General features: G+C 41.3%; 11 protein-coding genes, 2 long non-coding RNA genes and 2 other non-coding genes across 26 annotated transcripts in view; 4 read left to right on the top strand and 11 right to left on the bottom strand.

The window, feature by feature from the left end:
• Positions 1 to 7,009, bottom strand: part of LOC144056867 (inositol hexakisphosphate kinase 2-like) — a 9,722-nt gene extending 2,713 nt beyond the window's left edge. Inside the window, exons 1-4 of the mRNA XM_077573959.1 lie at positions 6,350 to 7,009; positions 5,084 to 5,312; positions 3,072 to 3,256; positions 2,482 to 2,657 (exon numbers count right to left, since the gene is read on the bottom strand). Of these exons, the coding sequence (XP_077430085.1) occupies positions 2,482 to 2,657; positions 3,072 to 3,256; positions 5,084 to 5,312; positions 6,350 to 6,608 (849 nt within the window). The 5' untranslated portion in view covers positions 6,609 to 7,009. The remainder of the gene's footprint in view (positions 1 to 2,481; positions 2,658 to 3,071; positions 3,257 to 5,083; positions 5,313 to 6,349) is intronic.
• A 30,842-nt stretch (positions 7,010 to 37,851) lies between these two features.
• On the bottom strand, positions 37,852 to 57,783 carry LOC144056707 (G-protein coupled receptor 22-like). Of its 3 annotated transcripts, none has more exons than XM_077573717.1 (3): positions 57,647 to 57,783; positions 42,323 to 42,459; positions 37,852 to 39,998 (listed from the first exon to the last, which is right to left on the bottom strand). In XM_077573717.1, exon 3 carries the CDS (start codon positions 39,887 to 39,889, stop codon positions 38,384 to 38,386), a length of 1,506 nt encoding a protein of 501 aa, XP_077429843.1. In that variant the 5' UTR covers positions 39,890 to 39,998; positions 42,323 to 42,459; positions 57,647 to 57,783; the 3' UTR covers positions 37,852 to 38,383. The 3 variants fall into 3 exon arrangements, with proteins under 3 accessions (XP_077429843.1, XP_077429844.1, XP_077429845.1); XM_077573718.1 differs by lacking the exon at positions 57,647 to 57,783 and adding an exon at positions 43,440 to 43,802; XM_077573719.1 differs by lacking the exon at positions 42,323 to 42,459 and having other exon boundaries at positions 57,647 to 57,741.
• Positions 57,784 to 58,080: 297 nt separating this feature from the next.
• cidec (cell death inducing DFFA like effector c) lies at positions 58,081 to 63,324 on the bottom strand. Of its 4 annotated transcripts, none has more exons than XM_077574160.1 (6): positions 63,225 to 63,324; positions 61,767 to 61,842; positions 61,534 to 61,687; positions 61,218 to 61,367; positions 59,265 to 59,455; positions 58,081 to 58,762 (listed from the first exon to the last, which is right to left on the bottom strand). In XM_077574160.1, the coding sequence occupies exons 2-6, from the start codon at positions 61,817 to 61,819 to the stop codon at positions 58,573 to 58,575; spliced, it is 738 nt and encodes a 245-aa protein (XP_077430286.1). In that variant the 5' UTR covers positions 61,820 to 61,842; positions 63,225 to 63,324; the 3' UTR covers positions 58,081 to 58,572. The 4 variants fall into 4 exon arrangements, with proteins under 4 accessions (XP_077430286.1, XP_077430287.1, XP_077430288.1 ...); XM_077574161.1 differs by having other exon boundaries at positions 61,767 to 61,855; positions 63,225 to 63,300; XM_077574162.1 differs by lacking the exon at positions 63,225 to 63,324 and adding an exon at positions 61,923 to 62,090 and having other exon boundaries at positions 58,081 to 58,728.
• Positions 63,325 to 64,777: 1,453 nt separating this feature from the next.
• Positions 64,778 to 65,832, bottom strand: LOC144056985 (urocortin-3-like). 2 transcript variants are annotated; one of them, XM_077574164.1, is made up of 2 exons: positions 65,601 to 65,832; positions 64,778 to 65,422 (listed from the first exon to the last, which is right to left on the bottom strand). In XM_077574164.1, the coding sequence occupies exon 2, from the start codon at positions 65,410 to 65,412 to the stop codon at positions 65,047 to 65,049; it is 366 nt and encodes a 121-aa protein (XP_077430290.1). In that variant the 5' UTR covers positions 65,413 to 65,422; positions 65,601 to 65,832; the 3' UTR covers positions 64,778 to 65,046. The 2 variants fall into 2 exon arrangements, with proteins under 2 accessions (XP_077430290.1, XP_077430289.1); XM_077574163.1 differs by having other exon boundaries at positions 65,605 to 65,831.
• A 4,066-nt stretch (positions 65,833 to 69,898) lies between these two features.
• uqcrc1 (ubiquinol-cytochrome c reductase core protein 1) lies at positions 69,899 to 76,179 on the bottom strand. Its single transcript, XM_077572752.1, has 12 exons — positions 76,033 to 76,179; positions 74,899 to 75,039; positions 74,725 to 74,811; positions 74,398 to 74,527; positions 72,649 to 72,847; positions 72,429 to 72,508; positions 72,238 to 72,353; positions 71,238 to 71,381; positions 70,795 to 70,955; positions 70,532 to 70,706; positions 70,384 to 70,459; positions 69,899 to 70,314 (listed from the first exon to the last, which is right to left on the bottom strand). The coding sequence occupies exons 1-12, from the start codon at positions 76,093 to 76,095 to the stop codon at positions 70,250 to 70,252; spliced, it is 1,437 nt and encodes a 478-aa protein (XP_077428878.1). The 5' UTR covers positions 76,096 to 76,179; the 3' UTR covers positions 69,899 to 70,249.
• On the bottom strand, positions 71,065 to 71,185 carry LOC144057189 (small nucleolar RNA SNORA26). Its single transcript, XR_013295186.1, has one exon. It is a non-coding gene; the product is annotated as a small nucleolar RNA SNORA26 (small nucleolar RNA).
• A 675-nt stretch (positions 76,180 to 76,854) lies between the features above and the next one.
• On the bottom strand, positions 76,855 to 83,565 carry LOC144056199 (tubulin monoglycylase TTLL3-like). The gene is made up of 15 exons (XM_077572751.1): positions 83,422 to 83,565; positions 82,331 to 82,446; positions 81,137 to 81,230; positions 80,968 to 81,059; positions 80,697 to 80,856; positions 80,572 to 80,618; positions 80,367 to 80,495; positions 80,187 to 80,301; positions 80,004 to 80,099; positions 79,764 to 79,935; positions 79,547 to 79,695; positions 79,236 to 79,479; positions 77,749 to 78,008; positions 77,418 to 77,593; positions 76,855 to 77,354 (listed from the first exon to the last, which is right to left on the bottom strand). The coding sequence occupies exons 3-15, from the start codon at positions 81,183 to 81,185 to the stop codon at positions 76,995 to 76,997; spliced, it is 2,049 nt and encodes a 682-aa protein (XP_077428877.1). The 5' UTR covers positions 81,186 to 81,230; positions 82,331 to 82,446; positions 83,422 to 83,565; the 3' UTR covers positions 76,855 to 76,994.
• Positions 83,468 to 85,692, top strand: hmces (5-hydroxymethylcytosine binding, ES cell specific). The gene is made up of 6 exons (XM_077572753.1): positions 83,468 to 83,656; positions 83,895 to 84,038; positions 84,203 to 84,358; positions 84,501 to 84,655; positions 84,723 to 84,915; positions 85,070 to 85,692. Exons 1-6 carry the CDS (start codon positions 83,468 to 83,470, stop codon positions 85,238 to 85,240), a joined length of 1,008 nt encoding a protein of 335 aa, XP_077428879.1. The 3' UTR covers positions 85,241 to 85,692.
• LOC144056202 (ras-related protein rab7) lies at positions 85,350 to 89,920 on the bottom strand. The gene is made up of 6 exons (XM_077572754.1): positions 89,556 to 89,920; positions 87,971 to 88,033; positions 87,672 to 87,798; positions 86,695 to 86,913; positions 86,482 to 86,610; positions 85,350 to 86,410 (listed from the first exon to the last, which is right to left on the bottom strand). The coding sequence occupies exons 2-6, from the start codon at positions 88,021 to 88,023 to the stop codon at positions 86,315 to 86,317; spliced, it is 624 nt and encodes a 207-aa protein (XP_077428880.1). The 5' UTR covers positions 88,024 to 88,033; positions 89,556 to 89,920; the 3' UTR covers positions 85,350 to 86,314.
• Positions 89,921 to 93,892: 3,972 nt separating this feature from the next.
• LOC144056413 (ras-related protein rab7-like) lies at positions 93,893 to 97,934 on the bottom strand. 2 transcript variants are annotated; one of them, XR_013295062.1, is made up of 6 exons: positions 97,722 to 97,934; positions 96,975 to 97,043; positions 96,681 to 96,807; positions 95,706 to 95,924; positions 95,081 to 95,619; positions 93,893 to 95,009 (listed from the first exon to the last, which is right to left on the bottom strand). XR_013295062.1 is itself a non-coding variant. In XM_077573219.1 (5 exons), the coding sequence occupies exons 2-5, from the start codon at positions 97,031 to 97,033 to the stop codon at positions 95,359 to 95,361; spliced, it is 666 nt and encodes a 221-aa protein (XP_077429345.1). In that variant the 5' UTR covers positions 97,034 to 97,043; positions 97,722 to 97,934; the 3' UTR covers positions 93,893 to 95,358. The 2 variants fall into 2 exon arrangements, 1 of the variants encoding a protein (XP_077429345.1); XM_077573219.1 differs by having other exon boundaries at positions 93,893 to 95,619.
• Positions 97,935 to 99,000: 1,066 nt separating this feature from the next.
• Positions 99,001 to 99,073, bottom strand: trnaf-gaa (transfer RNA phenylalanine (anticodon GAA)). The gene has a single exon. It is a non-coding gene; the product is annotated as a tRNA-Phe (tRNA).
• Positions 99,074 to 99,305: 232 nt separating this feature from the next.
• Positions 99,306 to 106,420, top strand: rpn1 (ribophorin I). 2 transcript variants are annotated; one of them, XM_077573218.1, is made up of 11 exons: positions 99,306 to 99,671; positions 100,988 to 101,052; positions 101,152 to 101,458; positions 101,540 to 101,749; positions 101,824 to 102,016; positions 103,282 to 103,381; positions 103,470 to 103,608; positions 104,036 to 104,155; positions 104,560 to 104,805; positions 104,871 to 105,088; positions 105,725 to 106,420. In XM_077573218.1, exons 1-10 carry the CDS (start codon positions 99,444 to 99,446, stop codon positions 105,051 to 105,053), a joined length of 1,791 nt encoding a protein of 596 aa, XP_077429344.1. In that variant the 5' UTR covers positions 99,306 to 99,443; the 3' UTR covers positions 105,054 to 105,088; positions 105,725 to 106,420. The 2 variants fall into 2 exon arrangements, with proteins under 2 accessions (XP_077429344.1, XP_077429342.1); XM_077573216.1 differs by lacking the exon at positions 105,725 to 106,420 and having other exon boundaries at positions 99,307 to 99,671; positions 104,871 to 105,663.
• Positions 106,421 to 114,174: 7,754 nt separating this feature from the next.
• LOC144056127 (uncharacterized) lies at positions 114,175 to 116,514 on the bottom strand. Its single transcript, XR_013295003.1, has 3 exons — positions 116,374 to 116,514; positions 114,471 to 114,575; positions 114,175 to 114,287 (listed from the first exon to the last, which is right to left on the bottom strand). It is a non-coding gene; the product is annotated as an uncharacterized LOC144056127 (long non-coding RNA).
• Positions 116,515 to 119,557: 3,043 nt separating this feature from the next.
• gata2a (GATA binding protein 2a) lies at positions 119,558 to 132,870 on the top strand. Of its 4 annotated transcripts, none has more exons than XM_077574203.1 (6): positions 119,558 to 120,017; positions 124,046 to 124,433; positions 125,084 to 125,656; positions 127,422 to 127,567; positions 130,312 to 130,437; positions 131,040 to 132,870. In XM_077574203.1, the coding sequence occupies exons 2-6, from the start codon at positions 124,205 to 124,207 to the stop codon at positions 131,337 to 131,339; spliced, it is 1,374 nt and encodes a 457-aa protein (XP_077430329.1). In that variant the 5' UTR covers positions 119,558 to 120,017; positions 124,046 to 124,204; the 3' UTR covers positions 131,340 to 132,870. The 4 variants fall into 4 exon arrangements, with proteins under 4 accessions (XP_077430329.1, XP_077430327.1, XP_077430328.1 ...); XM_077574201.1 differs by having other exon boundaries at positions 127,410 to 127,567; XM_077574202.1 differs by lacking the exon at positions 119,558 to 120,017 and adding an exon at positions 123,612 to 123,907 and having other exon boundaries at positions 127,410 to 127,567.
• Positions 132,871 to 136,700: 3,830 nt separating this feature from the next.
• LOC144056665 (uncharacterized) lies at positions 136,701 to 140,048 on the top strand. Its single transcript, XR_013295091.1, has 2 exons — positions 136,701 to 139,046; positions 139,765 to 140,048. It is a non-coding gene; the product is annotated as an uncharacterized LOC144056665 (long non-coding RNA).
• Positions 140,049 to 140,725: the final 677 nt, after the last annotated feature.

Here is a 140,725-nt window from a genome sequence, read left to right as displayed (position 1 = left end):
ACCACGTAAATAAATAAAAAACACCATCAATAACAGACAAAACAAAACCAAAAAAAACTCAATATATAAAAATCTGTTGCTCCAGTTGTCTTAAATCCACATATCTCCACAACCATCACTTTTCGTGAAAAAAAAGAAGACATATTTGTTGATAGAGAAAACCATTTTCAATACTGCAGATGACTCATAGGTGATGACTGACATTTTAAATAGTATACATTTGTCAGAAAATGTGAAATTGATCAAATTTGGACCGCAGGTTTCCACCTGACAGCAACAATATAAAAGAAACTAAGAAATTAAAACAGTGCCAACACAGGTTAATTTGATGACAACATCATAACGTAATCCATGAGCCAATTGTCAGAAGAAACTGCTAAATGAATGACTACATTTACATGCAGCCCCTTCAAAACCCAAATATTGAAAGTCCACGTTAAACACACAGAAAAAACACGATTAGGCTGGGTTACCCCATGTCTAACCCAATATTTGGTCATATAAATGTGACAGTGGTACTTCGGAACAGAACATTCGTTTGTGTTTCGCGCATACAGGAATCTTGGTCTTTTGAGAACAGGAACTACCTGAATGTGCGGCGGCCACCTTACATTGCCACTCACTAATTGAGCCTTAACTGAATACATTGATTTCTCTGCAGCATTTTCACGCTATTTTCTGTCTCTACGGCGAAAATGCTACAGTGTATATGTACACATACATATATGCATGTATATGTCCATATAAGTCCTGTTGATGCTTTTAGGAGTCATTTTAAAACATATTTATTGTACCAGCTCAGTGGCCTTGTGGTAGAGTGTCCGCCCTGAGACTGGGAGGTTGTGGGTTCAATCCCCGGCCAGGTCATACCAAAGACTATAAAAATGGGACCCATTGCCTCCCTGCTTAACACTCAGTATAAAGGGTTGGAATTGGGGGGTTAGATCACCATATGATTCCCGAGTGCAATCATTGCTGCCCACCGCTCCCTCAGGGGATGGGTCAAATGCGGAGAATGAATTTCACCCCCACTTAGTTGGGTGTGAAAATCAGTGGAATTTACCTTTACATTTATTTTGCAAAGCTTTCTGATTTCTGCTGATCATGGATTGTCTTTTTGACCTTTACTTTGTTTTACTTCTTGTATTTTCTATTTGATTGTTTTTATCTGTGTGATTAATTTTACCTGTGAAGCACTTTGTGACCTTTTTGTCTGTGAAAGGTGCTATATAAATAAAATGTACTTACAAGAGTATGGTGTGCAACCCACCGGAAATACATAAGCAGAGGTAAACAAACATGACGAATCTGATTCGTGGCACAGAACCACACTTTTGGAGCGAGGAGGAAACCGACACTTTATTAGTGTGGTGACTGACATGAATATAAATATAATGTATTCCATTGACCGTAGAAAGAAGAAGAAATTTTCTTTATTTACGTCATGCGTCTGACCTTGTCCATGCATCTTCGTTTACATCACGGTATTCAAATCGCCATGTTATCTCAACTGTTTCAGAATTTTAATTTTGACCTTAAACTAAATATTGACGGCATGTAAACGTAGTCAGTGGGAGTGTTGGTCATAACCAAGTAGGTCAAGGAAGACGTCGCCCCACACTGAGCCTCGGTTCTTTTCCAGGTTTCTTCCTTCTTAAAGTTTTTCATTGCCTACACTGCCTAGTACTATTCAGTTGGACTCTTGAGTTGAGTTTTTTTTCTTTCTTTGGTACAATGACCAACAGTGGGTAATTTTCATCTTTTAGAACTTTTATACTAAAGGGTGCTTGTAAAATTCTAACTAAAATAAATAAGGACAAATATAGCACAATAATAAACATACTTAATGAATACCTCTTTGAGAGCAGTATCCCAACCAGTGTTGTGCTATTACTAAAATAAATAGTAACTAGTTCCAGTTACTAGTTACTTCATTTTAAAAGTAACTCAATGAGTGATCAGTAATGTGTTACTATTAAAAGTAACTCTTTAGTTACTTAAAAAAAGAAAACATACACTGTTCCTTAATGCTCAACGTAATGAGCCTATTCCCATGTCGAAAAACTCGTCCTGCGCTCGCCTTGACTCTCCATGACTGCCGAATCCGACACCCGCCCACTATGTGTCTTCTTCGTTAGTACGGCAGTGGCAATCCATTGTAAACAGGAAATAGTACAGTACACGGCAGCCATCCATTCATTTTATGATTCTGAACCGCTTATCCTCACGAGTGTCGCACAATTAAATGATTAAATTAAATAATGTATCAAGTAACTGACTAACGCACCATATTGTAACTGTAACTGAGTTACTGTATTTAAAAAAATAATACGTTAGAGTATTAGTTATTGTAAAAAGTAACGCGTTACTAGTAACTAGTTACTGCCCAACACTGATCCCAACTGAAAATAGTTATTGATAGAGATGATAATGTTACTGCTGGCTGCTGGTGAGTGCATTGTGCCTCCTCTATGAAGGTACCTGCATGCCACAGAGTCGAACTCCTATGGAGGCTGACGTGCTCTGCTGGCACTTGCGGATCTGCACGGCCTTCTTCTCCTCTGAGGCGTCATCGCCGTGCTGCCGCGTGCCCATCTTCAGGTCCAACACGCACGGCACTCTGTGCTGCCACGTAAGGTTCTCCAACAGGATGAATTCTGGCACAATAGAGTCAAGGGAGAGTGTATCCTCAAAGTAGAATATGGGCGACTTGTTTGCTGAGTGACAATTTGAATTGTTTGCTTGTGTACATTTTTATCCTTCTGCTTATATTTTGTGAGTCAAAACCAAAGCAACCATCTTGATAAAAGCTTCTTGGGGAAAACGTGCCCAGCTGTGACTTTCCATTGTTGTGTCTTGTGTGAGTGACAAGGTCACACATGTCAAGTCACAAACGGGTGTGCTTGCGTAAGGTGACACCAAAGGACATTGATAGTCGAATATTGTGTTAGGCAGTCAGCCTTAAGCCTTTGCCAGGCCATTGTGTGTATGCATGTGCTATAAAAAGCGGGCTGTCACGTGTCATTTTCATTAACACATTTGTCATTTGTGACATGATATCAAAAGGATACTGTATTGGTTTCGGTGCTTGGCGTTGTCCTTCATCCTCTGTAGGTGCTGCTGGTGACACTTGAGGCTCCAAGGGTTGTGTTGGAGCTGTGGGATCGCATTATTGTGGCTGCGCTCCAGGCGGTAGTACAGCACCTCGGCCTGCTGCACCCACTCCAGCTCCACATCCTCCTGCAGCTTGTGAGCGCTGGATGGCGGAGGAGAAATTGAAGATTCAGCATCTATTTCAACTACCCATTTACAGATTCAAGTTCAGTTAGTTCAATGAGCTTCTTTCACATGCACATCCCCTGAAATTGTTGCATCAGCGCTGTGAAAGGACACCTGTATTTATCTACCTTACGTAAAACACAACACAGGAGGAAACTGTGCGCTTTCACACAGCGACATGATATCCCGCTATCAGATGAGTCGATAAGTGGCACCAACTGCAGGTGTATCTGAAGGTGCTAATTGCTTTTCAACAGAACCAGGAGAAACAAGTCACAGGTGTTCAACTTCCCACTGCAGGCCCTGCATGGCAGAATCATCAGTATCCTGTTACCACTCTGAGACAGTGAACCCGAGCATATTCACGGTTCGGCAATTACAAATTCATCTAGTCGCAGATTTTCTTTATAGGACTCTCTATACTTCTTAGTTCCATGAAAATATCACCTATTCAATGTGGAATACCCATATAAGTTTTTTATCAGCATTTTTAAAGGTTCAAATCCCCCAATGCATTTCAATGGCCGTCAATTATACGTGTTTTATTTGTTTTTTGCTATTCATGGTTTACTGTAGCCTACATGGAAAACTGTCATATCCCCTTTGTCCTTGGGCAGCACAGTGGACTAATGGTTAGACTCCAGCTCACCTACAACACTAAATTGAACGTAAAGAAAATTGACAGACTGACTTTGTCGTCCCATTCAGTTTCTTCAGAATAGCAGCACAGGGAAAGGCAGAAAAAAATAGCATTTTACATGCAGTGTAAAATGGCTGCCTTAACTTTGGAGCAATGACCTCATTCTTCAATTTAGTCTTAAATGCGCTTTATGCAGAATGACAACTAAATGGTAAATGGACTGAACGAATAGCACTTTTTACACCATATGGTGCTGAAAGCGTTTTAAAATGCATCACATTCACCCAATTCACACACAACAGTGTCCGGCGGCTGCTGCCGCCATGCAGGGCTCTGCCAGATCCCACTGGCAGCAAGTTAGGCTTCAGTGTTTAATAAAAAGACAGCTGAACGATTTGGATGACAATAGCCGTTGCTAGCGTGGTAGCCCGCTAACAAAGAAAGACAATCATTTACACTTTTAAAAAAATTTACTGATATTTTCACACTAAAAATGTTGCTAGCAATGTGCCACTATTATGCTAATGAACAATTTATACGTTTCTAGTTTAAAATTCATACCTCAAGATCATTTTCTAATTGACGTTAGGGCTGCCAAAGTTAAAGCGTTAACTAATTAATCAATCACAAAAAATTATCGCATTAAAGAGCACGTGTTTTATGTTAATTCTTTCGACATTAAAATTTGGCGGGCACATTTTTTTTGATAAAAAGGCTTTTTTATTAAGCGATTAATTGTGATTAATCAAAATTCTAAGATGTGACTAATCTGATTAAAATGTTTTATTGTTTGACAGCTATAATATATATATATATATATATATATATATATATATATATATATATATATATATATATATATATATATATATATATATATATATATATATATATATATATATATATATATATATGTATTTATTTAGATGCTTTGCCACATGTCCACGTCGAGTAAAAAACAAAAACAAAACGCTTTTACAGGCAGCATAAAATATACAACCCTTCTCAACCACTCTGCACTTTTGATGTAAATGACAATTTTTAGGCAACATGTAAAATAGGGCATTTGCATTAATGAATACATAATCTTGCCATTTGCCTATGACTACCTCAATCTGCTAAAAGCAGCTTCGCCTCTGCCGTGAAAACGTTCTTGTTTTTCACCTCTTATCTTTGCGTGAGTGGCGGCTTCGTCCCTCTTTGCTCAGGTTTTCGCTCTCCACAAGCGGCGATGGTGCCGTCACGTTGCCCCACTTGACCATCTTGCTCTTGGGCTCGCTGTCAGCCGAGGGGTCCTTGTTCTCCAGGTCGGCCGCCGGGTCGCTGTGGAGGGGGTAGGCGATGAGGCACAGGTTCCCTTCTTCATCCTCCTCGAAACTCACCGACACCACGCCTGGTACAAGATGAACATGATTTAATTCCAGGCAATGTTATGTGAAATACAAGTCTCAAATTAAATCACATTGCTGATATTTGTGTTTTATTTAGGGTAATGTGCTCTAAAGCAAAAAATAAAGTAGTTATGAGACAATGTCAAATATTAATTCTTATACAAGAGTCCAAACACAAAAGACACAAAACTACAAAAGGGTTGTTTCAATAACATTTACTGTCATATCCCCCAATGGCAGTCAATGTACAGTTTGTATACTGTATAGCACACAGAAAGTATTTTACTGTGGACCAGCAAAGGTCATTCAGAGAAAATTAAGAGTAAAGCAATTTTAGACAGTCCCAATATTCATTCTTTGCAATGAAACAGAGCACTGTAGATGAGTTGAAGGACATGGGGAAAGGGAAAGGGCGTGAGAATAAAGATAAGGTGGAAAAGATGCTGACAGAGAACCAACCAATGCTGGCAAAGCAAACAAACAAAACAGTGGTAGTGGCCCGGAGACATGAGAATGGTTATGAAAAGTAGTAAGTAGTAGACTGATTCTTAGAAGTGCAGCGATTCGTATTTGCTGTCTGCATGTATTTAAGAAACAAAAAAAAACTGGCAGAGCTTGTTAAGGGTATGAGACAAATGTCAGGTTCACGTAAGACTGATGTGTTTAACCAGTTCTACAGCACTGTTTACAAAGGTTGCTCATCAGAAGCTAAAGCAGCTGTGTCAGCTCAAATTTTGTGACGTTATACTCTCAAGATGACCTTATGACACCAGCAGCTCCTTGGAAGTGTGCACTGGAAGAAGAAGGCAGCTTGTATCAATTCCATGTGCTGCTTGCCAATAAACAACCAGACACCCCCTATCCACCTTTGCTTACCTGACTTACCTGTGCAAATACAAGCAAACACAAACGGGAAACCATGTCCTGTTTGCTGTTGCTTGCATTTTTCTTCTGCTGCTGCAGCGCCCCCCTGTGGCGTCATGCGTTAAAATCCCTTTCATTTTGCATTGGTAAACAAAACACAAGGCAAGTCGGTTACCTCTGTACTGGGGGGTGAACCTTCTCATCTCGGCGGGCAGGCTCTTGTAGAACTGATGCTCGCGAGGGATGAGGGGCTTGCAAATGGTTTGCTCTCCAAAGCGCAGGACGCACGAATGCCCCCCCACTTGGTGGATGAAGGGCTCAAGTATGACCCCTTTGTCCATGTAGCACGGGTGCTGCTGCTGCATCATCATCTTCTGCTTCTGGATCTCTGCATCCTTGGCTTCTTGGGCCTGAGCCTCGACAGCCGGACTCATCCTCCTCGGGCCCTGGCCACACTTCGGCGGGCATTAGCCTCCTCACTCACGCACGCACAATGCGGTGGGGGGCTGTGACGCGTACACGCTAAGCACTGCGGATGTACACAGAAAAAGCGCAGTCCTTTGGTGGATTGTGCAAGCTAGCGAGTGTTATTGTTTCCTGAGGCCGTTGCTGTGCAGATGACCTGCTTCCCTTGAGCAGCCGTTGATGATGCTCATCAAAATAAAGTGCAAGGGGTTGCACTAGTGGAGAAAGAGATAAAACTGCTCAGACTTCATGGGCCGTAAATTCCCTTTTGCCATGTAGCTAAAAGAGCGATTAGTAGGCTGGTAACGCCGACATATCCCGTTTGTGACTCCGAGGCAGACTCCAGGATCAGTGACAGCAGAGAGGCTGCGCTCGCCACTTGAAAAGCTCTCGCCAGTCTGACACTAGTCCCGCCCTCTTCAAGTGAAACCCACCAATCAAGACAGTCCAAAGCAAGTTCGGTGGCAACCCCAGTGAGGGAGAGGGAGCAAGAGGAAAAGGGAGGGGCTATTAAAGGGAGCAAAAGGAAACATAACAAGGGTGGGGGCTGGGCCAAACTCAGCTGCGTGACAGAGGGTTTGAACAGCCTGACAGATGACAGGCAACATTTTAAAATCAAGGCGAGGGGCAGAGCAGAGGTAAAAACAAACCTGTAGGCTGGTTTCCACGAAGTTAACAAAGACAGCAGTACAGCAGATTCAAGGAGCCCAACTTTTGAATTTTTTGAGTTGCAAGTCATTGCTTGATACATTTGAGTTTCAAGCCATCTTCAGATAGCTCCCACCAATGTGTGTATGTGTGTGTGTGTGTGTGTGTGGGGGGGGGGGGGGGTCAAGAATTATGCTACTATAATGATATTTGGGCAAGCACGACTACAGTCGTTTCACTATCAGCCGTTTATTGAACAGGACAGTCATACACACACACACACACACACACACACAGATGCAAATATGAGAACACGCTGTCAAAATTGTCTAAAACACCTTTGAAGACGGCTTATGGTAGAGAAATGAACATTCAATTCACGGGCAACAGCTCTGGTGGACATTCCTGCAGTCAACATGCCAATTGCTGTCAAATCAGCATTTTGATATGCCACACCAGTAAAGTGAGATGGATTATCGCGACAAAGGAGAAAATCTACAGATTTAGACCGTTTTGTGAACTATATTTGAGGGAAATAGCCTTTTGTGTATTCAAAAAAAGTTTTTGATCTTTGAGTCCAGCTCATGGAAAATGAGAGAAATAATAAGTGTTGCATTTATAATTTTGTTCAGTATAATAGTACAAATAAAAATAATAATAATAAATCCAATGTTGCCATGATAGTGACAATGCACATCAATATAATCTGATTTAAAATATTATTAGCAAATAGTATCAACAATGACTTTGTAGTTCCCAGTGGTGTAAACTATATTGCATCATACCGATGGGTCTTTTTGATGACCTTATTGAGCCCTGAGAAGCATGAGAAACACGAGAAACAAAATATTAAAAACAATATGATGCGGTTCGAAGCCACTGCAAATTACAATCACAACAATAAACATATCTGTATTGTCTTAATGTATTTTTCATTCACTTTCCAACCGTCAATAAGATATCCATTATGTGTTCATTAAACATGAAATCACTCACCTTAAAAATACTTTTTTATTTATTTTGAGCACAGTACAGAAAGTGATGGAATATGTAAAAGTGACCAATTAAGACCAGGAACTGATGAGTCAAGTATGAATTGGGTGAGGAGACTGCCAAAACATTGTGCTATGACCACGGTGGAAACTTAAATCCCTATCTCACAGACTCCTACCTCGTCTTGACACAGATTATTAGCGGGCAAAATAACATGGGATTAAACAATTACTCACTGCTGTCTTCATTCAAAAGCATCCCTTTCCAAGGCTGATAGATAAAGTGTGACTGTGACTGAAATATGGCTATGGAATATTTAACAGTTGTTTATGCGTACCAAGAAATCCTTGGGCATGTGCATGTATGCATTCTGTACATTAAAGTCGGCCTGGCAGGGCAGAGAATAGAGCCAGAAAGATCGACACTAATCTTTCTAATCCGGCCTCGTGGAACACAAGAAAAAAATAGCCTGTGACAAACAAGTAGAAAATATCCTGGAAGTCACACTTGAACTACTTACTTTAAAGCTTTTTAATTGAAGACAAAAAGATGGGGCAGCCCATGTGACTCCTAGTCTTGGTTCCACATACCATCCATCTGCACTGCTACATTTACTTTCATCAGTGAGCTCACACATATTGACCTTGGCTGCATGGCCTCATGTCACCAAGAACACAATACATGCATGCGCTGTCAGTCAATACAGAGATTTCAACTGTCAACTTGTCAAATGAAAGATTTTTGTGACACTTTTAACATGACAGAGGACATTTCTTGTACGACCCACTTCAAGTCAATTACATTGCCCTTTGGAATTTAGGGCTATTCGAGCGTAACCCTCCAAAAATCCATTACTTTGGTTTGTTGGTTATGTTTGTGACGTTTGTTTTTTGGTTTGTGATAAATTGTATTTCTCTTGGCTAGATAGTCTTTGGTAAAGACTGTTGGTCAGATTATTTGTCTTTTTTGTGAGTTTTTTAATTTTTTTTTTTAATGAGAAAATGTGTTCAAATAGGAATGTACAAAAGTTTATACAAAGTAGGCGTCTTCTTTATGTTTCTGATTTTCATTGGAAAGTATTTGATGGATGGCGTTGGAAAGTTATGGCTAAATAAAAGCAATTAAAACACAAATCCATTACCTATTTCCAAAAAAACATTGTGGAATCATGTGCCATGCAGACATGGGCCGATCTTAGATTCTGATAGTGTGGTTATTAGTAGTATTAAAATTGCAGCTCTAAAATGACCTTATTTAAGAAAAATAGTTGGGTAAATAAAAAAAAATGTTCCCCATTAAACACAATCTATTTTATTTCTAAACAAAATATAGAATATTTTGTACGGAAGAAAGGTGTACCATGATAAGTTTAAGTTATTTTTTTTTTTAACAATTTATTCTGTTTTAACTCTTCTTAGTAAATCACAGTGTAACATTACTGGTAAGCATTTTTTTTTAGAACAAACCAGTGGGCTACTCATGGTATCCTTGGGTCTAACTAGTACCCACCGGCACCATTTAATTTTTTTTAAATTTATTATATTTATTTAAATATAATTTAGAACAGTGCACATTAACAGAGCAAAAAGCCATCCACACATTCTCTTTAATCTTGCTCCCTCCCCTTTCAGTTTTGAGAAGGAGGGAAAAAAAAGTTTATTGGAGGCAATTAACTTCAAAGAGGTTTGTTCAGCTCTACTCAAGAAGGCCAAGAATAACAAGAAGAAAAGGGGACGGGCAGCTGATGTAACAGTGCTTAAGCAGCCTGACAGACTATGCAGCAACAGTTTCCTAGTCAAAACGAGAAGCAGTACTGGTTAACAAGAAAGAGTATGCAGTGCAGCATTTGAAGCAGATCCAGAATGATGCAACAAACACTCACAAGAAAGAATCACAGGAACACAATTATATGAAACTGGCTAATATTTGAGTTGTATGTTAAAGCAAGTAGCTTGGGGTTGTTTGGAGGTCACCAGGGGCTCATCTCAATATGGCTTGTTTCTGTGGATGCGTGTACAGGATGCACACAGAAAGGGATGGGAGGCCAACAGGAAGTTGGACTCTTGTCCCCGACTTCCACACAGCATGTCGTTGGAAGTATGGCCCTCTGACAAAATCATAGCTATTTTAACCTCGACAGATTTGAATGTAATATTTACAGCAAGGATGGGCCCGCTTCCTGCAGGCTCTGCCTTCAACTGCGTAATCGTCTTCATATTCTTGGAGTGTGCTGAGACATCTAGCATTCATTTCTGAATAACAAGCCTGCTTCTACTTATTTTGTTTAGGAATTCAATATTGTCACTACTAAAATGACATATCCTTTGTCCAAATTTGGTAAAATTAATATTTTTTTCACCAGTCTATACTATTGGGAAGTCCCAATGTGGGTTTGCCACATGGTAGTAGACAGCAACTAATAAAAAAAAATGGCAGCAGACACCAAAAAAATAAAAACAAAAAAAACAAAAACATATTATGGGGCCTGTGCATCTCAAACTCAGACATGACAATTCCAATATTCTGTCTGTATCAATGGGATATGAATAAGGGTCATTGACGGATAAGGATTTTAACGGACTCAGCACAGTTATTTATTTCTTTATTTTAAATAAAAACACATATAATTTTTATTCTTTATTATTCTTTATTATTATCTACAATTTTATTATTATCTACTATTTAGGACATCTATAATTTAGGATACATATATTATGGAAAGCTTTCTACAACGGTTACACCAGAAGAAGGTTGGTCACGCCACATAATATTTCCGACTTAAATCAAAGTTATGAGGCTAACAATTAGCCAATTAAACAAAACAAGCTAGGTAGCCACACAAATAAATTGAAAACTGTATATATATTTGTCGAGCAAAATTAATATGAATGTTTTTTGTTTTTGTTTTTTCAGGTCAGACCTCACAATGACCACCAGTTGCTTTAAGGTTAATAACTTTTTTACATAGTAGTGAGACAGTACAAATCTGATAGCCGCTCCTGTGGATTATTGACTGTCTTGTGGTTGAAACACATACTATATTCCTGTCTTTAAATGTATTTCAAAATTAAAGTCCCAAATTGGTTATTTATTTTGGGTCACACCACATAATAATTCATAAAATGGGCATAATCAGAAACCTATCTGTCAATGACTCATGAACTACAACAACAAAATGTATCAAAGTCAGGAATTCATGAAGACTTGAAGACTGTGCTCATAAGTTGTGCTACTTTTTGCAATTTGTATGGCTAATTTTAGCAATGGAACATATAACTACAAAACTGTTAAATGAAAGTAGCAAATTACAATTTATATAGAATAAAACTACAATTTCAGATTTAGGTCCTGGAAAATAATTTGTTTAAAAATATTTAAACTGCATTACCCACATAATGATCAACACATTCACTGTGATGAACCACTTACAATTAGAACTGTGTACTTTCGCCTGCTTAACAAAAGCAGTTCAGCTGCGAGTGGGACAGAAGAAAAGAAACACATATGACTGACATGAAAGTGGGTTGATGTTTTATTGAATCAAGGCTGTGCAGCGGCTCCAGGGCTTTACAGCACGTTCGGGTGTCCCAGAAATTTGATTGGAGGTCGCTGCACAAATAGAACATTCGTGATGTTGCTCTCTTTTGCATAAAGTAGCACAGTGTTGGATTTTCTCACTTGGGTAATGTGTGTGTGTGTGTGTTTTTTTTTTTACTGGTTCAAAGAACTAGTTTACTGTGTTGTGTTGATATTATGTCCTGAAAGTCATTTAAACGGTTTAGGATAGTGCGACAAATAATCTGATTTACCCAACAGGAGTCTGGAGATTTGTCTGGAATGATTTATGCACTGGCCAAGTGGACACATGCACAGTTCCACTGACTTATACGGTATATGAATGTACAGTATATAATCTCATACGCACAAAACAAGAATGGCTGCCCACAAACACGTGCCAGCATCTCTGGCACCTGACACACGTAGTGGAAAAAGTTTTACCTGCATTGTGATCTGCCATAAGGTCATTTTCCAGACTGATCCTCTCATCGTACACGAGATAAATCCTATAAGCAAATCCTTCTGGGTCACCAAACGTATACTGTAATTCCACACTAAAAATACGACACGCAATTGACAATTTAAGCACCATGCATCTATTAATACGTAAAGTCTGCTTCACACACAAGAGACACATAAACAAGGGGCTCACATAGAGGAAAGTATTTGCCTGCTGAAACCAATATAGAAGATGTGGAGGCCACGTTTGTGAGTGTAGTTGACAGAACCTTGGCTCACAAAGGGGATGCCGATAGTATGTTAGATATTTATTTTTGAAAAATGCTTCAAAATGCTGACATGAAGCTACAGTACAAACTTAGCAAGCCTAAATGGGCGCAACGACATCATTATCGTGCAGGAAGGTGGGTTCTCATGGCGCCCGTTTTTCAGCAAATCTCAACTGTTATTTTTGGTTAATGTCACTCTTGTCAAAGTTGTCAAACCAGTTCCAGGCCAGGACATAGACTCTTTGCTAAAATGCTAAAATATGCTAAGCCTTAAGGTCAAGAAGGAAGAAATACAACATATCCGTCATGTCGTGACACACTTCCTGCGGCACCTCCAAAATAAAAGTCACTTTACATTTCACCTGTCAAGACACTTTTATTGTGACGAGGTCCGACAACAACAGTGCCTCTAACTCTGCGCAAAGGACATTTTCAGAGCTAGTCATCGCAAAATGCCTTGGAAGCTTACTTCGAGTCTTGAATATAATAAATAAATTGTAACGCAACGCATTTCTCATACAATAACGATAACGGCGTTTCAAATATGGGGAGAATAATAAGTTAGATTAGTCCTTTTATGAAAAAAAAAAACTGAGTTACCTAACGCCTTCAAACTCCATTATTTCCTACACTGGTTACTAGTAACACGTTTGATTGTGTTTTGCCTCTTTTAAGTGTTATTTCTGTACAGTTATATTGTTATTGTTTCTATTCGTGAATTAAAGTTTTGCTATTTTTGGTATTAAATTATTGTAGCTCGCCAGTGATGAGACACTGACTTGCTAAGAAGAATTAGAAGATGAAAAATGCCCCAAAATTTTGGTGCACATTTCTTAATTGACCAAATATCCTATATTTTTGTTTAAAAAATGTAATAGATTGTGTTGAATGAAAGAAAGAGTTGTTTTTATTGACTAAAATATTACAAAAAAGGACAAAAATAGTAGCATAAATAAATAATTTTATTTATAGGGGGGTGGCAGAGGGGGTAATCTCTGAAAAACCCGCAGAAATATTGAGGTACAGTTTGGACACAAATAAAAATCTGCAATAAGTGAACTGCGGAGTAGCGAGGGACGATGATTCGCCAATTTGTCAAACTGTCACAGTGGCAACTACTGCCAAAGAGGACTTATTTGATGTCAGACTTTTGAATTGTTGGCTGGTAATGACAGGCTCCATGAGTGCCTGATATCTTAAAATAAGATCCATGTATCGGTAATCAGACATCCAAACCATCAAGCCAATTGGGAGACTATGTATTCGAAAAATTGTATCAATATCCTAGCTACTCAGCGGACTCTTTTTATTTTATTTTTATTATTACTTAGGCAACAATCATTTCACTTCTCTTCTGACTGCATTTGAATTGCAAATTGGATGTCAGATATTAAATGCAAATGTTTTTCAAATTTCTCAAATACAAATGATACTGTGGGAAATGGACAAGAAGTGATAGCTGATATTTGCTGTCTGTGTGGATGGGCCATTTCCTTACAATTACAGTATATCACAAGTGTTAAAGGGTTTTCTGATATTGTAGCATAAAATATTGTTTTACGAGAGGTTGCTTTTATTTATTTTTTATGGGGCAGCAAGTTCGGGATCATTGTTAGGTGTGCGAGAGTCAGTTGCCAACAGAGGTTCAAGATAAGTTCCAGAAAGTAAAAACCCTGCCACAGTTTGGCTTTAGCCACAGCTACATCCACTTAACCAGAACCATGCAGGTAGAAGCACCTTTGGCTAAAACCAAACTGGGGAAGGAGTTTTTTGCTTTCTGGACCAAGATTTGGCACCTCCGGTTGCCGTTTGTAATTTGCTCACCATTTTTTCTAGTTCTATCTAGTTGAGTTGCGCCATTCAATGTACAGCGGTCTTTAGATGCTCACAAGATTGTAGTCTCACAGTATGCACTCAAGAATCACAAGATTTCCTTTCAACAGGTGTAAAAATCTTGTGACATATTGCTGTGTTGTCAAATTTCGATTTGTAGTGTTTGCGTTCTATTATTACTGTGTGCTTGGGCTTCAGAAAGTCTTGAAACACGGCATCCCGGTGTTCCACATTTGAAAGACAGCTAACGAGTGTGTGTCTAGTTGTATCCTTGACATTTCATCACCTTTGAAAGTGTGTCAGGCATTATCAGCTATCCACAACCGCACGTGACATGGATGGACAGGAGAATGAGATTAGACCTCACTCAGCACGTCGGCAACTTCCCTCATACCAGATATAAACACATTCATCGCTCCCGTCGCAAATTACATTCCTTAAACACCTTATCGCACACTATTAAAAGCTAACACTGGCCTAAGCACAATGGAATGCCCTCTGTTGTTACTCTGAACACCACAGTACAAAGCCAGAATTTGTATGCGACAATCTTACCCAAAAAGAAGAAGCCACAATACCATTTCTGAGTATGTCTTCTTTGTAACACAATAAAATGTAATGTGACCTTGAAAGTAAAACTGGGGAACACGAAAGGCTCATGAAACTAAAACTGATGGAAATGCGAAGCCATGACAAAGAAACCTGGTATCATCATATCAGTAATGCAATAATTGAAATGAGAAGACAGCTCCAGGACATTCAATATTGTAAAAGAACACTGCAGGCAGAAGGGCAAACAGTCTTAGCCCCGCCCACCAGCCAGTCAGCCAGCCAGCCAGATGAATACTAACCCTTTGAACAAGTACCAACACATTCAGTGCAGGAACATATTAACATAATATAACTTTCTTAGTTGGTGTGCGTTGACTGAAACGTGTGCACAATTTTTCTAAGTGCCACACAAATATAATCACGCTCACTCACGCACTTCAAATGTTACACATTAATATGCCATAAATGGAATAAGACCTTTGAACTACAAACTCCAATTCCAATTAAGTTGCATGTTGTGTAAAATGTAAAAAAAAAAAAACTGAATATAATGATCTGCTCATCCTTTTCAACCAATATTCATTTCAACTGATGATTAAGCGTTTGGGAATGGAGGACGCTAATTGTTAAAGCTTTATAGGTGGAATTTCCCCCCATTATTATTTAATGTACACTTCAGTTGCTCAACAGTCCAGGGTCTCGGATGTCGTATTTTATGCTTCATAATGTGCCACATGCTTTCAGTAGGAGACAATTTCAAATGTGGACTCGTCAGACCACAGCACACTTTTCCACTTTACATCGGTGCATCCATGAGCTCAGGCCAGAGAAGTCGACTGCGTTTCTGGGTTTTGTTGAAATGGCTTTCGCTTTGCATGATAGAGTTTTAATTTGAATTTATAGATGCAGCGACAAATTGTGTTATAGCTCACAATGTTTTTCTCAAATTTTCCTCAACCCACTTGCAAATATCCTTTACATAATGGCGCTGCTTTTTCTGTTGGAGGGATTAAATGTCACGAGCATTCAGTGTTGGTTTTCAGTCTTGCCGCTTACATGCAGAGATTTCTCAAGATTCTCTGAATGTTTTGATGATAAATTGCATCATGGATGATGAAATCACTCCATTCCTAGCAATTGTACGTTTAAAACGCGGTTGAACTAATTTACTCACACAGTTGTTCACAAAGTGGTAAACTTCCTCCCATCCTTGCTTGAGAACAACTGAGCCTTTCGGGCATGCTCCTTTTACGCCCAGTCATGACACTCACCTGTTCAGCGTTCACCTGTGGAATGTTCCCAACAGATGCGGTTTAAGCATTAGAATTTTCCAATCTTTTGTTGGCAATATGCCAGCTTTTTTTTGGGCGTTAAAGGCATCACATTCAAAAGGAGAGAGTATTTTTGCAACAAAAAATAAATAAAATACATAATAATAATAAAGTTCAATAGTTAGAACATTGAATATCTTGTGTTTTTATATGTAATTGAATAAGGGTTGAAAAGGATTTGCAAATTGTTATTTTTACATACCTTTCATATAACGTTCCAACTTCACTGGAAATGGAGTTTGCATGAGACAAAACTTGTTAGAATGATCAAATAGGGAAAAAGAACAAAATGCCAAATGCCTGTGTTAAAGTGAAAGATTATTTATGGTTTCTTTCTTTCTTATCTACTTGGCAACATGATACCGTATGTTCTGTCAATCCTATTATCGACTGTTGCCAAGATACAGCCACTAAACCATACACCCGAACACCAGCCATATAAATCATGCCTATTCCAAGTCTAAACTTGATAGCCTCTCCTCCCACTTGTGTAAAAATGTATCATAACGCTTATTTTAATGTGATCCCTCCTTGCAGTTGATATATGAAGTTGCAATGTAGCCCAACAGGGAGGGAAATACACCATGTTGACACGGAATGGATGGAGACGGTGCCTACTGACACAGCGTTGGCAGCGTAGCTGTCTGTTTCTGTGCCACTGACCACTCGGCAGTGCGGCGGGCGAACGTGAGGAAGAGCGCACATGTCAAAAAGATGACTAAAGCGCGTGACAATATCCTCCTCTAAAGGCCCTCCCACTTGACAAAATCTTTACCGTTTAGAACTGTGATCTATGTGTCCTTTTATTTTTATTTCATTTGCAGAGGGAACATCACGTCTTCAATCTTGCACTGCGTTTATCCATTCTTCCACTTCAACTTCACTGCTACACAATTGAAGGAAACACAACAGGACCTCCATTTGGACTTAACGTGCAGCCGTTAAAAGCAGTGGATTGCATTGCTTTTACAATCTTTTCTTTGTGTGTGTGTGTGTGTGGGGGGGGGGGGGGGGGGGGTTGTCAGTGGAAGAGTGGTTGTCTCAAAAACCCCTTGGTTATGGGTTCGATTCCTGGCCCCTGGGGCCATGTCAAAGTGTCTTTGGGCAAGATGCTGACGCCAGCAGTAGGTGAATGGGAAGTCAGTGTGAAGCGCTTTGAGTTCTGTAATAAGTGGAAAAGTGATAGACTATGACCATTTTTATTAACTGTCTCGCTAGTTCCTTTTTTTGTAAATTATTTCTAAAGCTTAATTTTAATTTTCAAAAGTCTTAAAGCTGAATCTCATGCTCCTTTCTATTTTTATTCAGATTCAAGCCTTTGACTATCTTGTTTACAGTCTTTTTTTTTTGCTTTCACATTTTGTAAGGGGCCCTAACAATAATATCAGATTTGAATTTAAACTATTCTGTAAAAGACACTCAGCACTGAAGATCTTAAGATTTTATTCACACGTCACCACATTGTTGAAAAGCCACTGTCTGATTTTACTACCAAGCTAGTAACTTGATATATCCTGTAGTTCTCCCATTGTTTGACAAACATTTGTGTTATACATTTCGTGGATAGGACAGCGGTCATCAAATGGCCTCATAATGACGTTAAGCTTGCATTGATGGAGTATGTCAGATAGGTGCTTTTACGCTGTACTTGCAAATTTGCTAGGTATACCTGATACATCCAGTATCAGTGTTATGTTTCGGTTTTGTGGGGTTGGGTTTTTGTTTAGTTTGGGATTTTTGTGTCCTTCTGTGTCGTCTCCTTTGTTATGTTGTCCCTATCTTTCCCTTGTCTCATCAAGCTTTATGTGATCCACCTGTGTTTGCCTGACCTTCCTCATGTGTCAACCAATCAGTGCCCCTTGCCAATTGTGTCTTGCCCAGGTGTGTCCCGTCTTGTCAATTAGTGTTGGTGTATTTAGGCTACGTTCACACTGCAGGCCCAATTCAGTTTTTTTTTGTGTGTGTTAAATCCGATCTTTTTATGGACTGTTCACATTACAAAAACAAATGCGACTTCAATGTGAACACAACGCGCCTGTGATGTGACTCGCGACGTCACGTTGCAGAGTTTATGGAAATAAATATGGCCCGACAAATTATGAGCAGGGCTGAATTTCTACTGTCGCCACAAATGTCAACTTTATGCTTCATGTTTCAAGTGTGATTAAATTAAATGTTTAACAGCTTTGTATATATTCACAGACGTGTCAGTAGTCTCCCTTCTAAGCACGCTCTCCCGCCCGCGCAGAGAGCATATCAGGCTTTTGATGACGTATGAATCGGACGCGTGCGGATGAGCGTTCACAGTGCAGATGCATCGCATACATATCCGATTTATATCCACATACGAAAGAGGCCGAGGTCGGGTGGGAAAAAATCGGAATTGTACCGTTCACACAGCATGAAAAAAACTGATACTTGTGAAAAAATCTGAATTGAGCTGCCGTGTGGACGCAGCCTCTAGCCAAGTCTACTCATTGCCACATTCAGCCACACATACAGATGGATATTCCACACTGGAAGTTAAGTTATAATTTTGGGAGCATCAAAGGCTTGTTTTATATACAATAGCTGTACATTCACAACAAGATAAAGCAGACTTTGCTATCTTGGATGGCAGTCAACACAAACCTGGAATGGTCATCACACTAAGAACAACTGGGGAGTAAGAGGGAATTAGAAGATAACAAATTTGGGAAGGCACTTACCATCTCCCTAGTGTGGTTTAAAGGTACAGTGTGTGGAATTTAGTGCTTTTTAGTGGTGAACTTTTAGAATGCAACGATTTTGAAGCACGCACACACTACATATATATATATATATATATATATGTGTGTGTGTGAGTGTGTGTTATAAATATTGGGTTTGAAATAATAAATAAAATAATAAATAATAAATTAATTATTAGTTCACTACTAGATGCTGCTAAATTAGACACACTGTCTCTATAAGGTGAACCTTGTCTACAAAACACACAAATACAATGAACACATCAGAGCCATCGATGTCAAAAGGGCAAAGGAATTAAACACCCACACCCACACACACATACATGCACAACTGCCAAAAATAGAAACTGTCTCAATGTCACTGGTCTTGTTTACCTTGTTTGAGGGTTTTCAGCATGAAATATTCACATTAGAGCGTTTCACCTGAAGCCAAACAACAAAATTTGCAAGAATCTGGTCACAAATTGCAACTCTCTCCAACTTGCTCTCGCATGCCTATTCGGCTGGGAGCAAAGTGTCCTTGAACAAGAATCACAGACAAAATAAAATATATGGACTGAGTCAGACACATGGGAGCACATGCATACTTTACAGTGCACACAGTTCATGTACACGTGATATGCAGGGGAAGGCATGAGACCCTGCAAAGGCAGAAAGAGAAGAAGTGGACAGATTTCTGTGATCAATGGCTATTTCATAGAAATAGGAGAAAAACAGCAGGATGGATGTTAATGGCAGAACACAAAAATGAAAGCAATTTGACAGGATGCACTGGACAACGAGTAACAAGGCAGAACGTGACTGATGTGAAAGAAATCACAATTGGCGGCTCATCCTCACACAAAGTGGCTGAGCACTGCAATCTACTGGCACGCTGTAACAGAAATATTGCACCCCATTATCGTTGTTTTTTGCTACACTACTGTACTCACAGTATTGTTTTATTGAACAACAAAAACATGGCACTATTGTCAAGCAAAAATCAGATTGCTACAAAGAGAGGAAACCGACAAGAATAAGGGAGAAAGTGCAGCTATTTTGAGAGGATGTTGGCAATGAGCCACCGCAACATCCCATGACTACACCAGCTGTCCACTGCAGCAACAGAGGCTCTTCACACTTTGCTTTAACATCTGCAATGTTTTGACTGCAACTGCAACTTATGGTATTAGCTTTGCACACTTGGTAGTAGGAAAGGTACTTTAGTACCTGGTCTTGCCATTGACAGAAAAGCTCCAATAGTGTCAAGACGAATAAGTACAACAACATGTAAAGATGAAAATGAGCCTTCCTAAATGGTTGATGTGAGCGAAAGGTGCAAGGTAGAGGAAAGAATGTGGCTGGCATATGAAACAAGCAATCATTTAAAACCAGTCTGTTTCACTTTCTGAAAATAGCACATCTTACTTTTCAGTCCAACAGGTTTCTGCACTAAAAGGCAACAAGCTGGGGCAGTTCTAAAGGCTACCAATATGGGCCACTGGTCTGGACAGTCTGGATTAAGTGTTAAATAAAGATTATATACAGTGCTACAATTTCTTTTAGCAATGCAGCAGAATTAAAAGTTTATCACAGTATCGTAGCTGTAGCATCGACAAGATGATCAATTTGAGTTTGACAAGCAATTGAATTGGCTCTTTGCACCAATCTACTACTCCCTAAACTCAATATCACTCCTTCATTTCCTGTTTTTCATGATTGGACAAATTGATTAATCCAGGTCAGGCACACAAGACGATTAATCCAGATGTGCCTGACCTGGATTAATCAATTTGTCCAATCATGAAAGTTCAGGAAGTAGTCGAGCTGAGCCCATTGTCCCGTGAACAGATACAAGGAATAGTTAACAGAATGGGGGCAATATAGCCTTCTTAAATTGCTTTTTTTTTGTTGAGTTAGGTCTGACAGCTGTTTTTAACATATTTTTGGGGTGCGGAATTCAAAATTGATCTCAGTTTTTCTCTATAACATCAAGTTTTCGAGCTACAGGATTACATTTTCTAAAAAAAAAAAAATAAAATAAAATCAATGTGTATGTATGCAAATAAAGCACCAGGATGCAAGATGGCATAGTTGGCCTGGTCTGCTTTTCCCCCAATTGCTGACTAACAGAAACTTCTCTTTAAAACTTGACTCAGCTACCAAGCAGAAGAACTAAACCCCCAGACGAGATTATCACATGCAGTCTCTGGATTAAAACTGGTCACACTTTCCATGACTGTGACCCGGTGACTAATTTGTAAATCCTAGCCATCACAGTGAGGCACCAGCCTGGAAACCAGACTCATCGCTGTGCCAGCGAGTGAGGCTGGACACAGTCACCATCAAGCGCAATCTTAACCAAACAGACAGCGAAGAGCAGAAGCTATGTCTTCTGGGCACTTCCTACACATTTGACCTAGTGTAGTTGCCGTAGTTGGCAAAACAAATATAGCCAAGCTTCTGCGCATTCTTACCGTTGAAATGTGTATGTAGCGCTGCTCCCAGTCTTATCTGTAGCATTTTCACCGTAGAGATAGAAAATAATGGGAAAACACAGCAGAGAAAACAATTAATTCAATTTAGGCGGCCATAACAAATAGCAACATAAAATGGCCGCCGGTGGCTTCACTCCTCGTGGCAGCATGTCAACATGATACATCATTGTTAGTCCATTCATATGTAAAAACATTATCTTGACACATCTTCTTTTTTTAATGACTGTGTTTCTGGTCATTTAACATTGAGTTTAATGCTGAAGGAAACAAACTATCATCTCTCCTGTGCGCCATTTTGAATGGACTTTCTCGCTAAAGAGTGACGTTGCTCACGAAGAATACGTCACAACAAATAAGCAAATTTGATTGTATGGTTTGATTTGAACTGAGATGAGTATCTTACTTTTATATATGCCTGGACTGTCAATGTGGCTTACTTCGTTGAGAGAAGTTAAGCCACTAGTGGCCATCTTACGTTGCCACTCTGGAAGGTCACTTAACTTGAATACATTGCATTCTCTGCAATTTTCACATTATTTTCAGCCTCAATGGCAAAAATGCCAACGTGTATGAAATACAGTCATACAGTTAAGTCTGGAACAAAGCACTACGTGTACAATTTCATTGCTAAGAAAAATACTTTAAATATTCTCTAATACAGGGAGTCTGCAAGTTATGTTGTACGCGACCTACGTCGTTTCGACTTTACGGCGCCCGTGCCTCGTTCGTAGCACATTCTTTTTAGTTAATTTCCCACAGTAATCACGCCAATATAAAGTTATTTAAAGTTGTGTTGTTGTTACCTCCAGCAATGGACGTCTATCGAGGAGGTCGGATCGCCATCAGGCGCATCACATTTCCATGTTTAAGTTTGAATTAGCTCCGCTCTGCCGTCAACAATGAATGTCCATGCGGAAACATGAAATATTGGTTGCTGTCAACAATGAATGCCATGCGGAAACATGAAATATTGGTTCCGGTTCTCCCGGGTAGCGCAAATATGTTTTAAAAAAGTACTTATTTTGATGTAAATATCAACTTTAACGGTAAAATCCAACTCAAGTTGAAATTCGTGTTACATCGCCAGAGTAGGATAAAGGATAAATAACCCAAATTGGGTCAAAAAGGGACTAACTCAACTCAAAGTCCAAAAGTTGGGTCAAATGAAGAACCCACAAAACAACCCCAAAATTGGGCTGCTTTGTGGGTTATTAATTAATTTTTTACCAACTTTTTGGGTTAAATAATTTAAAAAATCGGGTTGGTTCATTTTTAACCCAATTCAATTGTTGATTTGTGGGTTATTATTTGATTTGACCCAACATTTTGAATTAAATCATTCAAAAAGTTGGGTTGGTTTATGTTTCAGCAAATTCAGTTGGGTTATTCAATTAACCCAAGAAATTGGGTCAAACGAATAAACCACAAAATAAGACAAAAAATTGGCTGCTTTGTGGATTATTAATTCAATTTGTTTAATAACTCAAAAAGTTGGGTCGGTCCATTTTTGACTCAATTTGGGTTATTTTTTTTATCCTAGGTCAATGTTGAATATCTGGTGATTCATATCTTGCTTTATTGCTGTGAGGTTTGACGTTAACCTGTGATTTTCAGCGTATTTGGACCCCTTCTCTTCGTCTTCAAACTTGATGTTTTTGTCCACTGAGTTAATATGTTCTCTAAAGGCGTGCACTCCTTGGCTTCTAATTTTGACCCATATGTCATCCACATATCTGTATTTATTGGTGCTGTTCCCTTAAAAGGAACCTCGACTGTAATGACAAGTTTGCTCTATATCATTTATTTGGTGGTTTCTAACTCAACTATGAGATTCTTTTTTCAAAAATCATTTCCAGTTGAATATGTTTTGTAGGAAATTTATTTGGACGTACGCTGCCATTGTTATTTACGTCGCAACGCATTCAGTGCGTAGTGACGTAGAATGGCAGCAGGCTCTCTGCCAAGCAATGTGAAACGCCTATAAAGAAAGCAAGGTAAGCCTCCATAACTACCATTTACCAAACCTCAGATGAGACTGAGGTGAAAGGTCATTTATAGACAACCAGAACAGTCTAGTTGTGATCAAGTTTTGAGGACATGCACGTTAGATTAATTGAAGACTGTCCATACCTGTAGGTTTGAATGTGAAAGTGTGTTGGACTGGTGACCAGGTTAGGGTGTAATCCAACGTTCACCCAATGTCAGGTGGGATTGGCTGCACCTCAGTGACAGTGTGAATGGGAGTGTGCATGGTCGTCTGTCCCTGTACCCTGTGATTGCAGCCAGTGCAGGGTGTTGTCTGCCTTTCACCCAAAGTCACCCTGTATAGATTGCAGCGACCCACAACCCTGAATGGAATACGCGGTATAGAAAACGGATGGATGGGTGGACTTGACATGTTTATGTCCCTGCGAATGTGAATGTGTGCGCAACTTAAAACTGGACATGTCAGTGAAAAATGTCGCACCATGATTCATTTTCAGTTAATAGAGAGACATTAGGTCATCAAACAACAAGTTTCCAGTGACAGTCAATCACAGTGTGAGGGAATCCTCCTTGCATTCTGTCTTATGTAACAGACACACAACTGCCTTCTCTAATAGATGTTGGCTATTCTAACAGGCCGCCGTGAATATCTTTTTCCATTCTGGAGGAATGAATATGGGTAATTTTATACAGATACTGATAAAGTGTTAAGTCGAAGTGGCGTGGTTGAGAGAAGGTGGACCCAAATGAAGGGAAGCAGAGCGAGGAGGCAGAGGTGAAGTCCAAAAAAGGTTTTTAATAAAAATAAGCGAGGAGGCGCACGTGGCACTGGCCGGTACACACAAAAACAACAAGGTCCAAAATCCAAGTGTTAAAAACAGAGACGTGACGAGGAGACAGCAGGACGTGGGGCAACAAAAACAACAACGATGACGGACAGACAAAAAACGAGACTAAGGCCCCGTTTCAATGTATCCGCACAAGTTTCTTGCAGTTCGTCCACATGACGGCGCTGTTTCAGAGCTTGAAACCGATCACTTTTGTAACTGGACTTCAAAAACACTTCTGTGTGTACGAGATTCTTTTGAGGAACGAAGCCGGCTTTGCTTCGTGTGAACAGGGCCCAAATGAACTAATTGACACAACGAGAGACACCTGGACAAGACACACATGTCTTGGGGCACTGTTTGGCTGACGCAAGAGATAGGGCAGATAAGCACAGGTGGATAAGATCACACGTAACGAGACAAAGGGAGACACGAGAAAAACATAATAAAACATATTACAATAGAACCAAAAGTAAGCAAGAACTCACAAACCCAAACCAATGTCACCTTCCTGTACAATATTTCCCTACGATGAGAATGTATCCAAATACATCCAAATGAACCATGGAGATGTTTGCTGTGTTTCCCATCTTAAATTGTGCATAAAATATTGCATAATTTTTCCAAAGCTTGCTGGAAGGACTGAGCATGAACCATGACAAATTATTTTGGGGCTAATCTGGACAATGTAACATCTACATTTTGCTCTGATGAGACACACGCATTGGCCTTACTGTGTAGGTGCCAGCACGTACGAGTAACTGAGGTCTGTTCTAAAAATAGCTCACCAGTGATGGGACTTGCTAACACATTCACTGCCAAAGACGGCTATAGACGTCAAAGATCGATTTTTACCAGACTGGCAGTTAATGAGTTAAGAAGAATTAAAAGAAGGAAAAAAAAAACTTTTTTTTTTAACTTATACATATTTTATACATACATACATACATATATCTTAATTTACCAAATATTCTATATTTTGTTTAAAAATGTAATAGATTGTGTTGACGGAAAGAGCTGTTTTTATTTACTTAGGATAAAAATAGCAGCATAAATAAAGAATTTTATGGGGTACTCACTATTGAAAAGGCGGGGTGTATAATCTCTAAAAAAAAAAAAAAAAATCCCGGAATATGAAGGTACAACCCGTACAACCCGAGGTAAACTCCGCAATGTATGAGTTATGGACCTGAATAAAAATCCACGATAGAGTGAATCCACAATAAGTGAACAGTGAAGTAGCAAGGGACTACTATAAGGCTAAAACCAATTTTGTGCATACCTCGAGGGCTTTCAGTTTCCAAATGTGCCCAAAAATAATAACAATAAAAGCAATTTACCTCTGTCAGGGATTTTTAGACCAGATGCCCTCCCCGACAATAGCCACGCCATCCATTTTCCGTGGGTGGGCCTTCCAACGCTGACAATTATTTAGACCTTTATCTCTGTATACAAAGTCATCAATGTTACACATTGAGCCATCTGGCCTACAACAATATTTTGTGAGAATGTAACATTAAACTTATAATTTTGTAACTATAAAGTATGAATTTATTTATCCTCGACAAAAAAAAAAAAATCAGAAATTAGGGCCATTCTTTTTTCTTTTTGGCTGTTGACTAACAGGGTAATGATACTCATATGCCTACATTGTTTATGTCCAATCATGTTGTTTCCATGAATCCATTTATTTTCTATATTGTTTACCCTGTTCAGGGTTGCATGGATCAGGAACATTGTTACATAATTGACCAGGTATTGTGTGCATCTGCGAGAAAGACAAGTGGGATAGACTGTTATCAACTAACAAAGTGCAGGGATACCCAATCCTGCCAGAGGGATTTACAGGTCATGTGTGCGTACGTGCATGCGAGTGTGCGTGAGCGTGTGTACTGGAGAGGGAAACACTTTCATATTAGAAGTCAGGTTTTACTTTCTGGACCCTATCCAGAAGATGACTGTTCAGGTTGCGTCCTTGTACGCAAGCCGTGTGCTGTATCTATTTTGAACTTCCTCATTTATAAAGCCGTAAGACAGATGGTGTGAACAGCACTGATGCGCCAACACCGATGACAGAAATGGAAGCCTGGCTACAGATGAGAAACAACCTGCAATGCGACTGCGGTACTTGGAAAGCTCCTCTGCTGACACATGTTGCCATGGTGTATTGAGTAACTGCCATAACCTCTTGCCACTGACCCTTACTTCTGCGGGTCAGTCACTTGAGCTTGGGGTGAGTGTGCGTCAGGAAAGGACGAGCCGGTTCAAGACAAGAGCACAAAATTGGTGAATGATTGCTTGTGTCTGTATCAAGTCATTGATGGAAGTGTTTTCTCTTTCGTCAACAGAAATCAGAGCGCCATCAAGTCACCTAAAATTTGATTTCAATGTCCATATTTGTGATGATCTGTTGTCTAAACTTGTTATTGGTTTGTAAAGATGGTGTAATTTGTGGAACAGAGAAAATCCATGAAACCACAGGGATAATATACACAATCCATACAGGAAGCAGGAGCTAATGCTGCATTCGAGGAAAGTCGGAAATCGGAATTATCCCAGTTGGATTTTCCCAGTTCTGACCTGAAAGCTTTCGAGGCGAAAGTAAACACACAAAATGGTGGATAGTGATAAATTGTTTTTTTGTTTTGGTCCTCAAAACATATTTTGACCTCCAGCAAACTTGTCTTCTCGCAATTTTGCTTCATTTGTGTATTTATCTTATTTCATAAGCATTGCATACAGTTCAGTAGTTCACTGTATAATTCCATGCAGATAGTGGCTGTCATGAAACCTATGTTGTGTTATGTGACGTTAGGTCCAATATTTATGAATGAGGAAAGCCATTTAGTTTTATACTCAAGTAAATCGTGTTTTACTATATTCACAGTGTGTGTTTTCATAGGGGTCACCATTGTAAAGTGACATCACAATGAAGTCCCCCCGAGTTCAAGGGGGCGTTCCCGTACACACTTACTGGTATGAAGTCGGAAAAATCAGACTTCCCACCTTCCTCGAATGCAGCATAAGATTCGAACCCCGAGCTCAGAACTGTCAGGCAGACATGTTAAGCACTATTTTAGACTTCCATAATATCAAGTAAGTGGTGTCCGGTATGCCCTGATTATTTAAGCACTACAACCAAACAAACTCACTTGTTCAATGTATCAATATGTCCCTTCTTTCAAGAGTACTTAATAATAATTGTGACTGTTAACCATAACTGACTTGCAAAAAATAGATACTGTATTTATTTCTGGGTAATTTGCATGAAAAAAATGGGAAAATAAGTACAACAAAATACTAATGAAGTGAATTATAACAATATCTACTGTGGTCGTTTGTGAAACTCTCATGTAGCCCAGCACGCATGCATTTGCAAGTCAGTGCATTGCAACACAGCTAGTGGATTCTTCTCAGAAAAAGCTGTCCCCCTGTTCTTGGCGTTAGTTCAAGAATTAGTGGGTGGGTTCATTACTTTCTACTCAGTCAGTCTGCCAGGACAATGGCTCTGTTTTGTCTCAAAGGACACCAGTCACACACTTGGGCTGTGTGCATAATAGAATGTTATGTCACAAAAGCATCCACAGCGGCACTGTCATTCGAAAAACAGCTTAGTAATTCATTTCTCCGTTCTTGTGACGTGAGTTCAGAATTGCTAGTTGTGCAAAACAATATGAAATATTTAGTTTGTTTGGCGGGAGGAAGCCTAGTGGGACATCTTGATTTATGTTATTCCGTCAAGCTTAACTCATCTGTCGTTGCCTGGAAGGCTTGTCATAAAGATGACCCAAGGCATCCCGAGAATTGAACTCCAACCTTCTGAACATGCTTGGCCTTTGAGTGAGGACAGCGTGCACAAATCACTCGGGAAGAAAATATAAGTTGTGCAAGTAAAGACGACGTAATCAAACCAGTAAAAATAAAAAATAAAAATAAACACCCCATATGAGCATGTATAAAATGGCCACTAGACAGCTTTTCCGAATCTTCAAACTAATTGTCATCATTTAGTTGTTTTGATTGACTTTTGAGGTTCTCATCTGAAATATTGGACACAGTGCAGCGGACTAAATATGATTTTAAAAGAGTAAGGTAATAAGCTCCAGAAGAGTCTTGCATTCGGCAGTCAGAGCCAGCTCTATTTTACAGTTGGCCTTCAGAAGTTAAGAAGCAGAATTAATACGTATTAGATCTATGTATCATTGTCAGGCTATTTAAAAAAAAAAAAATGATGAACCCTTTTTCTATTGGGAGCATTTTAACCTTATAAAAGTGTGACTTATAAAAGTATGACTATTTGTGGGTTAAATGTTTTGAGGCTTTGTATAACAGTTCTCCTCAGTTTCACTTAAGTTGTGTTTTTAGAACTGCACAGTGGACCAGATTAAAAGCTCTTGCAGGCTGTGTTGGGCCCTCTGGTTGTAGATTCCACTCATTGGTGCCCCACAGACTGATGCCTATTGAAAAGCAAGTCATCAAAAAGGCCAAAGCCATAATGATCTGTAAGAACATTCTGCTTGGAGGTCCTTCGCTCCAGTTTAAGATTTTACAAAGAGGACCAGAGCCATAAAATAACAAAATTCATACAATGTCACATTGTTTTTATTCGTCAACAGTCTAGTTTTTGTCTGTATAGTGCACTTTTCCTAAACCGTCTTGATGGTTTTAAATTGAATTCACTTTACTTTACTACATAAGAAGCCTAACTGTATCTACCGGTAACCCCACCTCCTGAGCAATCACCTTCACCTTCAAGTAAAAGAGGCCAAACGATCCTAAACTTTCCCATCCAACATACTCAAAAATGAATGACCTGCAAGGATACACTGGTCCACTCCAGCACTCAGTCCCCAATGCAAGTGGACAACAATAGCAGAAAAATTGAAAATTTATACCAGCATGTACCGTGGAGATAAAAAGTCTTGCCCTGGTACGATGCTGTTTAAAAAAAAAAGAAGAAGAGAGAAATCATAAAGCTGAACCGAAATAAAGTTCAGCGGTTTTCCTGATTTTCATTTCTGCATGTTTTTTTATTATTTACTTTTTATAAATAAATGTGCTTTGTTTGGCTCCAGCTCATGAGGACAAGCGTAACAGATGATGGATGGATGGATGGATGGATGGATGGATGGATGGATGGATGGATGGATGGATGGATGGAAACACCACAATCATACATCCAGAACAACTGCAGAATAGCTTCACCAGCAGAAGATTATAAGACGTTATGGGCTGGTCCAGCCAGAGTGCAGACCTGAATCCAATTAAAAATCATAGCAAAAAATTGTGTAGTTTTTGCATAGGTAGCAAACAAACCAATAAACTTTATTTAAAAGAAAAAAAACTCGCTAATGCTAACAAGCCACCCTGTGTCAGTATGACATGGCATAGTCATCGCCTACAAAGCAAAGTTTGCTCAATGGCAGACAGGCAATGGTAGAAATCACACTGCTCCGGTTATGCAAGCCCTGAACCAAAGCCCGATTGTGTGAGACCTGCTCGGGAGTGGAGAGATCAAGGAAGGAGTCCAGATTAATTAGAGCAAAAACATCCTCTCCATGCCGTCTGTTAGGTCATCCTCCACCTGCAGTCTTAATTCGCTGAGTGGAGATGACTGGCAATGTCGCGTTCGGACCTTTTGGTAAAGAAGAAAGGCACCAGGAAACCAAATTAAAGCGATGGAAAAATGCAGCGACAGCCACAATGGCAAGCGTGAGACCTTGCTTAAGCCTGCACACAGGATATTACCTTGCTCCAAATTACATAGCAACACATTACAAGGCGGAACGACCATCAATAAAAGTACGTAAATACTTTACAATCCGTGTCCCATTACGCTTTAACATGATTAGGCTGACTTTGTTAAATGCAGTAATTGCATTTAAATAAAAGTTGATTCCAGTGTCTGACGTAACACATCTGGCTTGAAACGTTCATGCCACCCAACAAGCCTAAAATGTGCACACAAACACACACACACACACACACACACACGCACACAAACACACAAATAATACCTTTTTATTCTTCTGTCAGTCTCTCCACAATGTGAGTTCTCTGGACTGCTTTCTGCTTGTTTGTTATCAATGGACTGTTGATTGGTACATCAAGCACACAGCCAACCGGCCATTCAGACCAATTTCAATGGGGATGACGCAAATCCTCAGTCCTGTTCAGGTTGCTTGTGGCTCGGGCCTGCTGTTGGACCGCGGCCTGCTACAAGATGTACAACATGGGCCAGAACATCCGAGAAAGAAAGTACCAGAAACTTGCAAAACAGACCTGGGCATTTTAGTGAGATACATTTTATTTTGCATACAGAAGCTGATAAAAACAAATGATCTTTGAGTGACATAACCGATTGCTTGACATTGACATTATTATGATATATCATGGACAAATTATTTGTCCATTCATCCTTTTTCTTTGCTTGTCCTCATTTAGGGTGACAAATTAGCTGGACATTATCCCATTGACGTAGGGAAGAGTCACCAATAAGATTTAGGGCTCTTAAAGATTTTGACAATTTAGTCTTCAATTAACCAAATAAATACGTAAATACATTTAGAGTAAAAATTTGGTATTGATTGAAGATTCTCATAGAAGTATAATCAATCTCATGCATATTGTGAGTTGGGGTGAATTCGGGCTGTAATTCTTTAACAATATTGCCACCTAGTGCCAGTTTAGTTTATTGTTGCTGCAGGCTCATTTCAATTTAAAGAGAAAAGAAACGAGTGTGTGTGGGGGTGGGGTGGGGGGTGGGGGGCTTCACTGTAAAAAGAAAATGTTGGAAAAGTTAAAATTGTGGGAAAGTTTTGACATCGCTGTTGACGTTATTTATATGCAGTCGAAATGTTTGTTGTGAATGCAAGTTTAAACGTCACATTTTGCAAGTGGGAAAAAACAATATCTGCTGTCCAGCACAAGATTTGTTTATTTTATGTTATTGAAAATAACACAAAATAGGGGGAGATGTCATATAATGATGCTAGATTTGTGTGTGTGTGTTTTTTAAATCACAAACAACAGACAACACAACTTTCGAATGATAATCAATACAATTGAAACATTCACTCAAGATAACATAAACAAATACAAAACAAAGAATAGATAGATAGATAGATAGATAGATAGATAGATAGATAGATAGATAGATAGATAGATTGATTGATTGATTGATTGATTGATTGATTGATTGATAGATTGATTGATTGATAGATAGATAGATAGATAGATAGATAGATAGATAGATAGATAGATAGATAGATAGATAGATAGATAGATAGATAGATAGAAAAGGTAAATACTAAACAAAGACAAATACAACAAAAAGGTTATACTGCAACATACTAGAGGCTTGAGAAGTCATAAAAAATATATTTAAATTAGAGCAAATCTCCACTATTTTCAAAGCTAAATTTGTGTTTGTGCTGTGCATATACAGCTACATGGCAATTCAGTACTGTCAATACCTCGCGGAGTCTCGCCAGAGTGTTCATCACGCTCAAACAATCCACTTATTCTATGTCTGACTCTAATCGAGGAAGGATGCCCCTTTTTATAGTTCTGTGAGTTTTCACTCCCGTTGCGCCAGTTGAAAACAGTTGAAAACAACAACACCGTTGTTTTTCGACATGCCTAGTGGGAAAAGAGCAGACAAAACGGACGAGACGGAGGCCTTAAAGACTTCTATTCTCAGATTTGAGAGCACCATATCCGAAATGAGTAAGCAGATGCTGGTATTGAGCCAAAGGATGGATCCAAATCAAAACCAGGAGCTTCTGAAGGAACTCCAACAGCTGCGGATTGAGAATCAGGACCATAAGAAGACGTTGAAAGAAAAAGATCAACGCATTGCTGACTTGGAGAAACTGGTACAAGAGCCTGATTGCTGAAATAAGTACTTTAGCCTGTACAACATGGAACTAGTGTACTGGTCTTTAAGTGCTCTGGACAAGATCTTCTCAACAATGAGAACTGGACCTGGTCAACACCCGTGTCTGGAAATGCCGCTCGCTGTGTCTAGACTCACTCAAAGTTGAAGACGCTGAAGATCTCTACCTGTTCGTCACGCTGGTGGCTGGGATGCTTCTACTAGGGATCGGAGCCCTCTGGCTGCATCGAATGCGCAGAAAAATGCAGGATGGGCAACAACAAAAAAAGGCGATGGAAATGGCCACAGTGGCTGTGAGGACCATCACTGGAGTGCAAGCCAGGCTGTCCAAGGCCTGTGACGACATGTCACGGGTGAAGAACGACCTAGCTAGCTGCATCCAATGTCGCCACGACCAGAATGGGAATTGACAATCTGGAGAGAATTGCACGCCGGAACGCAGCGATGAACAGGAATCGAGATGAGGAAGAAACTGATTGAAGGGTGAGGCTGGATGCGGGCTGCCAATTATCCTCAACTATCCAATGCTACTGGACCTAACTGATTAACAAGAGAACAAATCAACGTTTTGATCAACAAACTCTATTGGGAAGATGAACTTTTTGTATCAATCAACAACTTATAATTATACAACTAGTTGTTTGACGAATTACCATTTTGATTTTCTGCATCTTAGTATATTCTGGGGACGGTAATTAATAAACTTCGGCTTCATCCCGTCAGCCCTTTTTCTTGTCGGGTGCAATTGTATGTGAAAATTGGATCTTGTAAATTGTCTCAATGATTGTCTTGAAGGAAAAATGAACAAATAAAACAAAACAAAACAAACCTTACACAAACTTGGTCTGTGAACCCGGGCCGCCTGCATCAAAGCAAGCGACGGTTGCACATGCGTGTTAAGTTGGTACCCTTTTGAAAAGACAAGAGCCTCCTTTGCTATACACTTTCGTTCTCCCAGCAGCTATTTCGGCCAAATGCCCTGTCAACAGTCGTACCAGTTACTCCAGCAGAGGGCAGTGTCTCCTAATGTTTTTTTTTCTTTCATTATTGTAATACAAGCCATATACACATTACAGACCTAACTAACAGCCTAACAAATATACCAAATCAGTTTCACATCGTGATTGCATGGGACTGGATGGATTTATGAACACTTCCAAATATCCCTAGAACATCAAACTTTGCCACTTGTCCTGATACAAGAGGGTGTGTAGTGTGTGCATACTTATGCAACCACATTAACTTACTTTCACCTTCCCACTTAAAAATATATTTTTAATTGAGTTGTACAGGTTATAGGTCATATTGTGGATTCATATCACAAAAACCTGGTCTTTGAACTGGGGTGTGTAGACTTTTCATTACTTACAAGTTACCACCAGTATGTTGTTCATATCTAAAATGGTGCTTGACTAATATACTTTAAAACACGACTGTTCCACTAAGACGTTGGTGGTCTCAGTGTACCGCCTATGTTTGAATGCTGCTGACTGATCACCCTAAAGCCTGAATCCATCATACAGTAAGATGAGCTTTTTTCTTTAGACTGCAGAGTTCATCCCACACAGTAGAAAACCCCACGCATATTCAAAGCGTGTTGGCATCTTTTAAACAAAAGTGCACTGGATGGCTCAATGGGATAAATATGACCTGATCGGATGCAGAAAATGTACAGCACCTTAATCATGATAAGCAGTACAGGTAATGAATGGCTGGATGAAACTAATCAAATCTTGAATAGTACAGTATTTTAAGAGCCATTTTAAGAAGTGGAAAGTGCAAAATTCACAAATAGACCAGTTTGTCATTTATTTATAGACTCAAATCAAAATACAGTACATTCACGTAAGTACATCATCATGAAAAAAAGAGAGGAAATACACGTTCATAAAGTATCAACATACATCTTTCTGGTTGTGTTTACATTCAACAGTGCGTGAGACATCCCATGGCCTCTGCGATGAGCTTCAGTGTGCGCAAAGCGTGAGAGCAGAGAACACACAAACACGCGCAACAGAATTATATTACTCCTATTAAGTAACCACTTCATCTGCAGTGACACTTCGTCCCATTAGTTGTATTCGCGCCGAGCCATGCGGGACCAGATGTCTGGGAGGCGTCTGACATGAGCCAGCTGCAACCCAAACAACATCTACAAAACGTCTGCCTAAGATCACATGGGAACCAAGACTGCTGCTTTACATTGCAATTCTCCACTTTGTATATACAGCATGTACATTTGTGTCATTTTTAAGGAAACAATTGTTCAAATCTAAAACAAACAAAAAAAAGGGAACAAAATTATTTTTGGCAACATCTTAGCTGTGATATAATCCATAACAATAAAACAATAATAATTAGGATTGACCAAAAATAAATAATTAAATAGAATAATAATGTTGAAAGTAGGGGTGTCAAAATTTGTGAATTTCTATTAATTTTGAGTTAATTTAAAGTTTCTTTAACACCACAAAAAAAAAAATTAACGCACAATTAATGACCTCCCCTTACTTGGAAAGCCTGTACTGGGGGAATCCCCATCAAAATTTAGTAGTAATGTAATAATAATGCATATATTTGTGGAGACTCCGGTCAAGATTTATCTTACCATTTTAAAAATGTGCAGAATTTCACGTTACTTCATGTTAAAGATTAGATGGCTATTAATATGAAAAGAAAAATCCACTGAGCTGTCACCAGTGTCTTACAAATGCAATTATGCCATCTAGTGGCAGAGAAAAAAATGACCTCAACACAAATTAATATCACATTCGTTTTTTTACAGTACAGTACATCTTTTTAGTTTTAACTCAATTTTATTAATTATTATGAAATTGCTGTATCAATGACTAAAAGATGCAGCCATATTTCTATTAGTTTAACAATTTTTGACACCCCTAGTTGAAAGTGTATTAATTGTAACTAGACAAAGTGCAATTTCTGCAGAAATTGAGTAGGAATGCTAAAAAGCTGAATGCTATTAGCTGAATGCTAAGATTTAAATGCATGTGATTATGAAGTAAATTGAAAGAAATTAGGTGAAACTTACACATTTTTTATTGTAGTTAAATGACAAATGAATAAAAAGAAAACTTGAACTACAAAAATGTCTAGATTGGGATTTAATCATTTCAGAGAAATTATAATCCATTTCCTGATATGATAGTCAGTTGGTATCGAACCATCGAATGTACTAAAATTTGATCCAAGCAGGGTTTGAACCCAAATTCTCTGTGGTGTGAGGCAATCACTATAAGAAAAGTAGGTGTGGAAAGTGGTACTAAGAAAAAGCTCAATGTCAGTCCCATTGAAAATGAATGGGGGAAAGTTGATATTTAACATTAAATTGTGCGAATATTGTAAGTCATGTGAAATCGGACGATATATATATATATATATATATATATATATATATATATATATATATATACCCCGGGAGGCATGAATTTTTGAATAAAGTTGAAATTTGAACGGTGTAAATCAGAAGTATCTGGGAGTTGTTACATGGCAAAAAAAGTGTGGAGAATAAAAATCACAATGACATATGTGGGAATGCTTCATGCAGCATTCCCACAATAATGAATTGAGTGCTGCAGAGCTTGTTAATGCAATGGACTGAACACCATTTCATTATATGTCAGTGTCCCAAAATATCTGCATCTACACCATAAAATACTGTTTTATCAAATGAACAGATACATGCAATTAATTATTCATACCCTAACAGACTTTGACTTAGTGGGCATACAGTTTAATTATAATTGAATAATTTAGTGGGCATAACAAAATGAAATGCTGAATAACAGGCAGATGTTTTGTGAAGACTAACTTAAAACATTTTGAAAGATATTCCATGTTGATTTTTTCATGGGTTTTATGTAAAAACATAGTTTGATAGACTGGTATAAAAGCTAATGAAGATCATTAAACATACAACTCACCATTATGCTAATTGCAGTTGTTGTAATTAGTGTGTAATCTAGTTTGTTCCCTTCCAAAACCTCGAAATTCATATTCCACAAACACAATATTTCTTTGAATTATTTTGTTTATGGAGCAATCCTCTCACATATCGTATGTTCCTGAAGGAAGGTCAGTATGAAAATACATTTTATTTTATCATTAGAGGCAAATTATAGATACACGTACATTTCAATAATAACACTGTAACATCTGACCATACAGTAACAACTTAATCATTTAATCAATGCATTTTAATATTTCACATTTGCTCATAATGATCCTCTGCCCCCCACTATGAATATGAACCTCCTACACTCTGACATAATTAAACCTCAGCACCATATTTAATGCGGTACACACTGTGCTTGTAAATATACACCAGGGTTCCGTTGTATTCGTGACTAAAGACACGACATAGCACAAAATTAAGGTAGAGGTCATATGAAACAAACTTTAAATATTTATACAGTCATTTACATTCATTCATTCATTTACATTCTTTTAAAGCTGTCTTTGAGCGTCTGAGTGGGTGGCAAATGTGATCGTCTGTTGGCTAAGCATATTTTTTTGGGAGCAGTTACATAAGTGTTGCTGTGAGAAGCTTCATCATACAAGTTCCCATGTAAACAGCATCCGATGAGGTAAAATACACTTTTCCCAAGCTATATCGTGGATCATCATTCACAACTCAGCAAAATAGCAGCTTTTCAAGCGATTGTTAATTTGGGGTTTGAACAGTATATTAGTAAGTCAGATTTTCCATCATGCCACACACAATATGCCGAGCAGCAGAGAGGTCAACTGGAAAAGTTGAAGTGTCATTAAAGAGATACTTGATTCATTTAGCCATTTTCAGCAGCATGAAGTTCATATTTTGTCTAGAATTAGGCTAATTTGATAACTTCATTATTTTTCACGTACAAACAATACCTTTAAAAACACATTTTGCCACTTGTTATCAACTTAAAAGGAACCCCGACTGTAATTACAAGTTTGCTCTACATTATTTATTTGGTTGTTACTAACATAACTATGAGATTCATTTTTCAAAACTCATTTTCAGTTTAATGCATTTTGTAGAAACTTTATTTGGGCGTATGCCGCCATTGTTATTTACGTCGCAACGCATTCAGTGCGTAGTGACGTAGAATGGCGGCAGGCTCTCTGCCGAGCAATGTGAAACGCCAATAAAGAAAGCAAGGTAAGCCTCGTAGCGTTCCTAAAGAAACAACATGTGATCGGGAGAGTCACCCTCCCCCACGTCGTGCTCTCGTCATTCACCAGACGCATTCAAGAACTTTGATCGTCCCTTTAGGAACGCTACGGAGATTACCTTGTTTTCTTTAATGGCGTTTCACATTGCTCGGCAGAGAGCCTGCCGCCATTCTACGTCACTACGCACTGAATGCGTTGCAACGTAAATAACAATGGCGGCTTACGTCCAAATAAAGTTTCTGCAAAATGTATTAAACTGGAAATGATTTTTGAAAAATGAATCTCAAAGTTATGTTAGTAACAACCAAATAAGTTATAGAGTCAACTTGTCACTACAGTCGGGGCTCTTTTTAAAATGACATCACATGTACTCAGGGCTCAGCTAACAACCAATCATGGCTCAGTTTGCTAACATCACATGACCAAACCCAAAAAACAGATGAGCAGTGATAAATAAGATTAAAAAATTATTATTTTTTTTAATTTTGTAACCCCCCCCCCCCCCCGAGATGGATAAAAAGGATAAAAACAGGTGGATTTTGCTGCTTAATTCATATTCCACAAGCGCAGTGTTAATCAGAACGTCGTGTTTAGATTAGTGGGTCTGCATAGAAGATATTGTAATAAAAATGTTTTGACTTGACTTCCCCTTTAATGCATGTGGAAGCAGTAAAACTACTAATAAAAAAAAAGTTATATGGCCTCGAAGATTTTCGCCTATTGGGCTGGGTCTGGAACATTTCCCCCCGCAATAAACAGTAATTCACTGTATTACAGAATATACACTTGAAAGTTTATTGTCTTGTGACGTTGTTCAACCTCAGAGGTGTGGACAACATCCCACCCGAGGTAACTGCTCGCTCTGTTTGTTGCTTATTGTTCAAAAGCGTATCCAATAGGTGCACATCTGTTTGTCAGCAGCTATCTCGCACTAGCTTCACGCTCTAGTGAGGGTGGAACACATCTGTGGCTTTTATTTTTGAACCATTAGCACGTGTGCATGTGTTTCACAGCGCCTCAGCCAAGCAGCGGTCAGATCCTTCGCTGGCCTCCAGCCGCACCTGCCGGCTGCTTTTTCTGTTTTCCACCCAGGTGTTGTGGATGACGGTGCCCCCTGGCGAAGGGTCCACCTGAAGCAAGGACACCACTCTCTTTTTAACCTTGGCCCGAAGAGCACGGCGCAGCTTTTGCCGCGTGAAAGCGTAAAGCAGAGGGTGGGACACTGTGGTGCCGTAGGCCAGAGCCAGGAACCACAAGCGGAGGCTGACCAGGGGGTCGCTGGGACCTATGGCCAGGATTAGCATGTTGACTACAGACAGGGGAGCCCAGCAAGCGAGGAAGGTGGAGATGATGATGAGGGACATCCTGAAAACGCGGCGCTGGCGCTCTCGCCGGTCTCGGTGGCGCCGCACGGCGCGCCGCAGGGCGATGATGGCCGACACGGAGGCCTGGACGCCCATTGTGGCGGGCATATGGCTAACAGCCCCTGCGTCGGACGTGACCAGTGGGGCAGAAGAAGACATGGCAGGGGGGGAGGTTGCTGTGGGAGTGGGCGATGAAAAAGGTATGAGGGGAGGGTGGCTGAGTTGTTTGGTGGCATCTGCGGTGCATTGCTCCCTTTCCAGCTTGCCACTACTAATCATCTTCAGCTTGGTCTTCTTTTTGGGGGCTTTCATGTGGAGCGCTGTGCAGGAGGGGCCTATGAACCTCTGAGTCTTCTTCATGTGGGTGCCAATTCTGAAATTTAACGCCCTCAGGATTCTGGAGTAGGTGAACAGCATTGCCGTGACAGTGGTGAAGAATATGGGAACCTGCAGAATTAGGTGGTAATACGTCCCCGGGCCCAAGTGGTCGCCCTTCCCGCCGATGCACAACAGGGTCCGATTACGCCACGCTGGCACCACTGTGGCGCTGATGCCATTGGAGGACAGCGACAAAGCCGTCTCCTGTCCTCTCTTCGCAATCCCGTCGCCACTGCTCAACTGATCCTCCAGCAGTGGGATGAAAAACACAGCGACGGACGCGAGCCAAACGCCCGCCAGGAGGAGCGCCGCCCTGCGCGTCGTCAGCAGCCTGTTGGCCGGCCGCACCGAGATATCGTATCGGTCCAAGCTGATGACCAGGATGTTGATGGCCGTGGCCACGCTGGCGAAGGAGACGCAGGCCTCGTGAAAGCAGCACAGCACGGCCAGGTTGGGGCCCGGGGGCAGCAGCACGACCGCCAGGGTGAGAGGCAAACACAGCACGCACACGGCCACGTCCAGCACATGCAGGCTGACCGTCACCATGTTGCTAACCGAGTCCACTAAATTTGACTGGGAGCAGTAGAGAACCAGCACAGTCAGGTTGCTGCTGAAACCCAACACCAGCTCCAGCATGAGGAAGGCCGTGAGTGACACCTGGAACCCGAGGGAGTACGACATGTACCGTGATGCCGGGCTACTGGACCATGCCTCACCTCCCTGCTCTCCCCCAAGGCCGGCTGAGCTGGAGGTGTAGCTGTCGGTCTCCATGGCTGCCTCTCAGTCCTCACATATTGTGCCTGTCACTCTCTTGATGGGGTCCCGTGATACACCAGGCTGGGCTTCCATCGTGCAGGGACGAAAGAGAGAGCGAGAAGAACTGGGAACACAAAATGCAGACACGTGAGAAATGAACTGTGATGGACAGAATGAAAACACATTATTCTCTTTCAGCAGAGGTGACATCAATCATTTTCGACATGTACACATTTATCACTCTATAAATCCATCTATCCAGTTATCTAGTTCCTTCTTGTCAGTGCCTCCGATTAGCATTTTGGGCTCAGCCTCAGTTCGAGACGGGAGGCATGTCGCGTTCCGAACCGTAGGCCGCCACAATAAGCCATCACAAATGTGTACTGGAGCTCAGGGGAAGGAACAAATTGAATGAAAGTAAGTAATCAGACCCACGGGCAATCAACTGCTCCCTCGGTGGATCAATAAAAACCACAAGAATCTGCAATTTGGGCCAAATTGGTTACATTTCAACTCTAACTGTGCAAGACTGTGTAAATTATAGTAAAACAGGCCTACTACTTTGGTCAATGCAGAGTCTGACAAAACAAAACAGAAGGATCAAATGCACCTACAGTACCAGGCAAAAAACATTCACACTCACATTCACTATGGACAATTTAGTCTTCAATAAGCATATATGGAATTTGGTAGTTTCCCTAGAAATGATTTAATACAGTCTTGTCTAAGTGTCAAACCAAAACTTTATTATTTATTGTTCTCAATTATTTTATGTTACCCCCCCCCCCCCAACACCGCCACAGCACTCCACCGCAACTATAAATACTATTCATTTGCAGAGGTGTACTCTGCATAAACATTGTTTCCTTATTAACATTAAAGAAAAGAAAGAAGAAATATAGATCAACTTACAAAGAATAACTTTGCTCACATTGTTTTTTCGTATGTAACACAAAAGATTTGAAGTGCATCAATTTGCCTGAAAAATAATAATAAGAATAATGAGAGTGCCACTGCCACCTACTGTACTGGATGTGCAATCACCCCAGTAGGGCCCATCCCACTATTTGCGAAGGGCAATCATAAAGGCAGCATTTTAGACAGGGTTCTTACAGTACATTGGATCGTGTTCGATTGTGCAGATGTTTTACCATAATGCAATCATTCTCTGGGAAAAATCACTTATATAATGTCCAGTAATTATAAAATACATTTTATGTTGTTGATGGAATACTCCTTAATGATAAAAAAGCTTAAAAAATAGTGCTGTCAAGTGATTAAACTTTTTGACACTAAACTCCAAGCCATTTTCACTGAAGCAACCCCCTTCGCTCCCGGCTGTTTTACTTGATTTTGACTGATTTTGCAAGACCCACAGAATGTTGTGTTCTATTGCTATAAAAACATGGAACCTTCCAAAGGAAACAATAGAGTCTCTTCTATAATCAGGAAATAAAGTATATCTGTACTGTATCTGTTTCCGTTTAGCAGCAGTTAGCAGCAGAATATGCTTTCGATGTTGACATTTCTGGTGAAAACACCGTCAAAAAGAGCTTGTTGCAACATGGCCCTGGCTGATCTTTTATAGTCTGATGCCACCTCCTGGTCATTTTTTATAATAACTACCATTTCTTTAAACCACCTCTTCATGCCAGAAGCGGCATCAAAGCCTTCTGTATGCTCTTGCATAAAAAACATTAAAAACATATAAATACGTTTTTGGGAGTACATGACAAAGTATTAAAAAATGTATTTGGGTTTGTTTTGGGGTTTGAATGAGTTAACTGCACAAATGTCCGTAAATAATCATTGTAAATAATAATGTGTTTCTACTGCTATTGCCTACAAAACTTATAACAGATATTTACTTGAGTAGCAAATCTTGGAATTCACCCCCAAAAAATCATCAAATTAAAAAGTTTATTTAGATTCAAAGACTGTTCAAATAGCTTTCGTTAAACCTTGAATATTATTAATTATTCTGTAAAATGCAACTGTTGACCAAAAAGTGACTCAGCTACCGTGAAGCTGAGTTGTGTCTTATATTCATCTGATAGAAACAATTTTCAAAACGTCTCGCTTGCAGGTTTGGTTCTGCCGACGAGGACCACACTCGAGCAGCGTTGCGGTTTTGCTCCGACACGATACGCCAAAGATGTACAACTAATATGGTATTTGGCTTTGCAAAGTGCACAAATTGATTTGGATTTGTCCAATAAGCATCAAGAAAGTGAAATACGATCTTTCGAAAAGTGTGAGGTGGAGCTAAAAATAACCACAATCATCTGTTTGCTCCCATCTTAATCACAAATCTAAATAAGGGAACCTTTAGTACAGCACACATTGCACTTTCAGCGAAGAAGAATGAAAATAAACCATGCCATGAGTCACATTTGATATCATACAAAACACTTGTTAGCACGTCTATGTTTAGAATTGCAAACTTACTGTCAATTTGTTATCTGTCTTGCTGAGTGGAAGGTGCTTCTTTGTATCCTGCTAAGGTTGACATCACAGCAGTTTCATGTGGCGTTGCTATGACGACTACGGTGACTGAAGGAGCACTATGCGGGAAATAGAAAATCCTGGAACCAAAAGAGACCAAAGTCAATTGGGACCAAGGTTCAATAGCTGCCTCGAACTTTAGGGCAAACGATTTTTATTATGTTACAGTGACAAATGTATACCGCAATATGCTTCTAATTGTAAAGGCCTGCACACGGAGGGTATTTAGCATCTTGTTTTGTATTGACAGGAGCAAGGATAAAGAAAAGCGAAGCCAAACGAAATTTGCTCATTACACGAGGCTTCAGATGCAATCAATAGGACGTGTTTTAAAGAAAATCACACTTCTATTCAGCTTCAACTATTGGCTAACATTTCAAAGTCAACAATTAAAGCACTGGAAGAGGAAGCTGCAAATCAAGAGTGCAGGCAGCGAAAACCAAAACATCTCACGACGATCAACCTCTGTGTTGCTCAGTTACCCTTCAGCAAACTAGTAGGGTTGCCGTGGCAGCTGCTCTGCACAGGTGTCTACATGCCAGTGGCAGCATTGTGAGGGAAGCACAACAGAGTTCAACCACAGTTAGTTTCAAGCATGTACACAGTGGTATGAAAAAAAAGACACCGTTTGTCAACAGGAAATCTTTTTAATGGGGCCCTCAAAGAATTCCACTAAAACTGACTGCTTTCTGTTGACATGCGTTTTGTTCTCCCTGGATACTGTAAAAGAGCGGTTGTGGGAGGAAACGGAAGTCCCTAAAGATCAACAGTACACTTGTCCTGATTATTTTTAGTAATGCAAGTAAATTATGGACTTCTTGTCAGGCAAGCCTTGATAACACAAGCGAGAAAGCAGTTTGGACGTTCGAACCCTAAGTGCTTTTTCTCTCCTGAGTGGTAAATGGGCAAAATGGGAGGTAAGGATGCACACAAGGGAAAGTTAGGTGCACAAAAAAAGCAGTAAGTAAAAAATGAAGGCCAGTTTATGACAGTTTTTTTTAAATGATTGTTTCAAGGATTCCAAAAGGATCACACATTTGTTTGTTAGCACGTCGCTCACCTGGGAACTGAGCGTGAAGGATAAAACGCCACGCAGTCAACCAACAGCTGCAGTTCATTACAGAAAATGAACAGCTGAGAGAAGGAGTAGAAAGGAAGAGTGGGAGCTGGTAAACAAGGCCTCCCGGGGAACAGAGGTGGGAGCTTCTTCTTTTTCCCCTGCTATGAAATCTTACATCAGTCTTGCCCGGACCGGAGAGAGAGAAAGAGAGCTTGCCTGCTTTCCAAAATATTCTTAATTGCTTAAATTCCAAACTTAGCACTAACAAAGTTGTTGACAAAGTACAAATCTAGATCAGCCTTCCCCAAACTTCACATTAGGAGCAAAACGGGTTGCAGGTCATTTTCTTTGGGGGTTCAGGGATTGTCAGAATAACATAACTGTAAATCAGTAGTTTGAATTCAAGTACCACTTCCCATGGGGGCCACTAGATTACTTCAAGTGTTCACATATAACTTAAAGAAGAAGAAAAAAAAATCGATCCAGTCTACTGCTGATCGTCATTAGGGTGTGATACAACCTGATCAAGTAGCCTATGGAGGCGCAGGCAATTAACATTTTTCGTAATTAATTGCATGACTTTACTAGTGAAAGTACATGACCACTAGTATGTGCTGGACACTCGGGTTAAGAGAGGGGCGGAGCTGTCAACTGATCACCACCTGCTGGTGTGTTGGCTCCGATGGCGGGGTAAGATGCCGGTCCGACCAGGCAGGCCCAAACGTATTGTGAGGGTCTGCTGGGAACGTCTGGCAGAATCCCCTGTCAGAAAGAGTTTCAACGCCCATCTCCGGCAGAGCTTCTCCATTGTCCCGGGGGAGGCGAGGGACATTGAGTCCGAGTGGACCATGTTCCGCGCTTCCATTGTTGAGGCGGCCGATCGGAGCTGTGGCCGTAAGGTGGTTGGTGCCTGTCGTGGCGGCAACCCTCGAACCCGCTGGTGGACACCAGCGGTAAGGGTTGCCGTCAAGCTGAAGAAGGAGTCCTATTGGGCCTTTTTGGCCTGTGGGACTCCGGAAGCTGCTGACAGGTACCGGCTGGCCAAGCGGAATGCGGTTTCGGCGGTCGCTGAGGCAAAAACTCGGACATGGGAGGAGTTCGGTGAGGCCATGGAAAACGACTTCCGGACGGCTTCGAGGAAATTCTGGTCCACCATCCGGTGTCTCAGGAGAGGAAAGCAGTGCGCCGTTAACACTGTGTATAGTGGAGATGGAGTGCTGTTGACCTCGACTCGGGACGTCGTGAATCGGTGGGGAGAGTACTTCGAAGACCTCCTCAATTCCACTGACACGCCTTCCTTTGAGGAAGCAGGGTCTGGGGACTCTGAGGTGGGCTCCCCTATCTCTGGGGTCGAAGTCGCCGAGGTGGTTGGAAAGCTTCTCGGTGGCGGGGCCTCGGGGGTGGATGATATCCGCCCGGAGTTCCTAAAGGCTCTGGATGTTGTGGGGCGGTCGTGGTTGACACGTCTCTGCAGCATCGCGTGGTCATCGGGGATAGTGCCTCTGGATTGGCAGACCAGGGTGGTGATTCCCCTTTTTAAGAAGGGGGACTGGAGGGTGTGTTCCAACTTTAGAGGGATCACACTCCTCAGCCTCCCAGGTAAGGTCTATTCAGGGGTGCTGGAGAGGAGGGTCCGTCGGGAGGTCGAAACTCGGATTCAGGAGGAGCAGTGTGGTTTTAGTCCCGGCCGTGGAACAGTGGACCAGCTCTACACCCTCAGCAGGGTCCTCGAGGGTTCGTGGGAGTTTGCCCAACCAGTCCACATGTGCTTTGTGGACTTGGAGAAGGCGTTTGACCGTGTCCCTCGAGGAGTCCTGTGGGGGGTGCTTCGGGAGTACGGGGTACCGAGCCCCCTGATACGGGCTATTCGGTCCCTGTACGACCGATGTCAGAGTTTGGTCCGCATTGCCGGCAGTAAGTCGAATTTGTTTCCTGTGAGGGTAGGACTCCGCCAAGGTTGCCCTTTGTCACCAATTCTGTTCATAACTTTTATGGACAGAATTTCTAGGCATAGTCGAGGCGTTGAGGGGGTCCGGTTTGGTGGCCTCAGCATTGCATCTCTGCTTTTTGCAGATGATGTGGTGCTGTTGGCTTCTTCAAGCCGTGATCTCCAGCCCTCACTGGAGCGGTTCGCAGCCGAGTGTGAAGCGGTTGGGTAGGACAACACCTCCAAATCCGAGACCATGGTCCTCAGTCGGAAAAGGGTGGAGTGCCCTCTCCGGGTCGGGGATGAAATCCTGCCCCAAGTGGAGGAGTTCAAGTATCTTGGGGTCTTGTTCACGAGTGAGGGTAGGTTAGAGCGGGAGATCGACAGGCGGATCGGTGCAGCGTCTGCAGTGATGCGGACGCTGTATCGGTCCGTTATAGTGAAGAAGGAGCTGAGCCGAAAGGCAAAGCTCTCGATTTACCGGTCGATCTACGTTCTTGCCCTCATCTATGGTCACGAGCTGTGGGTCGTGACCGAAAGAACAAGATCCCGGATACAAGCGGCCGAAATGAGTTTCCTCCGCAGGGTAGCCGGGCTCTCCCTTAGTGATAGGGTGAGAAGCTCGGTCATCCGGGAGGGACTCAGCGTCGAGCCGCTACTCCTCCACGTTGAGAGGAACCAGTTGAGGTGGCTCGGGCATCTGGTTCGGATGCCTCCTGGACGCCTCCCTGGGGAGGTGTTCCGGGCATGTCCTACCGGCAGGAGGCCCCGGGGACGACCCAGGACACGCTGGAGAGACTATGTCTCTCGGCTGCCCTAGGAACGCCTTGGGGTCCCGTCGGAGGAGCTGGCTGAAGTGGCAGGGGAGAGGAAGTCTGGGCTTCCCTGCTAAAGCTGCTGCCCCAAGCGACCCGACCCCGGATAAGCGGAAGAAAACGGACGGACGGACGGACTTTACTAGTTAACTCACGATTAATCACAAATTTTATATCTGTTCTAAATGTGCAATATTTTTTTTTTAGGTTTTCATACTCTTGTTAACAAAAGTGGGAAAAATGTTAAACTAATTGAAATAGTTCAAATGAATTTTTGACCATCAATGGCAGTGAATTAGTTAAATGTGTCATTAATTAATGAAATGACGTATGATTATTTGTAAATATATATATATAATTATTTCTCTATTTAATTAATTATTTCATGGTCACTGTGTTGCGGCGTTTCATGAATTTATTTTACCTGTCAAACTCACCCATCAAAGTTTGGTGGGCCGGTCCTAACACTTGATTGGTCACCCTGCTCATCAAGTCAAGGTCAGAATGTCAGAATAATGAATTGATGCAGAGTAGCTAGTAAACACAATTCAATCGGCTGGGTGGCGCTATTGACATCAATAGGTGAATTACCATTAGACTCAGATTTTCGCTCTCATGAGGGGCTTTTTGAGACATGGAAGTCACTTTTTTCGCATTTCCTGTAGTCATGTGACACCGCTCGGTAAAAGGAAGAAAAGGAAGTTGGAATTACAGGGCCACTCGCTTTTGTGTCGGAATTGCTTCTTGAGGGGACAACAAGTTTTATTAAGCCAAGGCTACCGCGGCTCCATACACGCATACTATTTATTCTCGTGATGTTCATGAGCAGTGGTCCCCAACCACCGGGCCGTGGACCTGTACCGGGCCGTGGGTACCTTTGGACCGGGCCGCGTCGGGCCGCACAGTTCAAAGAATAAAAAAAAACTTACTGTACTTCCGGTTAATTGATTAGCCGAGGCTGAAAAATATTTTATTTTGAAAAGTGACCAGATTCTCTCTGTTTACGACGGACTCTTGACACATGTCAAGATGCTAATTATCTCTGTCGCGTTTTGTTACCCTTGTTATGGTAGTGGACTTGCGTTTGTTGTCGTAGCCTTTTATTAATCAGCCGACGAACAGCCAAGCACCCCCCCAACTCACTGGGTTGCCGGTCTGCCAAAGTTGTGGACATATATGAACCAGTCCGTAGTGAAAAAAAGGTTGGGGACCACTGTTCATGAGGAGCCGTTAGCGTGACGTGACCGCCTACAAGAACTGCGAGATCTCGCAAAAGTCGAGGCGGAACATTACGAGAACTACGCCTCAGAAGCAAATCACTCTTCAATGGAAACACCTACAAGTCTCCAGAAGAAGAAAAAAGGAAAGGGGAAAAAAAAAGGAAACACCTACGAGTCAAAACTGTACTTTAGCGAAATAGTAGAAATATCGCTTTTATTTTTATGTTAGTTTTGCACAATAACAAGCCTCGATCACTCTATTTCAGCAAAACAAAACAAAACAACAACACCTTAGCCACCATGTTTCTAACCTCTTCAGGCCAAAGCAGTCGATTAGACAAGATTTGAGTGAATCAGTCACGCCCACTAACTTTGACGGGCCAGTTTGACAGATAAAATAAATTCATGAAACGCTGCAACACAGGAACATGAAGTGAAATAATTACATATATATTTATAGATGTAGGCAATTTAATTAATGACACATTAATTTAATTATTGTTTTATTTAATTCCATATTTAATTAATAAATGACACATTTAATTATTTCATGACGCATTTATTTAATTCCATATTTAACGAATAAATGACACATTTAATTATTTCATGACACATTTAATTATTTCATGACACATTTATTTAATTATTTAATTATTTAATGATGTATTCATTTATTTAATTTTGGCACTTTTGGTCGTCCATAGTAGCCAGCCAATCACAAGACATTTGGAGAAACACCCATCCACATTCACATCCATGGAGTCTTTGACGAACTGCATTAGTGATGGGAATGACAGTTCTTTTAAGTGAACTGAATCTTTAGAATCAGTTCATTAAAAAAAAAAAACGTTCAAAAGATTCGTTCATCGAATCGTTCGTCTACGCAATGTTGAGTGTGAATCTGGAACATTTGGCGAGGATGGATTTGGAGCCAATGAGCACAATCTCACTTTTGCTGCTTTAGATGGAAATTTGAAGAAAATCACAATTTGATTTCTTAGAGAGTTTAGTTTTGGATAGTGTGACGTTCACATTGAATGAAACCAGCACGTGATTATCAATGACTGATAGGAATGACCCCAGAGTCCAAGCTATGACCTTTAGCATGTGTAGGGAAATAAATGTGCTCTTGTAGTCACAAAAAAAGGACGTGAAGTCCTTAGAAAGGGCATGGATAAGGTTCTACATTTGTATATTAGAATCCCCCAATACAATTACATTGAAGGAGTGAACAGATATAGTGCTGTGAAAAATTATTTGAAAATTGAATATATTTCACTTCCTTCTTCTTGTCGTCTAACCATACTGTCATTTTGACAACCTGTTAAATGCAGCTTTTCCCACAGGAATAGCAAGATTATTATCCCTGCTTCTTCTGCACTTCACTGCTATTTCATTTCACCTATTGTGTGCCGTCTTGTCATCATACGTTGCGTCGTCCAAAAAGGAAAGCAATTAGATGTTGCAGAGCAGTTATTTGGTCTCACACAGTAGCACTGTGGGAGTTCACTTCCTGCTGAGGTTCTGGTTCTTGAGTCAAAGACAAAATGTATCCATTACTCAGGTTCATGTTATTTATTTATTTATTTAGATAAGTCAAAATAGGCCATTGCATTGAAAAGGGATATAATAAGAGTGCAAGGTGGTGATAAAGTGAAATCAGACCATAAAATGAGGGGTATACACTAAGGTATTATATATATTTTTTACATTAAAACTAATTTGTGCCAGATATTTGTGCTGTAATTGATAGGACAAAGAACAATTAACAGTTTCTGATTCAATAGGTTAACATCTAATAGTGTACCAAACACATATATGTGTATGTGTATATATATATATATATACACATATATGTGTATGTGTATGTATATATATATATATATACTGTATATATATATATATATATATATATATATATATATATACACATATATGTGTATGTGTGTATATATATATATATATATATATATATATATATATATATATATATTAGGGATGTTAGAAAAAATCGATCGTATCGCAATATATCGCAATATTACAGCGCGCAATTCTCGAATCGATTTGATACGCGGCCGAATCGATTTTTAAAATTACATTTTTTAATGGAAATATTCAACAAAACGTCTGACTTAGGGTTAGGATTTACACATTAAGCATGTAAGAATGCTATATTAATGGAACATTAAGCCATAATATTTTATTTCAGTGCTGTTCAAACATGAAACAGACTGCAACCTATTTGTTAAATGCAGTGGCTGAGTTATAAGCCTGAATTTTCCGATAAATAAATACATTTTCATACAAATCTTACAGTGTACATGTACAAGTTGAGTGATTAGTATTTTCTAAATTTGAGTTAAAAAAAATCACAATAATCAATTTATAGATTCATATCGGGATGAATAAGTATCGAATCGAATCGTGACCTATGAATAGTTATACGAATTGAATCGCCAGGTACTAGGCAATTCACACCCCTAATATATATATATATATATATATATATATATATATATATATATATATATATACAGCTTGAGAAAAGTAAAGGTGCCTAATTTCATTTAAAATTGCCCAAAAATTTGAATCCAGAAAATGCGTTTGCAAACAAAGGCTGATGTTGAAATAATTTGCACGCGATGTTATATGACTATCAATGACTTGCTGTCAGTTGAAAAATTCACTATTCGTTATTTGCTTTGCGGTGTTTCGATTATTATTGCAGAAAAAAACAAGATTGAACTCCCCCCTAACACTCTTGCCAAAAAGGGAAGCTTCAGTCACTTCCCTCTTTCAAAGCACAAATTCCAAGAACGCTCATCACTCAGGATGAAACAATGCACACAAATAAAAATGGCAGCATTCAAAAGACCGCGATGTGAGGGGGCGGTCGACAGTGCAAGAGGACGCTTGTGGCAGATACAAGTACACACATGTACTCTCCACTTGTGTGCGTGTGTGCAAATAGGTTCCCTATTGAGACATCAAGCTGTTTATTAAAGCGCTTTCTCTCCAGTCAGCACACCAGGATGGAGACAATTGTCATGTCTGAGCATAACATTTGCTCGGCGCTGCTTGGAGTCAAGCAGCGCGTGAAAGGCACAGACACACACACACACACACACGCTACTTTTCTCTCACACACTCATCTTGCTGTACCACTGCGCACCCACTGAGAGCAATTGTAGGTATAAGTCAAACAGAGTGAGGATGATGGTCTCATCTGATGCAGCTCTGGAGTACATTAGAGGCTCACAAATGTTCTGGCTAGTGCGTGAAATGTAAAACAAATAGGAGATGTACACATAATCCCCCACTGAGGGTGACTCTCAGCTGGATGTCTGCTTTAAAACGCCCGCTCTTTAGTACAGCTACCCCATGTGGAGGGGGAGGGCCATGACTTTCACCTTCAAATGTGAGGAAAGCTTCTATTTCGTGGTCCACTTTAAAAGCTTTAGACATCAGAGAAAAAGCCATCAGAGATTTTAGTAGTAAATATTTAGCCAACACGGATTATTTTTCACCTCATTGATCATTTTGCACTGTAATCTTGTAGCCACTCTGAAAGACAGTAGAAACAGTGTTGAACTTGAACTTCAATTTATCTTGCTGAAGATAGCTGAACATTAAGCCTTATAGAGACCCTTTTGCAACCCGGCATTCTAGCGTCACAGAAGTTAACGATTCGTACATTTGAGGAGCAATGCTTCTTGAGAATAGCATATTTAAAACTGGTGCTGGTGTTTTGCAAGGCAAGGCAGCTTTAACGAACGCCTCCAATCTCGTCGCATTGATAAGACTATTTAAATGTTAGCGACATTTTAAACTGTTTGTTTCTTGACTCCAAAGTATTCACATGACGTCACCGAACCCCACCTATCGACCCAGTAGGCCTTTCGTGGGGCAAACGACCATCAAGACAACGCAACCAAATGCTGAGGAGCGCTCGTGTTGCTTACTACAAGTTACTTTCATTCATTCATTTGTTCATTCATTCCAAACCGCTTCACAATGGTGCAAACGTGTGCCGTTCACGTGTGCAAAATTTGGCGAACAAAGATGTGAAATTAAACTTCTAGATCAGACATGGGCAAACCCCGGCCCGCGGGCCAAATACGGCCTGTTATGCGTTTCAATCCGGCCCGCCGAACTTATCCAATAAGGCTAGAAAAAATATCAATTTTTTTTTTTTTTTCTTGTTTTTGTTCAGCTCAGTGGCCGAGTGGTTAGAGTGTCCGTCCTGAGACTGGGAGGTCCTGGGTTCAATTCCCGGCCGGGTCATACCAAAGACTATACTAGACTATACAACTTCTATACACCCGGAAAATATGATCACTGGGTCCGGGGTCTCACTAATAAGCTCGTTTACGCACAGAAAGGGGACAGAAAGATACGCAGGGTACATTCATAACAACGTTTGCAATTTATTAAAATAAACGGGAGAATGGCAGTAAGCTTAACTCAAGATAACTGATTCAAAAAATATAATTCTTCCTGGATTTGGACATTTACAGCAGGAGACGGCACGGTTTTGTGTTGAACACAGCAATAATGTCCTGATAGTCCAGAGAATCGGTCAATTCTTTTTTGAAAGAAAGCAGGGACAAAGAGTTCAGTCTATCAGTCAACATTGTGGCACTGTTGCATGTTTTGATCCTTTTGACAGCTGAAGATAGTCTTTCTACATGTTGTCATGGGTGAGGTGAGGAGCGCGCATGCAGGAGACTGTTGATATTGGTGAATACATCCCCGGGGCGTGCGTCGAGCACTTCTATGAGCGTTTCCTCGTTGGCTTTTGGCTTCTTTTTGAGCTGCTGCACAAACACCGTGTGCTATGCGTCCCCCACGGAGATGGAAAAGTGGTCAGAGACGGATTGGATGTACGCGCTTTGTCCTCAGCGCGTGACAGGCAGCAGCAGCTATCATGCAGCCGCATGTGTCACACGTACTGTGGGCCGGGGTTAAAAATGGGTGGGCCAATGGAAAAAAATTCTTTAACTTTACGCCTTGAATTGAAATATATTAATAATAGATGCAGTCACCAGGTTTGACAGATCACAGTGTATGTGCTATTATAATCTATTTACATTTCTCCTCCCACTTTGCCAAATAGTGTGTAAATGCCGCATCTTGCATATTCATTGAGGCAAACGTACTACCTGGATTAGGGCTATTTTATAATAATCATAATAATAATAATAATAATACATTTCATTTAAAAAACAGCACCTTTCAAAACACCCAAGGTCACTTTACAAAGCATAAAAACACAGTAAAAGTTGAGCTAAAACAATAAAAATGAAGCTATTGGAAAAGCTGTTTTAAATATGTGGATTTTGCACATTTGAAAAACGCAGTCCTAAGTGCACACTATAAGTAAATTGGGTTGTACATTTATCTGTGTGTTTTTACTGTGCTATGAGGTCCAAATGCTCCTGGTCCGGCCCATCTGTCAAAATTTCAAACCCATTGTGGCCCGCAAGTCAAAAAGTTTGCCCACCCCTGTTCTAGATAGTATTCACATGCCGTCATTTGCCCCACATTGTGTGCCGGTCCATGGAATGTCAAATGGGAACGGCAAAGAAGTGTCCGGAATGACAAAGATACATCGAAAGGATTTCCAACCAACAAAGTCTACCAAAGTGTGTTCTGACCAGTTTGATTAAGGTAAGTGACATTGTAAGATGTTAAAAATGCGTTTACCATAATGCGATTGTGATATATGTGAACCGCTAGCTGTGGCTAGCTCTGGCTAAAAATAGATTTGTGGTCAAGATGTTCGATTTTGAGATCTCTCCGAATACCCTCCTTAAGGTTTTTTATTTTCCTTTCCCAGCAGCCCAAAAGTTAAAGTTGTTGTTAGAGTGTACGAAAATAAGTGATGAATCAACGATGTTGTTGTTATTGTTGTAACATGCTAGCGATAGCAGTTAGCACTTTCGGGGGAACTAGCTGCTTGGTTTAAAAATAACCCGAGATTCTTCACCTCGAATTCACAATTGATAAATGCACATAGCAACCCAAAAAATCCAACAGTACGGAAGACGCAAGCATGTTCGCGTTTTAAGAGCCATCCTTAGAGCATATGTTTTCAAGTCGTCCGGTACGGGCAGTATCGGCAAATGTTTGTAATCCAATCGATTTCACTAACCAAACGTTTCAACGTGTACCGATGCAAAGAGTGTTGAGCTAAATTTTCTGCATATGTCTTGCTTACACAAGTAACGTTAGAGGAAGCTGGGGGTGACATTCAGTGAATACTATTTATATAGATGACGACCTCATACTCGGCCATATCCTAAAACGTACAGGGAGTGAGCTATAAATTTCTAAATGTCCAATTTTTGCACATTCATAGTGCCCCCCCCCCCCCCCATTCACCAAAAGATGATTGATAAACAATTAGCATACATCTCAAAACATTGAGACCAAGGAAAATACTACTCGCTAGAGTTATGGGTAAATACAACAGTCCATGAGTTGCTGTTAATATTACTGATTACAACAATGATGACATCGCTCCAGGCACAATCACTGCAACGTTAACACCAATAACGCAAGCAGAATTGTTCATTCCAAGTCTTTTATTAGGCATCTGCCTGGATTTTTAAAACCCTTAATTGTGGCTTTTGTTCAATAATACTGTTATGAAGCTATCATTTGTGTCAAACCATAATCTTTTCGGGGCCATTTTATCATCAGCACTCAAGAGCGTGCAACTGGAAGCGGTATGCCAGCATGAAATATAGAGAAAAACATGAGGTGGGGAAGAGCTCATTTTTGCTTATCTTGAAGAACATCATCTTTAATGTATACTTCTGGTGACGGAACAAGATAAAAGGACTGAGAGCATCCACTGCAGCCATTAAAGATTTGACTGTATTGGGAAACAGATTCATTATTCAGGTGGACTTTTTAAGTCTAGAAAGGTGCAGTTTGGAACAAATCATGCAGACTTGGCACTGGGGGCCTTTGTGTTGTCCTGTTACCTGAATTATTTATTTCAGAGCTGAAATAGCCAGCCATTGAAAACTATAAACGGGAAAAACAGTTAGCAGAGGAAAATGGAGAGAAAAAGAGATGCACATTTTGACTGAGGAATTCTTGGTCAACTGACGGAGAACCAAATAGGGAATTAATATGTTAGATTAGGCGGCATGAGAGGAATTGCAAGGCTTTAACAAAAACACATGGGCATCCTTTTCCCATCTGTTTTCATTCCTACATGATCACAAATCAAACACATAAACACACATCAGACACTACAAAAATCAAGTGTATGGTCATTCAAGGGATTTTGAAATATCTAACGTACCAAATAGTGCTTTCAACTTTTGTGTTGATGACCAGTTGACCTTCCTAAAATAATGGCCCAATTCATTTTTTTTTTAATAAAAGAAATGCAAATTATAGGATTAATTGTTATTATTCTTAAAAACATAATATTTCTGAAACAAATGTTGGTGCATAAGTTGTCCTCCAATTCTGGAATGACCCTTAGACACATGATGGAGGTTATGATCGACCCCACAATGTTGCAAAGAACAACCCGTTGCTTCTTCTTCCCTATTCACGCTGCCTTCCCCCTGACTGTTGTAATTTTCTGTCTGCAGGTGATTTGTGCGAAGAAACACATGAAGCACAGTTTACATGAATAGAATGATTGAGGGCCAAATCCAGTTTTGACATGCTGACTATAACTGTAAAATGCACTGACATTCAGTGGAACTAAACTACAGTATAGGGCATAAGAACACACATAAAAACTGAAGAATTATATGTTCATGTGAATGGTTCATACTTGTATGCTACTGTCCTCATTGTATTGCTGTTTAGTGTGCACATATTATGGATTGATAGATTGGCCATAGGACATGCATTTTTATTGTGTGTGTGTGTGTGTGTACCTTGCTTATACATATGAAAAACAATTGAATGTGGACACTACTCAGCTTTAAATTATTCCATTAAATGACAGTAAAATACCGCTGCATTACGGATCAACTTCTACCACTGCCATTAAATAGTTAACCCCCACTAAGTCGAAGTTACACAATTTTTTTCTGCAGAACATATCTAAAACTGTTGGCTGAAAAAATCTGTTTGTACCTATTTTTGCCAATTTTTTTATTACCGTATATCAACATATCTCAACTAATTCTGAGGTATTTGAGGACAAGCTGACAAAAATACATACAATTTGTTCGATGCCAAAGTTTGTGACCTTATTGCTGATAATGCCATATTTTCCAAAATGGCGTCTTCATTATGATCTGTTTGCCTGACCGTTTTTGCGAGACCCACGGGAGATGTCGGGGCTGGACTGTTCTACCGGAATGACACCTGTTGTTTGTTGCTAGCGATGGTGTGGGAGTGCAGCAGCCAAAAAGCATGTGACATGGCGACTCTTTCCACATTTAAGGAAACTGTGAGCCCTCAAGCTCTCAGATTTATTTTCTTAAAAATTGATCACAGGACATTCTATTGTTTTGTGTGTGAAACAAGGGGTCATTTTTTGCACGTTTTTTTTTAAAGTATTTAAAATGTCATAACCTCCTTAATTTTTTATTACGGAGGCATAATGCATTACCTTGAGTAATTTTGGGGGAGGCTTTGTTTTTAATTTTTTTTTTCTTTTTTCTTTTCTTTTTTTGTGGGGGTTTCTGAGTAATTGTTATCTGTTTAAAAACATTTTTTTTAAATGTTTTTTCAGAATATTTTTTTTCTGGTTTTCTGAGTAATTTTTTCAGTTTTTTTAAATAATTGTTTGTCTGTTTTTCTGAATATTTTTTTCTGTTTTGCTAAATAATTTGTTTCCCATTTTCCAGAATAATTTCCCCGTTTTTCTGAATAATTACCACCCCCCCCCCCCCCACACACACACACACACACACACACACACATTGTTGTTTTTTAATGAAATTTTTTTTTTTTTTAAACAGAAACAAATATTCTGAAAAATCTGAAAAAAACAAAAAACAAAGCTAAAATTAGTCAGAAAAACAACAGGATTTTTTTCAGGTGAATGCAATACGCTTCTGTACCATATTATCAACTAGATTTACTTAATAAATAGGCTTACAAAAAAAAATAGTCATGTACCTACATATAGCAGCATGATAGAATTCCAGTAGAGGTCTGCCATCAACTCTTGCGGGGTTGATGCCAGAGAATGCAGAGTGGTAAACTTCTCAAGAAGATGTAGAGAAAGGTCTGGTGAAAGTATTGGCAGTGTTGGAAAGTAAAACAAATCAGCTAAGGTTGCAGAGGAACACAGATAATGAGATGTTTGCAACATGCAGAGATAGAACTTCATAAGTCATATTACTTGACTTAAGTCAGACTTCAGTCTCCAGTGGCTAAAACTTATGAAAGGCTAGACTTGACTTGGTATTTATTCTTGAGTTTCAACATGATTTAAATTTGGGGAATGAGCAAGATGTTTTGGCTCAAAGGGGAAATTTGCAGTTATCACTTTATTTGCCAAGCACTCGTGGGCATGCACATCCCTATGGCCTTGCGCTGACCTGTGACCTTGACACCACAGAAAACATTATGAAGTCTTACGATAACACTACACACTAATTAAGCTCAAGTTGTTAAATTGAGCCTTGCATGAAAATATACACGATCACATGACTCCATTTTGACTGTTAACATGATTTGAGTGCCTAAAACCAAATGAGTGGCAAGCAAAACATCTGAATAAACTAACAAGGGTGAACGCACCATTTTCTGTGTTCTGTCCAGCAGGGGAGCTTATCTTAAGTGACCTTAAAGTAGTCCAACAATAACAACACACGCACACACAATATAAACAACACACTGCGTGTCAAGTATATGCACAATGAGCTTTTTTGATGTTTGTTTGCTGCAAGGAGCACTCCCAAGGGAGCGTGGGAGAAATCCACAAGCCCTTGACTGTGCCAAGACCTACTCCCACGTACAAGCGCCCCTGCAGACTCGAATAGAAGGCATCCAGCAAATCGCTATTTGCATCATGTACAGCAAGCAGCGTGCAGCGCAGTGAAACTCGTCAAAACTCCGAGACGATATATTCGTTCAATGGACATGCAATAAACATTATGCGTATTGGAGCAATTACTAGTTCCAAGTAACGATTCAAAAGTTGCAAATCTTTGCTAAGCGTGACACTTGCATGTTCAGTTGAAAAATTCTCCCATCTGCTTTGTAGAAGTACATACTGTACACATAGTGAGAGACTTCGGGTTGTACTCCTACCTTGAGGCGGGGCGCTCAGCTGCTATCCATGCCCATAAGCCAAGTGTGGATGTGAAGCCTCTTGTCCGTCCGAGCACATGTTGAGCTACAACAGCTTCCCTGGCAGTCACCGAGATCCGTACGCAGCTCAGCTCGGCGGGATGCGCGCGTATAGCAACAGCAGTCTCCTGATGGATGCACGTTGCACACAGAGATGACACGCAGTAAGAGGGGGAGGGGCCTTTGAGGACCTTCACCATCATCATCATCAGTCAGTGTAGCTCACATGGTTTGGTTAAGACGAGTAATTTTAAGTAAAAGTCTATGTGTGTAACATACTCCAAGCAGAAATCGTTTATGGATGACAAAACCAAGCATAGGGGGGCTTGTTTATTTGCAGATGAGTGTGCAATAAAGTTGTCTAAAGATAATCCCACAAAAAAAAGTCATGCAAATTCATGTTCAACCAATTGCCTCATTTTATTGATATATGCAGTTCAACAAAACTGTGGTTATACTGACAGTCATTCGTGTTGTCACGAGCAGGGACAGAGCATCTTGACTACACATGAGGTGCATTGTGACATTCCACTCAGTCAACCTTGCAGGCAATTTGTCAAAGATCCATCCAGCTTTATGACCTTTAACACATTCAGTAATATTTGCTTCCGCCAGCCCCCACTTTTCTCTTCTCTCTCTCTCCAGCCTGCTGTAACTGACAGGACAGAAGCAGCGACAATTAGGGAAGCGGGGGAAAGACAGCTGGATCTGTTGCCAATTATACTGACTTGACCAGGCTCCATTTTGCCATACACAAGCTTGAGACATGAAGAAAAGGGGGAAAATAAAAGTACTTTATCCGTTCATCTCTAGTGGATTATATTTGACAACCAAGAAGATTACGGAGTTTCAGCAGCAAAAGTAACAGAAACGGTCAGATTCCAACATCAGTAGGTTGCTCGACCCAACAGAAAGCTCTGCAGCTGCCCGATTCGGCTCTCCCGGTGCAGCAACATGCCCTCCTCCGGTCTCTCCTCTACTTTGCCCTCCTCCAGAAGCTGCTCCATGTACCAGGAGGAGCCCAGCAGGATGTGGCCAGTGGCCTGCATGGAGAAGACGGTCCATCGTAAAGCCTCCCTTAAAGCACGACACAAACACGCATTGTATTATTCTCACCAGTAGAGACAGTTTTCATACACTCATGAGAAATGTGCATTACAACATTGTCACATTTCCTGCGTAATCGTCATCTTAAAATAAAAAAAATACATGATCACTGACACGATTTTTATTTATTTTTTTCTAAATCATTTAGCTCTCCAGTGTTGAGGCAAGCAATTGTGAAATGTAATCCTCTCCCACAAGGTCTGTGCCAGAGTTGATCACCAGCACCTCTTTGTGATGACATAACTCCTCACAAAATTAATCTCAGAAAAATCTAGCCCATTTCAACTCTGCCACCCACACCGGTTCGAAGACTAATACAGTTTACTCTGCGTGATATTTTCCCTACACGAAGTACAGTGCAAATGCTATTGTGCAGCTGGTTACAATATATGTAGCATACTCAACATAGTGATAAGGACACATGCATTCTAAACTTAAAACATCAAAATACAACAAGAACTCATTCACTCACTTCAACATCTTTTTGGCCTCGTAACAGCGCACTTCATAGGACAAGGAATAAACACCATACAGTGTTGCTTTGACATTCAAGCAGCCAATGAAATCACTGGGGTTGTTCTTGTACAGGTCAAAGGTCAGCTTGGCCACATCTGTCCGGTGCTGCGGCTTGTGTTTGCTGAGCTCGTCTTTGAAGGGGCTGTTCTGGAGAAAGACAGTCAGGTCAAAAGGGTCGCCAACTCGGCTCTTGTGTGACGGGAACAAAAGTCGAGGTCATTAAAACAGATTTTGAAGAAGGTCAAGACTTCCGAGGATTCGATTGCAGCATTTAGGGCCACCGTGCGATGGTTACAAATACAACTAGAATCCAGGCAAAGGTGCTCATTTCCATTCACTTGAATGTTATCCGCACAACACGGATGCCACTCGCATATATTTTTACCGCAACATTCGCCATTTCATTCACAGGCACTTATTAATCTATGAATATGGTTAAATATTGCTTAAAAATGGACATCAACCCAAATGTTTTCTTGACAATAATAGGTTTGTGCCCCCACTAGTCTCAACGTGACACTGATTAATACCACATTTGTGGAATATGAGTTAAGCAGTAAAATCAACCAGTTTTCATCCATCAAGGGGCGGCCATTTTGACACTTGCTGTCAACTGAAAATGACATCACAGTTTCTTGGGGAACATCCAATCACGGCTCTGCTTCAAAAAACAGGTGAACCCTGATTAGTTGTTACTTAAGCAACTGTGATGTCATTTTAAGTACAGAAAGTGGCAAAATGGTCGCACCACGAGATGGATAAAAATGGGTGGATTTTGTTGCGTAATCCCTTCAGACCCGTATTTTACTGCTGGGCATTTTTATTTTATTCTTTTCCCAATTTTGACTTTTTACCCCTCACATATGAAAAACATGGTATAACATTTTTGGGGTTGTCTCATGTTTTCATGTGTTATAGTGGACACCAGGATAATATGGCTGGAACGTGTTAACTTACAAAGCTCATATGTAACATTTTTAACACGAACATCATGCAAATCAACTTACGATTGTGATTGGTTAGCTAGGATCCAATCATTAACCAGAAGTGTTGATATCATCCAAATTATGCGTTTTATCGGTTTACTGTAGACACGCAAATATGTCATGTCCACTGCAATCCTCTATGGGTTTGAAGGGGTTTAATTCACATTCCACAAACACAATATTAATCAGAATATTGCGTTTTGACTAGTGGGGCTGCTTGTAACTGCTGTATCTCCATCGCTTGGTGGTGCATGGTGGGCATCTGTGTATCACTCTCAGAACTTGCAAATTGATTTTCCATCTGTGTGAAAGATTTTGTCCATTTTGATGGGCTATAAATTTACAGGTCATGCAGTGTGACCATAACCCGGCTTCTGCTGCTTCTCACCGCTCCCTCAGAGGATCGGTCAAATGTGGAGAACATATTTCACGGCACTTAAGTGTGTGTAACAATCAGTGGTACTTCCACTTTAATGTAAATGGCACTATAGTTGAAATATGCATAAAACGTCCACATAATTATAATTACAATTAGGAATTACAATAGTGAGACGGGACATGTAGTCTTTTGACTGTGGCTCTTGAGATTTATTTACCGATTAAAAGCCCAGAAATTTACCTCGCACTCAGCTGTTTATTTTATGTTGCATACTGCACAGATGTCACACATTCAGGCATGCAAGGACAGATCAAGAAAAAAGGCACACAAATAGTGCTGCGCCTCTTCAACTGAGAGTTGGAGATGTGTCAGTGCCTTGCTCAGAGGCACGCAAACAGCAGTAAAGAAGCAGTCTAGCATTTCTCCAATTAGTTGACCCTCTGGTATCTTGGCCGAGATAAGCTTACTGTCACACATTTCCAAATATCAATTGTTGGAGCCAGCTAATCCGCAGTGCCACCTAGTGGTGTATGTGACACAGTACCTGAAATGGGGTCCACTTCTGTCCTTTCTCCAACACCATGAGGACAGTGTTCTCAGGCAACGTCATGAAGAACTCCTCTGTGTCCACGCCTGTGCCATCTTCATCCAGCACCAGACCACTGGCACACAGCACATTTAATGAATCGCTCACCTATACAGGGAAGAAATTGAGACATTTATTTGACAAAAAGAAAATTCATGACATCAGTTTCTCGTAAACATTCACCAGCACGAAGTCATGTGCGCTGCTGATGCTAAATAAAGTGGGTGAAAGATCACTCAATTTATGGTCATTCTTTGCCTTCCTCTGTCCACACCTTGTTGATCAGGTCTTCCAACGCATCCGCCATGATGCCCTTCTTCAAACTGCGGTCGGCATTTGTCACTCGGAAAGGTTTTGGCCGAGGAGCTCGTCTTGACAGAAGCTGCTGGGTCACGGACGCACTGGCTGACATGCTGGCAGTCACACACCTTGTGGAAGATTGGGGGGGGGGGGGGGGGGTGCTGGCATCATAAGAATGATGCAAGAATTCATGAAGGGTTATCTTACTTGGAGAAGGAAGACGGGGTCAGGAGGTTGAGAGACTTCCAAGCATAATCCATTGCTAAAGAGCGAGCACCACAACCTGTATGGCAAAGCTGGTAATGAACACCACAATATGATTCAAAGTTGTTTCACATTGAAAAAGTTTAAACAAATACACACCACAAGGATGCAAATGAGCAAAAAAAAAACCAGCTCTTCCAATGATTTATACAATATAATCCTGAATGTGGTCACCGAAACAGAAACTCAGCAAAAACGCGCACACACACCCTTCCTTCTCTGAACAACTGAATCACGGCGACAGCTGGCCAGCGAACCTTGTACTGTTAAGCAAGTCAAATGTCATCATGCAGTGTCATTGCACAAAACTGCATGGCCACCCCCCTTGAATGTCCTGGACTGACACAAAGCTAAAGTGTATAAAGTTCACCCAAATTGTCTTTCAGAAAAGTTAAGATCTCTGTGTGCTAACGTCATGAAAGATAACAATGCAGATTTTTTTTTTCATTTTAAAGAACCATTTACTACATTCTCTTTTAAAGAAACATTAACTAAAAATGTAGTTTAAAAAAAATGTTAATTTTTTTTTAAAGACCTGAAAATCATCATCTTTTGATCAGTCATTATTCTATTAATAGCATTTGTTTACTTTATACTGATCCAAATCATCCAACCTTGAGGTTTCATTGAAGGATAACTGTCACTGCAGCCTCGAAACCCACAAGGCCACAATTTCCACACAATTGATCTTGAAGGATTATTCAATCTCACATTAATTTACTATGCCATTGGCAAGACGAACTTATTAAAATGTGTACACTGGGGAGGAGCCACTGCATGGCAACCAGTTATATTTGTTTTTTTATTTGGCTCCTAAAATAAAGACAACCTCTTCTCTCATATATTGTATATATTATATAAAAGACACCGCTCCGAGACCACTATATGATCGAAATGCTTTCTTTGGCCTAAGAGAACAATATTTATTTGGAGAATCTATACTTCTGGAATTCTCATGTATTTATTTAAATACTTCACTGGCAGTGGTGAGCCACCAGGGGAAGTGATAAGATATTCTGAACGAGCCTGCTTAACAGCAGCACCAACATGCACTAACAGCCTAAAACTATATTATAAGCAATAGGACTGTACTTTAATAAATCAGATCTTTCGTTCTCAGAAGGCCAAAGCATTTTAAATAGACAGAGATGACGTTATACTATGGTTAGGGGGTGCTATCAACCGGTCAGAATTGATATTGCCCAGTTAAGCCACCCCAGCATTTTAGTTTATATCCCCCTTTATCGATCAAGAGCGAAAATAAATCATGGCGCCGTGCCTGATTATAGAGAGAAAAATACAATGACCCAAATTCAATTTTAAGAAAACTAAACAAGGTAAGATGTAGAAAAATTTGTATTATACATGCACAAAATTAAAAGACAAAAATTCCAGACTTACGTGTTATGTGCTCCTGCAGATGCGGCGTTTAATTTAACCCACCTGTCTCACGTTCGAGACTGATGATTGCAGAATGTCATGTGACTTCCTGTTATAACCGGAATGTATGTTTATTGTGTTCTTTAATCATTATTTATTTATTTCACATTTAATTATTAACATGTTACTTTGGCAAAAGTGAATGACTACTTAATTGTTAACTAATAATAATAGATTAAAACAACCGTTAGTGTGTGTGACTTCATAGTCTATCTCAGCGTCATACGACTCACAAATTGCAACATTTATCCAAGGTTAGTGTGGTATCTTCAATCACTTGTTTAGTTTCCACGATATTTATATTTGCTTCGTAAAAGATAGCTCGTTAGAGAATTGAGAGGGCGAAATAGGTCAACCTTAATCGACTCACGTAGATTTTTTTGTGCAGCAATCGAGGAAAACGTGATGAAGAATCAAATACACGAACAGCTAACAAGAACTTAACTGAGCCAAGGGAAGGGGCCTATTTTTTCACACACACAAAAAAAGAATACTGAAATAATGGTGACCTTGTGTACTTTAGTCACAAGCAGTGTGCCATCTGCGCATGTTTAGTTGAGGGGGAAAAAAGTTAATTTACTCAAACGAGGACATGACACCACTCACTCTGTTGTATGAATAGCAACAGGTGGATTCTTTTACACAGGTTTAATTGTACCCTTTGACATCTAATGGGAGAGCATTTAATAACGAGCATAGATAGATGAACCAAGACACAGATAAATAATGATTTTTAAAAAATTTAGTGAGATTGGACAATTTCCCACAGCTTCCAGGCTATGGCACCTGGTTGGTAATCACGACCAACAGTAAATGACGTGTGTGCATCTGTGTTGTCATCGCACAGGCCTACGCTGCACCCTGCAAGTCAGTTGGGATCAACTCCAGCTCACCAGGCACCACGCTATAAAAAATGTATGACTTGATAGTTCAGGTACGTGTTACCAATGAGTGTCCAGTAAGCGTACGTATGTCTATGCCATTTAAGATTTGTTATAGGAGCACTTTGGCCAAGTAGAGAGGTTCCATATGGTAGATTCAGAAAACCAAAACTTGATCTTGATTTCATTAAGATGGTTTGTTTGTGTGGTTGTCGCTTGTTACGTTTTCTGTCGGTTTTATGAGCTTTAAGTAATTGTCTCAATGTCATGACGGGCAACAGAGCAAACTCCAGTGTGAATCAAATGAACAGTTTATTTCACTCTGTTGAATCACATTTCATGCTCAGTGCCGGAGCCCAGATGAATCATGCCGCAAGATAGTCTTTGTATAGCAGAGCAGATAAAGCACAAAGACTTACCATAGCCCAGAAGTGTCAAATGCAACAAGCCTTGCAAACAAAGGCTTATATGAAAGCCCTGCTCTTTCATTTCTTTCTGAGGTCAATATCCTGCCTGTGTCTTTGTCGTGTTTATCGGCCATCCCCAGTGTTGGGGGTGACGCACTCATTTGTCTTCAATGGCTCGCTGATGCTTGTCAATGCAGAGTAAGATGAATAAGACGAGCGAAGAATAAATGTTATCATCACATTTAATTCAACAAGCTTTGTTTGAATTCGTGACATGCAAAAACACCAAGGAACAGAATTGTGATGAGAAGAATGTGACCTAAGGAATGAGACAGTAGTGCAGCTCTTTCCACTTCTACATTTGATAGTGATGTAAGTAGAAAGGAAGATCTATGTACTAATTGTATCTGAACTACTAACTTTGCCATTGATACATTGTGTTAAAGTAAATGTTTTTATCTCCAATTCCAGCTTTTTCCCCGCCATGCCGTCGTGCTATTTCCTCTTGCCGATCCGCGCCATCAGTTCCGCGTTGGCTGCCGCTTTGGTCCTCAAGTCCTGGTTCTTGGCCAGGTCTATGAGGACGCTGAGGATACTGGTGGGGACGTCAAGGGACAGGGCGAAGCGGGACCCCGGCTGGGCTCTCTTCAGCACCTGCGGGACACGCGCCGGCCGCAGAAGCACGCGCTGCTCGGACCGTAGCAACGAGTCCAACACGCCGCCGCGCTTCATCGCGTCGACGGCCAGCGTGCTTCTCCTCGTGTCCTCGTCCAAGTCGCCCAGAGCGGGACTGCTCCTCTGAGCGTGGCTCCCGCAAGGCAGCAGCAGCGCCAGGCAGAAGCACAACCGCACCGTTCTCATGCTCGCGGGTCTGTTGGCAAGATGATGCAAATGGTTTGAAAGCGCTTGCAAACGCAGGACGCAAGGATGAAGTCAGTCCAACAAATTGTTACAAAGCACCCTACTTGGCGTGCGGTTTTGCAATACGCAGCAATATCTAAGGATACAACAAAAGACAATCAACTCAAGCGTCACTGTTGAGTACTTACTTACTTGGTGTCACTGCAGTGGATTGTTGGTGACTTGAAAAAAGGCACGGCAACTTCCAGCGTTGGAAATAATCTGGAAATTTGAATAATCAACGAAATATGTGTTGGCTGTCCTCCTCAGTAACGACAGGAGCGACCAGTGTGTCACGCAGCGGGACGTTGAAGTGGCTGAGTGTCCCGCACGACCCCGTCCGTCTTCACTTTGCCGTCCCCTCTCTCTGTTTGTTATGTTCCCCCTCCCTTCTTTTAATCTCATTTCCTCCAGTCTCATCGCTATGTCTTTCTGCCATCTAAAAATAACACAATCACAATCATTTGTTCATAATGACACGGACAGTCGGCACACAGAAGAAAAGTGCAGTTATCCAAATGTAATAATAAACCTCTGATGCCAAAAAAGAGGATGCGTGAGAGAGATATGATCTCAGCCACACTCGTGCATTCATTTGATTCATCATGCAGAAGAGCAACATATCAAATGTGAGTACAGTGATAAGACAGACTAAATAAATGATTATTATTATCATTTGTGTGCACAAGTTCCAATATTCCTTGGTGTGTCCACATTCATTTTCAGCTCTTATACATTGATGAGCAGTGAGTCAATAAGGTACCCATTATGAAACCAGAGCTGCTGACAATTTAAAGAGTAAGTCAAGTAAAAACATATTCACAATATGTTCTTTGCGCCCCCACTTGTCTTAACATGATATTCTGATTCATATTGTATTTATGGAATATGAATTAAGCAGCAAATTTTATCCATCTCAGGGAGTGGCCATTTTACTACTTGCAGTCGACTGAAAATGACATCACAGTGCCTAAGAACTCAGGTATGACATTGTACTTTCACTTTTCCTATTATTTATTTATTTATTTTTACCAGGGGCAGTACATTTACATATGACCTAGCTCAATCAGAAAAAGTAGAAGGAGTGGCAAAGACTTACTTGTTCATGTGACGTTCACAAACTGAGCCTTTCGGCACTGTGATGTCGTTTTCAAGTCGACAGCAAGTGGCAAAATGGCCGCCCAAAGAGGTGGATAAAAACAAGTGGATTTTGCTGCTTAATTTATATTCCATAAATGCAAAATTAACCAGAATACTGTATTTAGACTAGTGGGAGTACATAAAAAGTTTATTTTTATTTTTTTTACTTGACTTTCTATTTCAATGCAGCTTACAAGTACTGTAGTACTAAAAACTACCAAATTTGGGGGGTGGAGGCATAAATGGACCTTGCTAGCGTCACTGATACTTTCTACTGTTTTTTTTTCAGGCAGAGTGGGTTCAGTACCCATTCAGTGACAATGAGAATGTGAGTGTGCCTTGTCATTGACTGGCTATTGGTCCAAAGTGGAGGTTGTCCGTCACCTAAGTTATCTTAGAGAGGCAACAGTTCTTTGTGACCATGAACAGAATAGACGTTTACCGAAAATGGTAGGATGGATGTGTGTAAACTAGGGGTGGGAATCTTTGAATGTCTCACGATTTGATTCCAATTTTTGGGTCTGCGATTCGATTCAGAATCGATTTTTGATTAAGAAAGATTTTGATTCCAAATGATTTGATTGACAATGATTTTTGCTTCAATCTATAGATGTGCAAGGAATTGTACTCCAGTCTAACAAACTAATGCTAATTAGCGCGCTACTCGAGGCACTTTTATCACTCAAAGGAATTGCTCCACGCTGGGAAAAAAAAACCCTTTTATTTATAAACATGAACAGCACTCCAAATAAAGGCACACACAGACGAAGGCAAGACAGTATAAAATAATTTAAATAAAATCGATTTTGGGACATTTAAAATCTATTCTGAATCATACTAAATGAGAATCGCGATTCTTATGAGAATCAATTTTTTTGGCACACCCCTAGTATAAACAGTTCATTTGTATCATTTTTTTTATTTTTTATTTCTTAAATCAAGTCGATTTTAAGATTATGCTTAAATGTTCCATGGGCCTATATAGAACAATGCTCATTAGAGAGCAGAACTCTGGGGATATTGAACCAAAATCGTGGAGAGCCGTAAATTTGTGTTTGTCATTATGGTGAGCAGCAATCAGCACAGCAGTGTGCCATCTGACAATGAGGTAGTAGACGAATGGCCACACACAATCAGAGTGATCTCTGGCCTAACCACCTAGAGAACCTAAATAATAAGATGGTGTCAGACTACATGAGTTTAGATTCTGTGGGCAGAGGAGGGGCAGGGGGGCACTTCCATTGTGGCCAAAAACTCCTGCATGCTCATTTGTATGCGCCAACATAGAATGTTCAATGTGCGTGTGTAATGTGTAGTTTTGTGCTTGGCTGATACTCTAAAAGCATCTGACCATGTGTTTTATTTCAATTTTTGCTCTTTGTTACTTAATTGTGTTTTCAATATTATACCTGATGATATGGGTTGTTTTGTAGTTTAACACCTTACATGATATGCAAACTCATTTAAAATCATACTAAAATCCATGTTAATCACAAACTACATTGCAAACCAAATACAACATTCAAACAGGCGCAATGATGCTAGAACACACAGGAAGCATATGCCTGTTTGTTTTTGTTTTTGCACTTTAGCACAATGTGTCAACATCCCTCTTCACCTGTCACGCCCCAGTAACATCTCCAAAACCGAGCTGCTTACGTCAGTGACTCTAAAAGAAGCAGTTCTACATGACGGAGCAATCCCAAATAGTGTGAGGAGATTTTACAGGCTTCATTAGCTTTACAGCAACAGCTGCTGAAGCATATTGTTGCTTCTTTAAAAAGGCAATTGCATATTTTTCTTGTAGTGTCATGAAAAATGTAACTCATCTAAGGTGACTTATGGGCCTATTGTCACATTTTCAGTGTGTTCTTTTTGCGTAGCACCGTCAGATGCCTCAGATCCCGTATTAAAGGAGCACAAAGGCAGCGAGAAGAAAAAGAACTCTGGAAAACGGCGAGGAGGAAGATGTCACATGTCTACCCCCGTCTCCTGAAGCACCTCCATTGCATCCCATCTCCGGACCAATCCTCATCTCACTAATGACTTAAGTTCAACATGATTACGGTGGCTGGGCCCTCGGGGGTCCTGCATCATGGATGGCCACAGATAAACGAACATACGTTGCGCAGATGTCACCCCTCCTCCTAACTAATGTTCATGATTTGTACCAGTCAGTCGCATCGCTGTCACAGATCCAGCATGACTTCATGTTAATACCCGATTAGGTCATGATTCAAAGCAGATCCTGGCCTATCATCCGGCGGGCTGAGTCACATAAATCTTATCATAGAGGTTCTACGTCAGTCTGTGTGTAACTAGTACAAGGGGGTCTGCAACCTGCAGCTCTCGAGCCACATGAGACTTTTTCGTTCATCTGTTGTGGCTCTCTGTGACTTTGGAAATGAATAACAAGTATTTAAGGCCACGTGTACACTATAAAACCCCGATGTGGTGATGCTGAATGCTAAATTCAGGAGCTGTAATGATGAACCTCACGATACGATAATTATCACCATATTGTGGCGGTGTTGGCAACATAAAAAAAAGCTCATATTTTAAGTAAACAAGTAATTGAACCATTTGCATCATGAGTTGATTTCAGGGGGGAAAAAAATTATTTTAAGCGGGTGACGATATATCAACCTCTTGAGTTTTCTGCTATATTCATGCCTCAATGCCACTATGGTCGCCGCCCTCCGCCATCTTGAATTACTTTGTAAACAATGCACAGTGCATTATGTTAGTATTGGCTCAACTGCGTAAAATATCAGTCTATGTAGTTCATAATGCTGTGCTTGGCTGAAGCATGTGAAAAGTAACATTTTTTTGATGGAGATGTGACGATATTGTGGTATCCAAATCAAATAGACGCGGATTATTTTACTTGAAAGTTAGCCTCAACAAAGCGTCTTTTTTCAGAGTTCAAAATGTTTCATGCAGAAATATTGTGTTCCTTATAGCAGTTCTTTGATTTCATAAGTGCAATACACTAAGTTTGTATACAGATAAAATGATACAGTATGCAGCGTTATCCTCACTTTAGACCTCAAAAGGGTTTTGTAGCTCCCGGTGTCCCCCATAGTAAATGGCCATACTGGCTCTGAGTATCGAAGGTTGCCGACCCCTGAACTAGTAATTAGATCTGTTGAAGTGACGTAAATCAGAATTTTACCTGACTTCTGAATCAGTAATTCCCAACCAGTGTGCCATGGCCTGCTAGTGTGTCATGAGTGCCACTAAAAAATGACCCAATTGCTATTAATTGATCTGTGACTACGGGACCAAATATGACAAAACGACTCAGTAATTTTACAGTTTTATTTTCATCAGAATTAGAGCTTCTGTTAAGTACAATAGAAGACAGAAATGAATCTTACAGAAATGATAAATATGCTCTTGCTCCAGAATGGTTATATTTAGGATGTACAGAGTCCTGACTTCAGTAAACTACTTGAAGTCTACATCCTCCCAATTCTGTGCCTGCTGCTGAGGTCGTGTGCAGATTAAACAAGGTTACCAATTCATCAACTCGACTCACACTCTTAGCTGCCACCGTCAATGGCTAAAATGGTGGGCGTGATAAGAGTGGGATGGGTGGCTCGATGGCTTTGTGTGGACAAGTCGGTGAGGACACGAAGCAAAACCACAATGTCATTTAAAACCTCAGCCAGTACATAGCACTGCGTACTCTGTTGTAGTCCGGCATCTGCTCAATGGGGCCTAATGGAGAGATGTGAGGAACATCCGTTAATCATCATTCTTCAAAAGGGGTCCAACATTAGAACTCACCGATCGCTACCACAGCTGGACACTTATCGTAGATGTATTTAGAGCAGACGTCACGCACCATTTTGGGGGTCAGGGCCTGAAAAGATGCGGCCAAAGTGTGGTCAGCACAACGAGACTGATTTTCTGCCTACATTTGAAAGCGACTCACGTCGATGCGAGCGTTCCACTCAGCCAGAGAAATGCGCCGTTCATAGTTGAGAATCTGTCTGCCGATGTCATCGCAAATTGGAGTCGTTCCATTGAGCTGTCCCACCATACTGGCCTTCAGAGCATTCTTGCCTCTTGCTAAATCACTCTCAGTGAACGTGGTGCACACATTCATCCTGCATGAGGCACAACATGACTCCATTTTCAGACGTTCTAATGAAGCGCGCGGTTGATGTGATCTGGGCCACATGTGACATTTCTCACCACACGTTCTGCGCCGCGTACATCATGTCGTCAATCTGGAACCTATCGGACACAAAGTAAATGCCCAGCAGGCCAGTGTCGCTGTAGGACGAGTAGAATGACTGGAAGCTTTCACACAGGTTCTCCTCCACGACCATGCGGGCCAGACTGCTGCTCATGTTCTTCGTGGGAATAAGGAGGGGACATGGTAAGTTTTGCTGGTGTGTTCTATTGTTTGGAAGAAATGGGTGATATCAAAACGGAAACAATTCCAGCTGCTGATTGTACTGGAGGTGTCCCTCCCGACAGGTCCAGAGGCAGGGGTGAGACCCCTGACCCAGGTTTTGAGAGAGGAGCATTATTTACCCCTCCGTCATGGCCGCTCAAAACACAAACAGTCTCAAGTGGGCAAAGTTTCAAGGGGACAAATAACCAACTTATAACACATTATACTGGCGTCTTACCTTTCCGCCACCGCAGGTGAGGTCATAGCTTCCGATGGTGGCGTTGGCCACCATGAGAGCCACAGTGTCTGGGCTGGCAACACCGGGACCCTCCACAGCGAAGGCAATGTGTGCCAGGGGCATTGCGTCATCACGCATGCGGATCTGAGGAGAATTGTTGCATGAACTCGTCAACATGACATTAAACTTTCTTCTTTTTTTTACTGGCTTCAACATCTTGGGCTGGGTATTGATTCTAATTTCCTCAATCGATTCAATTTCTATTCACAAGAGTTCAGAGTTTGACCTATTTGTGTATATAGGAAATGTGGTTCTTTCTAAGGAAAACAATACTGCTTTTGTCCAAAGGTGACGCCATAATCAACGAAAACCAAATGCTCATTTGTGTTACTTTATGTGTTAGACAAACATTGACAGTAATGAGATGAAAATGTTTTCATATTCAATAATTTTAAATCTACATTAAAAGATTCTGAATTGTCTTAAAGTGCTTAAGTCAGGTCTTTCATAAATGTAAGAAAATATTTAAAAATTCATGTCAACAGTAAATTTCAAGAACCACCCCCCCACCGCCAAAAAAATGGCCTTTTAAAATTATATTTTCGGATGAATTTATGGGAAAAGGAGATATTAAAATAATCGATTCGTGGTTTTATGATTCAATATCAGGCTCGAAAAGGAAACTCGATTCGATATTGATTATTCGATTTTTTAAAACCCAGCCCTAATAAATCCCAATAATAATTAAGTCTAATTTCACCAGAACATTAATCAAGTTACTGGCAGGTTTAAGAGTACTTTGACCAAATTCTGTTCTGTTTTCTCAAATTCAAGTCTTCTCCTCTATTGTTTGTTTGTTAGCATGTCTCAACCAAACTGGCGCATTCAATGATGCTATGATTTCCCCCGGTACAATTTTACTACCTCCGCAAACTCAGGCGAGCCAAGCCGAGCGCCAAAAGCGATGAAATATCCCTGCAAATCCATTTAAAGAGCTCACCTCGCTTCCTGTGAATCTGCAGGTTGACAACAAAGGAACAGCATCTGCCTCGTAATTAAAGGGCACTGCACTCAAGTGAGTCTGGGCCAAACCAACCAGCTCCTCGTGGTTCACACCTGCATATTGAGCACATCACATGAAGGGCCAATTTTTCCACCAATCGTGCAGATGGTGGCAGAAATGGGCCCAACCTCCAGCTGCAGCCAGAACCATGCGCGGCGCCTTGTAATGGAGGTTGACGTATTCCACTAGATCTTGGCGGGTGAGAATTCTAATAGAATTTTAAATGATGTTTGTTAAAAATTTTAAAGGTTTGTGCATTCATACAACAAATTACAAAAAATAAAGCAAATGATGAAGTTGAGCAACTTATGATGCCTATATACGATTTTAGTTTGTTTATCCTTCTACCTGGCATTGTCGGATGGTCCCAGAACACTGCGGCCGAGAGGAGTACCCTGGAAGGCGGTTGCATGCAGCATGTCCAGACAAACTTCCTGCAGGTTGCCTTCCACTTCCTCCAGTTCACGCAGCACAACGCCTCGCTGCTGCTCAATCTCCGCCTCGCTCAGTGAGCAGTTCTGCACCACCTCCGACAGCAGCTCCACCGCTGAGGAAACAAGTACAGCGGTGCCTTGACTTACAAGTGCCACAACTTAGTTTTAGACTTATGAGCTGTTTGTTGCTTGGACATGTTTTTTTTTTTTTGTTGTTTTTTTTTTTTTTACAAAGTGTTGCGAACAAGAATGTGAGTTACAAATAGTGTTGCTCCGATACCACTTTTTGGCTTCAGATACCGATACATGGCTGTGTCTTATCGGCCGATGCCAATACCATAATAATACCACGCCATTTGAAAAAATATGTAAAAAAATATATATAATAATAATAATATTCTGAAGTACTCCATACTCATTTGGATGTAAAATCATTACTAACTTGGTCAGGCACTGTTTAAAAATCTTTGTGAAACAGAAAATTCATGCAGCGAACACCTGTGATCAAACATCAGCGAGTGTGTGCTGCGTTCAAATTTTTATATTAGTATTGGTAAATGGCATCGGCCCGTTATTTGTTAGTACTTCCTGATACCGAAGCCAGCATTTTAATGCAGTATTGGGGCCCCTGCCCATACTGGTATCGGTACAACACTACAGTAGTTACAAATGAGCTTCAGATAAACTGTTGCTCAAGTGACATGAACAAAAAAGCACAGTTGCATTTGTTGATGGGCTTTCAGCTTTTTAGTGAATGGGACAGAGTCAAAAATACAACAACAAAAAAATAATCACAAGGAGCAACACTAATAGAGCTGTCAAAATTAATCAATTAATCGACAAGTAATTGATTACCAAATTAATCAACAACTATTTTAAAGGATCTTTGTGCAGTTGATCACTTTTTTTTCTTTTCTTTTTTTACTCGTGACTGCCACTTCTGGCCCAAAGCGTAACTGCAGCATCTGTGTCATGCTCATTCATAGTGAGCATATGAGTGCGTATACGATCTTAAAGCAACAGCCACAGTTGACAAACGAAGACATGACTTCAAATGAGGTAAGAAAAACTCCACCCCTCCCCTCCCTCCCCCCAAAAACTGGAGTGTGCAGGTCCGCACACTCTACTATAAAGGGAAGATAAAAGCTGATAGATGCAGTCAGAGTAAAACAATCAGGGCTCTTCATACTCATCTGGGCATTTCTGGAGCATGCATGATGTAGAAAAAGCTTTAATATCACCTTTTTAAATGGGACAATGCACTTAATCGAGTAATCGTTACGAGCCATTTTTTAATTAAAAATACTCTGATTTTAAGGATATCAACAGAAGTAGTCAACAGTAGTTGTTCACTGATTTCTCCAAAATGCTTTTGTAATACATTTTAATGGAAAATTAAAAATACTCAGATTAGTCGATTAATCGATTGCATAATCAATAGATTAATTGATTCTAAAAATATTCGATAGTGACAGCACCAAACACTACAGACAGACCTATTTTTATTTACTGAAATCATGTTACAAAAAAAATCTATATTTTGTGGGAGCCAACACAGATTAAAAACATGAAATACAAACAAATTAGAAGTGCACCAGCATTACAGAACAGCATGTGCTCTCATTTGAAGGTTCCACTGTCAAAACTAATAAGTCACGTTTACCTTTAGGAAGGTCTTTAGCCAAGATTTTCATGTAATATGCGGTGTGTTCCCGGGATGTGTAGGCACTCAAGTGAGCACCCATTGACTCCACCTGCTTCTCAAAGGCTGACTGAGGGTACTTCTTGGTTCCCTAGAGAACAAGGACAAAAGGTGCCTTGTGGAACTGTTTGACTTTTGACGCACACAGTGGAGATGACTTGAATTCCTACCCAAGTCCTAATGTGCTTTAGTCTATCACTAACAGACACTAAGGTAGTAGTAAAGTTTACAATTACAGTAAAATTCTATCCATCTATCTAAAATGTCAGTGCATCAGCCTAGGATTACCTTAAAAGCCATGTGCTCCAGGAAAAATCCTGCTCCATTGTTCTTTTCATTCTCATAGCGACTGCCAGCATTGATCCACAGTCCGACCTATGATGAAGACATGCAGAGAGTGAGCATTGATCATAAGCACTACAGCATCCACTACTGCAGCGATGCACATTATGAAGTCCTTACAGTGCATGTAGGATGTCCCGTCTCTTCCGATGCGACCCTCAATCCATTTTCCAGGGTAGTGAGACGGGCTTCAGGGGCTCCCAGCAGGCTTTGGGCATAGCTGACTGAAGCCTGTCCACGCCTCAGGGACAACAGGAGGGGCTAGAAAAGCAAGATAGTCACTTGAAATGTACAATATTAATAATACAAATACATATAAACAACTTGGCATAAATCGCCAATGAGAAACATATTGGTACCATTTTTTTTTAACTTCATTAGGTGACGATTTAAAAAATAATACAATCCAACAAATCTTTGGAATGAATGACTTCAAATACAAGGCAATATTTGCTTAGACTACTTCATGTTACATTTTTGCCTCATTTGAATGGCAACAGAGACAAAACAGAATCTGCTCCGAAAAATCATTCTGAATATAATAAACTACCAAACCTGACAGATAACACAATCCATACATATTTAACACATTTTCATATGGATTATAATAACAGACCTTAACAGTTGTAAGCGTATAAGCAACTTTAATATATATTAATCTTTAACTTGTCATTTCATGATATGCACGGTCACAAAACCTATAAGTGATTTATAATAATAACATGCATTATTGAAACAAAATATTGGTCGCCCTACAAACATTACAAAACACGATCCAAGGTCAAAACGCAGATTTCATTTATGGCAAAGGCCAGATAATTAGTCAGAAGACACATTGACAACCGATAGAAGAGCATCACTAAACAATTCTTTAGTCAAAGTCACCATACTTAACTAGCTCCTATTTACGAAGCTATGCTATGTTGAGAGGGCAAACAGGGACGTACTATTTTTGACAAGAGCAGGCAATGAGAAAACCCACCATACGAAAATAAAACAACTAGTTTGCGCATGTAATCTTCAACGGTCAACGAAATTAGTGGTGACAAAGGCGTTAATTCTATTTGTCAGTTGACCTTGCATTCGCTCCAAGCTAGCCGACGCTAAAATGCTAACCGAAGGTACCACTTGCGGAAAGCTAACCAAGACAGTTGCTTCCTCGATTTTGGGTTGGTTCACTTCACTTCCACAACATCGGGAACTTGAAACGCCTTTAGGCTTTTTCTTTAACAAGTTACTTGAAGCCTTACTTACACTGCGGGTTTTGGCGAGTACACGACCCACGGTACTCCCAACTCGGCACACAGACGCCGCCATTTTTCACTCCAGGTTAGAGAAGACAGTTTCCGCTGTCCTCGCGCATTGGCTCTTCTTCGTTTGTGCGCTAAACTATGTCATCCACCTCAGAACTATTTATCACTACCACGTGTTCAAAACGTGTTATTGAAGGTATATAAATAAAAAAGTTAAATATCTCTGTTTTCTTTATAATCCAAAACAAAAGTCGTTTTAGTGAATAGCTTACACATCTTACAGCAATAACTGTGTGTGCTAAAAAAAAAAAAAAAACTTTCATTATGAAGTTACAGGTATTGGTCATTTATGTGGCATTACATTTTTGAGTAGGCTCCACTTGGAAACAAAAACGTTGTTTGTGGTCTCACCAATCATATACAGACAGGTAATGCATTAAAAAGAAAATAATTCAATAAGAACAGACTCTTCAGTTGCATTCACATGTACATTGTGTCAAAGTTTGCATGCTTTACCGCATAAAGTGTACATGTTAGGTTAATTGAATGTGTGTCAATATGTGTCCATTCGGTCAAAATCAGTTAAGATAGGTTGGGATAGGCGCACCTGCCAAACGAATGAGGCTAAGGGCTACTGTAGCTTAAGCTTCAAGTAAAGCAGGAATGAACTATATACTGTATATATATATATAATAACGAGCCATTCCATTCTTAACTTTATTGAGAGATAAAGCATTTTTGAAGTATGTGTAAAGGTTTTTGGTCAATAACTCTGCAACACAGCAACAAATATATTATATTTTAGTGTACATTTTTACAAAATATTGATGGCATAGATGCTTGCGGGTTTCTTACCATCAACCAAACTGGTGCCTTTATGGATTGTTTTAGAATGACAACCTCTAAGAGCTTCTTGTTTTTTTCTTCTTCTATGGCATTCAACATTCCTTGAGGATGTCTTCCCTACAAGCCTCTTCGCCACAAAAAGACAGAACGTGAGCAAGCATCAAGAGGTAGGTGGATGGACCTGTGTGCCGTCTTTGGCAGGTGTAGGGTGAATGTTTCAATAGGGATGGGAACTGGTGGCTGAGGAATAGGAAGAGGAAGAATTTTCTTTGAGATGTTTTTAATGGGAGCATTGGCACTCTTGACCACTTTTGGCAGAGGCTTGCTTTTTTCGGTCGCCATCTCCTTTCTGGTGCCATGATACTTTGGGGCTGAGCGGTTCAAAGGCCTCAGAGGAGGAAGCAGACAGGTGCCTTTCAGCCGGAAGCCCTCGATAAATAAATTGACTCCAACATACTGTGGTATATCTACGGTTGCCTAGAAAACAAAAGAGACAAATTAAGTAATGCAGTCAAATGATCTGATTGTAAAGTTGCCTACCTGTTGATATATAAGCTCAAAGTCTCCCGTGTCTGCTGATCTGTTTACTCTGCGGTCTAGGACGACGCGCAGCGTGTCCTCCTGCACAGCTGCACAAAGACGGGCTGTGACGGGTGTAGAGGGGGCCATGGTTGGACTGGCATTGATTTCAATCAGCCATGGATGTAAGTCACGGCCTGGAGAAACAAGTACTGTATCTGATTATTTATTATTAGTCATTTCAATTCTAATAAGTAGTTATTACTTCAGGAAATTACCATAAACAGTACCTGGAAGTGCATTTAAGGGCCTACATTAATATGACTGTAATGTATGTTGCTCATGCTCATACCTAACATGAAGTCAGCCCCATAAAGCTCAAATGTGTTTTTTCGTGAATCCACAAGATCTTGTGCGGTCTGCAATGCATGGATAACAGCCTTCTTCATCCCGGGCACAACCGTATTTTCCCACTGAGCCTTGTAGCCCCGACCAGACAGAAAGGTCATGAACTGGTCGTCTGACCACATGTTGTCTTCTGGGATGCACGGATGGCGTTGATGAGAAGGCCTCAGATGCTTCTGGATGGAATTATTGCACAAGTGCACAGAGCTGTAAGAAGGGCATAAATGAAGTTTGACGTTACTATATTATAATACTAGATTCAAGTGAACCATTTAGTTATATATATGTTTAGTTATAATCAAATCACAAATTAATGCACTGACTTCATAATTAAGTCCCGTAACGTAACAGCTTAAACTGGGGATACTTGACTCATTGATCCATTTTCAACAGTAAGAAGATAATATTTTATCTATAATTAATGTGATAAATTCATTATTTTTCATGAACAGTTAATACTTTTTAAAACAAATCTTGCCACTTGCTGTTGACTGATGATCATCAAGATGACATCACATGTGCTGAGGAAATATGTAACGACCAATCATGGCTCAGTTTGCCGACCAAACCCAGAAAACAGGTGAGCCGTGATTGGTTGTTACCTATTTCTTCAACACAGGTGATGTCATCTTCAGTCGACAGCAAGTGGAAAATGTGGTTTTAAATGTATTAATTGTACATGAAAAATAATGAAGTTATCAAATAAATTTTGGACAAAATATTAACTTTTTACTGCTGTCAAGGATCCTTTAAAGATGGAAATGATGGTGGCAGTAATTCAAATACAAAAATGAACTTCGCTTCGCTAATACCCACTTCACTTAGTTACTGTTGCTAAGTCAGACAAGCTATTGCAAGCAACATCGGTATCCACTGCCTGCACTCCCTGGAAATATGATACAATAATGATTCTCAAAGTGCGGTGCTAGTCTTTGGCTTGATGGTCGAGACCAAAAAAAAAGTCACCAGCAATAGTCCCTGTTTAGCTAGATATCTTTCTATTTACTACATAGCTAGCTAACTAGCCTCGTTAACTTAGTTGGCTAAGTTTTCTAGTGCCATGCATTACTACACCTCTCACTAGCTACATAACATGCTGTTACACGACTTACTTCAGGACAGGCAAAATTATTTTCTTGATTATCATTATTTTTATTTTATTTTTTTAAGGGATTCAACCAACTATGTAGGCTAGCTTGATTTTTAGAAACAGAACAAAATCAATTCCCTTCAATGTCTATGGATAACACATTACTATAGCTACAGTATTTTAATTTACTGACTCTTTAAAAGAGCAAAACTTTATCAAAAACTTAAAAAAAGAGTCTTAAATCGTAAAATTTAATTCAGTTTTTCTTTGACTGGCCAATCTGCATTTCGGGGTGTGGCGTTAGTGAACGGTCAATTAAGAGAGATAAAATGTTTCAAACATACTTGTCCATTGTGTCCAATGAGTAAGGTTGGGTACAGAAGCGCAAGTAACACTTCTTATAAAACCACACGGTGAGAGGGTTCCAGTCTGTGACCAGAAACCACTGGCGCACATCAAACTTGGTGCCCTCCACCAAGAAGGGCCGTTCCAAGTACTTCTGCACCACCCACTTGCTTTCCTTGATCACAGCTGGATCGCTGTCCACCAGGCTGAGAATCTGATCTAAACGCTTGGCACATTTAATGCCTAGAAGACACAAGAGATGGAGTCATATTTTGAAATAGTGCACGTATGACAGGGTCAGAGCTCTCACCTCTGCCTCTGGACATAGCACCGGGCTTGATGATCCATATGTTGTGTATGCCGTCCGTGTCCAGTTGTGGACTGACCTCGGCCAGCCTCTGTAGCATGGCCTTACAGCAGGTTACCAAGTGATTACTAATCTCAATTTGGGCTCCGTCACTGAGTGAAAGAGCAAACAAAACCTCTATTGTGTATGCAAACACACACTGACACACTGCAGGACTTACTGAACAAGCAAGCAGTAGTTGTCAATAAATTCCCCCCACTCCTCCGTCGTCAGGGATGGATTTGTCTCCAAGCTTGTGTCAATGTCAGCGTGATCCAAACTCTCAAGAAAATCCTGGCACACTTTGAGAGCTGCGTTGATCATTTTGAAAACAATCACAGGATCGGGTGGTTCTAAAAAATGGAGGAACACAATCAAGTGGAACCCTAGTGATCTACATTGTATGATAAAATGATTATACTTTGAATGTGCTTGTTTTTCTTCTCTTCCTGAACATGATGTGGTCCCTCCACAACATACTTCAAAAGACTGATGCAAGCTGTCCTCCTATAGTCCTCTTCAGGAGGGAAATACAGTCTACAGTCATCAAAAAGTTGTACTTCTTTCTAATTCTTGGACCAGAAAGTCATTTAGAATGTCTCACCAATGAAAGCATGTTTTTCATCCCGTGCTGCAAGTCTGTAACAGCGAGGAAAGAAGGTGTCCGGGTCTGCTGAGTCAAACCAGTGCAGACTCCTCAGGTTCACACACAAGCCCACCTGGAACACATTGTTTTTTTTAATTGAATAATCTATTGAGTCAACTCAACATAAGACGATTGTACTTTGGTGGTGAAGCTGCCTGCTTTGGCAAAATGATTGATCATCTGTTCTTTCTGCAAGATGCTGGTGTTGATGGCATCTCTTTTAATTGTCCAGTAGAAATAAACCATTTCATTCCGCACCAGGCGAGACTGAGGAATGAAAAAAGCGACATTTAACTCAAAAAAATACCAGATGTTCTCGTGTTTTGTTTCTTTGTGTCCTTACCATAAGACTGTGATGTTCATCCGGATCTTGTTCTTGCTTGACATAATCTGAGAAGGAGGATCAATAGCACATCAATAAAAAAGACCAAATGTGCCATTTTAACATCACATCCTCCATCAGCTGACCATCTTCACCATCGCTGTCATCATTACAGCGGTCCGCTTTAACAGGCCGTGCGTACGTATGGAGGCCAGGGCGACACATCCGCTTTTCCACCCAGCCTCTGGCCCTCAGTGAGGCCCTAATAACCGGGTACGGACCCTGAACGGTGAAGACTTTATGCAACTAAAAGTAAGAAGTAGAAGTAAAAAAATGGAGGTGTGATTAAAAAAATGAATATTTCCAAAATAATACAAAGCCAATTTCTTTCATAATATAAATGTATTGTTGACCTACCTTGACAGTTTTTTCCACCATGGCTTTGGCGGTCTTTAGTCTCTCTGGGTTGAGAGCAGGCAGGTGTACACTGTTCCGGCATGGAGGTGAAGCTGTCTCACACACACAAATGAAAGAAAAGAATGGATGATGAGGGGGTAATCTGTACAAATGTATTGTGAGAATTTACCGTTTTGCAGGGTTTTGATTTCAACTTGACTTTGGCATTGCTGGACCATTGCTGCTAGTTTGTGGTCCTTAAACAGAGCCACAGATGGTCCCTCCTGTAAATCCAAGAGCACTCTTTTACACATTTGCCTTGAAGAACAAACTACCGTGAATGTAACTAAAGGTAAGCCCAAAAGCGTAATTTCATGAAACTTTAATAGATGGCCTTCAGACTCAAACATTTGTGTCTCGAGTGCATCCTCATGATTAATTCAACATTTGTGATCTATAAGCTGACTCTAACCATCTGAGGGTCAAGTTTAGAGTCAAAACATTACAGTGTATGTACTTTTAATATAATTGTAAAGGAAATTAAACAAGAAGAAGCTATTTGGAGCTGTGGCTTTGGCAAACAATGGTAATTTAGGCATTTTTATTTGTAATAAGTCACATAGTTTGTCTGATTAATAATAATGGGGCAAACATTTATTCAACACTAGCACAGGCAAACACTTTTCTTAAGACAAAACCGATATTCTATTGGGACAATTTCGGCATGCGTTTATTTCCCTGTTTCATGATTCAACCATGCATCATTATCACTCTGGGAAACAAAAACATAAATTATTTATATGTATGTGCACACACTTGTCCAGAAGGTATTTGTGCATTAACCTTACAGTGAAAAGGTGTGTTCAATAGGGCGCATAATGTGATACATTGATTAAAACTCTGATGGCAACAACAGGTTTACTTTGTCAATGTGAGGGTCAAATTGCAGACTGCCTGGCTACAACGGTTAGATTTGCACCTTGACATGGTGTGAGTAAACAATTGTCACACAACTGCAAACTGCAAACCAACCACATTTCCCAATATTTATATTCTGCCGTTTAGATGAAAAACAAATCTAATGATGAATTATACATATAAAACTTATTCTTAAATTGCAGTACACCGAAAAAATGGGGAGTGATATTTACTTGAAAAACTTAGTAAAGGTTGATGCACTCAGAAATTCTAAGTACATTTTACACGGAGTTTAACTAGAATTTCTGATGTGGACAAACTTTACTAGATTTTTTCAAGTAAATATCAATCCCCATTTTTTCAGTGTATAGCCCAAATAGATATAACAAGTAAAAACTATTTTATATCACATGATCGAATTTGTGAAAAAACCCTATTTAACTACAGTAGCCTCTTTTGTTCCTACCTGCTAAACTCCAAGATGTGCTGACTTTGTTGTTGAGTTTCCCCGGAGGAACGCACAGTCTGCCTCAACTCGGTTTACGGTTCCCATGACAACAACCAAGGGCGCCTCTATGCAACCTGCACATGAACACATTTATTGTATGGCATTTCATGTATTTTATTTTATTTTTAATATTCAATTAGGTATTATGTGATATACAATGTAGTTTTTAATTTTTTAATTTATTATTATTTAATATTAAGGGACTGTGTTACAAAAGGATAACGCTACATTGTAGACTGCTGGAAATTCTAATTTAGAGTTTAGGAGGTCCAGTCTCTTATGTTTCAGTCCAAAGTAAACACAAACGTGGTCTAAGACCTCATACATGTTTTTCAAAGTGAATTAAAAATGGATTTGCTCAAAACTATCAGACAATAATCGTTTTATTATCAGCTGCGTTCATGTTTTTAATTTTTCGAAATAGATTCACACAGAAATATTTCAAAACTATTTCATACAACCAACAAATAGGCTACTGACAAACATTCATTCATCCATTCATTATCTGAACTGCTTAACTGATGAACAATGCTACTATAATATTTGGAGTTACAGAAAAACAGTTGTATTGCAATTTTCAATGCATTTCTTCAGCAAAGATCAAAACAATTAAGTAGTAGGGCCTATAAATTGAAAACCATACAGCAAAAACAAAGCCCTCGCTTTAAACAACCAACGTAATAAGGTAAAAGGGCAAGTTTGATATTTGAAAGTAATTTCCTAGTCCATGAAAATTAATATAATATCACCCCCCTCCCCCGACTATGCCGCCATGTTGAATCAACATCGTCTCGTTGCGTCACAGTGACGTCATCGTACAGTGGCGGCCAAGGGCTGTCCGGGCATATCTCCTCCTCATTCACTCCATCAAAACTCACACACACACACTTCTCATAACAAACACGAACACGCTGTTTTACTTACGACATCGTTACGTAGGCCAAATAAAACAGGAAAAACTGGTAAGCTTCACGTTTTCTAACGAGAAATTGACGGAACAGTTAAGCTAACATTACATGCTAATTTATCAGTACAACGTGCTAGCTTACAGTCTCCTTAATTTGCCTCATTGGAACACCGCGGTTCGCCGGTAAAATGTGCGGAAGGACTGCGTGCACTTTGGCTCCGGACGAGGTGAGCCGAGCAAGCTCGTACAGAAACCGGCGCGGGCAGCGGAGACAGCCTGGCTGGAGGGACGGAGATGCGGACAAATATCGACCCTCCTACAACAAGAGTCCCCAGTCCATGAGCCCGGTGTTGCTGTCCCACAGGCACTTTGACAAGGTAAACTGATTGAGAACTGGATCAAAAGTACGCTTGGGAAACTCTTAGTATGATTAACCAGTGTTTTCATAACTTTATTTAGCACACAACTCACAAAAAATGTAGACGCGACCAAAACAAACAAACAAAACCTTTTTCTTGTTTTATCCACAAGACATACAGTATGTCACCAAAAACAGACCGAAAAAAGAAGAAAATGGAAATGTGTGTGTGTGTGTGTGTGTGTGTGCGTGCGCAGAATGCACCTGTGGATGAGTGTGTTTTAGCTGCCATGCGTTGGGGCCTGGTCCCGTCCTGGTTTAAAGAGAACGACCCGAGCAAAATGCAATACAGCACCAGCAACTGTCGCAGTGAGAACATCCTGCAGAAAAAGACTTACAAGGTACTTTGTGGCAAACAATTTTAACATGTATTTTATTAATAATTTACTTGGTTGTTTAATTTCACATTTTATGCGTGGGCAGGAACTTCAGAGACCAACTATTTGTATACAAGCAATTCAAAAATCAAGTTTCCATAATATGTCTCCTTTTCTTTATCACCAAGGAGCCTCTGCTGAAAGGACAGCGCTGCGTCATCCTCTCTGATGGCTTCTATGAGTGGAGGAGGCAGGAAAAAGAAAAGCAGCCATTTTTCATCTATTTCCCTCAGACTCACAAGTCCTGTGAGGAGAAACAGGATCCTATCAATGAGTCAGCAGAGGTAAACCAATGTCTCCCCACTTTGTTAAAAGTTCGTGTTTTATGTTGTCTCTGATTTGGACCTATTGTGGGTTAGGGTCTGGAACGTTTCCCCCGTGATAAATAGTGGTTCACAATTAACATTTGCTGGGTGGTGTCAACAGGCAGAAGAAGCATCAGATGAATGGACAGGCTGGAGGTTGTTGACCATGGCAGGACTATTTGATTGCTGGACACCTCCAACTGGTGGAGAGCCCCTCTACACCTACAGTGTCATTACTGTGAACGCGTCCCCCAATCTCCACAGCATCCATGACAGGTGAGGATAGGAGATACGCCTTTTAAGCTTTGCTTTGCTTCCGAGCTGAGGGTGTTGCCCGTTTCAGGATGCCAGCCATCTTGGCCGGCGAGGACGAAGTGAGACGATGGCTTGATTTCGGGGAAGTGAAATCGGTGGATGCTTTAAAACTGCTCCAATCAGAAGACATATTGACCTATCACCCTGTCTCTTCGTTTGTCAATAATTCTCGCAACAACTCTCCCGAGTGCCTTCAGCCTGTGGACCTCAACCAGAAAAAGGTACACGATTTATTGTGCTATTTTGGCCATGTGAATACATAAAAAAACAATAAACATGCAGAGAAAAATGAGACTTATACAACTTACGTCTTTATGTGATCAAAATGGTTACCTTTCAAGTCATCTGACAAACGTGGCCATGTATTCCCCACAGGAGCCCAAGCCGACAGCCAGCAGCAAGATGATGATGAGCTGGCTGGCGAGCGGCTCTTCAAAGAGGAAGGCGTCGGAGGAGGACAGAGACAAGAAAGACACTCCCAGCAAGTCTACAGGGGCACTTCAGCAGTGGCTGCAGGGAGCCAACAAAAAAACGAAAACCCAGTAAAGGACAATTACTGGATTTTGTTCTCGTTTCAGATCGTTGTGACATTCTTCTATTCAGTTATAACATGGGCCATATAGTTAATATATATACTCAGAAATAAACAGGTTGCTGAATTTGAGGTTTTTATTACCCTTATTACTTGAAAGGCAAAGACATTTTGAAACATTGCTATGCATTTATCATATTTATAATACAATGATGAATGCCACTACTTCCACCATCTCACTTTCTCGTTCAAAGTCACAGCCTGGTAGCTATTCTCTAATCCATAATGCATTTCCATTTTACCATGATTCAAACAGACAGATCTGATTGGTTAAAAGAAATGTCAAGCACTTAAAGCAACTGGCAGTAAGATATGGAGACTTACATGTTTGTCTCCCCCACAAAATGATTGCAATTGTACAAAGTCTTTGAAACAAGTTGTCAATAAAAAGAAACACATTGGTTAAGTGTACTGAGTTACAAACCATAGTTATACTTCTTCTCCAGGACTGTCAAGTAGGAGTGACATGCTGTCTTGATTTGTTTGATGTTGCACCACCAAGTCATTACTGTACAACAGAAAGTCAAAAAGGGAACAGTGCTAATCTGTGAGCTCGTTTCGTGTACGGTAGCTTTCAGGGTTCTTTTGAATGACTTTGAGAGTGGTGCAACTTGTAATTTGTCATTTTCATCATGTATCAATTAGCACAACATCATTAGGCAACATATTACTGCAATTGTCACATTCTGATCATCCAAACTTGAATCTCAGTCCCTAACGTGTATTTATTCTGTTTTAAGGTTGTGTGAGGTGGAGCGTGACACATAGCCACAACACAAATGACTAAAAGGAGGGGAGCAGTGTTTCCTCTATTCATGCAGTTGTGGCGCCTTGTGAATGTTAGACAACAACCACCACAGCTACAGAAAAAAATCCAACTGCAGCATGTTGATCACATGGTACTCTTGTGAGCGTCTTGTACGCTGGACATGGGGGAGGGGGGTCAACACGGTGGGTCATGGGAAGGGAGGATATTTAGACAAGGCATGACGGGGTGATGAGGGCCGTGACGCAGCTCTCCGCGGTCCTCAGCAGCTGCAGGTCTCCGCCGAAGGCTTGGCTCGCTCGTTCCTGTCCAGCTTAATTGGCTCTGGAAACTCGTTGTACAACTCCACTTCGGTCTCCTGGTTGAAAAGACAGGCAGGAGAGTTGCAAATCTGCACCAAGAGCTACCGTACCACTGCTAATGCCTTACCTGTTTGAGAGCGTTGCGTGCAATCGTCTGGAAGGCCTGCTCCACATTGATGGCCTCCTTGGCGCTGGTTTCAAAATAAGGGATGTTGTTCTTGCTCTGACACCAAGCCTGTGCCCGCTTGGTTGTGACCTGAATGTACACGGGAGCATGTGGAATATTTTAGGGCCCAGTAGTAAAACTAAAAGGAAGAAAAGAGGAAGTCTGCCAGGACACCTGTCTGTTCTCTAAATCGATCTTGTTGCCGAGCACAACAAAGGGGAAGTTCTCTGGGTCTCGGGGGCTGGCCTGGATTAGGAACTCGTCCCTCCAGCTGTCGAGGGTCTTGAAAGTGTTGGGGGCCGTCACGTCAAACACCAGAACGCAGCAGTCTGCTCCACGGTAGAACGCCACTCCTAAAGACTGAAACCTCTCCTGACCTGCCGTGTCCCAAATCTGAAACACAACAAAAGGAAGTGAAACAACTTGATTTGCGAGTCCCCACATAAACGGAAACACAGAGCAGCCTTCCAAATTAAAAGCATGATTTCAAAGCAAGATATAATTAAAAATCACACACTAAACAGCTTGAGGAATTCTCAACATGATAGATATTACTCAATTACATGAATGACTATTGTATTGAATTTTATTATTCACTGTATTCCTTAAAAATAAGTTGTATAACCACATATTTTGATCGAGACTCTTTTTCTTCTTCTGGCCACTGGATTATTTATATCATTTTATGTATCTTTTTTAAATTTTTTATTCATTTTATTATGTGCTCTATGCAAAATTGACTTTTATGAGCAAATTGAAAAATATAATAGCCATTAATTTCATGCAATTTTAGGAAAATTGCTATAATTGGATAGATCATTAAAAAAAATGAATTGTTTTTTTTTTTTTTATACAAATTTTAAGGATCATAAATACTAATTGTCTCGGCACTTGTTATCGGTTTCTGTGATTACTGGTACCGCTATAGATCTAAAAAGAAAAAGTGATAATGAACATCCCTTATTTTTTATTGTTATTATTATTATTATCATCATCATCATAATCATTATCGTAAGAGGAAGAATGAAATGTAGCAGGATCTAAACTATCATATTGGGGCGACAATCCCCAATGCACTTTCAAATGTTAGCGAATGGGACAAACAGCACAGAATCTCTCTTGAATTGGCGCGTACGCTATACGTTTCATACCTGCATTGTGACAAGTCTGTCATCCACCATCACTTCTTTCGTCAAGAAGTCTGCACCTATCGTGGCCTTGTACTGGTTACTGAACTTCTTATTCACATACTGGTTCATCAGTGAGGTCTTGCCAACTCTAGACGGGAACCAAGCACAAGGCAAGAAATGAAGGTGAGGGACAGAAAACCTTCATTTGTGTGCTTGTGGAGTGGAGTGGTGAGAGCAGAACAAGTGGTGCTCTTTGCCGTAATGCATCCACGACAGGTGCACTGCAAACCACTCGAGCTTTATGGACGAGGACCACTCACCCAGAGTCTCCGAGGATGATGACTTTGAGGAGGACTTTCTTCCTTGAAGTCATTGTGCCTCAGCTGGAATGACATGAGAGAACATTAAGGGGGGTAACTACCACAAAGTGGACACAGCGCTCCAAGCAGACAATTGTTCTAGATAAGTACAACATGCTTATTGACGGAAATGTGCAACAACGCAATGACAGAAAAAGCAGCAATGTACAATTTATGCACACTACTATGTATTGTTTTTTTACATTACGCAAATATTGCGTCTTAAGAATGTTAAACGTTGGCACCCCTTGTGCAATCTCCCTTCACTTTTGTGTTGTCTACGCCTACAGCACATGTTACCAAAGAGAAAGTGAGTTTTGTTTTGTAAGTGTTTGACAACAGATCACTAATTTTAGCACTTGTACGTCAGTTAAGTATGTTGGAATGACAGGACATGGACATGTATGCCATGTAAGATTTACGAGGAAAATATATATATTTTCAACTATAAGATGGTTTACAAATTAATTACAACTAATGGGAAGTCGCCAGCGTAACAATACGGACTTTGTTTGACTTTGGAGGTTCAATGTTGTTAAAAGAATACCAAAAACAAACCCCAGTCACAAGACAGAATAAAGAATGGAACTAAGTGTTAATCATTATATGTTCTTACTCTACGAGAGAAAACACAGATGATTTCATCTATTTTTGTTGTACATAAAGTGATTATCTTACTATTGTATTTAAATGAGGCGGAAGGGAGGCAATGGCAGCATTTACATTTAACGTGAGACAACTGTGGTCATTTACAGATAGAATCACTACACCAGTATAATCAGTATTAATAATAAAACTTGCTGTAAATTGTGGTATAATCACGAAGCATTCCTCACTTCATCTGAGTGTGCGAAATGTACTCAATAAACATCACAGTACATCCAGCAGGGCCGACCAAAGTCCAAACTCTGTGATTTGACTGGATTACGGTTAGAGTTGTGATGAGTCTTCTTCGACAAACTGTCAGGAAGCAAACATTTACGTATGCTTTTGCTTCTTTCAATCATAACAAAATAATAATGCAGGAAGAGAGACCACAATGCTGGTGCCAAAGTGCTAGGGTAGCGGCGCTCCTAATCTGCACCCCATGACACATCGTCAGCGACTGATCACATGGTTGGTCAACACACGGCTAACGGAATCATGACTTGGCAAGCAGCAGTTAGCTCGGAAAAAATGGGATTTATAACCATCATTGGTGTAAAAAAAAAAAAAAAACGTTTAACGAGAAGCACAATGAATACAGGTAATCGATTACAGGGAATGCACAGTCATCATTTCAATGCCGTGAAAACACTCGAAGGTGGCCAACATTTCTAACATCTCGAAAGGTTGATTCACGAAAACAGTTTTTGGGGGGGTCTGATAACGAGCGAGAGCGTGTTGTTTTAGCCGCATTTTTGCTCGTTTTTGTGATTTGCCACCAGCTAAATCGATTCGGCTAGCGTTCATCTTAACAACGGGAGATGGGAAATGTAACGCGATTCCCCAAAGGGTCATCGTTCATATTCGCTGAGCCAATGTGTGCAAATATCATAAACCATACCTGTGAGACGATCCTGTGATCAAAAGTGGACTTTTCCTCAGACTTGGTTCCTAGCGTTAGCTAACGCGCAGATTAGCAAAAAAGAGGCTAACAGTTCCTTTTAAATGTCTGTCGTCGCAAAAGTATCCCTTTGAAGCCTCGACACTGTGCTAATAAATGATATCTGTCCGTCGCGATGAACTCTCCGAATCGAAATGAGCGCTGTCAGAGGCAGCGAATATCTCACTTGGAGATTTGCTACAATGGTGTCTTGTTGTCGTTGACGTTGGCGTTTCCTGTTCGTCAAGCTAATGTGCTAGCCTAGCCGTTAGCCTCGTTCGCTTGCTACTAGCTGTCTGTCCACTTCCTCCAAAACAAGCTCCGTCGGGGCGATGACGTAACACGCTGGCTACGCCTTGCTCAGCTGGGCCAACCAGGACGGACACACGCACACGCGCGCGCGCGCGCACACACACACGCACACACACACACACACACACACACACGCACACACACACACACACACACACGCGTAAGAATTCTAAAAGTTTGTTGATAGAAATGTATCAATACCAGCTACAAACAGCTGGATATAAATTCTGATGTCACCACCAGTAACTATATGCAGGTGTGGAAAGACAACTGAAGTGGTAATAAAATAATGAAAACAATAATGGGTCATTCCAGAATTGGAGGACATTTGGCCTTCAAAATTCTTGAAAAATAAACCTTCACTTTTCTGATATTCTGCTACATTTTCATCAATAATAGGTAATAAACTATCAAATGCTTGATTAGCTCATCTTACAGATCAATGGTACAATTTTCATTACAATGAATAATGATTATTATTTGAAATATTATGCTTATTTCGTTAGGGGAAGTATTTAACTTAATAACTAAATTCTCACATTTATCAGATTATTCTATTAACTGGACAAAATCAACACTACTACCTACTACAGACAATTCATGGAACCCTGCAAGCCAGGACCCCCACTACTCATTTTCTATAGATAATTTAAAATACGTAGGCATAAAAATCTCACCTAAATTAACTGATTTAAACTTTACTCCACTTCTGGATAGCATTTATAGTGACTTGGAGCGCTGGAATAATCTTCCTATTTCTTTAATAGGACGAATAGCCACCATTAAAATGAAAGTTTTACCCAAAATCAACTATTTTTTCTCAATGATTCCATTTAAACCTACAAAATTTTACTGGAATAAAAAAAAGCAAAGATAAGTCTATCTACTCTTCAGAAAAGTAAATCCAAAGGAGGTCTAGAGGCACCAAATTGTATGCACTACTATATAGCTAACCAGCTACAATATATCGTTCTATGGGCACAACCCAACAGAGACACTAACTGTTGGCTGGAACTAGAACAGAAGGATTGTAATAAACTCAGACTTCTAGATTTGCTCTTCATTACAACATCGATTAAGCGACATAATGATAATCGGACTTGCGGCCGTATGTGTTGGACACTCGGGTTAAGAGAGGGGCGGAGCTGTCAACTGATCACCACCTGGTGGTGTGTTGGCTCCGATGGCGGGGTAAGATGCCGGTCCGACCAGGCAGGCCCAAACGTACTGTGAGGGTCTGCTGGGAACGTCTGGCAAAATCCCCTATCAGAAAGAGTTTCAACGCGCATCTCCGGCAGAGCTTCTCCATTGTCCCGGGGGAGGCGGGGGACATTGAGTCCGAGTGGACCATGTTCCGCGCTTCAATTGTTGAGGCGGCCGATCGGAGCTGTGGCCGTAAGGTGGTTGGTGCCTGTCGTGGCGGCAATCCTCGAACCCGCTGGTGGACACCAGCGGTAAGGGATGCCGTCAAGCTGAAGAAGGAGTCCTATCGGGCCTTTTTGGCCTGTGGGACTCCGGAGGCTGCTGACGGGTACCGGCTGGCCAAGCGGAATGCGGCCTTGGCGGTCGCTGAGGCAAAAACTCGGGCATGGGAGGAGTTCGGTGAGGCCATGGAAAACGACTTCCGGACGACTTCGAGGAAATTCTGGTCCACCATCCGGCGTCTCAGGAGAGGAAAGCAGTGCACCGTTAACACTGTGTATAGTGGAGACGGAGTGCCGTTGACCTCGACTCGGGACGTCGTGAACCGGTGGGGAGAGTACTTCGAAGACCTCCTCAATTCCACCAACACGCCTTCCTTTGAGGAAGCAGGGTCTGGGGACTCTGAGGTGGGCTCCCCTATCTCTGGGGTCGAAGTCGCCGAGGTGGTTGGAAAGCTTCTCGGTGGCGGGGCCTCGGGGGTGGATGAGATCCGCCCGGAGTTCCTGAAGGCTCTGGATGTTGTGGGGCTGTCGTGGTTGACACGTCTCTGCAGCATCGCGTGGACATCGGGGACGGTGCCTCTGGATTGGCAGACCGGGGTGGTGGTTCCCCTTTTTAAGAAGGGGGACCGGAGGGTGTGTTCCAACTTTAGAAGGATCACACTCCTCAGCCTCCCAGGTAAGGTCTATTCAGGGGTGCTGGAGAGGAGGGTCAGTCGGGAGGTCGAATCTCGGATCCAGGAGGAGCAGTGTGGTTTTCGTCCCGGCCGTGGAACAGTGGACCAGCTCTACACCCTCAGCAGGATCCTCGAGGGTGCGTGGGAATTCGCCCAACCAGTCCACATGTGCTTTGTGGACTTGGAGAAGGCGTTTGACCGTGTACCTCGGGGAGTTCTGTGGGGGGTGCTTCGGGAGTATGGGTTACCGAGCCCCCTGATACGGGCCATTCGGTCCCTGTACGACCGATGTCAGAGTCTGGTCCGCATTGCCGGCAGTAAGTCGAATTTGTTTCCGGTGAGGGTTGGACTCCGCCAAGGTTGCCCTTTGTCACCGATTCTGTTCATAACTTTTATGGACAGAATTTCTAGGCGTAGCCGAGGCGTTGAGGGGGTCCGGTTTGGTGGCCTCAGCATTGCATCTCTGCTTTTGGCAGATGATGTGGTGCTGTTGGCTTCTTCAAGCCGTGACCTCCAGTTCTCACTGGAGCGGTTCGCAGCCGAGTGTGAAGCGGTTGGGATGAGGATCAGCACCTCCAAATCCGAGACCATGGTCCTCAGTCGGAAAAGGGTGGAGTGCCCTCTCCGGGTCGGGGAGAAGGTCCTGCCCCAAGTGGAGGAGTTCAAGTATCTTGGGGTCTTGTTCACGAGTGAGGGTAGGTTAGAGTGGGAGATCGACAGGCGGATCGGTGCAGCGTCTGCAGTGATGCGGACGCTGTATCGGTCCGTTGTGGTGAAGAAGGAGCTGAGCCGAAAGGCAAAGCTCTCGATTTACCGGTCGATCCACGTTCCTACCCTCACCTATGGTCACGAGCTGTGGGTCGTGACCGAAAGAACAAGATCCCGGATACAAGCGGCCGAAATGAGTTTCCTCCGCAGGGTAGCCGGGCTCTCCCTTAGAGATAGGGTGAGAAGCTCGGTCATCCGAGAGGGACTCAGCGTCGAGTCGCTGCTCCTCCACGTTGAGAGGAACCAGTTGAGGTGGCTCGGGCATCTGGTTCGGATGCCTCCTGGACGCCTCCCTGGGGAAGTGTTCCGGGCATGTCCTACCGGCAGGAGGACCTGGGGACGACCCAGGACACGCTGGAGAGACTATGTCTCTCGGCTGTCCTGGGAACGCCTTGGGGTCCCGTCGGATGAGCTGGCTGAAGTGGCTGGGGAGAGGGAAGTCTGGGCTTCCCTGCTAAAGCTGCTGCCCCCGCGACCCGACCCCGGATAAGCGGAAGAAGACGGACGGACGGACGGATGATAATAATAATGATTTCCGCCACCCTGACTGCCTGGTGGAAGGCACTAGAAATTACAAAAGCCCAAGTGGAGCCCTGCGGGCTTTCTCCCCTATGGCATAACCCCGACTTTCAACTTAACAACCTATCGTTTTATTTAGGTGTTTGGGAGCAGAAAGGAATTACACATCTCCACCATCTCTTCTCAGATAATATGTTTATATCATATACATCCTTGGTCCAAAAATACAAAATTAAAAAAAAACAGATTTTGTTTTTACTTTCCGCTATCTTGGACTGTAGGATACTGTTTTGTGGAAAACACTACTTCACCTTTATATTTTTATGCAGGATCGTGAGTGGTCGGCGGCAACGATGAATACACAGAGACTTGATATGCTTTGCTAGAATAACTGTGTATTTTATTCCCCGCAAACAGCAAACAACATTTTTATACTGTGCTAGAATAATCGTATGTTTTATTCCCCGCAAACAGTAATCGACACCTGTGCTTTGCTAGAATGACTGTACCTTTTATTCCCCGCAAACAGTAATTGACACCTGTGCTTTGCTAGAATGATTGTACCTTTTATTCCCCGCAAACAGCAATAATCACAACTTGCTTTGCTCGAATGATTATACCTTTTATTCCCCGCAAACAGCAATCAATACACTACAACGTTAAGCAGCATAATATGATCATCATCAGCGCTTACCTTGACACTAGACCGGAGAGCCTACGGTCCGGGCAGAACGAGCTGCAAAACGGCTGGGCAATCGTACGTGTTCCGCAGCTGACTCTGTCCGGACCGTGTGCCGCTCCGTCTTTTATCCGTTAGCGTGGGAAACCGGGCTAGCCAAGCCCTTTCTCAGACACTTTCGAAAACATGTTTTGTAAAGCAGGGAAAACTGTAGTATAAACAAGGAAGAGTTCCCAGGCTGATCCCGCCCTTTATTTACAAGTTGTTGGGCACCTGGATTCGTACAACAGTTCAGGACAACAACATATCCTTATATAAGAGGTTACATGAAGACATATCAAACCATGTTTTTTTTTCACTTCAGATACCTTTATCTCCAAACTTGTGTTTGCTAGGTGACCTAACAACAACTGACTTACCACATAAACAATTTCAATCTACACTTGTAGCCCTTACTATCGCAAAAAAAACTATTCTTGTTAACTGGAAAAATAAACAAACTCTGAATATCGACCAATGGTCTAACCTCCTCATAAAGCACATTTTAATGGAAAAAATATCTGCCTCAAATAAAAACCAAATATCAAAATTTATAGAAACATGGTCTACGTATATAGAATATTTTAACCTAAACCTGGTTACTTAATTCTGCCTGTTAGCGAGAGCCACCACATCGCGATAACTTACATTGCTGTTTCTGTATTTGGCAATTTGTAACTAATGGTTGTGTTTTTATAGTCAGGAACCCAGTTGCTGCCAGCAGGATCGAGCAGATTACATCAAACGACACCTTAATCACCAACTCCTCAAGATTCACCTCCAATGGGCACTAAGGGTTAATATTCGGATTCACTGCATGCCAGTGGGTTAATTATATAGGTGCTGTCCCCCCCCTGGCTGGGTGTGGGCAGCTCTGCCCCTCTGTTGGCTGCTAGGTGGCGGCTGCGTCTTGGCCGTTCCCATGGTCTCTTGGGGGGTGCTGCGTTGCAGGGCTCTCCCTGGTGTCCGGAAACTCGTTGTACAACCCCACTCCGGTCTCCTGGTTGAAAAGACGGGCAGGAGAGTTGCAAATCTGCGCCGAGAGCTGCCGTGCCACTGCGAATGTCTTACCTGTTTTTGTCATGTCTGGGAAGATCTGGCTTTGGTTGAGGGCCCTGAGTGGGTTCCCGCCCTTCCGCGGGTTGACCAATCCGGGCCCTCAGCCACTTGTGCCTGGCCCCAGGTGTGGTTAGTTACCCAATTAGTGTGGGTGCATTTAGTTCCCGGGTGGTGATCAGTCCGTGTGGGATCATTGCCGCTTGTCATGGTCACCCCCGGAGTTCTGTCTGTCATTTTGATTTTTGTACCTTTTCAGTTCCTTGTTTATTTTATGCTGACCAGTTCCTCGGTTAGTGTTTTTTGTAAAATAAAGCACGCCAGTCTCGCCTGCACTCCTGCTGTGGTTCTCCTGCCTCCCTGCACTTTGGGTCCTCTATTCCACACGCCGACAGACACCACGCCGCTCCGTGACCACACCGTAACAGTTTTAGAGCGTTGCGTGCAATCGTCTGGAAGGCCTGCTCCACATTGATGGCCTCCTTGGCGCTGGTTTCAAAATAAGGGATGTTGTTCTTGCTCTGACACCAAGCCTGTGCCCGCTTGGTTGTGACCTGAATGTACACGGGAGCATGTGGAATATTTTAGGGCCCAGTAGTAAAACTAAGAAAGGAAGAAAAGAGGAAGTCTGCCAGGACACCTGTCTGTTCTCTAAATCGATCTTGTTGCCGAGCACAACAAAGGGGAAGTTCTCTGGGTCTCGGGGGCTGGCCTGGATTAGGAACTCGTCCCTCCAGCTGTCGAGGGTCTTGAAGGTGTTGGGGTCCGTCACATCAAACATAAGAACGCAGCCGTCTGCTCCGCGGTAGAACGTCTCTCCTAAAGACTGAAACCTCTCCTGACCTGCCGGGTCCCAAATCTGAAACACAACAAAAGGAAGTGAAACTACTTGATTTGCGAGTCCCCACAAAAACGGAAACACAGAGCAGCCTTCCAAATTAAAAGCATGATTTCAAAGCAAGATATAATAAAAAAAATCACACACTAAACAGCTTGAGGAATTCTCAACATGATAGATATTACTCAATTACATGAATGACTATTGTATTGAATTTAATTATTCACTGTATTCCTTAAAAATAAGTTGTATAACCACATATTTTGATCTAGACTCTTCTTCTGGCCACTGGATTATTTGTATCATTTTATTTATCTTTTTTTTTTAATTCATTTTATTATGTGCTCTATGCAAAATTGACTTTTATGAGCAAATTGAAAAAATATAATAGCCATTAATTTCATGCAATTTTAAGGAAAATTGCTATAATTGGGATATATGGTTTATTAAAAAAATGTCATTGTTTTTTTTTATACAAATTTTATGTATCATAAATACTAATTGTCCCTGTTATCTGTCACTTGTTATCGGTTTCTGTGAGTACTTTTACCGCTATTGATCTAAAAAAAAAGTGATATTGAACATCCTTAATTTTTATTGTTATTATTATCATTATCATCATCATAATCATTATCGTAAGAGGAAGAATGAAATGTACAGCAGGATCTAAACTATCATATTGGGGCGACAATCCCCAATGCACTTTCAAATGTTAGTGAATGGGACAAACAGCACAGAATCTCTCTTGAATTGGCGCGTACGCTATACGTTTCATACCTGCATTGTGACAAGTCTGTCATCCACCATGACTTCTTTCGTCAAAAAGTCTGCACCTATCGTGGCCTCGTACTGGTTACTGAACTTCTTATTCACAAACCGGTTCATCAGTGAGGTCTTGCCAACTCTAGAACCAAGCACAGGGCAAGAAATGAAGGTGAGGGACAGAAAACCTTCATTTGTGTGCTTGTGGAGTGGAGTGGTGAGAGCAGAACAAGTGGTGCTCTTTGCCGTAATGCATCCACGACAGGTGCACTGCAAACCACTCGAGCTTTATGGACGAGGACCACTCACCCAGAGTCTCCGAGGATGATGACTTTGAGGAGGACATTGAGGAGGACTTTCCCAGTCATTGTGCCTCAGCTGGAATGACATGAGAGAACATTAAGGGGGGGAACTACCACAAAGTGGACACAGCGCTCCAAACAGACAATTGTTCTAGATAAGTACAACATGCTTATTGCCGGAAATGTGCAACAGTGCAATGACAGAAATAGCAACAATGTACAATTTATGCACACTACTATGTATTGTTTTTTTTGACATTACGCAAATATTGAGTCTTAAGAATGTTAAATGTTGTGACCCCTTGTGCAATCTCCCTTCACTTTTGTGTTGTCTACGCCTACAGCACATGTTACCAAAGAGAAAGTGAGTTTTGTTTTGTAAGTGTTTGACAACAGATCACTAATTTTAGCACTTGTACGTCAGTTAAGTATGTTGGAATGACAGGACATGGACATGTATGCCATGTAAGATTTACGAGGAAAATATATATATTTTCAACTATAAGATGGTTTACAAATTAATTACAACTAACTAACAATACGGACTTTGTTTGACTTTGGAGGTTCAATGTTGTTAAAAGAATACCAAAAACAAACCCCAGTCACAAGACAGAATAAAGAATGGAACTAAGTGTTAGTCATTATATGTTCTTACTCTACGAGAGAAAACACCGATGATTTCATCTATTTTTGTTGTACAAGGGTCGTCGTTCATATTCGCTGAGCCAGTGTGTGCAAATATCATAAACCATACCTGTGAAACGATCCTGTGGTCCAAAATATCAAAAGTGGACTTTTCCTTAGCCTCGGTTAGCTAAAAAAAGAGGCTAGCAGTTCCTTTTAAATGTCTGTCGTCGCAAAAGTATCCCTTTGAAGCCTCCGACACTGTGCTAATAAATGATATCTGTCCGTCGCGATGAACTCTCCGAATCGAAGTGAGCGCTGTCAGAGGCAGCGAAGATCTCACTCGGAGCGCACACGCACGCGCGCGCACACACACGTAAGAATTTTAAAAGTTTGTTGATAGAAATGTATAAATGCCAGCTACAAACAGCTGTATATAAATTCTGATGTCACCACCAGTAACTATATCCAGGTGTGGAAAGACAACTGAAGTGGTAATAAAATAATGAAAACAATAATGGGTCGTTCCAGAATTGGAGGACATTTGGCCTTCAAAATTCTTGAAAAATAAACCTTCACTTTTCTGATATTCTGCTACATTTTCATCAATAATAGGTAAAAAAACTATCAAATGCTTGATTAGTTCATCTTACAGATCAATGGTACAATTTTCATTACAATGAATAATGATTATTATTTGAAATATTATGCTTATTCAAACAAATGTTCCCATAGTTACAAGAAACTGCAATGAAACGTATCACCCCCACCCCCTAAAGACAAACAAACAAACATTTTAACTGTTTATCGTGTTCGATTTGGTCATTAGGGGGTGGGACAAGGAAAAAGGTGCCTTTTAGTAATGGATCATTTCCTATTCCGGGGGCTAGGGGCGCTATAGCCCAGTAAAAATTCTGTGTAGCCCGCCATGCATTTTATTTGACATTCTAAAATAGATTTATAAATTATCGCCTCCTACCCCAGGAGAAAAAACAATCCTGGAGCTAAGGAAATTATGTTTTCGGTTGTTAAGTTTTCTGTCTCTTTTTTATTTTTGCGTGAAGATTAGGTTTAAAGTACCACTTATTTCAGAAACACCAATACACGAAAGAATTTATTGTATTGTGCAAAAATATATATTTTTTAATGCTATGTGTACTTCAACATGCCTACCTGACGCAGTCATTTTAAATATTTACTTGACACTATTGTATGAATATATATATATATATATATATGTATAATTGTACTTTTTTTCTTTGGCGCAGCCAGATTATTTGGCAGAAATCTGATGTGTATTATTTGGCTGCACATGTTCCTGAAAAGATATATACTTTTCTGTTGTATCATATTGTATCGGATTTTTTTTTTAAATCTCATTTTATTTTAACAAAAAGGACTCATCCCATTGCCGAAACCCGGGATCGAACCAGGGACCTTTAGATCTTCAGTCTAACGCTCTCCCAACTGAGCTATTTCGGCTTACGGTCACAGTCCATTATTATCAAAATATAGGAATAATCTCATTACAACGCAAACCATGGAAACAGGGCAGTTTTAGCGCTTCCGCTTTGCCACATTTCCACAAGGAGCTGCTACTTTTTACAAGCCAAACACATTTGGTCCGTGTATATACTATTAAAAGCGCAATACAAATAAGACAAACGAGCCAGACGAGCCTTCAAAGACAGTCTGTCGCTTCCGGCGCAGACCTTTGACGTCACATCACGTTCTTATGAATGAAGCGTCATCTTTTCTCGTGCAGAGCGGCGCGGTGTGACGGCCTTTCTACTTTGTTCGCCTCAATCTGAACGCTCTTCTCCCAGTATTCGAAGTCTGAACCACCGTAAACATGGCTAGAAGGCCCCTGCTCGGCGCTTTCCTGTTGCTCATGGCCGCTGCACGATGTGCGGCCACTTTGGCCAACGACGAAGTCAGGAGGACGGTGGACCTGAGCACTCATTTGGCCAAGATCACCGCGGACATTACCATGTCTAACCACGCACGCTACGACGTCCAAAGCTTCATTTTAACCGTGGAACCTGAGCTTTTTCCACACATGGCATACATTGGAGCCTCGGTGAGAAAATGAGCGAATATAACATCACCGCGAAACGACAGGCTCTTGTTAGCCGGATAGCTTGTTGGCTACCTAATGCAGACACGCGACTGTTGCTGCGCCTCTCGTGTCACAGCAAATATTAGTCACTCGTGTGCGTATATGTTATGATTTAGCATGGTGCCGGCAATATTGATTGCAGCTTGAGCTAAAATATGCAATTCTTAATGCATTGGCTGCGGCTTGAGCTAAATGATGCTAATATGAGTGGCCCGGTAGGTTTAACAGCCAATCATCGCTAATAAAGTGTTTATGGCCAACCCCAGTTTATTATGTACTGGTCAGACTTATGAAAGAAAGCACTGTTTGAGGTATGGCTTTTAATTGCTGTTGCTGAACATTAGCTTTCTTAGTCGTACACGTTGGTTCTAGTGACTGAATGACACGTATGCGCTGGGTAGCGTACTTCCGGCTACGATTGCGCAGATGAGTACCCGCCCACTTCTATAGACCGTAAACATTATTTTTACTTTAGACTTGTACCGCACAATATGGACAAAGGTAGTGACCGGCACCTTGAAATGATTAATAAATCAACTAGAGTTTTAATCGTTTAGTTAAGCAGACATTACTGATGTGTCCAAAGTGGGCGGGGGGACATTTGTGCATGATTTTGGGACATTTTCAGAATGAAATAATTGCCTTTGTGATGTATGTTACATGTATGGCTGGGTCATATAGATGTGAAATGTTTTATTTTCAGTTTGGAGATTTACATAATTTCTCTTGGAACATAAATGTTTTGAGAAACGTAAATTAATCAGAAATGCAATATAGAACATTGATGTGGTTAATAAAAAAACTGTTTTGCTTAAAAAGGGGGGACATTTCTACGTGACTGGCAAACTTTTCTTAAACTAGTGTTTGAATATAAATGTTTTTTCATGAAAACATAAAATAGTGACCTCAAACCCTTTTAACATCAGGTGAATGTAAACAATATCCACAATAAAATAGAATTTTAAATGTACTTTTAAAAGATACTGTACATCAAAGTAGGACGGGATGGGAGGTGAAATATTCCCCGTTTTGAAGCACATATTTTGGGTCAAACTTTCCAGCATGTGGATAAATCCCTGCTGTTGTAATGCATAAATATGCCATTGTCAAGCTTAGGGAACTCTGTGATTTCATTTCACTGGACGCCTTTCTTGTTGTACGGAAAACAATGTGAAGGTGATTCCGCGCATGTTGTTTCGTAGTGGGGATCAAAGTCACTAAGCAAATGATTATAATGTGCTGTCAGTAATAATAATAAAAATAATTTGTATTTACAGGTGCAAGGTGATGAAGAGGATGATGGCCAGCTGAAGATCCAGGAAACAAAAATTAACGGCTTAACGTAAAGAACCATTCACCTCCATTTGTAGCAGAAATACACTTGTTGAGCCTCGCTGATGTACTGTTAAGTAATCGCTGCATCCTTTTGTTTTTTTTACAGCGGTGTCTTTTTCAAAGTAACTCTTCCATCCACATTGGTTGTGGGAGGTAAGGTTAAAGTAAAGGTGGAAATGACATTCAGCCACGTCCTCGAGCCCTTCCCCTCGGACATCACCCAGGCCGAGCGCCAGCTGGTTGTTTTTCAAGGCAACCACTACTTCTATTCGCCGTACCCCACCCAAAGTCAGACGACACGTGTTCGCCTGGCGTCCAAAACGGTGGAGAGCTACACCAAACTGGGCAATCCCAGCAAGATGGATGACATAATTGAATACGGCCCCTACAGTGACATTCCCCAGTTTAGCCAGGTACGGCTCATCGCAAGATGACAAGCTTTGCTAGTAGAAACTGTCACAAAGTTCTAACTGTGCATGTCCTCTCATGTCTAGGATGCAATGAAAATCCACTTTGAGAACAACACACCCTTCCTCACAATCAGTAGCATTACTCGCACCATTGAGGTGTCTCACTGGGGCAACATCGCTGTGGAGGAGACGATTGATGTGAGGCACACTGGAGCCGTCCTGAAGGGCCCATTTTCTCGCTACGATTACCAGCGGCAGTCAGACAGCGGCATCTCGTCTGTCAAATCCTTCAAGGTATAATATACCCTCGTGCTTAATTACTGTACTTATTTCTGTTGTTGATATGACAATCATCTCCCCTTCTCCAGACTATACTTCCTGCTTCTGCGCAAGATGTCTACTACAGGGATGAGATTGGAAACATCTCCACCTCCCACCTGCAGATTCTGGAAGACTCCGTGGAGGTGGAGGTCAGGCCTCGCTTCCCTTTGTTTGGTGGATGGAAGACCCACTACATTATTGGGTATAACCTGCCCAGCTATGAATATCTCTACACTCTCGGTGAGTGGATTGGAAAGACTTCCAATTACCATGTGGACAGCAATAACCCCTAAAGGCCTAAAGTGCCTGGCAAACATGTCTCTAAAACCTATGGGTGACTTAAGAGTCATTCCCCAAAACCTGAAGTTTTCCTGGAAATTCAACAATATTAAAAAAATATTTTTTATCTCAGCTCTTGAAGCAGATAGAAACATAATTCCCAAAACATTTCAGAGCTTACACTTGTGGCATTCACACAAACATACGTTTATTATTATAAACCTTCAATATATATATATTTTTAATCAACAAACAAATATCGCATCTGCGGGTATATTTACCTCCTTACTAGAGCGCATAGTTGTAATAGCCTCAGGGAATCAAGTAATTATTCGTCGTCCATTCCATTACAAAGCCGTTGAAATTTTCAACATCCTTATAGTCAACAAACATATTTCTTAACTGTATGTCACTGTCGACTCGTTACACCGATTCAAATTCCTCCTGCGCAGTTGTCAATCGCGTCATTTATTTCATAACTCCCGAAACGAGGCCCACGTCACCCTCGTGTGCATGCTCTGATGCATTTTATCGGCTAAGAGACCAGGAATTGGTCAAAACAAAATGACTTATACGCTATCTCGGCTTTAAATGGAGAATAGCGCTGGATCGCTCCCAGCTTTAACGGTAGAAGCGCGACCACGTGCTCCCGGCCTTAATGGGTTCAAATAAGTACATTTTTCCACAGAGAATCCTAACCTATTTAATGAACTGTAAATAATTAGAGTGACTTTTTTTTGTTTACTTGTTGGACTGCAGAGTCAGTACAAGGGTTATTTGGTTGAACCCTTGGTTATTTGCGGTTTGGTATCCGAAAATTGGATTGCAAGTTATTTTTATTGTATCCTTTCTTTGATGAAATTTTAAATTTGTTGTTTGTTTTTTTTAAGGGCCTAAAAGTGTCTTGATTTAGGCAAAATGTGCTTTGCTTCCATCTGTGGCATCTATAAGTACTTATCAATACAAATAAATCAATTACTGACTTTGCTATTCACAAACTTGGCTTATTTGTAAGACATAACATCTGCTTTCGTCGTGAGCATGCATGTTCAATGTGCATTTTTTAGGCGGATTCACGCTTATTATGTGATTCACTGTCATTGTGTATTTAGGGTCTAATATAAGTGTATGATGAATAAGTAAACATTTAACATGTGTAGGAGCGTATAAAGAACTCATTACTGTGACTTTGACATAAAACACAGGCCCTCTTAATGATCTTTCAGGGGACCAGTATGCACTGAAAATGAGACTGGTTGACCACGTCTATGACGACCAGGTCATTGACTCTATGACTATCAAAATCATCCTACCAGAGGGAGCCAAGTGAGTTTCAACAATCAACATTTGTATTTTATTCATATATTTAGTTTGACTATGTATGCCCTTTTATTTTACTGCCCGCTTCCTTCAGAAACATCCAGATGGATACGCCATACAAAATTGATCGCATGCCAAACGAACTGCACTACACGTACCTGGATACCTTTGGCCGACCCGTGCTTGTTGCCACCAAGAAGAACCTGGTGGAGCAGCACATTCAAGATGTTGTGGTAAGACTGCTTTATGAAGAGGGATTCATGTTTGGACTTTTCTTTAACCAGCTGTTGCCTAATGGTGTGCATCCAAAATCGAATGATGGAAGGTTGGAATAGTCTCATGTCTGTGTAGAATGTATATTCCCAGTCATGGGGGTTATAATAATTCACTAAGGCTACATTGAATCAGCAGAGGACACGCCAACTGTCAGATCAATGACGGGTTGGTATGCAGGACGGTTGTTCACCATCCACAGCAGTTAACAAAAATTTAGAACAGAAAAATCCTGTCAGATTATGTCAAGTTACCACTATTCAACCTATGTGTATAGATTAGCTTTTGCAATGTCATTTTTAAAAAGTACAAATCAAATATTGAAGACCATCACTGAATAAGCACGTAATAGTATTAATAGCGTACATGTTGTTTTGTGATTTACAGGTTCACTACAACTTCAATAAGATCCTGATGCTGCAGGAGCCTCTCTTGGTTGTTGCAGCCTTCTACATCCTCTTCTTCACCGTCATCATCTATGTTCGTATGGACTTCGCCATCACCAAGGTTTGTTTTCAGACAACTTGGGGGGAGTCAACTTTTACCTTAGATCACGGATTTGGGACAGTACAGTATAAAATAGGGCGGAGGGAAATTATCTATTAGGAAAAAACCTTGGACAGATGTGCAGCCATTTTTATTTTTATTTCCATGAGCGTACACACTAAGGTCAGCCAAAAGAACTACATGAACCATAAGGCAATGGTGCTTCTGGTTGTCCTGGATTTCGGAATGGACATGATTTTTTTTTTTTTAAGACTATGGTTTGGATGGAGGCGTGAGTGAAAATCCACTTCTGTGTCACCATCTACTGGACAGAAGCAGTATTGTTATTAAAAAAAAAAAGTAAAAAATAATAATAATAATTTGACTCACGTGACACTCATGTTTTTTGTGTGTTCCTCCTTCAGGACCCAGCAGCCGAAGTGCGCATGAAGGTGGCTTCCATCACCGAGCAGGTGCTAACTCTGGTCAACAAGCGTCTGGGCCTGTACCGACACATGGACGAGGTGGTCAACCGCTACAAGCAATCTCGCGACACGGGCGCTCTCAACAGCGGCCGTAAGGCGCTCGAGGCGGACTACCGCACACTCACCAACGAGATCAGCTCATTGCACGCTCGCCTCAAGGCCGAAGGCTCCGATTTGGCCGACAAGGTGCGTGATGATTGTATGATTGCCGGGATGCAGTTGAGTGACGGTCGTCGTCATCTCTTGGCCAGGTCGTGGAGGTGCAGAAGCTGGACGGCCAGGTGAAAGATCTGGTGATCCGTGCCAGTCAGGAGGCGGAGCGACTGGTTGCCGGCAAGGTGAAGAAGGAGGTGTACATCGAGAACGACAAGACTCTGTCCAGCAAGAGGCAAGAGCTCATTTGCCGTATCGACAGCCTGCTGGATGCTCTCTAAAACAAGACGTCAACACTCGCCCCGCAGCCAATCATGTATGTATGACGACCCCGATAAATGTGACAAACATGCATTTCACATCGTGTCCAGCCAGTAATGTGTCATCATGCGGGTTTATCCAAACACTCGTGCCTTGTGATAAAATGGATCACAGGTTGTTGAGCGCTCCCATTGTCACATGTGCTCTGACTTTACATGGCCTCTGTTTAAATCTCAACTTTTGGTTCGGTTTTGCAAAATGTTAACAAGTGCGTAAGTGTTCACTGATGTCTTTGCTCACATACACTAGTTCGACATGAACATTTTCTTAAGCGGTTAGGTGTGATTGGTTACTGATCTTGGCCCATTTTCTCCAGTTTGCACTTACTGTACGATTTCTTGTTTTACTGCTTTCCCATAATAATGAAAAAGCTCTGATTTTTTTTTTTTTACATGTTTGTCACTTTTTTGTAATTTAGTCACATTTTCTACATTTAGTGGCTTTGTAAGAGGTGGTGTTTTCACTGAGATTTGGGAATTCATGAGACTGTTATGTGAGAAAAGACATGGAGATGGAAAAAAATGTAAGGCTGTCAAATTTCAAATAAAAATTGGAGTAACAACCTCTTCAGTTTGTTGTAGCTTAATAAACTTGCACGTCAATTTTCTGCATGCCGTTTGTGCTCATTAAGGTTCGCAGCTGACTTTTAGGGCAAGAGGCTGGATACACCCAGGACTGGTCAACGGCCAATTGCAGGGAACTTCTAGACTACCATTGAAGCCCTTTTCACACTACACTCAATCGGTACGAAGGAGTCGCAGCAACGGGAAGTTACCAAATGTAGCATGTCCATATTTGGAAGTGCTAAGATAGCAGCCTACCAGGAAGTAAAAACTAAGATTTTGCCACACCTATGGACTGTCAATAGGACCCTCACGGCTGAAGCCAGAGGGCAGGCATCTTACATTGCCACTTTTACTGATAACAAGTTTTGTTTTTTGTTTTTACTGAAAAAAATTAACAAGTGTGTGTTTTACGGTAGGTCATGAAAGCCGTGCAAAGAGTGAACCGTCACTGTTTGCATCATCCATTATCTAAGTATTGTGAGGTTTACATTTTGCAGCATTTTTTTTCCTGATGGGTTTTACTTACTGTCACTTGATTGTTAATGGCTCTTACAACATGATGCAGATGAATCTTTGAGTAACACCGGGAGATAAACCATATAAGAGAAAAATAAAATATTTTTCTTAGCAATGAAATACACATGTTGTGCTTCTCACAGACTTATTGTTACAACTATATGTCATAACACTGGGATTTTCACCATAGAGGCAGAAAATAACATGAAAACGCTGTGGAAAAATCAACGTATTAAAGGCATAGTGTGTATTTCATTAGAAAGAAAAAAAAAGTAATTTCAATTACATGCAAAAAAAAAGTCCTATCACAACGTAAATTTTTGGGGGGTATAATCGTAAGTATATAGTCCGCAATTATATTACGTGGCTGGAGCCTCACAAGAGGCTGACATGTTTCACTGCCATCTTCTGCTACGGATGCCCAAAGGATAACTTTGTGAAGGTAGTTAGCCCTGTTTACAGCTAGTGTCCGACCCCAATGGGTCCACAGCCACAGCTGGGGCCTGCAGGTGGTCGTAGCTAAGTGCTGTGATTGAGTGCTTTGCTTTCGAAAGCTTTTACTAGCGTCTTCCACTGCTATATAAATAAAGATGACATAACTAGCCGCTCGATCAAGCCTATGGCTCAGCTAACTCCCACTAGCTGCTCTTGTTAGCTAAGCTGCTCTGGCTAACTCCAGCTCACTCTGTATTTCGGCATCGCTTGCTGGAATTCTCCCTGACTGCCAAGTTGCTATCGCTCGCTGAGACGCTCTCTCGCTCATGCCAAAGAATATTGGTGGTAGGCTTGCAAAGTTTGGCCTCTCCGAGTCACCGTAGTTCACGTGCTTCGAAATGCATTCGCTTTGGCTGTATTGTATTGGTGACATGTAGTGGTCAACTTTTACACACTACCTTTTGAATTTAGGCAGCCTTAGTGAATGGTAACGTAAGATGGCCGCCAGTTGCTTCACTTCTCCCAACGGAAGTGGCCTTGACAGTCCATTCATATGTAACTCCATGGCCACATCATGACTAGATGTATCGTTCATTGTTTCAAAAAAGAAAAACAACTTTGCAAGTTTAATCGTGCCGTTGCTTGTAAATAAGTTTGCCAAAATAAATCAGTTCACCAGCAACACTCCGTTCCGTGGTCCCTGCCCCGCTCCACATATACAAGAAATGGGTTTGACAATGGTGGGCTGCATTCTGCTAAATACAGTGTGAAAAAGGGCTTTACTTGTCTTTGCTTGATGCTTGTCTTACATTAACCTAACGTGCACGTTTTTGGAATCTGCGATGAAGTTAGCATACCTAGAAAAAAGCCCCACAAGGACGAAGAGAATATTCAAACTGAGTTTCAAGAGTTGAAACTCACAACTCAGAACTAGTGTGAGGCATGTGTGCTGAGTAAACAAACTACCTACCAAAGGAAGTAATTGCCACATGGGGGCGCCCTTGTGTTAGAAACGCCTGAATTGCAACGTTCTTGTTTCCCTGAACAGAAGTGTGTTGCACTTCATTTCGTCATGCTAATCAAGGCATATTGATTTTCTGGATAAAAATAACCTTTAAAAAGTAAATAGGATGTATAAAAGCACACTTTACAACAACAGAGGGGATTTCCAGTGCATTGTTGTTGTAGTGTAGCAGAATACAGCACCTATCAAGACCATGGAGGTCAGTCTGAGGTCACTGCTTTCCCTCTGAGGTCATCATGGGTCCTGGCAGGTCACTTCCTGTCCCATAATAACAGGCCTCCTTCCCCTCACAATACTAATGTTAACATTGTATGTGCATACAATAATCATTCTGAAAGTACACGGCAGGGGAAAGCAAAGACAATGTCCGTTCGCGCCGATGCTCGGTGCCGCCGAAAGGCCACACAATGGCAGTTTTGTTTGCGCTCCAGTTGATTTTTGCAGCAGTGGGAGATGGGGCAAACTCATTCTCACAGCAGGCGGGCCGCTCGAACGCGCGCACACCGGCGACCGAGACTGTCCGGCAGACCACTGAGCTCACGTCTGCATGCTTGCTGCAATGCGCTGATGCTATCAGGCCGCTCTGACTTTACTGCTGGCCCCACAACTTATGAGCGGTGATTAAAAGCAATTCAAAAGACGCTCGACAAAACTAATCCTAAGGATCGCTATGAGAAATGATCCGTGTCACTGAAAATACATGTTTGAATAATAGATGAATGGAATTTATCAGCAGCATTCAGTATCACTGTTATTATAGAAACAAAGGCATCCATCAAAGACTAGATACAAAATGTGTAAAAGTGAGTCTGAGTGCCAAATTGGACCGAGATGACAATTACTGCTTAGAACTAAAATACATCCAACACCATTCAATCTTTTTCACTGGAAACTGCCAAACTGTTGATTGTTCACTTCATTACTTTTCATAACTTAAGTCACTCTTCATTGCGGTAAAACTTTACATGCAGTTGCCTAAAAATTCCAGCTCAGGAACTACATTATAACTTTTGTGCTGCACCATCAACACATATGTTAAATGTTAGGTAAATTATTTATTAAAAAGTATATGTGACCCGCTCTGGTAACAACTCTTGTATTTGACCATAACAGTGCAGGAGGTCGAAAATGTCGATTTTGAGATTTCTCCACAAATAGCCTCTTTGAGGTCTCTAGTTTCATTTCCCAGCAGCACAAAAGTCAACAATTTAATAGAAGTGCATGAAAATAATAATAAATAATGCATCAGAGAAACATTAATATTTGACCTTGAACATAAAATAAATCAATGGTTAATACAAAGACGCTGACATGGATGGTAGCTAGGGCTGGGCGATATGGCCAAAAAATAAAATCTCGATTTTTACAGACATTCAGGATGATTCCGATTTTAATCTAATAAACCCAAACTAATAAACCCACATAAACTTAACATTTTTCTCAAGTGCCACAATTAAGTAGTTGGTAGCTATTGTAAACATGTCTTGTAAAGCACCCATCCAGCATTCTGCCACAAAAACATTTGAATGTAAAATAACATAAGAACAACAGCTTTTAACTCTTTGACTGCCAGACGTTTTCAGAAACGGGATGTCGCCAGTGCCAGCCGATTTAAGCATTTTGACTGATCTTTCAAGGTCCACAGAAAATGTTGTGTTTGGACTATGGAAACACACATACTACCAAATGAAAGATTGAACTCTCATCTTTAATCAGAAAAAAAAGTTTGTTTCTACCTTATTCCGTTCTTCAGTAATCAACAATAGAAAATGGTTAGTTTCACCGAAATGCTCTGTTTTGAAACAAAAAGCGGAGAAAAAGAGCTTTTTGTGAAACGATGTTATTTCATGCACTCTAGTGAATTCTACACTTCTTTTTGTCCATGAATGATGCCACAAACACCTAAATAGTGCTTTACTTCTGTAATACACCACCACCAACAATGAAAAAGTGTTTTTAGATTGCAAAATACGTTTAATTCCATTCAACAGTGTAACAATTTGACAAAACAATTTCGCAAACTATTTACAAATGTGTGCAACTGTGGTACTATTTACAATTATGTGGATGTTTCAAATACAGTTTTTCTTTTTGTAACACTGCCCTGCGTGCAAGGAGAGGGAGCAGGATTTGCACAACAGAGTAGTTTCACTTCGATTGTCTGTTTCGCGTGCAGACGTTACACTTTCTTGACGGCCTTTTTTTCCGGGGAATAGCAAGTAGCAGACTGTACCCACTCCTCCGATGAATATGCATTGGACTCTGGGCACTCTTCGTCGTTCGATTGAACGTCCGCCTGAGCGTGCTCGGTTGTGCTCCGCGTTTTCCGGTGTTAGCATCGCTAGCCCGTGAACCTTTATGACGTCGTCATAGCCGCCGCGTCAGCGCTTACAACTTCGGCGTCAACCTCGGAGTCACCATCATCATCATCGATGATGATCATCGTCGTCATCAATGTGCTCTTTAGCGTTGGTCGATGCCTTTCGTCTTTGAAAAAAATTCCCAAGTGTGAGCTGCTTGCAACCGGTCGCCATTGTTCGCTTCTTCAGCCATCTAGCTCCGCCTCACATCTTCTACTGCCGCGTCAATGCTTCCAACCTCGGAGTCACCATCATCATCATCGATGATGATCATCGTCGTCATCAATGTGCTCTTTAGCGTTGGTCGATGCCTTTCGTCTTTGAAAAAAATTCCCAAGTGTGAGCTGCTTGCAACCGGTCGCCATTGTTCGCTTCTTCAGCCATCTAGCTCCGCCTCACATCTTCTACTGCCGCGTCAATGCTTCCAACCTCGGAGTCACCATCATCATCATCGATGATGATCATCGTCGTCATCAATGTGCTCTTTAGCGTTGGTCGATGCCTTCGTCTTTAAAAAAAATTCCCAAGCGTGAGCTGCTTGCAACCGGTCGCCATGTTCTCTTCCCTTCCCCAGCCATTGTCCCCTCTAGCTCCGCCTCACGTCTTCTACTGACGCCTAACCAATCTTGTCAAAAGAGAGTCATTGCTGCCATCTAGGGGCCAAAAATAGTCATTAGGCTAACTAGATCTGCTTGAAACTTTCACCACAGCTGGCCAAGGCTTTCCTCCACCCGTTTACAAAATTTTTTTTAAAAAAAATTGGAGAACGTCTTTTAACGTCCTTGGCGGCCCTCCGTAGGTTTTTACTAAACGTCATTTAACGTTTTTGGCAGTCAAAGAGTCAATCATCCAAAAGACAAAATTTGATTTCACGATTTAGAAAATTTTCAATGATGTATCGAATTAATTCGATGTATTGCCCAGCCCTATACAAATTTGAACCATGTTTATCTTTATCTCAGTGATTGTGCATGATAACATATAGATAGGTTACAAGATGGAGTGCATTGTAAAATAAACACCCTAGAATGTGTGGTCTGTCTTTAAATATCAAACATTTTTGGAAGCTGATAGATTCAAATGAAATGGAAAAAAAGACTGAAAGGATGCCGATTGCAAAACAGGTCACCAAACCTTTACACAATGTGGGCCTTTTTCTTTCTCAGACTTTTACTCAAGCCTGGCACAGATGCTGAGTTGGAAGTACGGCCTTTGATAAGCAGATATGAAGTGACCGCACGTTATAGCCTTAAAGGGGAAGTCAACCTCCATTTTTTTTTTTAACAATATGTTGTATGCAGGCCCACTAGTCTAAATATGGCATTCTAGTTAATATTGCGTTAGTGGAATATGAATCAGCAAATAAACAGCAAAATCCTGCCGTTTTTATCCATCTCATGGGGCGGCCATTTTGCCACTTGTCGACTGAAGATGACATCAATGTTACTCAGGTCTCAGGTAACAACCAATCACAGCGCAGCATCAGAAAACACGTGAGCTCTGAGCAACATTGATGTCATCTTCAGTCGACAGCAAGTGGCAAAATGGCCGCCCCCTGAGATGGATAATAACGGCTGGATTTTGCTTCATAATTTATATTCCAAAAATGCAATATTAATCAGAATGTCATGTTTGGATTAGTGACACATAACATATCGTCAAGAAATGTTTTACGGTTGACTTCTACTTTAATGTCACAGTGACACTTGAAGCATGACTTGCCGGCTCAAATGCTACCTAGAAGTTAGTGTCACCTAACAGTACTGACGGTGAGGCCCTTGCTTCTTCGCTTTGCCTCGTCTTGATGATTTTAGGCCTTTTTTCACTTTCAGACATGTCCTCTGGCCCAGGATGTGATTACTGGTCACAGAAGAAATGCGGTTTATCTGTTGGCGTCAGTCGAGCAAAATACTGTTTGAACCGGAATTCGTGTGCAGCACTGTATCCTGATGTGGCGTACGCGTGTTTGGGGTGGATGAGGGGGTTAGTGCAAGGTGTGGGACTACTTGGCCCATGTGGTTGAGCTGTAAGGTACCCACATGCATGAAGCTGATTAATATCTTCCTTTCCTGAAGGGGAGTAATGATGCAGTGTGTGCTCTTTCTTTATCTGCCAGAAATAATCAATATGCAAAAATTAAAACAACTATGGCGGCAAACTATGTTGCAGCTAAAAGGGTAATCCGCAAGGTTTTGGCGGCGGTGACGTGGTGGTGATTGATTACACGGAGTGGGGGTTGTCTCACCTGCAGCTACTTCCTTCTTAATCTTTCTCGCTGGGAGAAAATGCCCACGTGCACACCGAGACGCACAAAGAAAGCGAGCGTCAGAAGTCACCAGTCGGGGAACAATATCCTGCTCAGAAGACCCTTCGCGGCGCACTCTCATAAATCACCAAGACAGAGCCACCACCCTCACTGTCACCGTGTTATTATGTGCACGCACGCTTGCTATGACACGCACTCATTCAATCCTTCTCGCCCCTGCATAAAAGGATGTCATCGAAAAGGGGAAATGTGAACGTGAACCCAAAACCTTCCCCTCCCGAGTCCGCCTGGCTCTGCTTAAAACGAAGGCCTTTTTTCCTCACAACGGCGCTTCTGTGAGCCGCCATTCCTCAGTGACAGGCTGCCGGGATGACGGGTTAGCAATGGATGAGAAGCCCTGCCCCTCAGGTAGCGGCCCCCGTCACAGGTGGCAGGTGTGATCCGCCCGCGCGCGGACGCGTGTTGGTGAGCGAGGGGCGGGAGGACAATGAGGGCGTCTGTGGCCCTCGACGCAGCTGCGGGGAGCGGGCTGACAGACGCCAGGAGATGGAGATGGCACTTTAATGCCGAGGATTGAGCGGCGAGACGCATTCTTGGAGGCGGAGAACGGAGGCCGGCAAGACAAGCATCAAAAGCCTGCTGCCATCTTGCTCCCAAATGCCGATGTTTACACACTTTCCCCCCCTTCCCGAGCCGGGCCTATCTGCGCGCACGCCGATGTCAACCTCCCTCTCGATGTGGATTTGTATCGACGAGACAGTAATCCTCTTCCCTTGTCGCCCTTGTTTGCGACTGTCCGCAAGTCCCGCTAAGACCCACTGATCCGTGCCACATGGCGCTCCATCAAAGCAGCGATGGTCATGCCTCTCAGGACAAGTTTGGCCGTAAAAAACAAGGCTGCGCGGCTCATGGAAGTCCCTCGGTGCAGGGGATAAGCGGCAGATGAAGCTCTACTTTAGATGTTTTATCATCTTGGATGGTATGACAGTCGCCAAGGCCGTCAGACTGCTCTCTGTTCACAAGCGCGCACACACAGACACATTTCCTACTTTCTCTATCAGACCTGAGTCTAGTGACAGGGGCACTTCCCATTAGCTGTGAGAGTGGCCCTCTCCTTCCCAGGGCAGCCAATTTCCCCTACTCCACAGCTGATAGGAAACTTTGATTGTCCACCGAGCTCACCCGAGACAAAGAGATTTTTCCTCTCGCAATCCACATATCTCGCCATCACATCTCCGCTTTGGATCGCGCCTTCTCCTATAAATCCCTTCCTCTTGATTTTTCTTGCATGAGGCAACAGTCGCTCGTCTGCGGCCTGCGGATCGGGAGTCCATCAAACTGACACTAACTGCTTTGATGGGCCGGAAGTTTCAATTCATGTGGCCACATCTGCATCCTCTGACTCAACCCTCCTCGATGTGTATTATTTAAACACCTCTATGTGCAAAAGGTCTCAGAAGTTGTTGATGACATAACACAGCAATATATCATGTAAGACCTATTTAGATTTCTGAAATTTAAGACTTATACGTGTATTTGTGCCTCTGTTATATACAGTGCATACTAGAGCAGGCTAACAGACATCCCAACTTGGCGCCCATGTTGGTAGGTGTAACATTCCCAGCAAAGGCAATGAAAAGCATCGACGTTAGCTTAGCATTTACTCAAGCTCAAATGGTGCGTGTCGTATCTACATATTAATATCTATAGTTGTTTAATAGCGTCCAACTGTAACAGGTGAAAAAGGGAAGCACGGCGTCGCTAACATTGTAGCTAACTTTAAAACTTTCAGTTTCAAGCTTCTTTAAATTTATTTACAATAATTTTGTACTGTAGTTTTACTGCACGAAAAAAAATGATTTCAGTTTAAAACAATACTTGGAACTTTTCAACCTTCAAAAAATATTTTCATACCTTCTATTGAAACATCGACTTACAGCTAGTTGAATGGTATCTTTGTCAAGGCCTGAGGGGGGCAGTCTCACTTTTATTGGCACTAAGCAACTTTGAAAAGGGTGTCAGGAACCCTGCCACACACAAAAAAATGACAAATGTGGACTGCTTTAGGATATACGTCACTTCCCTCTTTCCTCATTCGTTACAAAGACGGAAGTCGATTCGAACGTGCGATTGCGGCTGTCATTGCAGAAGCTGAAAAACAAGTTACAACCAAAAAGTTTTGTCTGAGGAGACAAAAAAAGAGAGGTTACCTGGATAAAAGGACAATCAAGGATCAACATTGGCCCGGCTTTCACTCTCTGGCGTGAGCTCAAAGATGACGCTATGCGCTGGTCCTGATGGGAAATGTGGTCTTCCTACAGGCAAAACATTACCGCTTTTATCTATATGGTGCCGCCATAATCAACAAAAGCTGAAAGCTCCGTGGTGTTGCTTTAACAGACAATCTTCTTTAACTGACGACCCCTACCCTCTATTAGTCCATCAAATCAAGATTCCACTACTCCTGAAATAGGAAAGTTTTTAATCCTTTAGTAAGACAGGATAAGCACTTTGAGAATAATGTGAAATACATTTTATTTAAAACAAAAAAAATATTGCATGCAACACACAGACGTGTATCTAATTATATATTATGTCCAGTACCATTATACTGTATACGCAACAAAAATAAAAATGCAAGACTTTTGTTTTTGCTGCCATTTTTTATGATATGAACTCAAAGATCTAAATCTTCTTCCACATCCACAATATCACCATTTCTCTCAAATATTGGTCACAAAACAGTCTAAATTTATGATGCACTTTTCCCTTGCCGAGATAATCCATCCCACCTCACAGGTGTGCCATATCAAGATGCTGATTAGACACCATGATTAGTGCACAGGTGTGCCTTAGACTGCACACAATAAAAGGCCATTCTGAAAGGTGCAGTTTTGTTTTATATCTTTGAGTTCATCTCATAAAAAAGGGAAGCAAAAATAAAAGTATTGCGTTAAAATAAAAATAAAAATGCAAATAATTGGGGATACCTGTATGCTGAAATTTACATGAAATGGAGGCTGGGGTCATGTACCCTCTCCCCAAAAAAACAAAAGTATGAAAAGACAACAGGCAACCATTTGAGACACAAATGAAATGCTGATACTCACCCATGACCTTGATAACCGAGAATCTACACAGACACGATACCAATTTCTTAGCAAATTGAGTTGGAAGTCCAACAGATATGAGGCAATAATTGTTCATTTGGTCAAACATCTACAGTGCTGTATACCTCTCATTAATTAAAAGTTTCATTTTCATGAAAAAGCAAAACATTGACACGTTACTGAATTACCGGGTGCAACACCTCCTCATATGAATGAGCATCACCTCGCGTTCATCGGAAGCATTTGGAAAGTTTTTGTTCTTTTCTATTGAGTGTGATGGCTCAAAATGCCAACATGAAGCCAAAGGACATTCGCTTTGATGAGGAAGATGAGAAGCAGCATAAAATTCAAGAAGAAACTTGTAGCAAAGTATAAACATGGCCAGCTCCCCTTATCAATGTTTTCTATACATTTTTTTTTCTAAAGGTAAATGTGATGGCTCTTTTACTATTTATTTACCCATTTCATCAATCATTTCTGTTTATTTCACATTGTTTTCTGTATGTCAAACCTTATTTACTCTCTATAAAATATATTTTCTCTATATTTCGATGTCTGGAATGGATTAATTGGATGCATTGCTTTGGTTTTCGAACTATCTGGTTCTATTCAGACTTTTTTAGGCAGATTACTCATGAAAAAAAAATCTATTATACAGGGCTTCAGTCTGAACACAGCAGTGTAAAGGTGAGGTTTTCAGTGAATAATGGAGGACTGTGTATATGTGAATTCAGGAGGAGCAAATGGTGAATGTGTGGGGGAATATATTAGAAACTGGTGTATTAGTGGTCATTAAGAATGTTAAATATGATTGAAAAACTGACTGTGCAGGTAATAAATGTTTCTCAGCAATAAATTGACTTTAGAGCAGATTAATCCACCATGCTGCCTCCCTTCATTTTCATGGGTAAAATTTACTCTGAAATGTGAGCGCATCAGAAGAGGACCAATTTAGCACTACCTTTGAATACCACTCGTCTCTTCTAATACTTCGTAGACTCACCATAAAGCATGTAAAAGGTTGTCAGGTTGAGCTATTGGGTGACCTGAAAAAGCAAAAAGGCCATCAGACTGCGAGCGAGGCGTCTAAACATGTGGCAAGCGCCAACAGGAAACATCTCTCTCCCTCTCTCGCCGCCCAAATGCTGACCCACCATGAGAGCACACTTCCTGTCAGAGCTCCTTTCACTTCCTGTGCAGCCACCGGGAATCCCAGCTGGAACATTCCAGCTGTGAAATAGTCTCACTCCCTTTTTTGGGGCTCACTTCATTGTTACAAGGTCTAAATGGCTTAATCCTTCGCGGACATCCATGCATAAAGTGCACTGGAATCAATCTCACACATGGTTTCTCTTCAAGGATGCTATTGCATCACCTCCACACCAGGGGTCGCTACATAACAGTCAATCGGGGCCTTGAGCTGCGGATCGGAGCCGGCTCCTCATTCCGCTCTGTCAATTTTCAAGTACACCGACATGCGCAGCACTTTTAGTCTAATTTCATCAAATGAAATGGCACATGCAATGTTTATGAATGCAGGTTCGAGATGGGGCCAAGCAAGAAGAAGGGGGCAGGAATAAAAAAAGCAGGTTTGGTGACTTTGCGTCTGACCTTTTCGGAAAAGCTAATCCCGCGCTATAATAGACTCCAGGGCCGATATGGAAAACTGCTGCACCGTTATCTCGGTTGTCTAGGAGACCATCAGAGCACCACCGGGGCTGCTGGAGATGCCACGGTTTTAAAGTGTGTGCGTGCGTGCGTGTGTGCGTGTGTTTAAACATTTTTAAATCACAAGTGTCACCCATAAATAGTGCATTACATTTAATGCTATATTATAAACAAAGTGTTTAGTTTACAATCGTTATTTTATACAATTTTAAAAGCAGGCTATTGGAAAAAGGTCACATTTGACTAAGGTGAATGGGAGTGACCTATACAGGCAGCTCATTGAACGCCTGATATTAATTAAAGGATTTGGTAGATTCTAAATTGAAGCAGAGAGTATGTGATGACACACGGAATGGAAACTAATAGATCAACTGACCAAAGTAAATATTTTTTAAGGGTGATATCTTTCATAAATAGTTAGTATCATTGTTGAGTCATAATTAAAATATAGCCTATCTCATAAATCTCATTTTGAAAGGATTGTTGTGCCTCCAAACTAGAAGTGAAAAGGTGAACTGAAATTCAAAAACAGAGATGGGACTAATCAGAGAGATAGGCATCATATCACCGTTGATGTATATTTAATATAGCTTGTATTGATATGTTAAGTGTGTGTACAGATGACCCGGCCAATAAACGCCAAATGCATCTTATATTGGCTGCACAGCTCGCATCCGTGTAAATATTTCTCATTCTCTGCGCCTATCTGTCTCTTATCGACCTACACAATCTCCCCCCGCGCACAAATGATGCATTAGATGCATTCAATGTATTTGTTGTGCAAGTTTGAAAAGGCGGCGATAATCTGGGAGCGAGAGATAAGGAACACCAATTTATTCAGCGGCACTTTGGACCCCCGCTTCCAGCCTCGGTCGGTGCTGACACCCCCAGCAGTTTGCTGATAACGATTAGGCCATTTATTATCTTCACAGGGAACAAAGATTGCGTGGTGCCCATGAAATATTACCCGTGGTAATAATCAGAAGGAGGAGTAGAAGAAGAAGGGCCCTGCATGGCATCTGACGCAGTGCATATATATATATATATATATATACAGAATTACTGTAATTATTATTACAGTGATATATGTAATTATTTCTATATTGTAATTTAAAATAAATCCTATGTAAATATATAATCTATCATTTTTAGTAGGCACTTGCTGTGGTGAGTTTAAACCCAGAAACAAAAGCATTTAATTCAATCGAAACTCGCATTCCTTTTTCTGTCTGAGCCTTTCAGCCTTTTTTTTCCCCCCTCGCCTGTTTTGTGAGCGTGTGCACTCTGGGGAGCACAAACCCCGGGTTGAAGGGCTCGCGAAGCTCGCAAGACTGCTGGCTGCTCTTTTTGCACCTGCCCTGCACCAGCGACGCGCACGAGCGCAGGTCGCGTGCAGGAGATTTGAGGGGCTTTGCATGTTTTACGAAAGTTGCATGCGGGAGATGCTCTGGCATATAAAGTGCACACGCACACACAAGGAGGGAGGGACAACTGTCTTTCTTTGAAGCAGCGGGCGGATCTTTGGACAAAAATATCAATAACTGTTTTTATTTTATTTTTCTTAAAAAACAAAACAAAACAATGAACAGGACAAAGGCAATTTTTTTTTTTTGCTATTTTAAATTAAGTTTGAATATAGTTTGTTAAGTCATAGTGAAACTTTTTTTATTGTGACAAAAAAAAAAATCAAGTTTGACATGCAGTGTAATTTTTAGCCTCCTGTTTTGTCCCTTCAATGACACTTTACCAGGTAATGTGTCCTGAGTTCAGAAATATACTGTACAGTACAGTGCTTCCCAACCTTATTGAGTTAAGGGACATATTTTACTCTTAAAAATAGTTTCACGTCACACCACCATATACAAAAATATCGAAAAATTGCATATACTAGTCCATTACTCTTTCCATATAATGGAATAGCACATTATACGTCAACGTCACATCACAAAGAAATCGTTTGTAGTGAGTGAACAACTTTGACTGATCTATTGTTTTTACTTCAAACATTATGCAGCCTAAGCAAGAATAATAATACAATTTAAATGGAAAAAAACAAAAACTATAGTTTACAATAAAACTATACAAAGGCAGAGCAGACACAATTTCATATGCTCGGAAGCCGGCAGGAGGAATTTTTTTTTTATTTTGGATCAACTAAGTGAAAAATTTCCCGCTGTGCACCTGATGGTCACTCACAGCAGTAGGCTGCCAACTTCCCACAACACCACTCGCACAATCTCGCGAGATCCAATGCAAAAATCTGTCACATTGCAGCCCTTCATTCAACATTCATGCACCTCCTCATTCACCACCCCATTGTAGTGTATTTTTAATATATATATTTTTTTGCTATAAAACAAAAACAAACACATTGTTTAATAAGGCGATCAAAACTGAATGTTTTTATTTTATATTTATAGGCAGGTGTCTGAGGGGTGCGGTGGGTATGTATCCCTTTAAATGACACTCATTTGTTTCCCTTCCAAATGATTGCAAGTGCATACAGCTGTTATGCTGACGTGCCATCGGCAAAGATGCAAAACTGTCCAGTGGAGGACGTCACTTTCAATTCGGCTAACCATCACTAGCTAACTGCTGTATTTTTATTTCATTTTTTTTGTCTTTTAAAGGAGACACCAGGACCCTGACGCCGGAAGCCCGAATGCTGCTGCCTTGTTGTGCCTCTGAGCCTTTCGTACGAACGCACAAGTTTCTGCTGCTATTCACTGAGCCTGCACAGCCAGCCAGCCTGCACACACGAGCGCCACGCTGAGCACACACACACAAGCGCCACGTTGAGCACACACACACTCGTCGCATGCGTACGCACGTAAACGCATGCATCTGCGCGACCGATTCGATTGAAAGCTACAATTCCACAAATTCTTCCTTTGGAACGAAAATCTAAACGTCTGTCAGCAGATGGCGAGTTTGTTTCTTTTTGATGACCTTTAAAGGCGAGGGAGCCTGCAGCAGTGGGTGAGTGCATAAGTGTATTTTTCAGTCTATCTGCAATGGGGCTATTTTTGTTGTTGTTCATAAAGTCCTTAATTTTATGATGAAAGACAACTGTTTAGTATTTATTTATTTTTTCTAGAGCATTTAAGTTCAATGTTTAGGATTTTTTTGCAATTAAGTTCTATAGGCCAATGTTTGAAAATAATTATCCGACACACTATAATATTTTGCGTCTATCTATCTATCTGGGGGGCCATTTATGCTTTTTTAAAAGCCCTTCAATTTCTGATAAAATGTAATACATATTCAAGTCTATTATGTAGAGCTTTTGTGAGTTAATGTTTTTTGTTGTTGTTAGATAATCTAATATTGTAATTGTTCTTAGAATTAGCAACCTACAAACTCATACATTGTTGTACTTTAAATATACAGTGCTGTATTTGTGGATCATAAATATTTTGTCTTAAGCTATGGCCTACAGTATTTTCCAGAATTGTAAATCATTACAGTTTGGGATGTTTGATACAACTTATTTTCAAACTGAGTACTCGGCCACTGATACCAAGACCAAGTACCAATACCACTACCACTTTTGATATATTACATTTCCTCCCAAAAATTGCTTGATAATTTTAAATAATTAACTATACAAATCTAGCATTTTCCTTGAAATAGCATTAAATGAATGGCACTTTTTTATTCTTCTCATTTCTAAATCCTGATCATAAAATGGCCACAAGAGAGTTATCACAAGTACGATACCTTGAAATAAGGCCGGCTATCAGCCCAATAGAAATACCTGGCATTGGTACTTGCACATCCCTAATTATGGTAGGCACATGTTGCCTTGGGCTTTGCTTGAACAAAAAATAATGAAAGAGACGACTGTATCATCATCCAGTATTACTGACGACAAAACGTCCAATTGTCATGTCCCGTATCTCATAATGAGTGGTGTAGCCACCTTTCACGATGTGAGCCTGCAGAGTGAATGACACCATGTTGTCACTCTCCTCCTTATTGTCTGCAATCGTGTAGAATGCCACAACATGACATGTCCACCAAAAGAAAGTAAAAAAAAAAAAAAAGGCCAGTTGAAGTTGACTGCATTGAAGTAGTTTGACGGCGAGCTGATGGATGTCATAGCAGCACCCAGGCCTCATTCATGGCCGATAGATGCTCTTGTGATTGGGTGCTGGTGGCTCCAAAAGCCCCCGAGTGCCCTCGCTCCATCTAATTAGGCGTGAGTAAAGGGGACAATAATGCTTCAGCTGCTCTGTGTCATTCTCTCTCTCTGCTTCTGCTTATCTTCACAAGCCCCACATGGCTCTTCACCCCCCCCCCACACCCCCAGCTAAACACACACACACACACACACACACACAGAGAGTGCACACTTTTGAACAGTTGCACACCTCCACTCGGGATAATGATGGATGACCATGCCCAATGGGAGCAAACAGGTAGATAAAGCCAATCCCATTTAATAATAATAGCAGTGTGGATGGGAATGATAATCTTGTTGTTCATTAGTGGCTGCAGTGATACAGTTGTTACACGCAGGCACTTGCGAGCCGTTGCATAAGGGATAGTGCAAACTCTTTAGACTAGCATCCCTATGTGAAACAATGCTGCTGTGTCCTTGACAAAGCCCCTCCCCACAATCACTTCACCCTCACTCGTCTTTTGTTCCAGCGCAGATACAAACGGGATTAATGAAGGTAGAAATGACAGAGGGCTAAATCCTGCTGAGTAATCCATTTGGCAAACATGCCGACGACAATGGCAATGCAGCAGCATGTCTGACACTCCCTCCCTCCAAGGCCGCATGACCGGAGAGCGCACAACCGCTTTCTTCCTCGAGCATCATAATTCACTCATTTACAAGTGGGAGTGCGCTTAAACTCACGGGCTCCCACTCCACCTGTCAGTGCGGTGTGGCCTGCTGGAATGTGAGTTATTCAGGTGGTCGCTATACTGCACTAATTTGTTGGTTTTAGGGGTTGACAAGCTCTTAGGGCTGAGCTCATCAAGTCCTTGCCTCTGGCAACATGCCAGTGATTTAAGGACTGTGTGCTGACTGACACACACACACACACACACACACACACACACACACACACACTAGAGATAGAAGGGGTCTATTACCTGGAGAATTTGTCAAGGTATCATAAGCACCCCCCTGTCCCACCCCGCGTGATCATGTGACGTCAAATGCCGGCGTCGGCGTGGCGGCGAGCCATTCTCTGCCCCCTTGCACCCTCCAAATTATTCTGTCAATCAAATGACCCCCGTCTTCACGCAACAAGTACAACAGTGTTAATACGCATTGCACGCATCAAGGATGTGCAACTGGCTAGCTGACTAGCTGTCAGTGTTTTTGCGGGGAAATTTTATGTATCAAAAGTGCTAGTGATATTGGTATAGGTATCGGTAACTACTGAAGTTGATTTCTCATATTGTATCGGTCTGAACAAAAAGCGGTTTCGAACATCCCTTCAAAATATAAAATCATACTGAAAAAAAATCTGAGAATATGTAACACTGTGTATGCAGTTTGCTGTCATTTTAAGTTGTATTGTCACCATTCACCACTAGATGGCAAGCATGTTTTAGTTGCACTCACACTCTTATACTAGTCGTATATTGCTCCTACAATGTCAGTAGACCTAGTATTTTTATTTTTGCAACTTTGGAATGACATGCAGGACAAACAAAGCATGTCAATAATATTCAAATGTTTAAGTAGTTCATTTTTGTGAATTTTTTGTTCAGCAGTTTTTGTGCCATCCTTAAATGGTAATTTTTATACAGGAGAGCACTGGATTTTAGTGAAAAGTAGTACTGAAAAAAAAATGTGGCCCCCTCCATTTAAGTTGCCCGTCCCTGGCATGCATTAGAGTACAGTAAATATATTTTTTACATTTGATTCACGTGTGGCAAAAACGTGTATTTTAGCAGGCCTTAATTGTGAGCAATGATGACATTAGTTTCAGAAAAAAAAGTGGGCATCTCTGTGAAGACGTTTCATTTGTTTGGAGTGTTGTTGTGAATGGGGCCCTTCTCGAGACACTTGGATGATCAGCATATAGGTGAGGCCTCGCGCCGATCCCTGGTGCCAGACGCAGAGAAAAGGGCGCCATTAGTATGCAAACCGTGTTTGATAGCCCAGTCCCCGCAGACAAAAAAACTCTCTGTTTTCACAAGTAGAATGCTCAGCTACTAATTAAAGACAATTAGACGCTGCGAACAATGGGCCAGAATGTGGGGTCATAAATCGACTCCTCCTCTTGTTGGTTTTAGAGGTGCTAAAAATGCTGTGTATTTACATAACAGCAGCATACCAAAAACAACACGCACAATTATCGCCTGCTTTGTGTGGCTCATTCAGCAATTGGAATGATTAGATTAATGCAAGTGGGTGTGAAATCTATAAAGAGTCTTTTATATGGTGCGTTCATTGGCTGGTTCAAAAAGGTATGTAGTCGAATTTGCGTGGAATTACATTTTCTAAATAATCATATTAGCAGGATCAGCTGTGTTCGGCAGCGGTGTTGAATGTGCGCCTTTAAAGCGCTAAAAAACGATTATCGGCGGCCGATTGCGTCCTCATTGTGAAGCTTGCCGCGAGACTGGAGATATTACGCTGCTGATTGAGAAGTCTTTCACTTCAATTGGCATCGAGAAAGAAAGAAAGGCTGAGAGGAGCCGGGATGCTGCGAGCCAATTGCTGCAGCGAGGCTCGCGATTGGCCAGCAGCGCGAAGCCCCGCCCCCGCGCGGCTTGATATGGGAATTTACTGGCGCCAGCCGCATCAGTCCCCGCCACATCTCATTAATGATCCCGAGCCGTGCGCGGATCAGGAGGCCGACACGTCCAAACTGCAGTCAGCTGATCGAAAACGGCAACAGGTAGCGAGACATGTCCTTTTCAGACCAGAAAAACGTCACTCGTTTTCTTTCAACTTTCAAGCGAATGAATCTTTTGTTTCATCGTGTCCAATTCATTTGTGCGTTTTGATATTAAACAATGTGATTTTTCTTCTGTAGGTAAAAACATACGAGCTGGAGGAAGAAGAAAACAGCCCGCATTGTTTGAGGATTTTTTTAAATTAAGTAGACACAGTCAGGACTTTCACAGCGGACGGGGACGATATTTTATCAAGAGGATTAAACTTCCACTGCAGGACGGCGATCCAGCGTCTCACCATGGAGGTCGCAGCGGCAGATCAGTCCCGGTGGATGGCGCACCACCACGCCGTGCTCAACGGCCAGCACCCGGACTCGCACCATCACGGTCTGAGCCACAACTACATGGAGCCCATGGCGCCTTTGCTGCCCCAAGACGAAGTAGACATGTTTCTGAACCACTTGGACTCTCAGGGGAACCCTTACTACACCAACTCTCGGGCCAGGGTCACCTATAGCCAAGCGCACGGTAAGACGCGCAACGTTTTAAAGGGAGAAACATGGGGCAAAAAATATATAATTATAGAAAGTGTATTTTTAGAAGATTAGATGAAGGGTTGGAATTTTATCTTATTTTTTTTGCACTGGAAAATACGAATAATAATTCGTGAATTGTGCAAGCAATCCGGCCCAAAAGTCCTCTGCATATGTGACATTTGTGTGCATATTCAGGAACATAAAAGGAATTTCTATGACAGCAGGAGGAAAGGGAAGTGTGTCATTTAACCCTCTGTGTTGGGGCAGGAGTTTGTGAGGGGAGAGAGAAAGAGAGAGAGGCACTTCCCGGATATAAAATAAAAACCGCAAAATTACTAATAACAATCGTTACTTCGAGAGCTGCGGGCGATGTAAAGATATACCCGAAGGGAAGACTCGTTTTTATTTGTTTGCTTCCAACGCTAAACTGGGCATTTTTAGTTTAATTTAATTGAGTGGGCGTCATGTAATTGTCACGGATAATTTAAGAGCACGAGAAATACTCAATTTTCTTTTATTTCGACGAGGAGAAAAGTTAAATGTTAACTTTGGCCGATTGTAAAAATTTAGGAGGTATTTTCAGATTTTATTTGGACGCGTTTCGTTAAAGAACAAATACGAGTAAGATGTCTGCAATTTCAGCTCGCCTCACTGGGAATCAGGTCTGCCGACCACACCTCATCCACAGCCCCGGTATCCCCTGGCTGGACCCCGGCAAGGCAGCCCTGTCCGCCGCCCACCATCATAACGCGTGGGCGGTGGGCCACTTCAGTAAACCCGGCCTGCACCCCACCAGCTCCGGCTATCCGTGTAGCAGCAACACCGGTACGGCTCCGGTGTCTTCGCTCACTCCAGCGACCCATTCCAGCCCACACCTCTACAGTTTCCCCCCTACCCCGCCCAAAGACGTGTCCCCGGACCCTGGGCCCACATCGCCCACCTCCACGTCGACCCGAATGGACGAGAAGGAGTCCCTCAAGTACCAAATGCCGCTGGCGGAAAGCATGAAGATGGAGGGCTGCAGTCCCCTGCGCGGCGGCCTGGCGTCGATGAACGGCCAGGGCCCGGCCACGCACCACCCGATTCCCACGTACCCGGCCTACCCTCTGCACACTCCCCACGAGTACAGCGGCAGTCTCTTCCACCCCGGCAGCCTGCTTGGCTCGTCGTCCAGCTTCACGCCCAAATGCAAAAGCAAAGCCCGGTCGAGCTCAGGTGAGTCTCACCTCGTTTTCTTAAATAAATGTTTCATAAAAAAAGCACTCTTTTAGTTTCAGTGCACGGTTGAAATTGTAAAAATGGTTACATAAAAATAAGCTTTTATACTGAACGTTTTAAGTGACACTTTCCCCCCCCAGAAATATTACAAGTACAGAACAACCTTGTGTGAAATTGTAATTATAATTAAATATGTACACACCAGACATATTATAGAGAATTTTATTATGCTTTCTTTTTTTTAAGCAACACGTAGCATAAATAGAGATCCCAGCGCAGATTATCAAGAAGTGACACTTTCAACAATATTTTATTCAATTAGAATATTAAAATAAAATGAATTATAAAGATTGCGTTGCAAAAGTTAATGCGTTTTTCAAGATTCACGTGAAGTCAACGCCGTCAATTAAGACCTCGTGTATTATCTAACAAAACGGACGTCTTGAATGTGACACCTGAGCAGATCTACGCGCTGGTCGTGCGTGAGCTTGTTTTTGTTTTAACGTGCCCTCTAATGCACTTAAAAGCAAGGAGTCACGACGCCCTGGCTCCTGCTATATCCTGTATACCTCCGAGTGAACAAATCACGACCTCCTCCCCTCCCCGCGTGCTAACAAAGAACAGGCGACAGAGCCCCGCTGTTTGTGTTCTTAAACGCACAAAAAGTGGAGGCGACCACGGATGACCGCAGCAGAGCAGCATTCAGCTTTATCTCCTTTTCGGTATTACACACTCATGAGGATCATGCATTTTTATGAAATGTTCCAAACAGAACATTTAATCAACTTGCATGACACGCTAGCTAGCCTATTTTGTCATTTTATAATTAGCTAAGTTTTGACTATCTACTAATGTGTCATCATTTGTTTTTGATGCTGCCACTCAGATCATCTGACTGATGTGAGCTTTTGTAGGTCAAAAATGTTGTCTTGTGACATTTTAATAGAAGCCAGCAATAATCAGCAACATATCAGCTGTGGCATTAAAAGGCGCTTATCTGTTCAAGTGGATGTCCAGCGCTGGTAAATGTTGATTGACTGGCGTCCAAAATGCCGCACTGACATTTCAGCTGTCGACACGTATACCTTACAGTGGCTTCCTGTTGAATTAGCCTCAAAACCCCAACCCTTCCTCTTCCCTCGCCTTTTCACAGCTTTCATCTTCCCATTTTTAATTTCGACACTAAATGTTGCGTAAGACATCAGTACTTGTGATGAATATTCACGGTGCTAATGACCCCGCTGTAATGTGGTCGTTGGACTTGCGAAAGACTCCAGGAGGGGTATAAAATAACCGGGGCGCATTTCAAAAGGTTTTTCGTTCGGGTCAGATTCCATTGTGGAGCGAAAGGGTGGGACGTTGGGTGTCGCTGGTATTATATCAGTAATAATGAGGCGATACTCTAGGGAGGGGGGGCGGGGGTATTTGAATTAGAAGAACAGTTGAGCAACAGGCCATTTGAAGTGAACTGCTATTTGAGAAGAGAAGCGTGTTTAGCGTCAGCTTAAACCAAAAGACAACAACGGACATCATTAACACCTTAACATACTAGAATTTCTTACCGTGGGAGTCCCTTTAGCTGATTTGATGCTGTGCTGGCGCTCTTCTTGTTCTTGACACCCCTGGGCATGTTCTCCCCTCCCTGGTTCAGTTTCCATGGCTGTCCATGACTAAGTTAATAACACACAATGTGATGTTGACCAATTGCAACATTTTTAATTATATAAAATTCCTTCTTGTCCCCCTCTTGAATTATATGCAGAGGGCCGTGAATGTGTAAACTGCGGTGCCACCTCCACTCCTCTATGGCGACGGGACGGTACCGGCCACTACCTGTGCAACGCCTGTGGACTGTACCACAAGATGAACGGCCAGAACCGACCGCTCATCAAGCCCAAACGCAGACTGGTGAGTCCCGAATATGAGCAAAAAGCAGATGCCGTCCACACAATTCCAGGAAAGTTATATTTTCCCTATCATCTTCCTGGAATTGTTTGTTCCTCTCACCCCCTGATGATCCACCAACATGGCCTGGTACAATACTGCTACTATTGCCATTGTTCTTGCTATCATTATTGCTGGTACTTCTGATACCGTTACTGATAGCAATGCCCATGTTGCTGTAGTTAACAGTAACACCATGTTGGAGTTAATGACGGCACTCTGAGAGCTATTACACTGCTATTGCGACACCAGCACAAAATTTTCATTCATTCCTTTATTTGACAAGGTAAATTTTTTTTTATCATTGAGATAAATAATCTCTTTTCCAAGAGTGACCTGGCCACTGGGGCAACAAAGACACACAATTGTTACAACAATATATAAATATATACACAAAATACTCATCATACAATCAATAAATTTAACGAATTTGCAAAAACTTTTTAAAACTGTCACATTGCCTAATAGCATTCCTTTCCCGTTCCTTAAAAAAAAAAAGGGAAACGTTAAAATAAAAAAAAATTGGACTGCCCTACTAACTTTGGGTTGTTAGCAATGCCATTGTTGCTGTAGTTAACACCACATTGGAGTTAATGGCGACACAAAGAGCTACAGAGCTATTGCTACAGTAGCGCAAAAAAAACAAAACATTGGAAAATTAAAAATTTTAATGGACTGACCCGCTAACACCAAGTTAGTGGACCCAATTTAGTAGTAATTTGACTCAACTTTGGTTTGTTATATGGAGAAAAAAAAACTGGTCAAATTGACCCAAGTTAGTGGGTTTGTCCAATTTTATTTTATTTTAAACGTTCCATTTTTTTTGCACTACTGTATTAATAGCTCTGTGTGCTGTCATTAACTTCAATGTGGTGTTTACTACATGGGCATTGCTGACAACCCAAATTTGGGTCCAATTGACCCAAGTTAGTTAGCCAAATTGGGTCGTTTTTGACCCAACAGTTTTAAAAGTGTGGTTTGAAAGGGTAAAATAAATAATCAAAAACAAAAGATATGTAATTAATAAGAAAGTCTAATGTTGGAAATAAGAGTGAATTATTAACGAAACAAAAAAAGTTGACTGCTTTTTATTTTATTCATGCAGCTAATTATGATGTGAGCTTTGGCCAACTTGAGCTGTACATTGTTTCCATAAGACTCCTCCATACACACTCACTGTGGAGTTCATGATGAAAAATTCCTTGACCGCAGAGTTAGTCTTCCTCATCGAAAAGTCCATTCCATTTTCCATTTGGGCCCGCTGCAGCTTTTTGCATTTCCAACTCAAGTGTTTGTCAGAGCCGTGTTCAAAGGGGCATCCAGTTGTTTCCTATCCGGATATCTGCCCGGCCCAGATAAGGAAGTCAGGCTCCCGGCTGTTTCCGCCTTCACCCAGTACGCTGCATTCTCTCTGGCCAGACTGACATATACTGTAAAGAGATTATCACAACACTAGAGGAGCCGCTTATGCGCTCCGAAGAGATGGACCGAGAGGGGTGGGGATTGGAAAATACACGGATTTATGTTGCTCTCGTGTTTATCATTCTCTGCGCGCACAACATGGGGGATGCGCGGCTTTCTTCAAATGTTAACTTGATTGTATTATTTAGCATCAAAATGAATAGGAATGCGGCCGGTTGGTACGTCAACAGCAACACTTGCACCTGGGTTTAATTTAAGGAGGGGGAGAAAAAAAGAGATGCAGCCGCAGGGTTCCTGCATGTAAAGTTAATGTTTCTTATTATGTGTGTAGAATTGATCTGCAATGGACACAGCATCCCAATGCCGGGCGGGGTTTCGGGTTTTATATGGCTCCATTTCCACCATATACTTGCTTTATAAGATGCTAACAGTATTGTGGTTTTGTGAAGAATACTCATTTTTGTGCAAAAAAAAAAAAAGAAGAGAGATCCCAAATCGAGCTGGGTATTAACCAAATTGTTTAGATGTTTACTAGTACCTAGACAGTGCCTCGGGGTTGGAAAAAATAATAAATAAATACAAATCACAGATTCATAGTGGAATTCATACACAACTCAATGTGCTTCCCATACTATAATTAAAAGTACATTTGACAGCAGATCAAATCAAAGTAAAGTAATAAAAAAGAGCTTACTAAAATTTTTAAAAAGTGTGCAGTGCAAGAAAAATATTTTCGAAAACATGATAAACATAAAGTGTATAAAGTGTGTGTGTGTGTATATACTGTATATATATATATATATATATATATATATATATATATATAGCGTCTACGCTTTATTAGTATGTTTTGAATCTTCATTTATATTATTCACTCTGATAATAGAAAAAATACAGCAAATTGGGGGACTGTATTACAGCCTACACAAGTACAGAGAAAAAATGCTGCTTTTTAAGCGTCGTCTATAAGTACACGGGTGCGGTATTCACTAGATTTTAAGGTAATTACAGTACATACAGTCTACAACTTTTTTTTAAATGTATTAATCAAAGTAAAGTGATCGTCGTTGTAGGAGCAATTAATTTATTCGGTATTGATGCTTATGCTTTAAAAAAATAAATGTTGCAAAAAATTCATGCAAGTAAGAAATTTGACAGTCAGAAATGTTTACATTTCACAATTTTGTTATTAGCCAGTAAAGTTTGTATTTATGACTATTGGTGTTCCATCCTCTTGTCAACAAGTTTGAAATGATGATTGAAGGCATTTTCTCTGCTCTCCGCAGTCGGCCGCTCGACGTGCAGGCACCTGCTGCGCTAACTGCCAGACCACCACCACCACCCTGTGGAGGCGCAACGGCAATGGAGATCCAGTGTGCAACGCCTGCGGCCTTTACTTTAAACTGCACAACGTAAGTAGCCCCTAAAATACACACAGCGCATGGCTGGAGGGGGCGGGGGTCCGCTGGTCGTTAACTGGTCAAGTGGGCGGACAGCTTGTATCGATTTAGGAGCAGAAAACGTGCGAGCGTGAAGCAAATCCAGCTCGCCCTGTCGAGCAGAACCCACCGGCCGTCCTCCCTTTATTATTATTAATCCATCGTTGTTTCAATGGGGGGCGTTACTCCCCTGAGAGGCGGCGGGGTGGGACCGTCATTCAGTGTAACGGCGTCGGTTACACTGATGAGGATTTGTCTGAGGCTGCTCCTTTCACAACCAGCCGGGCCCTCATCCTCATGTATTCAAATTGACCGGGACGACTGTTTGCTTTTGAAATAGACAAAAGCCAAACACTCCCCCGACTCACCTTCTAATGCAACTATGGTTTATGCAAAACAGCTGCTCATTATTTATAGCGTGCTGGTTTGAATTAGGCATTCGAGTTTGACATGCGGAAAGGGAACGCAATGCGAGACAGAAGTAAAAAAAGAAGCACAATTAAAATGTAGTATTCGTGATGTGAGTGCGGCTATTGTGTGCGTGACGTGTGGCGCTAATGTGCCGCTCCCCACAGGTCAACAGACCGCTGACGATGAAGAAAGAAGGCATCCAGACGCGCAACCGCAAGATGTCGAGCAAGTCCAAGAGGAACAAGCGATCCAGCGACGGCTTCGAAGAGCTGACCAAGTGCATGCAGGACAAGGCCTCCCCCTTTGGCGCTGCCCCCGGCCTCACAAGCCACATGACCCACATGGGTCACCTACCCCCCTTCAGCCACTCGGGACACATGCTGCCGACTCCCACGCCCATTCACCCTTCATTCGGCCCCCACCACCACACCAACCGCTCGCCGGTTTGGGCAGAGCCCCACTGAACTTCTCCTCTTGTCTGAGCCGGGGTGTTGCCAGGAACGTTCAAGGGCCACCCATCCCTCACAATAAGCCAGAAGACTTGTACAGCGGTTGGAGGCGAGCAGCGCTCAGACGGACTTCCTAACTGCGGTTGAGTCGGACCTCGTGGGTGGAGAAACGCGGGAAGCAGGACTTTGGCGGACTCTGTGAGGATTGCGGGAATGGAGAAAATGGTGACGTTTGTGGTTCCTTCCGTTCATTCGAGTCACTCTGTCTCTCCTCAGCCTTCATGAGAGGTCTTCAAAGTTGTTTCCAGGGCCTGACCGATTCTGGCCCTTCAAACGTCAGCCAAAATCCAAACCACCAAAATTGCTGATTATTATTATTATTTTTTACCTTTTTAGAGTGGTTTTACACAAGTGACACTGTTCTCATTATTTATTACACATAAATCTTAACCCTTAGTACTGAATAGATACGTAATGAAATTTGTCTATGGACCTGCCATTCAAAACCAAGCAAATCTTAATTTTTACAAGCAATTTTTACAAGTTGTGCAAGAAATTGAGTTGGATATTTTACACACAGCCGAATATCACGTTTTTTTTTAAAGAAATAAAAGTGACAAACAAATGTGTTAAATATGATATATATTCAACTAATGCTAAGTTCGCAACACATCGTCACCCTTTGAAAAAAGTAATTGCCTAAGTCATTTTTTTTCTTCATTTTTTTGTTTTTGTCTAAATCATCTCCTCATGATGCAAATTGTTCAATTTTTTTGTGTTTGTGTGTGACATGGGCAATTATTTAAAGAAGGCGTCGACATATGAGAAGAATTAATCTAATTATAATTTCATAAAATGCATTGTGCCACACAATGCATTAAGGGAAGTTATTTTTTGAAACAATATATTTATAGTTGACCCCAACTATTCCCAGGGAAAAGAGACCAGGCCGACCCACAAATAGTGAAAATCCGCATATAACTGACACCTGTTTTATGCGATATATATTTTGTTTTTAATCAGTCAGCTGGTTAATGAGTAATCAATTTTTTTCTGTCGAACATCAACAGAAAAAAAAAAAAACCAATCGGTCGGGCCCTACGCCTCTTCCCATTTCCTAAAGTATGACACATGCGCACCCTCTCCACGCTTCAGTGTTGGAAATGAAGGCCTGGCTGGACCCGAGCAAACTGCAGTCAACAAGCGAATGTGAGCTCTCGTCACATTCTGGATTGTGCAGTAACACAACATTCACCCCTTTTTAATAATGGCCTTTTATGGGAAATAAAAGACAGTAAATAGTGTTTATAAATGCTTAATTGCTATTATGGTTGTTATATTTGATGTTATAAATATTGCTACGATAATTTATTTTCACTCTTTAAGCTTTTGTCAAAGACATATGGAAAACGTTCCGAGTTTGATTTCATGGTTATGACGCAAAGGAAAACACTGACTTATAGATGAAAATTCCCCAAGCTGTACGTTTTTATCATTTTTCCATCTCACAAAAAGTGAAGAAAATAAAGTTTAATACTTAAATATGTCACAGCTTCTTAAATGTGGTCTGCTTCTCTTTCTTAACTTGCTTTTTCATCACATGTCTCTACTGATTAAAATTGGAAACTTTTTACGCCTCTGAACCTCAATGGAGGCGATAAAAGGTGCTTCATAATGTAACGTGCTCCCAACGTGAAAGCTAACTTCAATTGGTCCTTTGGGGGCCACGTGATGGCATGACAGCTAGCGTCATTTGTCTTGATGTTTGAGCTTGCCATATCCCATTTGTATTGCCATCACATAGTTGCTGTCATCACACCATCCCAATAGAGAAACTGCTAGTTAATAATGCCGTCATTGTATGTGATGTGGGCACAAGTCGCAGGCATTAGCGGCTAGCTGCTAGCAGTGAGTGCCCGGCTAGCTACTTTTTTGTTCACGAGCAATAAATACAATAAGGTGACCTGCTTTATATTGTACTTAAAATTCAGTTAAAAAAATCTTAACGGCCATATTTGGCATTTTTAGTAGACTTTTTTTTCTTTCTAATGGACTAAAGTACTGTATAAAATAGACAAAGACAAAAAAGACAAAGTTCTATTTTTCTTCTTTTTTTTTCTGATCCAAAAAACAATCAGATCTGTGACTCAAATCCATGATTCAATTCGAACCTTTTGTCTATTTGATCTGTTGCACGAGTACTTGTGCAAGTCTCCGGCATTAGCGGCTAACCGCTAACAGCGAGTGCCCGGCTAGCTACTGTTAAAGTACCCACTCGGCTGTTGCTTTGTTTTGTTTTTTCAATGATGTGGACGTATGTTATTTTATAAATCACTCTCTGTGCTTAAAGGAAAATGTGCCTTAAAATGCTTTGAGGTCTTTTCATTTACTATCAATAAATAAAACCTGCCTTATATTGCACTTAAAGTTGAGTTCATAAAATTTAAGCGGCCATATTTGGCATTTTCAGTAGATTAGTTTTTTTCTAATGGACAAAAGTACTTTATATAATAATAAAGACAAAGTTCTATTCATCTTCTCTTATTTTTTGCTAATCCAAATAACAATCAGATCTGTGACTCAAATCCATGATTCAGTTCAAAACTTGAGTCTTCTGATCTGTTGCACAACTGCTTCTATACCCAAATAAACAATGAAGTGGTCTTAATTATTAAAATCATCAGTGATATTCAAAGTATCAAGGGAAGCTCTGTGATCCCCAAGGCGTGGAAATTATTTGGTCAGGCTCCTACTTAATCTGTGATGGCATGGTTAAGAGAAGGCCTCTTTGTGGAGCGGAGCCCCAGGCTGGCCCATCGTACCCAAAAAGCAGACGCCAAAGTGTCACAAAAACACGACCACATGCTCGCATATGCAAAGTCCGGCGCATTCTTCAACCAGGTAACGCACACAACACTGTGGAATTTGCGGCGACAAATACTGAGTCATGAGAAAAGTTGAGCGGGAGTCGCTGTGTCTCGGTGCGCTCGCCGCCCTCTTTCTTGGCGAGGGTGATTGGAGTGAGAGGAAGGACAGCGGGTCTTTAGCGGGATAGAGAAGAGGAAGGAAAGGCAATCAGGCGACCTGAGCAAACACGTGGGGGTCTGCTCTGACCGTTTACACACAGATGTGCTCGCAGCTGAGGCGGCCAGGAAGCAGGCGTCCACTGTTTCTCCCTCATCTCATCCTTTTTTCTTTCTCTTTGTTTGTTTTGTTCATGTTTTTCCACTCTCTCTCATTGCTTTCTTTTGTACTTTTTTGTTGGCAACGCTTCTCTGTTTCTCTATTTTTGTTGGTATCCCCCCCCCCCCCTCATTTGGAAGATTACAGTCAAATAACGGGCTGAAGAGATTTTGAGCAGAGCCAGCCATTAATGAGTGCTCGATTAGGGCCAATTAGAGGTCATCGTCATTGAGTTCAGTTTGCCCTCACACACCCAAGAGACAAACTGACCGATTAAAGACTCGAAAGGAAAAGTTGCCGATTACCCCTCATTGAACTCTCCACTCTGCTCACATCTGCTGCAGAGGTTGATCTGATGGGGTTTCCCACAGGCTTGATATGTTCCAATTGGATATACTAATAGAGGTTGAGAGATTTATAAAGGTGCCGTTTTGTTTCCAATCTCTCATGTTCTCATAATGTCTAATGAAATACTGTATCATCACTTGATGAGGATTTTCTTTTTGAGTTTCTAACTGAATTACATTTTCCTTGTTCCCCTGCATGCTTTACATCTAACGAAATGTATTGGTCACCTTAAGGGTCATGATCACGTACACATTGGTATGTTGAGTGACGTGCAGTGAAGTTCTTGACTGGTGACGCATTGACTGCTCGGGAGTCAGATTTTAAAATATGAACTCAAAATAAAATATTTTAAATTTGTTTCAAGTAAAGGGGAAGTCAACCCCAAAATTTCCTTTACAATAATATGTTGTATGTGCCCCCCTCCAGTCTAAACCCAGCATTTTACAATTAATCACGGCTTAGTTTCAGATAACAGGTTAAGCCGTGATTGGTTGTTACCTGAGCCTTGATCATTGTGATGTCATTTTCAGTCGACAGCAAGTGACAAAATGGCAACACCCCGAGATAGATAAAAATAGGTGGATTTTGCTGCTTAACTCATATTCCACAAACACAATATTAATCAAAATGCTGTGTTTAGACTAGTGGGACCACATACAACATATTATAGTAATTTTCCCCCCTCCTCTAAGGTTAAAATAGAAATTTTAAACATTTATTTTTTAAAGCTTTTAAGTATGCTTCAATCATTCCCACTAGCGAATAGCTCCAAAATAAAATACATATTTAATATAAGGTACATTTTTTCTTGATGGTCTTATTTTGAAATGATGATACAATTCTAAACTACTGCAAACTACAATTACAATAATAAACATATTGTATCTCTGACAATGTCAAGCCAGTCTGAGCATTATTATCCTTGTAACTGAAGAAAATTATCTCGCTATTGGATACTAGGGATATTCAATACCACTTTTTTGCAGAGTATTCACTCTTTGACTACTCACCGATACCAAGCACCAATACTTCTTGTACTTCTGATATATATAAAATTACATTTAACACACCGATAAAAAAAAAAAGTGAACAAAGCCCTTTTTTATGACACAAATAATGATTCGCCGATGTGTCAAACTGCCATAGTATAGCGATAACTACAGCTGATGAGGACTTAATGTCATCTTTTGATTGCCTAAAGTACTGGTGGCTGGTATAGGCAACATCTAAGATTACTGATACCTGAAAATAAGACTGGTATCGGCACCAATACTGATGCCTTGTATCTGTACTTGCCTATGCTTGTTGGATAACATTGTATGATTATAGTGTCATAATGTTGTGGCTGGTCATTCAATTGATATTTAAGATATACAAATATAAACTTAGAAACTTTATAAATAAGAATGTAAAGAAATAAACTGGTTTTATGAAATATTTTTAATCTAAATGTCACAAACACAAAGAAGTACAGTCGTGTAGTTACTCCAACCAAGATGCTGTGGCACAATATTGTGCTGTGAGACATAATAAATTATTTTTTCTTAAATTTTTTATGTATTGATTACTAATATATTGTCGCTGTCCTGTGAAAAACACTTGTACATTTTTTTTTACATTTTATAGATGAAACTAAATGCAGATATCCCAAAAACATAAAAATAAAATAAATAAAATGGACATAAATGTTTTTCACAGGACGACGAGTTCAGCTATCTATGCCAGTGACATATATTAATGTGTGTTGAGAGATTTGTTTATGATTACTCTAGGCTACCGTACTCGAAATGTCATAGTGGCGTAGCAGGAAGTGTGTGAGGAGTACTCCTACTCCTCACACACTTCCTGAGCAGGAACGTGTTGCTGCACTGAGCTGGAATAAAGACTGTGTTAAACTCAACAAGGCCGTGCTCCTTTCTCATGACATGGTGTCAGAAGTGGGATCATCCTGAGTGAAAACTACACGACGACAGTGACCAAAGGATGGCAAAGTTTGGTCCCCCGGAGTTGTTTGATTTTGCCCAGCCAGCAGAGTGGCCGGTATGGAGGCAGCGGTTTTCCCGCTTTCACGTCGAAGCTCGACCGGGAGAGCCGCGAAGTGCAAGTTAATTCACTCTTTTATTCCATGGGAAGGGACGCCGACCCTATCGATGCTTCGTTTGTGTTTCCTGCTGCCACAGAGGATATACCACACCTTGAGTTTGATTTTAAGACCGTAGTGGAGAAGTTTGACAGACAGTTAATTCCGAAGCGGAACGTAATTCATGACCGCGCATGTTTTCATAAAAGAATGCAGACGGCAGGAGAAACAGTGGAAGCTTTTGTGTGGAGCCTGTATGAGCTTGCGCAGCGCTGAGAGTTTGGAAATACGAAGGATGAGCAGATTCGGGACAGGATTGTCATCGGAATACTGGACAAGGATGTGTCACAAAGACTTCAACTTGAGACAGAAACACTAGAACGGGCCATACAAGTTGCACGGCAAAATGAACAAATTAAGCAGCAGAGTGTGCAAAGGGAAGAGAGTGGCTCCAATGAGGTGAGACGCAAACAGTACAACAGCACAAAGAAGAGTTAAGATAAAGCACAGTCAGAAGCCACAGCAGTCACATTGACAAAAATGTGGGGACACGAAACATAACTGTACACGGTGCAATAGGAACCACAGCAAAGGGGAACCACTGGCCTGCTTATAATAATAAGTGCAACAATTGTAACAAAATGGGACATTTTGCAGTAGTGTGCCGAAGTAAAACACTAAAAGAGGTCAGAACTGAGAATGTAGAAGACGAAGTGGACACAGATGAGGATTCAGTTTTCATTGGAAGACTTTTCCTGGGTGAAATGAATAAGGCAAAGCCAACAATAAAAGATGAGCCAGTTTCAGACAGCGATTGGGAGGTGCTGCAGGTCAATGGCAGCCAAGTCGTTTTAAAAATCGATACGGGTGCTGACACCACCGTGATCACAGAGAAAACGTTTAGTAGAATGCATAAAAAGCTAAAATATATCTGTTGTAGGCCAACTGTATACAGTCAAGGAGGAAAAGTCACGTGTGGAAAAATTCCTCGCAACTACTATGTACAAAAATCAGAAGTGCAAGTATTGGATAATTGTCATAAGGGGCCATTTGCAAGCAATTTGTTGAGTAAGACAGTAGCAAAATGAATGGGATTGGTCACAAGACTCAATTAAATAAATAATGACCATACAGAAAATGTGTTTGGGGAAATAGGTCTGCTGAATTGTGAGCCTGTAAAGATAGAGCTAACAAGTGATGCAGTGCCTTACAGCGTTAGTACACCTCCCTTTTCCCCTCCTGCCGATGGTAGAAAAGGAGCTAAAGCGCATGTTAAACCTTGGGATAATTGAAGAGGTCACAGGCTACAGACTGGTGCGCACCAATGGTCCCAGCTCCAAAACGCAACAAAGATGAAGTCAGAGTATGCGAGGACTTAAAACCTTTGAACAAAAAGGTAAAACGTTACATTCTACCAACATTGGATGACATAACACCTAAGCTAGCTGGAGCTAAAGTTTTCCCTACGTTAGATGCCTCGAGCAGTTTTGACAAATACCCAAGCTAGACCCAAGCTAATGAAAATTAACCACGTTCATCACTTCAATGGGACGGTTCTGTTTCAAGCGTCTACCATTTGGGATAACGTTAGCGCCAGAGAACTTTCAGCACAACCGACCCTTGGATGCAGTGCTACGGACAATAAAAGCATCAGGTCTGAAGCTCAATCCATCGAAGTGCCACTTTAGAAAGTTGCAGTACTTCGGTCACATCATCAGTGTGGATGGTGTGAAGCCAGACAAAAGTAAGGTGGACGCCATAACCAAAATGTCAAGTCCCACAAACGTAGAGCAGCTTCGACAGGTGCTAGGATTGATCAATTTTGTGGGCAAATTCCTACCAGGCTTGTCCATAACTCTGCACCCAGTTACCAGCCCATTCAAAAAGGAGAGTGCATGAATCTGGGAGGAACCTCAACAGCACACATTCAACAAAGTTAAAGCGATGCTCGTGGAAGCACCTGCCCTAGGCTACTACGATGCAAGATGGCCGACGGTGGTCAGTGCGCATGCTAGCAGCTACGGCCTGGGCGCCGCATTGCTACAGGACCATGAAGGGGAGCTACGGCCGATTGCTTTCTGTTCCCGTACCCTTAATGAGGCGCAGAAAAGGTATGCACAAATTAAGAAAGAGTGCTTGTCATCCGTTTGGGTCTGCAAACGTTTTGCTAGGTACATACAGGGCATAGGTTGTCTTAGATTGCAAACAGACCACAAGCCATTAGTTCCACTGATAAATATGTACGACCTTGACAAAGCGCCATTACGGTGTCAAAGACTGCTTGATGCGCCTTATGAGGTTTAACGTCATTGCCGAACATGTTCCTGGTAAACAGTTGGCAGTACACGCTGTCAAGACACCCAATGAAAGGACACGATGAGTCAGACATGAATAGTCAGGTTGAAGCCTATGTAAATACTGTGGTGAAGCTTTGGTCAGCTAAAATTGAGGAAATACATAGTGCTACTCAGAATGACACCGGGCTGCAAAAAGTGATCACACACATAAGGAATGGATGGCCGAATAGAATGGCAGAGTCCTCACCTCTGCGGGGATTCCACGCAGTTAGGGCACATCTGTCAGAACTTGATGGTCAAGTTTTGTACCAAGATCACCTTGTAATTCCAACGAGACTCAGATCGAATGTTCTAGACCAGCTACACGTGGGGCACCAGGGCCTGACTAAGTGTAGGGAGCGGGCTAGAGCGACAGTTAGGTGGACAGGTATAGGATCTCAAATCACTAAGAAAGTGACATCATGTAGCTTCTGTAACGAGCACAAACCAACACAGAAAAGAGAGCCACTGATGACAACTCCCTTGCCTGCAGGTCCATGTCACAGGATTGCAGCTGACCTGTGCGAGCTGGATGAGAAAAACGTTCTCGTCGTAGTGGACTATTATTTGAGAGACATTGAAAGTGCTCCTCTTACTTCGATAACAAGCAAATAGGTTAAAGGCAAAATGAAAAACATGTTTGTGAGATGGGGAGTTCCACTTGAACTGGTTAGTGATGATGCAACACAGTTTACATCAGCTGAGTTCAAAGATTTCAAGCAGAAGTATGAGTTCTCCCATATCACTTCCAGTCCCCATTACCCGAGATTTTCGAGAGAGCAGTTCAAACAGTTAAACATTCTAAAACAGCCTGACTAGCCTTGATGTCTTATCGTGCTACTTCAATTGCTGCAACCAGTGCCGACAAATCCGCACCACAGTTCCGGTGCGGAAGAGACGTTGTTGCCACGTCCGATCGACCCGCACAAGGTCAGCGCTAAAGATGTCACTGCAAAGGAGAAGTATCGTTTCTTCTACAACCGGCGACACTCAGCTCACCCTCTCCCAGAGCTCGATGGGGAGAAAGGTTGGAAGACGCGGGCTAAAGTCATCAGTAAGTCAGCGGAGCCGAGATCCTACTTCTCCAAGTGGTCCCGGGAGCTGCCCACACCGAGGAGCAACTGCAACAGCCGGGAGCCGAACCTGCCTCACCACGTCAAGTCTCCAGTTCTCCAGACATGGGACGGGTTGGTCCGAAGGAGTCATCATTGATCCGGCCATCACCAGTCCCTGGTCAAGGGTTTACTCCCCAGCCGCCAACTCCATCAAGACCCACGAGGAAGACCGCAAGAGGTCGGGAGGTGAGACTTCCTCTCAGGTACGAAGACTGAGGGTCGTTTCGTTGTGTTGTTTGGCTGATATGTTTATGTTAATGTGTTCAAAGACAGTTTATTACTTGTTACATTGTATTAAAAAAAAAGTTCTGAAAAGTAAAGGGCAAAATAATCCCTTAT

Source organism: Vanacampus margaritifer, chromosome 8 (genome assembly GCF_051991255.1).
Source record: "Vanacampus margaritifer isolate UIUO_Vmar chromosome 8, RoL_Vmar_1.0, whole genome shotgun sequence".
In the NCBI taxonomy this organism is placed as follows: Eukaryota; Metazoa; Chordata; class Actinopteri; order Syngnathiformes; family Syngnathidae; genus Vanacampus; species Vanacampus margaritifer.
The sequence above is the reverse complement of the archived record's forward strand: the minus strand, read 5'-3'. Positions and strand labels throughout refer to the sequence as shown.

What these genes read in the sequence shown, in the direction of transcription:
- LOC144056707 (XM_077573717.1), bottom strand. Translation starts at nt 39,889, where the DNA reads ATGGAGACCGACAGCTACACCTCCAGCTCAGCCGGCCTTGGGGGAGAG.
- cidec (XM_077574160.1), bottom strand. Translation starts at nt 61,819, where the DNA reads ATGGATTATGCTTGGAAGTCTCTCAACCTCCTGACCCCGTCTTCCTTC. An exon ending in TGGAAGACCTGATCAACAAG is followed by an intron (nt 61,368 to 61,533) that starts GTGTGGACAGAG and finishes TTCCCTGTATAG; the next exon opens with GTGAGCGATTCATTAAATGT. An exon ending in GAGGCCAAAAAGATGTTGAA is followed by an intron (nt 58,763 to 59,264) that starts GTGAGTGAATGA and finishes TCGTGCTTTAAG; the next exon opens with GGAGGCTTTACGATGGACCG.
- LOC144056985 (XM_077574164.1), bottom strand. Translation starts at nt 65,412, where the DNA reads ATGAGAACGGTGCGGTTGTGCTTCTGCCTGGCGCTGCTGCTGCCTTGC.
- uqcrc1 (XM_077572752.1), bottom strand. Translation starts at nt 76,095, where the DNA reads ATGGCGGCGTCTGTGTGCCGAGTTGGGAGTACCGTGGGTCGTGTACTC. An exon ending in GGTTCTGGCTGCAGCTGGAG is followed by an intron (nt 72,354 to 72,428) that starts GTTGGGCCCATT and finishes CTCAATATGCAG; the next exon opens with GTGTGAACCACGAGGAGCTG. An exon ending in TACGCGGCGCAGAACGTGTG is followed by an intron (nt 70,707 to 70,794) that starts GTGAGAAATGTC and finishes TGCCTCATGCAG; the next exon opens with GATGAATGTGTGCACCACGT.
- LOC144056199 (XM_077572751.1), bottom strand. Translation starts at nt 81,185, where the DNA reads ATGGTCCAGCAATGCCAAAGTCAAGTTGAAATCAAAACCCTGCAAAAC. An exon ending in CAGGCAGCTTCACCACCAAA is followed by an intron (nt 80,302 to 80,366) that starts GTACAATCGTCT and finishes AATGTGTTCCAG; the next exon opens with GTGGGCTTGTGTGTGAACCT. An exon ending in TGGGGCTGACTTCATGTTAG is followed by an intron (nt 77,594 to 77,748) that starts GTATGAGCATGA and finishes TTGTTTCTCCAG; the next exon opens with GCCGTGACTTACATCCATGG.
- hmces (XM_077572753.1), top strand. Translation starts at nt 83,468, where the DNA reads ATGTGCGGAAGGACTGCGTGCACTTTGGCTCCGGACGAGGTGAGCCGA. An exon ending in CTATCAATGAGTCAGCAGAG is followed by an intron (nt 84,359 to 84,500) that starts GTAAACCAATGT and finishes TGGTGTCAACAG; the next exon opens with GCAGAAGAAGCATCAGATGA. An exon ending in TGGACCTCAACCAGAAAAAG is followed by an intron (nt 84,916 to 85,069) that starts GTACACGATTTA and finishes TATTCCCCACAG; the next exon opens with GAGCCCAAGCCGACAGCCAG.
- LOC144056202 (XM_077572754.1), bottom strand. Translation starts at nt 88,023, where the DNA reads ATGACTTCAAGGAAGAAAGTCCTCCTCAAAGTCATCATCCTCGGAGAC. An exon ending in ATCATCCTCGGAGACTCTGG is followed by an intron (nt 87,799 to 87,970) that starts GTGAGTGGTCCT and finishes GTTCCCGTCTAG; the next exon opens with AGTTGGCAAGACCTCACTGA. An exon ending in TCGATTTAGAGAACAGACAG is followed by an intron (nt 86,611 to 86,694) that starts GTGTCCTGGCAG and finishes GTGTACATTCAG; the next exon opens with GTCACAACCAAGCGGGCACA.
- LOC144056413 (XM_077573219.1), bottom strand. Translation starts at nt 97,033, where the DNA reads ATGACTGGGAAAGTCCTCCTCAATGTCCTCCTCAAAGTCATCATCCTC. An exon ending in ACAGACTTGTCACAATGCAG is followed by an intron (nt 95,925 to 96,680) that starts GTATGAAACGTA and finishes GTTGTGTTTCAG; the next exon opens with ATTTGGGACCCGGCAGGTCA. An exon ending in TCGATTTAGAGAACAGACAG is followed by an intron (nt 95,620 to 95,705) that starts GTGTCCTGGCAG and finishes GTGTACATTCAG; the next exon opens with GTCACAACCAAGCGGGCACA.
- rpn1 (XM_077573218.1), top strand. Translation starts at nt 99,444, where the DNA reads ATGGCTAGAAGGCCCCTGCTCGGCGCTTTCCTGTTGCTCATGGCCGCT. An exon ending in TGGCATACATTGGAGCCTCG is followed by an intron (nt 99,672 to 100,987) that starts GTGAGAAAATGA and finishes TTGTATTTACAG; the next exon opens with GTGCAAGGTGATGAAGAGGA. An exon ending in GCTCCGATTTGGCCGACAAG is followed by an intron (nt 104,806 to 104,870) that starts GTGCGTGATGAT and finishes TCTCTTGGCCAG; the next exon opens with GTCGTGGAGGTGCAGAAGCT.
- gata2a (XM_077574201.1), top strand. Translation starts at nt 124,205, where the DNA reads ATGGAGGTCGCAGCGGCAGATCAGTCCCGGTGGATGGCGCACCACCAC. An exon ending in TCAAGCCCAAACGCAGACTG is followed by an intron (nt 127,568 to 130,311) that starts GTGAGTCCCGAA and finishes TGCTCTCCGCAG; the next exon opens with TCGGCCGCTCGACGTGCAGG. An exon ending in TTTACTTTAAACTGCACAAC is followed by an intron (nt 130,438 to 131,039) that starts GTAAGTAGCCCC and finishes CGCTCCCCACAG; the next exon opens with GTCAACAGACCGCTGACGAT.